The sequence below is a fragment of the Nicotiana sylvestris genome, chromosome 1, assembly GCF_000393655.2.
Source record: "Nicotiana sylvestris chromosome 1, ASM39365v2, whole genome shotgun sequence".
Classification (NCBI taxonomy): Eukaryota; Viridiplantae; Streptophyta; class Magnoliopsida; order Solanales; family Solanaceae; genus Nicotiana; species Nicotiana sylvestris.
This window is the reverse complement of record NC_091057.1, coordinates 155765900-155910078: the sequence shown is the minus strand read 5'-3', so window position 1 is coordinate 155910078 and position 144179 is coordinate 155765900. Positions and strand designations below refer to the sequence as shown.

Here is a 144179-nt window from a genome sequence, read left to right as displayed (position 1 = left end):
GCGCTCCCACTTCCACTCTGGTATAGGCATCTGCTGAAGTAGGCCACCCGGCCTCTGGTGCTCGTACTTGACCTGCTGGTAATTCAAACACCTAGCCACATACTCCACTATGTCTTTCTTCTTCCTCCGCCACCAATAATGCTGCCTCAAGTCACGATACATCTTTGAAGCACCTGGATGAATGGAATACCGAGAACTGTGTGCCTCCTCTAGTATCCTCTCCCTCAGACCATCAATATTAGGAACACATAGGCGACCCTGGAGCCGCAAGACACCATCCTTGCCAATAGAAATCTCCTTGGCACTACCCTGAAGCACTGTCTCTCTGAGAACTGCCAAATGGGGATCATTGAACTGCCAGGCCTTTATCTGCCCCAATAATGAAGATTGAGCAACCACACATGCAAAAACTCGACTGGGCTCTGAAATGTCCAACCTCACCAGTCTGTTAGCCAAGGACTGAATGTCCAAAGCTAGTGGCCTCTCCTCTGCTGGTATGAACGCCAAGTTACCCAAACTCTCTACTTTCCTGCTCAAGGCATCTGCGACCACATTTGCCTTGCCCGGGTGATAAAGAATGGTGATGTCATAATCCTTCAGCAACTCAACCCATCTACGCTGCCTCAAATTGAGATCTCTCTGCTTGAACAAGTGTTGTAAGCTGCGATGATCAGTATAAACCTCACATGATACCCCGTACAGATAATTCCTCCATATCTTAAGAGCATGAACAATCGAGGCCAACTCCAAATCGTGCACAGGATAATTTTTCTCATGGATCTTCAGCTAACGCGAAGCATATGCAATAACTCGCCTCTCCTGTATCAATAAACACCCTAATCCAATGCGCGAAGCATCGCAATATACCTTATACATCACCGAACCAGAAGGCAATGAAAGGACTGATGTTATAGTCAAGGCTGTCTTGAGCTTCTGAAAGCTCGCCTCACAATCATCTGACCAACGAAAGGGAGCACCTTTTTGGGGCCAATCTAGTCAGACGTGATGCAATAGATGAAAAGCCCTGCACGAATTGTTTGTAATAACCTGCTAACCCCAAGAAACTCCTAATCTCGGTCACCTAAGTAGGACGTGACCAACTCTGAACTGCCTCAATCTTCTTGGGATCCACCTTAATACCCTTTTTTGACACAATATGCTCCAAGAATGCCACTGACTCTAGCCAGAACTCACACTTGGAGAACTTAGCATATAGCTTCTGCTCTCGCAAGGTCTGAAGCACTACCCTCAAATGATGCTCGTGCTCCTCCACGCTACGGGAGTATATCAAGATGTCGTCAATGAAGACAACGACAAATGAATCAGTGTAAGGCTTGAATACCCTATTCATCAAGTTCATGAATGTTGCTGGGGCATTAGTCAAGCCAAAGGACATCACCAGGAACTTATAATGGCCATATCCAGTCCGGAATGCAATCTTCGGAACATTCAAGTCCCGAATCTTCAACTGATGATACCTTAACCTCAAGTCAATCTTGGAGAACACCCTAGCACTCTGCAACTGGTCAAACAAGTCATCGATACGAGGCAACGGATACTTGTTCTTGATGGTGGCTTTGTTCAACTGGCCGTGATCAATGCACATCCAAGTAGTCCCATCCTTCTTTTTCACAAATAACACTGGTGCACCCCAAGGCGATACACTGGGTCTAACAAACCCCTTTGTTAACAACTCTTGAAGCTGCTCCTTCAACTCCTTCGGAGCCATACGATACAGTGGGATAGATACAGGCTGGGTGCCTGGAGCCAAATCAATGCAGAAATCAATATCACGATCCGGTGGCATGCCAGGAAGATCAGAAAGAAACACATCGGTGAACTCTCGAACTACTGGAACTGAATCAATCGTCGGAGACTCTGCGGTGGTGTCTCGAACATAAGCCAAATAAGCCAAACACCCCTTCTCGACCATTTGCCGAGCCTTCAGGAAAGCGATAACCCGACTAGATGTATCAACTATGGAACCCTTCCACTCCAACCTCGGCAATCCTGGCATTGCTAATGAAACATTCTTGGCATGATAATCTAGGACGGCGTGATATGAAGATAACCAATCCATGCCCGGTATGACCTCAAAATTGATCATATCAAGCAATAGGAGATCCGCTCTTATCTCAAAACCATAGAATGTGACCACGTAGGATCGGTGGATCTAATCCGCAACCACAGAATCTCCCATAGAAGTGGACATATGAACAGGAGTGCCCAAAGGCTTAGGAGAAATAACCAGGAAACGAGCAAATAGAGATGATACATGTGAATAAGTAGACCCTATATTAAATAATACCGAGGCATCTCTACCGCCGATGGAAATAATACTTGTGATGACGGCATCTGAGGACAATGCATCTGGCCTAGCCGGAAGGGCATAGAATCTAGCCGGAGCGCCGACTGGCTGGCCTCCACCTGACTGGGTAGTAGCTGGCTGACCTCTCCCTACCTGGCCTCCACCTCTAGGACGGACCCTATCAGTCTACCCTCTACCTCTAGGTGGCGGGGCATCTGGTGCTGAAATTATAAGTTGTTGACCCTGCTGTAAGCACGTGATTTTTGCCCTATATGAGAAATACTCCCAAAAAATGCAAAATAAAATGATTTTCCTTGGTGTGCAATTTTGAGTATTTTGTGACATTTTTGGATTATTATTTGTATTTGTCTGTGTTTGTTTATTTGCCAAATTAATAAAAAAATACAAAAATATATCGCATTGGCATGTAGGATTTAATTCTATAATTGTTAGTAATTAAATTAGTTTTACCCCAAATCTCCCAAGTGGCGACTCTGAAATAATTAAACCAATCCCGTTTCGATTGTCCTTTAATTGGAAAAAACTCCCTTGCGCCCTCGCGGGTGCGGAAAAAGGAGGTGTGACACCTGCTATACTACCTTGCCCCGAATCCTAGGGCAGTATCTCCTCATATGACCAAGGTCTCCGCACTCGAAACAACCTTGTGGTGCGGCGACCTGCTCCCCTGATGGCTGACCCTAATGTCCTGTAGACCCACTGGAAGAAGCTTGAATAGCCGATAGACGGTATGAACTCTTCGGCATAACATTAAAATAAGAATAAGAAGAACCCTGTAGACCTGAATAACCGCCGGAGGAACCATGAATAGCTGGTGGGCAGTAAGAACTCTCCGGAATCACACTGAAATATGGTCTCACTAGAGCACCTCAGGGAGGTGGTGGTGGTGCTGAATATGGGGGTCTGCTGGGCTGACCCCCGCCGAAGTGACCTCTACCCCTATCTGGGGCACCCTTGAACTTTCCCGAAAACTAGGCCCTCTTGTCTTGCTGGATCTGCTCTCTACCCCTCTGGCGATATCCCTAAATCCTGCGAGCAATCTCTACCACTAGCTGATATTCCGTACCCATCTCCACCTCTCGGGCCATGCTAGCTCGAATACTGGGGTGCAACCCCGCAACAAATCTCCGCACTCTCTCTACATAAGTGGGAAGTATCATGAGTGCATGACGAGATAACTCAGAAAACCTCGCCTCATAATCGGTCACGGACGTCTGACCTTGCTCTAGATGCTCAAACTGATACCGTAGTTTTTTCCTCTCATAGGGTGGAATGTACCTATCCAAGAATAACTATGCGAACTGACCCCAAGTGAGGGGAGCAGAACCTGTTGGCCTGCCAAGAACATAGGGTTGCCACCATCTACAGTCCCTGCCCTCCAACTGAAAGTAGTGAAGTTAACTCCATGCGACTCCAATATCCTTATGTTGTGCAGTCTGTCCCTGCACCTATCAATGAAATCCTGGGCATCATCATGACGCTTGTTGCGACCAAAACACTCACGCAAGTGTACGCGATCGACAAGTAATATAGTAGTAAGTAAAGTATCGTTTCTACGAGGAATTGTGATCAACTTATCGACTGATGTAGACTCAAACAATTATCAATTTATGCTATATTATTACAAAATATTTAAAGAACCAATTTACAACTTACTTAATAATTGCACAATAATTCAACACAAAATTACTACACCAATTTCACAATATGTTTATAACAATTTGGATAAATATATTCCCGGGTCATGGACTTGCTAGAAATTATGCTACTATTTTAGCTTAAAATGGATTTATTGAATTATCCGGGTTATTGATTATAGGGTTAATAATATTCATAATAATCTTTCGAGTTCTTATGCATCTATTCAAGTTAAACTAATACCTATATATCTATGGTATTAATATTAGCAAGAATGCATTTACAACTCCTATTTTTTAACCAAACAAGGCAATTAAGTATATGTCTATCTTAATTGTGAATTCTTCACCCGATGCCCGAGATTCAAAACTTGTTCTATTTGATTCTATATGCAACCAAGAATTTTCTTTGTCAAGTTTTAATTCAAGATTCATAAATAATATTTCACTGTTAGCTACGCAGTAAAATAATTAGAAGCAGAATCAAATAAACAACCCATAAAAATAAATTCAATATCTTCAATCTAAGCTTCAAATAACATAATTATCCAACATCCATGACCCAAGAATACTAGAGTTTTTAGCTACTCATAATCATACAAAAATCAACAATAAAAGTTTTAAACATAATATTAACAAGCAACAAGAAGAAAGTTAAAAAAAACTCTTTAAACTCTTGATCCAAAATGATGTTTGTCCTTCTCTTTCTTAGCTCCAAGCTTGATCTTCAATGGCATTTCTCTCAAGGATGAATAGTATTTTTGCACTTACTCCCCTCAAAATCTGATTATCATCCATAATGGAATTGGAGGTGCGACAGCTCTGACGACTCTGCTGGGGAATTGGAGTGTGGTACTGTAACCCAGAACCACCAGTTCAGGGTTTAAAGAATTCGAGCTTAAAATAACTGCGATAATTGGCTTTATTTACTATATGATTTTCAACTGTTTATATGTTTAACATGCTAAATGTTTTTTTTATCGCTTTAATATTATTTGAATTGTGAATATATACAACTGCTACGAAACTCCCTTCTTTCTGAGTCTTCTGAATTTATGGTGTACACGTGCGCGTGGCCCACCTTTCTGTTAAAGTTATACCAAATAAGACGAAGTTGGGACAAGTAACTAGGCCGGGTAGACTTTCGTGCTCCCGGTACGTTGCCCCCGCCTCGGCTCAAACTGTCCGTTTAGGTAAGCCAGGTTTAGAACAATCAACCTCAGGTTTTTCACCTAGAATAACTCAACCATGTACCGGATCCCTAGTAGGAACGTCTACTTGCATCATGCACATTTGGCCTTGGAGACTCAACACAGGGGTTGGGTCTGTCTAGGACAGGTGAACCCGAAACAAAAAAGCCCATCCTGATGCATCCTACTTGCTACTTGTGCATTCATTTGCCTCGAACATGCTTGTTGACCAGCTTAAATGAAATCATGGCGAAAACCAAGGAATAAAATGGGTTGTTTTAAAAATTTCCAAAAAAAATAGTTTTAAATCTTGAAATAAAGGTTTTAATAAATAAAAAAAATTTGAAAATGATTTTTTAGTGTATATTTTCAAAAGGAGTCTTGACTTTATTAAATTAAATTTCAGATACAAAATGAGCACCACGCAAAACCCCCCATCCACGAATACAGAAGAGTTTCTATTTCAGCTTCAAATATGGTGGTATGATTTAGGAGAAGATGGTCAAAAATGGGTCGTCAAGCATTTGGGAAATCTCACGGATATTATGAAAGTTAAACCCCGTGATGATCTGATTGCGGCATTAGTAACCTTTTGGGACCCTGTTCACAATGTCTTTCGTTTCTCTGACTTCGAGCTTACTCCTACATTAGAGGAGATAGCTGGATATGCTGGTTTCGACGGAAGTCTAAGAAATCAAAGCCTGATATTCACAAAGGCTCCCTCGGTACATCGATTCTTCGGTCTTCTGAACATCAGCAGTCAAATCAGGAAAAGCAATGTCATCAATGGATGTTGTTCCTTCAACTTTTTGTATTCAAGGTTCGGAAAGTTAGATGGGTTCGAAATTCATGAGAAAGGCCTTACTAACAAGCAAAACAAAGACACTTGGCAGATTCACCGTCGCTTTGCCTTCATGGTGGCTTTTTCTAGGAATCATGGTCTTCCCAAACAAAGAGCGAACAATTGATATTCGCACCGCGAAAGTTGTGCAAATCCTCACCACCAAAGAAAATCACACCCTTGTCCCCATCATTCTCTCAGACATTTATCGGGCTTTGACTTTATGTAAATCAGGAGCAAAAGTCTTCGAAGGATGCAAAATTTTGTTGCAAATGTGGGTGATTGAACATCTCCAACAACAGCCCAAGATCATACAGTATGGGTCAAACAATGATAATTGCATCGAGAGTTATGAGGAAAGAATAAAAAATTATCAGGCTCCAGAAGGGATAGAAGCATGGGTATCTCATCTAAAGGCTTTAACGGCAAATCAGATTGAATGGACTTTGGGATGGCTCCCGATGAGGGAAGTGATACACATGTCAACCTCAAATAGTTATCTGCTACTATTGGGATTGAGAAGCATCCAGCCGTATGCGCCACTAAGAGTCCTAAGACAACTAGGGAGATATCAAGTAGTTCCTGATGATGAAGATTTGAGTATGCAAGTAATCGAATTACACCCAGAAGCCACTATTCCCGAGGCTCTACTTCAGCAGATGTGGAATGGATGTCGATACTTGAAGAGTGATACTCAAGTCCCAGACACTACAAAGGGTGAGATAAATCCTGGATATGCAAGGTGGTTTGAAAAACGGTCTCGCGTGGATGATGTACCAGAGCCTGAGCTAAGAAGGCCAACAAAAAGACCCCATGTTCAAAACTTCAATGATAAAATCCAAGAGCGGTTGATCTGGGGAGAAAAGGAAAAAGGGTACAAAGCAACTATCCATGCCCTAAAAGAAAATCTGAGAAGCCTCAGTTTGGAGAAAGATTTGCAAGCACAAGAAGCCGAAGGCGAGAAGAAGAGTCTAGCTTGTGAGAATGAAAATCTTCATGCTCGATTCCAAAAAATGAAAAGAGTTTCTGAAACACCAAAGAGGAGCTGGAAGGATCAAAAAACCATCGCCAATCTTTTTGAAAAAATGCAAGATTATGATTCCATTCTTGCGGAAAACGAAAGGGCGTTGAGCAAAGCAAAAGAAAGGATCCAACAATTAAACGAAGCGGGCTTTTGACTTCAATACTTCAATTGTATTCCCTTGTTCTCCAGGTGGGTGCCTGACTGCGGATTCATCCTCATTCTCCAGGTGGACGCCTGACTTCTTCAATTCTTTGTCCTCGTTCTCCAGGTGGACGTCTGACTTCTTCAATTCTTTCATCCTTATTCTCCAGGTGGACGCCTGATTTCTTCTTAAATTCTTCATCCTCATTCTCTAGGTGGACGCCTGACTTCTTCAATTCTCATCCTCATTCTCCAGGTGGACGCCTGACTTCTTCAATTCTTATCCTCATTCTCCAGGTGGACGCCTGACTTATTTAATTCTCATCCTCATTCTCCAGGTGGACGCCTGACTTCTTTTTAACTTCTTCATCCTCATTCTCCAGGTGGACGCCTGACTTCTTCAATTCTTATCCTCATTCTCCAGGTGGACGCCTGATTTCTTTAATTCTCATCCTCATTCTCCAAGTGGACGCCTGACTTCTTTCTTTAATTCTTCATCCTCGTTCTCCAGGTGGACGCCTGACTTCTTCTTTTCTCATCCTCATTCTCCAGGTGGACGCCTGACTTCTTCAATTCTTATCCTCATTCTCCAGGTGGACGCCTGATTTCTTTAATTCTCATCCTCATTCTCCAGGTGGACGCCTGACTTCTTTCTTTAATTCTTCATCCTCGTTCTCTAGGTGGACGCCTGACTTCTTCTTTTCTCATCCTCATTCTCAAGGTGGACGCCTGACTTCTTCAATTCTTTCATCCTTATTCTCCAGGTGGACGCCTGATTTCTTCTTAAATTCTTCATCCTCATTCTCCAGGTGGACACCTGACTTCTTCAATTCTCATCCTCGTTCTCCAGGTGGACGCCTGATTTCTTTAGTTTTCATCCTCATTTTCCAGGTGGACGCCTGACTTCTTCAATTCTCATCCTCATTCTCCAGGTGGACGCCTGATTTCTTTAGTTTTCATCCTCATTCTCCAGGTGGACGCCTGACTTCTTTTTAACTTCTTCATCCTCATTCTCCAGGTGGACGCCTGACTTCTTCAATTCTTTATCAGGTATTTCCTGACACAAATATTGTCTTTGCCCCTGTTTTAACTTCAAGCTGGTCAACAAGCACGTTCGAGGCAAATGAATGCACAAGTAGCAAGTAGGATGCATCAAGATGGTCTTTTTGTTTCGGGTTCACCTGTCCTAGACAGACCCAACCCTGTGTTGAGTCTCCAAGGCCAAATGTACATGATGCAAATAGACGTTCTTACTAGGGATCCGGTACATGGCTGAGTTATTCTAGGTGAAAAACCTGAGGTTGATTGTTCTAAACCTGGCTTACCCAAACGGACAGTTTGAGCCGAAGCGGGGGCAACGTACCGGGAGCACGAAAGTCTACCCGGCCTAGTTACTTGTCCCAACTTCGTCTTATTTGGTATGACTTTAACAGAAAGGTGGGCCACGCGCACGTGTGCACCATAAATTTAGAAGACTCAGAAAGAAGGGGGTTTCGTAGCAGTTGTATATATTCATAATTCAAATAATAAGACGCCCGCTCAAATTTCATTGTTGTCATTACTGATCCATTCAGAGGAGCACCGTCTGGCTTTGATGAAAATCCTGAATGAGGCTCATGTTCCTGAAAAAATCTCTGTAAATCATTTGGGAAAAATAGCCAACAGAATCTTTGAGACAAACAGAATTACATTTGCTGATGATGAATTACCTGTGGAAGGTACCGAGCACAACAGAGCTCTTTACCTCACCGTGAAATGTGAAAACTCCGTAGTAACCCGGGTATTGGTTGACAATGGGTCAAGTGCAAACATCTGCCCTCTCTCCACTTTAAGCAAATTAAAAATTAAAGAGGAGAGGATCCAGAAGAATAGTATCTGCGTACGGGGGTTTGACGGTGGAAGCAGAGATTCATTTGGCGACATAGTGTTGGAACTAACAATAGGGCCAGTTGAATTCACAATGGAATTTCAAGTGTTGGACATAACTGTTTCTTACAACTTGTTGTTGGGTCGACCATGGATCCATGCTGCTAAAGCAGTCCCGTCAACACAACATCAGGCTGTCAAGTTTGAATGAGATCATCAAGAAATAGTTGTGCATGGGGAAGAAAGTTTAAATGCTCGCATCAGTGCCATTGTACCGGTCGAGGGAATAGAAAATGACCAGGGACCATGGGTATACCAAGTGTCCGATACAGTGTCGGTAGAGAAAATTCCAGAAGGGAAGTACCTTCCGAATCCAAAGATAACCTCTGCTTCAGTCATGGTAGCTTATGAAATGTTAAAGAATGGTTTTATACCCGGCAAAGGTCTGGGCTTATCTTTGCAAGGAATTATACAACCAGTATCTCTCCCCGAGAACTGGGGAACATTCGGTTTGGGGTTCATACCCACCGTAAATGACGTGATAAAAGCCAGGAAGTTGAAACACCAAGCATGGGTTCTTCCAAAACCAGTCCCACCTCTATCGAAGTCTTTTGTCAAGACCGGTGCTAAAAATCGCCCGATAACAACAATTCCTAAATCCCGGGTCAATCCAAAGGAGGAATTAATTGAAAGATTCGAGAAATTGTTTGATGATGTGAATATGTTGGAAAGCGGAGAAGGGTGTAGCAACGCAGAAGTTCAATTCGTTGGGCCAGAAACAAAGCTTAATAATTGGAAAGCCACTCCTCTCCCCATTCGAAAGGAGTCTTGGTAGTTTATTTTGATTTTCTTTCAGTTTGTTTGGGTTACTTCAGGGTTGTAATCCCAAAGCTTATCTTACAGTTTGTTTGAAGTGTGCAAAACCTTGTTATCTTTCATCATCCAATAAAAAGCAGTTTCCTTTTTATTATCATTCCTGATAGTTTTCTTTTCTTTTTCTTCTTTCCTGTACAGTTCTTTTTACGCTGGCTCTAGTGATATGGCATGCATGAGGAATCCTCAGCCCAGTCTTAAAAATCAATCTGGTTCCGAAATATTAATTCAAGAAATATATTGTGATTATGAATCAGAATATGATGAAGATGAGGTTTTTGAAGAGATTAGTAAAGAGTTAATTCACTTTGAGGAAAAAATCAAACCTAACTTGAGTGATACCGAGGACATCAATATAGGGGACACGAGTAATATCCGGGAAACTAAAATAAGTGTCCATCTCGAACCAAAGATCCGAGAAGAGTTAATTAAAGCACTCATAGAATTCAAAGATGTTTTTGCATGGTCATATGACGACATGCCGGGCCTGAGCACTGATTTAGTGGTTCACAAAAGGAAGAAGGAGTTAAAATTTCAGCAGTAGCAGCAGTAACAAATTCAGCAGAATAGCAGTATACAGCAAGTCTGACCAAGACCCGTTAACCCAGATGAACAGTGACAGAAACTTGAGGAAAAATTTCAGATTCAAACTGAACAATATCCACAAACAAACAACGGACAGATTCTAGAACAACATTTTTCAGATTTCAGTTTCTTTCCTATTTCAAATTCAGCTTCCTGATTTTCTGTTTCTGCATTTGTATCTGTGTCAGATTGTGTGCGTGTGTGAGTGTTCTATTTTCTGTTTCTTTTGCTATTTTTCTTTCTTCTTCTCAGATTTCTGTTTCTCTCAAATGTATATGTATTTCTGTGTGTATTTTCTATGCTTTAGAAATCAGCCTCTCTTAAAATTCTCTGAAAAATGAACTCTAAAATCTCTGTCTAAAAACTGATTTCTCTCTCTCAAATTCCTTCTTAAAAATCTGCTCAAAATCTCACTTTTCCCTCTTTTGATCTCTCTTTTCTTTCTGTCTGAAAGCTCTCTTTTTTTTTCTTCTCTCTTAAAATCTCCTCCCCTTTCAAATTTCCAGTCCTTGTACTTATACAGGTCTGTCCTATCTCTTTTTTGTGCTTCTTGGACCCCTTTCTTCTTTTAAAATCAGAAAGTTCCATTACAAACTGCTTTTTAATACTTTAAGTGATCTTATCCTGATTTTAAGCAGCCTCATTACCCTTTGTTTCCCATTATCACTTTAAATAATAGCCAATAACTTTCCACTTTCAGCCCATTATGCTATCATATTACCCTCACTATTCTGTCCCAGAAATACCCTCGGAAATCCTACTGTGATTACTATTATTACTGCTGTCAAACTTAAAAATACAGATTTTTAAAATCTGTTCAAACCTGATTATTAATCTGATTTAAGACAGCTACAACCAATCCTAAAGTTTTGGACTGAATCCTAACTAAGAATGTAACCTTCTAACACAATTACATCTAATCAACATTTGTAAAATCACACTGAATTCAAAACTAACATCATAACAACATATCACTGAAATTATTATAACAATTCAAACTGGACTTCAACATTGAACCAAGATCAAACACACACAGGAGCATTGTCAATATACTGACAATGCCCTGTTCAGAAAACAATATATACACAACATTCATTTGAATTTACTGATTTGCAAACAAACATGATTTAATTGACGAGTATTAATCAGTTGACTATTTACAACATTTGTCCATAATCAGTCTAAAACAAAAGAAACAGACTGTTTCAATCAGCATTTTCAGAAACAAGATTTATAACACAACTGATCGACGAACTTAATCGAGTCGATCACACACATTGTAATTAATCACAACCAACAGAAACAATTCATTTATTTGACTAATCATACGGGCATGAGACAAAGATGACAGAATTAATCAAATAAAAACATGAAAAATTAACAGGTTATTAAACAAACAATTATTCATGTAAGAAACAAAAAAGAAATAAGGAAAGTACCTCTAAATCTTTAACTTCAACCGGACTCGAACTCAACTTGATGTCCTCCTGTAATGCGCAATCTAGGATTCTGATTATCATCCCCAGCAGACTAGGCCAGACTCCGAGCTCTATTAGAGTCAGCTCTAGATCGTGAAAACCGTGTCAGAGATATAGCTACCACTCGCCAGCAGCAATTGTAGAACCAAGACCAACATCTCCAGGATTTCAGGGCACAAATCCACGACTTGGCAGTCTACACCTCTCAAAGTTATGTAAATTGCCAAGGAATGGATTATGAAAGGTTTACAGAGCATGCACCCATTTTGGCTCGTCATCTAGCAATGGAGTTGGAAAGGATGTATCGTACGCTGAGAGGCCATCCAGGTCAAGCCCTCCTAGATATGCATGCAGCATGTATTTTATTTAATTTTTCATTTCATTATGACAACGTAAATATTTACGGACATAAACAAATATTTAACAAACACCACGCAAATTCAAAAAATTGCACAGTAAAAGAAATTTATTTTATTTTTGATTTCTTTTGGAGTAGTTTTCGTAAAGCAAAAATCACGTGCTCACAGTAGTTTAGTGGATTACTCCCCAATTGACCAATTTACCCCTCAATAATTGCTTTTCCGGACAGGACTAGCGCGGGAGCGCATGACCAGCGCACATCCTGTGCATATCGAGTTTCTTTCTATCCAAATCAGTGAACTAGCGCGGGAGCGCATGACCCGCGCTAGTGGGGTTTTCTCTTGTTAAGATGTTGCTGCTCAACTTTTCGTCATTTGACTCCATTTTTCACTTGATTACCATCATAAATCCTCATTTGTTTATTGAACTCCTGTGAGACATTAAAGTCATGATTCGAGCCAATTTTTGCATTATTTGAAAATTTACAATAGTAAATCATCCTTAAGTTGAGCTAAAACATAGGCTATATTAAACAATTTAGCCTATTATCAAAGCTCACCCCCGAAGATAGGAGGGTGAAGTCTAGTCCATCTGTCCAATAACTTCTACGGCTCACCGTCCGCAACTGGTCTGGGCTGGGGCGCCATTGCAGCAACTGGCTAGGCCCCATCTGCGGGTAGTGCCCCCGGAGTCTGATACACTACAGTTGCATGTCCAAGAGCCTGAGTAGTAGGGGTCTGTGCTCCCCTTCCGGCCTGTGATAGAGCTGGATCTGCTTGAAATAAACTAGCATGAGTAATAGAATTCATGAACCGCAGCATACGGCTTATGATCTCCTCAAAACCCGGCGTTGTCATAAAGTATGCCGAGGTAGGCTCAGCTGCGAGTGCCTCATCTTGCTCCTCGATGATAGGATCTCCCGCAGGATCTGCTAGTGATACTACTGGGATATCTCTTGGGCGCCCTCGTCCCCTACCTCGGGTCGTGCCCTCCCCCGACCTCTGCCTCGGCCTATCACAACGGGGGGAGAAGCCCTTCCCGGGCTTGGAACATCAGCAGTGCGTGTCTTCACCATCTGTGAGAGAATAGAAGAGGGAAATTTAGTATACCAACCACTGCACGATAGAAATGAATAAAGAGTAGTTTTCCTAACACCCCATAGCCTCTCGAAGATAAATACAGACATCTCCGTACCGATCTGCAAGACTTTATTAGGTTTGTCCATGACTTGTGAGACCTACGTGAACCTAGTGCTCTGATACCATGTTGTCATGACCCATTTCCATAACAGATCGTGATGACGTCCAACACCGTTGTCAGGCAATCCAACGCGGAAGTATTAGTTAATTCTTATTTTACTTACCCAAAATAGTTACAACATTTTCTTAATTTGCAATTAAAAATAGATGATAATATGCAACATTCGATAATAATTATATAACCCAAAAGAAACGTCTAGTAATGTGTGTGCCAAGACCTGGTGTCACAAGTTATGGGCAACTAGTAGAATATACAAAAGAATAAATCCATATTACTGTCTGAAATAGAATAGATAGCAAAAAAATAAAATAAAGAGAGACTCCAACAAGCTGTTGAACGGCATAGGAAGGGGCAGCTCACCGTGGAAGTCTCGGACTATGAATTAGGGGGGCGCACCAGACTAATAGCCAGATGTACCTACCTCAGATCTTGTACAATTAAGTATAGAAGTGTAGTATGAGGACATAAACAATATGTACCCCGTAAATATCCCGTCTAATCTCGAAGAAGTGGAGACGAGAGGTCGACTTGATACTTACTAAGGTCAAATAATATAATGAAGTGTTACGCTAAGCATGGGAGTCACAAATAATCAATAGTTTGTACCAAGAGGTAATAATTCATGTTCTTAACAATTTTACAATTAGCCATTTACATTTCAAATATTTAGCAGATCAAGTCATGGATAAGATTTCACGTAGATATCATGCACACATTATGCCGAGGTCGACGACCCGATCCAACAGAAAATAAACTGTGCACTGCCAGAGGGTCGAATGGCGCGAACCATAGATGCATCTATTTCTACCGAGGCGATTGGCCCGATCCACAACTATCAATTAATATCAAGAAAACACATGAATGCATATTTATTTTCAAACAAATTCATACAAGTGTCCAACAAGTGTATACATTCGCTTATATTCCTTTCCAAGTCTCTAGTATACCCTAAGTGATCACATTAGCAAGAAAATATAGAGACATTCACAAATATAGCATGGTACGGGTCCTAGACTACCCGGGCAATTAACATAATAGTAGCTACGCACGGACTCTCGTCACCTAGTGCATACATAGCCCCCGCATTTAGTAGCAATTATTTAATTATTACACCTATGAGGACAATTCCCTCTTACAAGGTTAGAAAGGAGACTCATCTCGCTCCAAAGTGCACTTCCAATACCAAGAACGAGCCCGAACTCTCCATTTAGAGCCGAACGATCCAAAACTAGTTAAATGAGGTAGGAACTAGTCAATATAAGCTCACAAGATCATGTTCTAGCTAATTGAGCAATTTCCCAACCCTTAACACAAGTTTCCTAAAATCCGACCCCGGGCCCATGTACTCGGATTCCGAAATCCTTCGAAGGAAGTTGTTCTCTATAACCTAAGGATCAATAATATATGATTTCTAATTCATTTCATAACAAATTTTGTGGTTAAATCTGTCTTTTGTCAAAACCCTAGGTTTTACTCTAACCCCTTGATTTTACCTAAATTCTAGTGTTTAATCTACCTAATACACAAGTATTAAACTAAGAATAGGTGGGATAAACTTACCTCAAGATGTTAAGTGGAAGTCTTCTCTCAAAAGCTCCCAAAATCGCCAATGGAAGAGTGAAAAGTGGTAGAAAGGGACTTATAACCCGTATTAAATGAAACTCACTGCTTCAGCGATTTCGCATCTGCGGCCAGGGGAACGCATCTGCGGTCCCACTTCTGCGAGAAATCGGACGCACCTGTGGAACCGTCCAAGCAGGCTGCGACCGCTTCTGCGGTATCGAAGTTGCTTCTGCGGATGGGGAGCCGCTTCTGCGATTTTGGCTTGGCCTACCCTGGGCCGCATCTGCGCTCGATGGACCGCTTCTGCGGTTTCGCACCTGCGGTCGATCAATCGCAGGTGCGGTTATGACAGAAGCAGATGCTTCAACACTTCTCAAATATTCCATCTCCACTGGAGCCTCGTCTGATTGATGCTCGGGGCTCCCGGGCCCCGCCCGAACGTACCGACAAGTCTGAAATCATGAAACAGACCTACTTGAACCTCAGGAACACCTGAAACAACGCTAAATCTAATAATCACCCCCTAAAACCAATTGAATCAAACTTATGAACTTCAAGTTCTTAACTTTCCTCTAACGAGCCGAAACGCCCTTAAACTACTCGGATTGACACCAAATTTTTCGTGCATGTCTTAAATGTTATATTGGACTTATACCAGGTTCTGGAACTAACATACGAGCCCGATACCCGTGTGATCAATCATTATTTAGTTTCTTTAAATCCTTAGAATTTCATTTTAATAATTTCTAATAAAAATTCATTACTCGGGCCAGGGACCTCGGAATTTGATTTCGGGCATATGCCCAAGTCCTATATTTTCCTATGGACCCTCCGGAACTGTCAAAACATGAATCCGAGTCCGTTTACTAAAAATGTTGACCAAAGTCAAACTTAGCCTTTTAAGAAAATCTTAAGGAATCAAATGAGCATATTTCAACCCAAATCCTTTCAAGTTCCCGAACCAACCATCCCCGCGGGTCGTAAATAAGTTAAAGCAAGTGCGGAAAGTTTTATTTAGGGGGACAGGGTTCTAAAAGGCAAAACGACCAGTCGGCTCTAAGACCTCCAATTGGTGATGCCGAGGTGGTATTGTTTGACCAACTTTATTATTTGTATATTTTTATAAGCTTTGAAATAAATAATTTCATGGTTGATTGTTCTCTCTCAAATATTTAAATTTCATTTTTTAGATTTTAATGTATAATATCTAGCATAAAATCTTCATAATCATAGAATACACATGTACGTAATATGCATTCTTATGCTTTTCAAAAGACATGTCCAACCTCACAAAATTGCTCGTTAAACTTGAGGAACTCATCGAATTTGATACTCATTTTATTCGACTTCATATATCTTGCAACACAACTAATGCCTAGTAATATTTGTTTCCGGTATCATTCTCATAATTTTATTTTAATATTTAATGTTGGCACTTTCTGTTAGCACATATATCGTGACCTAAACTGAATTAGTTAATTTTCTTTTCAAGGATATCAATTGTAAAATAGTAAAAAATATAGTAATTCCGAAAATAAAAATAAGTATAAGTTCCGTTGAAACATAGCCAATACAAAAGCTTAACTCAATATATTCTTAATGAAAGCGAGAATTGAAGAAGCAATATGAATGGCTAGAGAGTAAGGGAAGAACTTGCGGATAGAGTCATTGCAACTGTAAGAATTCTTTATTCTTTATGAATATGGATTATGATGAAAGGTTGTAACGGTCCAAAAATATGGAATATGAAAAGTTGAAACAATAATAACTATTTTATTTACATTTATAGATAACCAACTAAAAACTTTTATTAACAAATTTTTATATATAATATTTACATCTACAAATAATCAGCTAAAGAATTTTAAAGAACCAAAAAAGGTTGTGACAGAGTGGTAAGTACTCCTTCATCATAACCAGAGGTCTCGAGTTTGAGCCCTTGGGTATGGAGTCGTATTTGTTAGGGAGCGCTTTACCCCAATGTGGGACTTTCCGGCGCGAATCCGGATTTAGTTGGGCCCCAATATGGGTAGCGGACACCGGGTGGGAAACCAAAAAAAAAATTAAAAAATGTAAATTCTTTAATTTTATTACTTTTCACAACAATAAACAGTTACAAAACTTCAGAAACCTATTGCACTGGATAGAAAAGGCAAAGAAGCACATGTAATTATTCTTTTATGTTACTACACAATTACAAAAAATAAATAAAAATTGCTTCTCTCTTCCTATGGAGAAATTCATAAGGAATTACAATTATTACCACAAACTACAAAATCAATTACTTGATGTTGCTCCAATTCTCCTCTGAAGATTATACATTGACAAATTTTTCATCCAAGCAATCTGCAGATCATGTCGATATTCAGTTATGTAGTAATTTTCATACAGTATAACAATCAAAAGTAAATTAGCAGAAAGAAAGATAAAAATAAAGTGTTGTTGAAACTCTTAATTATTTCAAAAAACTTCAAGGATTATATGAAAAGAACTTGTGAGAAGTGAGAATTAAAAACCATAGTAGAAGAATGGTCAAGAAGTCGATTTATTGGTGCATAGTTATAATTCTATATTTCAATAGGGTCCATGAAATTGATATATTTTAAACAAAATAAATAGTGACATACCTAGTATTCTTTTACCAATTTCTGGTTAGCCATAGTCCTTTCTCTATTTTCATTTTCACTCACAGGGAGGGCAGTAAAATAAAAAAAGCCCGAAGCTACTATTTCCAAATTCAAATTCAATTGAGAAAATCAATCATGAATTGCACAAACTAATAATTGCAGAGGATCAAGTAAAGCAAACAAAATAATATAGGATTAGAATTAGATATCTGGAGAGCAAAATACTTATATTGGAGCACTCCTCATAGCATTGAAATTATTTTTGAGCTATTGGAAAAAAACTAAAGGATAGAAATTTAAAGGGAAGAAATAAATAGCAATAATGATAATGTTTAAGTGGTTGAAAAATTGTAACGGGAAAAAAAGAATAGAAAACGTTTTTAGGAAAAGAGATGTGTAGTATATTAATGATGAAAGAAATGACGAGGCACGCTTAATTGTTAACAAAAATTTAAATGCAAAAATAAGGGAAAAGGTATAAAATTTAAGGAAAAGGATAAATGTGATCATTGGCCAAAGAAACATGCCACATTATTTTTTATTTTCCCAACTTTATTATATATAGATATAGATAGATAGAGTTTATATTTTATAACATTTCAAAGAATTTTTCTAACTATTAGATTAAATTGACGGACAACAACATACAATTTTTAATATCATTCCCTAATTGCCAAAAAAACAATATACTATAATTGGTTAACTTGCACTACTAGTATAAACATTCACTATATTTTAGTGTATATAATCTAAATTGATTATAATATTGGACAGCTGCCAAAAGCCACTTCTTCTATAAGCGTTTAGGTGACATAATAGTCTAACCCTGAAATAATTGAGTTGGTTGAAGCCTTGAAATGTTCAGGTACACGTGTAAGGGGAGCTTTGACTTTGTTTTGAGTTTTACTTTGGCTTAGCTAACTCAGTCACGTTTTCTTTGATTTGTTGCATCATATTAAAAATTTCTCAAAACATATATCTTTATGCCTAGTTAAATTAACGTATATTGCTACAACAAAGTAGTAATAAGTCTCACCCACCTCTGCTAATATTATATTATATGTCTATGGAAAAAGAGAGTAACCATTTTGGAGGGAGAAGATGTTGCATTTGTTAGCGCAGATGGAGAAGCCTTTCTTTTCCTTCAAAAAATTGGTAATTTCCCTCTTGATTAATTACCTGTGGAAAAGAACTGGTCGTGAAATTCAATATATAGCCCCTCTTTGTATCATTGTTTCCCATCGTTTTATAATATATTATATTATTTTTTCTCCTATTATTTGGATAGATTGTATTGTTTGTTATTGTTAAATAATATTTTATTATTGGTTTGACTTTATCGTATTGTACTGTAGCTGAGAAGTTTACTAAAATACCCTCAATTCTTTAAATATTAAATTTGTCAAAAATTATGCATAAAAATAATTTTAAAAAACAAAACAGAAAGAGGCAAAAACACCTTAAGAAAGCAGAACAAAGAAGCGAGACAAAACGCAAAACAAAGGAGCACAACTAATTAGAATTGAGTTAAAAGCAAATTAGGAGAAAAAATAAAATAGAAGGCGGCAAAACACCTTTAACGTTGATGGCAGAAGTTTTGAAAAAAAAATTAAAGTAGGTTATAGATTTGAGATTTGGAGTTAAAATAGAAAAAAAGGTAAAAGTTAAAATAGAATTGTGGAGTAATAAGTTAGGGCATAATTGGAAAGAAAAATAGGAAACAATCCCACCACAGTTTCAAAAAAGGGAACTTTTCATTGTTCCGGAATAATGAATTTAATAATACAATACAACCAATTTTAATAAAACAGTTAAAACAAACATTGTTTTAGGATAACAATACAATACGATACAATAGAGAACAACCATCCAAACAAGTTGTAACCGTCACTATTATATCTCCCCTCTCTAATCTATACTATATTAAAAACACGAAGATCCTTAGCAAATTGTCATTCGCTTTGTTTATCCTTTAAAAATATATATCATATTGGACAAAATTATAATTTGAGTTATTTTCTAATATTTAGGAATTCAAAATCAGTTAAATCATTCCTTATTTGAATTAAGTACAAAGTCCAAATATTTAGGATATTAAAATCATTTAATTTTTTTATATAAGTCGTTAAAAAAGGAAAAGGGAAATCGACAATCTAAAAACATGAACTAAAACACAAAACCATACAAAAGCTTATACGTAAAAATAATCTATATATCTACTTTTTCGAACAACGAAACTCCACAATAATTTTTGGCGAAATGTCTTCTTGGCCACCTAAACTTACACCGGATTTGAAAGTCGATATATGAACTTTCGATTTTCCCATTTTAACACTTCAACTCAACCGATTACTCATAAGTGAACACTTTTGACCTTTGACTGTGCTTATGTGGCAGCAACACAACTGACGTAGTCAAAGTGTGTGTTAATCACGCAGAAAAAGAGCGTCACTCAAATTACTAAACTTAAAAATATTAAAGTTGAATAAGAAAAAAGAAAAGTAAATGAAAGACAAACAAATAAAAAATAAATAAAAAAAGTCCTGAAACCTAAATCCCTCCCCGTAACCCCTTTCTTATCTTCTTCCTTACCTCCCCTCCCCCCCCCCCCCACCCAATTTCTTTCTCGCCATAGTTTCTTCCCGGTCCCCTACCCACCTCCTTTCTCTTCGTTGCGACTTTGAACAATCTCTTGGCCAGGCTTCATTTCTCCACAAGCTAATTATTTTAGCGTGGGTAGCATTGGTTAGTCTATCTCATTTTCTCAGTTTGACGACAGGTATGGTAGTGACAACATTTCCGGCGATCTTCTTTGGCCGGTTGTGACTACAATATTACTGGAAATTTTCAGGGGTAGGAAGTAATAGGTGGTCAAGGAGGTCTGTTAATTTTTATTTTGACGAGTGCCACCAAGATGCCATTTTTTCCGATAGAAACCTTGTCGGAATGGTTTTGATATTTTTTTAAAAGATCTAATGGCTTATTTGGACTAATTTCTAGATTGAGGTTTGGTTAAGATATATACTAGGATATGAATTGTTCATATTTGTCTAATATTATGTATTTGCACCCATGCTCCAAAAAGACTGAATGGTACACTTGGTCGAATATTTATTCACCTAGAGGAATACGGATCAATTCTCACTTAGCACTTTTTTTCACGTTTTTAGTGGTGCACCCATGTTCACGAAATTCTAGATCCGCCTCTACAACCATTAGTCAATTTTATAGTTCAATCGATAAGTATTTTATATAAAAGCTTGGTAATAATACCAATAATAATAATAATAATAACAATAATAATAATAATAATAATAATAATAATAATAATAATAATAACTCATTATATAATATTCTATAACACAGACGCCCCGGTGAGGAGGTGTGAGAGGTTGACATTGGAGGGCCGACGAAGATGTAGAGGTAGGCCTAAGAAGAGGTGGGGAGAGGTGATTAGGCAAGACATGACGCATCTTCAGCTAACCGAGCACATGACTCTTGATAGGAAGTTATGGTAGCCGGGGATTAGGGTAGTACAGTAGGTAGTCTAGAGTATTCTTAACAGCAGTGTTGACGCACAATCTCGATTTCTGCTGGTAGTAGGTTTGTATGACTAACCGGTATTTTCTTTTATTATTGATCACCTTACTACTTTGTTATTTTTATTCTATGGTTGTTTGGTACTATCCCTTCTTGTCTATATTTTTATTATTGCGATGCCTATGTTTTCCTGAGCTGATGGTCTATTGGAAATAGCCTCTCTATCCTCACAAGGTGGGGATAAGGTCTGCGTACATATATACTACTATCCCCAGACCTCACGGTGTGGGATAATACTGGGTATACTTTTTGTTATTGTTGTTGTTGTTGTTGTTGTTATTGTATTCTAAAACACAGATCAGTATTGAACAAATCACTAACAAAATATTTAATGGTTGACAAGAGTCAACTACATTAATGATTTTACAAACACAAAAATCCAAAAAGTGAAATATTAAATTATTATTTTTACTCATGATAATTTAAATAATATAACACTATAATTATAATTAATTATTTTAAATTGGATGAGCTAATATGAAGAATTTGAATCAACAAAAAATAATTATTGCCTTCAATTTTGCGAATATATAATTAAGCCTTTAAATTAACTAATTAACAAGAATCAATTTAATTATTTTTCATATTTATCATATAAGTAAACTTATTTTCAAATTGACAAATCGAGTGTGACACATAAATTTGTTTTTACAAGAATAGCATTATTTGGTTATAATAGTATTAAGAGTAAAATTCGTAAATAAACAAACTTAAAGCAATCACGAGGAATCGATAGAATACAAACTATATTCCAAAGGAATTTTTATTATTATTATTATTATTATTATTATTATTATTATTATTATTATTATTATTATTATTATTATTTTACAATTGACAACTGCCCTTATGTCACAGTTTCCCTTTATCAATTTTTTCTATGAGCATAACACCAACCTCTTCATTCCAAAATGACAAAGAAATTTATTTTTTTTTAAATTTATTTTATTTGACAAATCTTTGTTGGTAATAGTACTTATATTTTTTTGGTTTATTTTTGTATTAGATCATAGAAATAACAATATTTTTTAGAAGATATTTCTATAGAAGTCCTAAGAAACTACAATAACGAATCTAAGAACTTGAAAAGAATTTTTTTTCATTGAGCCATCTAATAAAATATTTAGTAGTCAACATTTCAAGAACATATACATTTTTTGTTAATTTTATTTTTAAAGTCCAACACATTATTTTTTAATTTTTTTAGTAATATTTTTAAAAAGTAATATATTTTATTGATATAGGATAGCGTGCATCTTAAGATTAGTTAATTTAAATGAGCAGGTATTCCAAAAGTTAGGAATCTTAACCCCACATTTTTCAAATAAGTAAGATTTGTTTATCAGTAATAACTTGTAAGTATCTAGATTTCTCTCTTTAGTTAAGAATATATACCCGAACTTGGAATATTATTGTTGCTATATATTTACTTTAATTTCTGCAAAACTAAACAAGTCTAAAAGAGGTGAGATTCGAGAGCAAAAAAATGGACATATGGCAGCACACATCAGAAAATTGAGCTAGGATTCTTACTTTCTTAAGTGGCTAAAGAATTTTAATATGTATTAAATAGTAAAACTGGCACTCACACATGAAGCGAATATAGCAATTTGGGTACTTCATTTTCCAAACATGTGGCCTCTGTCTTTTATAGTAGGCAAAGGAGAAAGCATCACAAAAGAAAGATAATTTTTGAAATTAAATACTTCAGGGAGAAATTCAAAAATAGTCAGATTTATAAGTGGTCGTTTAAAAATAGTCCAGTTTCAAAACTAATCGAAATTTAGCCACTTTTTATGTGAAGATAATTATGAACGAAAACACTGTTCAAAATCCGAAAAATTACTCCAGCATAATATACTGGTACTGGAACTCCAGTCTAATATACCGATCCGGCATAATATATTGGAGTTTAGAGCACTGATGCTTATGCTAGAGCCAGCAAAGTATATCGGTCTAGCATAATATGCTAGAAGTTCATACACATGTGCACCGAACTCCAGTATATTATATTGGACCGGTCTCTATTGCAACAAAAAATGGCTATTTTTCATCGATTTGGTAAAAGCTGGCTATTTTTGAATGACCAATCTGAAAACTGGCTAGACCGTGCTATTTTTACACTCTTCTTTGCTATTATGAGTTTATGACCCACGAACCATTACGTACGTAAGAAGCCCAATTGATAAAAGCCTAAAACTGTTGCATCGTTCGTAATAATATGTTGTTATGGGCTGTTTGGCAGTTAAAGAGGTTAAATTAGAACAGCTGGAAGCAGCTGAAGAAACAAAGCATTCAAAATTACTTTTCATGTCATATGGGGACCATCTTTAATGAAGGTGTGAACCCTTAAATTAGCTTATTGCTATGGGAAACAGAACATTAACGTTGAGAAAGACAATTAGCCACCCCCTATGATAGCAATTTGGGTAGTGATGGCTTATCCTTTCCTTGAGAAAAGTTTTGAGGCTTAAAGACACCCTTTCATATTTTCCAACAATAATTCAGAACGTACAATATACAAGGGGTCGTTTGGTAAGGTGCATAAGAATAATACGGAATAGTGTGTATTAGTAATGCATGAATTAGTAATGTATGGGTTAGTAATGCAAGTATTAGTTATGCAGATATTATTTCTTATCTATTGTTTGGTGTGGTGTATTAGAATTATAATGCATTGCATAATTTTTAAGAAAAATAGTTATTTACAAAAATGTCTTCCATATTCTCTAGCTTTAAAAGGACTTTAAGGACAATTATGTCTTTAACCATACTAATACATGCATTAATAGCCTTGGTATTACTAATGTCATGATTTTCTATGCATTACTTATACATAGGATAATACCAAGTATGATGTTAGTTATACACAGATTGAAAAAATGTATCAAACAAGGTATTAATAATGCATAGAGCTAATGTTTGCATTATTTTTTCTAATACCTCCTACCAAACGACCCAAAGAGTACTGTGTAGTAAAAGGTGCTTGTACATTACTGCCAGGTAATCATACTTAGAGCCCGTTTGGATTGGCTTAAAAAAGTGACTTTTAAACACAAGTGCTTAAAAGCAACTTTTAAGTGCTGGAACTTGTTTTATAAATAAGCAATTACCTGTTTGGATAAAGTGCTGAAGCTTAAAAAAGTTGTTGAAGTGTTTGGTAAATAAATGTTGGTAAGCCCTTTTTTTTATTAAAAAGACAAAAATATCCTTAAAGTTGTTAGCATTAAAAGAAGCTGATTACTACAATATATTTAATTATGAATTAATGCAAATAAAAAATAATTTATATTTTAATTTAATTGATTACTTTAGATAATTTTTATAAAATGTAATTCTTGAATACTTATTTTTCACTACTTTCAATCAAGTAAACTTCCATAAAAGTCTCAACCTATTTGAAATACCAAATTATTTTGTTGAATTGTTTTTTGCCGTTTGTCCATTTACTCTTTACAAATTAAAGATATTATAGAGAAATTATTAGTTTATTGAGTTGCACGCGATGGTACTCCTAACAAATTCTGGAGAAGATTCACAAAGAGTAAAGAGATCAGAGAACTTATTAGAACAAACCATCAAGTTTTCGAAGAAATTTTCAAGTTTTAAAAGAATTGTACTTCCAGAAACATATTGCTAGTATATATGTGCACCAGTAGAAGCACAACTTTTCCAATATGAACTAATTTCATTAAACATCTTCCTCTCAGTGTAGGGATAAGCCTAAGATTTAGAGAAATCAAAGTATGTATTTAAAATTGGCTTTGCGTGAATACAATTGGGCGTGATGCTTGTGGAAAACTGCAGAAAATGAAGATGAAGCAGAGAGGAAGAGGAAAGAAGAGGAACGGCTGTCTTCAAAAGTGAAGAAAATAGGAGAAGTGTTTCTGTGATTTAGGATAATTTTGGTATTATGAAAACTTATAATAGACAAGAAAGTAATTTTATTAGTCAAACCAAAATGGCTTTTAAGCCGAAATCGAAAAAGTTGGGGTCAGCCAACTTGTTGCTTTTGCCTTTTTTTAAGCACATTTTAGCTTTTTTTAAGCATTTTTTTTTACCAAACACTCCATAAAATAAAAAAGTGTTTTAGATGCACTTTTTTACCAAACTAGCTTTTAAGCCCATCCAAATACCCTCTTAATTAACTTATTAGATTTAGATGCACCCAGGAAAAGTTGATATACTTAGGGTGTGTTTGGTATGAAGGAAAATATTTTTTGGAAAATGTTTTACAATTTTTCCATGTTTGGTTGGCTTAAATGTTTTGGAAAACATTTTCCTCATAAACTCATTGGAGGAAAATGTTTTCCCTATCAAGAGAAGGGAAAACATTTTTCAAAACTCTTTTTCAACTTTTCCCACCCTATTCCGATCCTCATGCCTACCAACCCACTTCCACACCCCACCTACCCATACCTACCCCATCCTACCCCCACCCCACCCCCACCCTCATCCTAAATAAAAATATTATTAATAGTACCTTCTTTTCAACCAAATGATTTAGAAAAAGTATTTTCTTTCATTTCAACAAAATGATTACTTTATTTTCATTTTATAGAAATAGTACTTTTTTCAATCAAAGAAAGAGTATTTTCGTTATAGTTATGGAGCATAAATTTTAACATTATTTTGCGTAAAAAAGTAAAGCAACACATTAGTTTCTTTGGGTTTGTGTGAAATTTTAGAAGAATAACTAAATTTTTTAAAAAATAGAGTCCTGAAAAAGTTGGGTATTTGAGGGGGGAGGGGGGAGGGAGGGCAAGAAAACATGGAGACTTGGGGGAAAGATATGAGGAAAGTAGTATAAAAAAATATTGTATACTCTCTAACCAAATACTAGAAAATATTTTTTGGAAAAAGTTTTCCACTCACCAACCAAAACAAGGAAAACTAAGTGATAAAACTACTCATTTTCCATGAAAATATTTTCTAGAAAAACATTTTCCATGAAAAATATTTTCCTTCGTGCCAAACACACCCTTAATTGCTTATCAGAAAGTGTAAAATATACTATAATCTAGTATCAAAAGATCGACTTTCTTTCATTGTTCTTTTGTACGTAGTCAATCTAATATGTCTAAAATTTTCTTCAATTATTAATTTATTATTATCATCTTCATTCACTATATAAACAAAATTAGATACAATAGTAGCTAAACTAGAGTCAAGAAAACTTGATTATAGTACATCATGTAGATATGTCTATCCCATATTGTATTATATTCATGCTGTATTTCACAAGGTGTTCCTCAGACAAATGAGGATTATTTATTACTAGAATATAAAATTATCTTTGAAATATCTGTCACTTTTCCTCTGCGTGGAATTGGGGGTCCCCACCTTGTTTCTCACTTGGCTTGGACAGGCAATGTTTGAAAGTGGAGCGCTCAAACAGATAAAAATCCAGGACAGAGCAATTTTAAAGAGCTTTGTGTTTGACAAAATAAGATACAAACAAAGAGAGATTTGTGATTTCTGATCACACTTTGTCTTTATATTGCCTAATTATAAGAAGCTGTCCTTTCAGCATAGGACAAGTTGAAACTTTTTGTGTTCCCATTGGAAGCTTCACCTCCTTCTATTCTGCAGCCTCATGAGGAGGAACTCAGGATAGTATTGGGGGGGGGGGGGGGGTTGGACTAGGGTGGGGAGTATTAGTAGGACAATAGTATCTTGATCGGTTGGAAAATTACCTAGTTTAACCAGTTAGTATTGATTGATGGTCAAAGGGGGGGAAAAACTGCAGGAGCTATTTTTAATTCCCATCATGTGCATCTCAAGGCTGTGATGTGCATTAAGGTTATTCATAATTGTTTGAACTTAAATTAGGTCCTATTGGAGCGCACAACTAAGCAATATGGTTGTATCTATTGTTTCACTTATTATATTTGGCAAAGACAGTAATCAAATTCTTTTACCTATCTCGTTAATGTGATCAGAAATAGAAAAATATGGATGAAATTAAAAAAGACGTATTACTACATTCTCTTATTCTATAAGAGAGAGTTAAGCACCTCTCTGTCAACATGCCTGCTTGTGCTATGTGGGTATCTTAATCATTTTACATTACATTCTCTTAATCTATAACAGAGAGTTATCTCTAGCCTTTCTTGTGGATTTCAAATGACGAAAAAAATCAGAAATATTCAGCTCCCAAGTACGCAGCATTTTGGAATTCCGTTTTATTCCTAAAGATCAGGTTTCCCAAATTACTTCTACTATGTCTGCTGACTCACACTCCTGAAAGAACGCCATCTGCTGTTTTTACTTTTGGGTGGACGGTGGGCAATATCAGATATTACTTTTCTTCCCCTACAATTTTTAATCAGTTTACACTCTGTTTATTGTTTAGTTTCGCTTTGTTCTTCGGCTTTGTTGCTGCTACTCTTTTGATCACTTCCAGGTGAGATCAATTTACCCTATACTATTTCAATTATCTTCGTGATCTTCTCTTTCTACGTGGTAGCTTCTTTGTTTCTATTTTAGCTTCTGCCTGTAGGTGTTTGAGAAAATTACTCAACGAATTAGGCTTTTCTTTTGTACCAGGGTGTACTGATCAAATTTGAGGTGAAGCATTTACACATTTCTTAAATTTTTGAACTAAAAATTAGCAAGAAATTATGTTGAACTACTAAAAATTAAAATCTTGGAGGAGAAAAAATAAAGATTAAAAATATGAAGAAAGACTAAAATTGCAGAAGAAAAATGATAAAATAATTTGTACGAGCCTTTGATTAAGTGATACATTGGACTGATGTTCCAGCTTACTTGTAGAGCAAATGAGTTTGCTTTTCAAATTTTCATAATTATTTAAATTTTACTACTTTATATTGGTCAATTTCCATCTCTCTGTTAGGCCTGCCATGTTATATGGAACTGAATGTTGGCCGGTAAAGAACTCACACATCAAGAAGATGAAAGTAGCAGAGATGAGGATGTTGAGGTGGATGTGCGAGCATATAAGAATGGATAAGATTAGGAATGAAGATATTCGAGAGAAGGTGGGCGTGGCCCCCATGGAGGACAAGATGCGGGAAGCAAGACTCAGATGGTTCGGGCACATTCAGAGGAGGAGCACTGATGCACCGGTGAGGAGGTGTGAGCGACTGGCTGTAGTGGGCACGCGGAGAGGTAGAGGACGACCTAAGAAGTATTGGGGAGAGGTGATCAGACAGGACATGGCGCGACTTAGGATTACTGAGGACATGGCCCTTGACAGGAATTATGGAGGTCGAGTATTAAGGTTGTAGGTTAGGGGAGAGTTGTGAATATTTCTACAGCACAATAGAGTGAGACTAGCCAGTTAGGAGTTGGACTAAGAATGTCATTGGTCGTCTATTGATGCAGGGCTTTACCTGCTAGTTTTACTATACCAGCCATCTTTTTCGTATTTCTAATTCTGTATTTCATATCTATTGTATTGTTGTTATTTTATTATGCATTTTTATTATGCATTTTTATGGTACTAATATATCGGCTTCTGTTGCTTTTGAGCCGAGGGTCTCCTGGAAACAGCCTCTCTACCCTTCGGGGTAGGGGTAAGGTCTGCGTACATACTACCCTCCCCAGACCCCACTTGTGGGATTATACTGGATTGTTGTTGTTGTTGTTGTTGTTCCATCTCTCTGTAATTTGTTTTGCTTCTTCAAGTTTGCCCACAAGTTTAGTTGGTACAAATCCTTGGCAAGTCTCACTTACCTTAAATCATCCGAAGTTTTGTCCTCTCTTGAATCTATTTACTTTTTCTTTAAGTTGTTCCTGAAAGAAATTTAAAGAAAGGAATTTCAGAAGACATGATATTATAGTTGGTGATAATTTAGAAGTATATAATATAGGAAAGCGGAGCAAAAGTTTAGCCCTAAATACCTGTTGAAACCTTTTTAACTACTTTATATTGGAGAAATTCTTTTACATGGTGATTTTTACCAAACTCATTTTAAATTATTGAAATGAGTAATTTTTATAGTTCACATGATCATTGGATTTTAGCTCTGAGCGGAGTGACATTAACTTGATGGCTTTTATGAATATTCGGACAATGAATTTTTAGCGAAAAATGTGATTTGCCTATTTTGCTTTAATGACTGATGCACACTGTTTGCAGGTTTCTGGAATTAACGTCTGATTACTATGTCTAACTACTCCGGCTTTGCGAGGTAAGCTAATAGAAAGCATCAGTTCCCCACCAAATTATTCAATTTTGCCTTTCACTTGATATCTTTTTGGAGAAAGGGTGTAGTTTATTTTTTAATACTGCTTATATTGGATGAGTATAGATGTCGGGGGATAAAAAAGATGTGCCTATATCATATTCAGGACAAAAGAACAAATGTCCATGCTTGGCAGATAGAAGTGCTGAAATGAAATTCAATCGCCGTAAAAAATATAAGAAAATATCAGCGGATAGAAAGGAAGAATTATTGTTAAACCGACGTACGAAAGAACTCGATTCAAGAAAACGTCTTCTAGAAAGTCGTACTCTGAATAATTCAGTCAAATCAACATCTCTAAGTAATTCAACGCTTCAAAGGGAGAGTGCTCTCATAATAAGAGATTTTCTCTTACTTCAAATCAACGTTAGCAAATTAAACTTTCGCTCTTTCTATTTAAATGCAGTCAGTTTAAACTAAATATGTTTCACGCGTCTTTATTAGCTGCTAAATGTGAATTTAGTACTTTACCTGCTGCTTCTGCAAAATGAAAAAGTTTAGTTGGTCGTTTTTCCATCTTCGAAATAGGCAAGTATATGAAGCATATTATTTTAATAAAATTTCTATTCTCGTAAACCATTTACTTATGTAATTCAGAATTGCGTCTATATTAAGATCCACATCAGGTACATCTAATGATCGATGTAGTGTTGGTTCAGAGAATGTAGCAAATAGAGGTTTGTATCACTCTCAAGTTAGAATAGTATTCGCTATCTTCCTTTGGAGTGAAAATTTACTCCTAATTATTTCTGTAATATTCAGGAGTTAGACTATGTAGAAGAGCCCCTCTGCACGTTATTGGTTCACAAACCGAATATGTTGCTCTCAAATTTGTCTCAAACTGTAAATTTTGTGCTGCAAAAAGATTTCAATATGAACCCCCTAGATTCTGTTGCAATAAAGGTTCAATCAAGCTTACTTCACATGAAATGCTTATAGAGCTACGAGAATTATTTTTGGGTACTACTGAAGAGTCTGACCATTTCCGAACATATGTTAGTACATATAATAACATGTTTGCATTTACTTCGCTCGGGGTAAAATATGATAAAGACTTAGCTAAGAGAAATCATGGTACTATACATTTAGAGTTTAAGGAAAAATGTATCACTTTATAGATGATTTATATCCTGCGAACGAGAAAGGAATAAATTTACAGTTATACTTCTATGACAATGAAAATGAGATAGCAAATAGAATTGCTTGTTCAACTAGAGTACATGAGACAATGATCAGAAAATTGATGAATATAATACAAAATAATCCGTATAGTGTTTTCTTGAAATCTTTGGTAAATGTTCTGGAATTATCGAACTTTTATATTGCGCTCAAATGTGACTCAGGTTTAGATCAACGAGTATATAACTTACCTATTGTATCTGAAGTTGCAGCAATAATGGTGGAAGAAGGCGTTCATATTTTCACACCTCACATTCGAATTTATACTCACACCAATAAAAGCCAATTAGTGAACTATTATTATGGATGTTATGATCCCTTGTAAATACCCACTACTATTTTCATATGGTCAAGATGGGTGGCACTGTGGTATAAAAAAAATAGTACAACCAAAGAATACTACTAGATGTTGTGTCTACTATGAACAGGAAAATTTACCAAGTGTTGCAAACATGTATTCAATTGAAAATTTTCTTGATATGGAATCTCAGGTACTAGAACAACAAAGGGAAAAAAGAAATATTGCCTCTTCTCGTGAATATTATTGTTATAAAATTCAAATAAGAGATGATGAGACTGATGAAATCTGACATATTGGAAGGATATTCCAACAATATGTCGTAGATGTATTCATAAAACTTGAAACACAACGACTAGGCTTCTTCTCTTTCAATCCAGACTTGTTTAGAATTGAAGTTTTGCAGGGTATTCTTGATGTCTTAAAACAAGGTGAAAGAGATGCTTCTAGAATCGGAAAATAAACTTTCCTTCCTGTTACATTTACAGGGGGACCAAGAGATATGCGCCAGCGATATATGGATGCTATTGCTTTGGTACAACATTTTGGAACACTTGACTTGTTTCTAACGATGACATGCAACCCATTATGGCCAGAAATAAAAGAACATTTGTTATCTACTGATGAGGCACAAAATAAACCTGACTTAATTAGTCGCGTATTTAGAGCAAAACTGGAAGAGCTAAAAAATGATATATTAAAAAGAAATATATTTGAAAAGGTTGTTGCTTTTATGTACACTGTAGAATTACAGAAACGTGGTCTTCCACATGCACATTTTCTTATTATTCTTGCTAATGAATACAAATTGTTGACACCTGAATCTTACGACAGAGTTGTTTGTGCTGAATTACCTGATCTTGATAAAGAGCCTTACTTATACTCACTTGTTGTACATCATATTTTGGACTGTCCTTGTGGTCATTTGAATCCTGCAAATTCATGCATGAAAAATGGATATTGTAAATTCAACTACCCTAAAGATTTTGCTGATCGAACATCAAAAGGAAAAAACTCTTATCCAATTTACAAAAGACGATATACAGGTGAAGCAATAAAAATTAGAGAACAATTCCTCGATAATTTATGGGTGGTACCATATAATCCTTTTTTACTTGGCAAGTTTAACTGTCATATGAATTGTAAGCACGTGATTTTTGACCCTCCCCGAGAATTTTCACATTTTTAGTGTGAATATGTGAAATTGGGTCTAGTATAGCTATTTTAACTATTTTTACTTTATTTCATTGCAAAAAGAAAAATTACAAAAAAAAAGTATATATATAAATTTTAGTTTATGTATCCCTCATAAACTTGAAAAAAATCAAAAATTGCACTTTATTTTGGTACTTTATATAAATTCGAAAATTAACAAAAAATATATATATAATTCTATTAATGTTTTGAAGTCATTTTAATACAAAAAATATTATTTCATATTTTTGTCTTTATTAAAAAAAACGAAAATTACAAAAAATAGTTTTATTAATATGTTATAGTTATTTTAACTTTGAAAAATACAAAAAATATTACTTCATATTTTATCTTAATATTTACGAAAATTACAAAAAATGGTTTTATTAATATTTTATAGTCGTTTTAACTTTGAAAAAATACAAAAATAGTACTTCATATTTTATCTTAATATTTACGAAAATTACAAAAAAATAGTTTTATTAATATTTTTGTAGCTATTTTAAAATCTTGAAAAATATTTAAAAATATATAGTTTTGTTTAAATACTAGTCTTATTTTTGGTAGTTATTTTGCTTACATAGGACTAGTTAAGCAACGTATTCCTATTTCTCGGGTCCGGGCAAAAGAATAATATTCGGGTTCAAACTACCCGGTTTTAGGCCTAATTTTCGGACCTAGCCCATAATAAACCGTGTCCAGGACACGTGGGGAACCCCACCACGCGTGGGGAACATATGCCTTGAACCCCACCACGCGTGGGCTCATTTTTCGGGGCAAACCATGCCAAATACACGGACTACACATTTGACAAAGGGAGGGATTTTGAAAATTTGAAAAAAAAAAAAAAAGAGAAAACATGTACTGTTTATCTTCTTCTTAAGAAGAAGAAGCAGAGGAAACGAAAAGGGAGAAAGAACGAGAGGAGCCCCCCTCCATCAACGAACAGCCCCCCAGCACCGGCAACCTCCTCCTCCTGTCCAAACAACCAACCTCCTCCTCCTGTCCAAACAGACCACCGCTCTTCAACCCACGACGACCCTCCTCCTCCTCGCAACGTCCAAACACCTACTGTAAACGACCCTACTGACCGGACTTTCCCCCCGAGCACCGGACCAACATAACCAACGACCAAACACCACCCCATCACCACCGTCCGACACCACCAACGAACACACCCAAACGACACCGACCAAAACCACCATTGACGCCTCAAAACCACTTCCAAAACCTACCCAGCTGACCCCCCGTCACTGTCACCCCAGCACCACGACCAACGTCAACAACCCACACCGTCGCAGCCCCAGTCCCTTCGACCACCAAACACCGGCAACCACCCCTCCTCCTCCTAGCTCTAACGAACCAGTCCGCCATTTTCAGTCCGACGAGCAGCTATCGCTGCATGCCAGGCAGTCGTAGCTGCGTTTTCGAGCAGCGGTGGGTTGCTGCGATCTTGCTTGGCTGAGTTTTCTGTTTTTCCGTCGAGGTCGACTTTGGTTCGTCGAGGCGCTGTCCGAGGTTCCGTCGTTGTTCTTCATTCAGAGAGGTCCGGCTTGAGTTCCGTCGGAATCGTGTTTGTCGTCCTAAGTTTGCCGAGGTTCAAAGGTTAGTAAACCTCGAGCATTAAATAAGGAAATGTTATGTCAAAAGTTCAAAAAATGCAATATAGAAATTGGTATGATAATTTTCTGCTTATGTTTTCATCGTATGCATTTTTGCTCATTTTGCGTTATGTGATTCTTGTTTATTTGATGTCATTTAATTAAGTTTGACTAGTTGTTCTATGACACAAGTTTGCCGTTAATTTGTTCGTCCTTTCCTTCGCTTAGTTCATTCAAAAAATTATTATTAGTACATGTTATTACTACTCCCGAAATACTCATTCGCTAAAAATCTTTTTATTAAACTTCTAACAAGTTATGAGATTTTAGTTGTAAAGAAGTTGTAAGGTTTAGTATGGTTAAAAGCGTAAAAATGGCATCCCTTTATAATATAAAAAAAATAAAAATAAAAAAAAAAAATAAGGATGAGATGAGCCTCGCCGAATAAAAATACAAATTGCGGGGCCCTCAGTAAATACTTGTTTAAAATTACTTAGAATTCAGGAGGGTCGTTTAGCGAATTTCACGGCCTCCGCAAAATAATAACGCGATAGTCTCTTTAGGCGCACCTTTAATAATTTAATTTTCTTAAACTCGGGTGTGCATTTCATGCGACCCAAATCCAAATCCTAAAACATCAAATAAAATATGTTTCGGATTGTGGGTGCATTTCATATGACACAGTCCAAAGATATATTTTAAGCGATGTTCACATTCTTGTAAAAACAATAATAATAAAGCGGTTAAAAGATAAATTTGCACATAAGTTCATATTGTATTAAAAATCAGATAAATAAGCCAAATATAACAGTTGAGCGACCGTGCTAAAACCACGGAACTCGGGAATGCCTAACACCTTCTCCCGGGTTAACAGAATTCCTTATCTAGATTTCTGGTACGCAGACTGTAATATAGAGTCATTATTTTCCTCGATTCGGGATTAAAATTGGTGACTTGGGACACCCTAAATCTCCCAAGTGGCGACTCTGAAATAAATGAACAAATCCCGTTTCGGTTGTCCTTTAATTGGAAAAAACTCTCTCGCGTCCCGCGGGCGCGTAAAAAGGAGGTGTGACAGCTCTGGCGACTCTGCTGGGGACTGGGACCCAGAACCACTGGTTCAGGGTTAAGAATTCGAGCTTGAAATAATTGTTATTATTTGGCTTTATTTATTATCTGATTTTTACATGTTTGAGCCTAATGTGTTAAATGCTGCTTTTACCGCTTTGATATTATTTGAACTGTATATAAACTGTGCCGAAACCCATATCCTTTCTGAGTCTTCTAAATCATGAAGAAGGGTGTACTTCGTACGACTTCTTTTCTGTATAGTGTCAAATCCCAATTTAGAACGAGGTTCGGATAAGTTGCTAAGCCGGTGAAGCTTCTGTATTCCCGGAAAGGAGCTCCTTCCTCAGCTCGAGTTGTCCGCTCGGGTACACTGTCTAGAACACCGACCCAGGTTTTTGAACCTAGTATAACAAAGCCACATGCCGGATCCCTAGTAGGAACGTTTATTTGCATCATGTGCATTTGACTTAGGGGACTCAACATAGGGGTTGGGTCCGTCTAGGACAAGCAACCTGAAAATAATAGACAATCTTTCGGCATCCTATGTGCTACATGTTGTATTTAGTCAAGGGCGTATGGGTCATTTGGTCATTTCCAGCATGATGTTATTTTAATCAAAGCATGGGGAACATTTGTGGAATCCAAGAAGCCTTGGAATTCCCTATGTCCCCCACGCTTGCTTTTTGGGAAAGCACATGGGGAACATTTGTGGAATCCAAGAAGTCTTGGAATTCCCATATGTCCCCCACGCTTCATATGTTGGGAAAAGCGCATGGGGAGCATTTGCGGAATCCAAGAAGTCTCGGAAATCGTTATGTCTCCCATGCCACATTTTTGAAAGAAATAATAAATATAAAAAATAAAATTACAAATAAAACAAAGCATGAAAATTCAAAAAGATTTTGTATGTTTTCATTATTTTCCACAGATTAAAAAAAAATCGTGAAAAAGAGGAGAAAAAATGACAGTGTAGAGATATAACTACTTATTGTTAGAAAAAAAAATGTTCAAGTAGTGTCGAAACTCTGCCGAAATTTTGAGAAAATAAAAAAAAAATGTGTTAGTTTGCTTTATTAAAAGCAAAGGAAAAAAAAAGGGTCGTCGCTCTGTTTTGTTTTTCAAAAAAAAAAGGAGAAAAGATATATAGTTTGTCTTGCCATTAAAAAGAAAATGAAAAAAGAGTCTTGTTTTAAAAAAAATAAAAAATGGTTTTTTTATTATTTATTTGCTTATGAAAATGCAAAAAAAAAATATATAAAAGAAAAAATAAAAGGAGTCTTTCATTATCTGTCGCAAGTATATATATATAAAAAATCCAAAAAGTTTTTCTTATTTTCCAAAAAATTTATATATATCTTTATCTGTTGCAAGAACAATTGTCTTGCCGAAAGTTTTTAGAATCCCAATTCTCAAAACAAATAATCCAAAAATATTTTCCATTATTGACTTCTTCAGAAAGTCTTTCCAATTGTTTTTTTTTAAAAAATAAAATAAAAAAAATTAATAAACAAAATAAAAAAAATATAAAAACAAATCCGAAAATATTTTGATTCTTTTTTTTTCAAAATTGAAAAGAAGATTCAAAATTCAAAAAAAAAATATTTTGAGAAGCATTTCTTTTATTAAAGGCAAAATTCCGAAAATATTTTCTTCTTCTTCTTTAGAATAAAGAAAAAAAGAGCAAATGAAAATTCAAAAAATATATCTTAGAAGTGTTTCTTTTAAAAAGAAAATCAATCAAAAAAATGCTTCATTTCTTCTTTTAAAGTAGTTCTTTTGACCGAACTACGCGGGTTTGATTCTCACCGGATGTGAGATACGTAGGCAACCCTCATCGGGTCCAACCCCACCTTCTCAAAAAAGAAGGAATGTTTTATGTTTTTCGTTAATTTGTTTGTTTGTTATGAATGAAAAATAATAGTCTATTTGATTGTTGTGGAAAAAATAACAAAAACAAAAAATATAGAAAATGGAAAAGGGTCCTCTCAAAAATAGTTTATTCGCCCGAACTACGCGGGTTTGATTCTCACCGGATGTGAGATACGTAGGCAACCCTCATCGGGTCCAACCCCACCTTTTGCTAAAATAGCTAAAAATCAAAAAATTTAATCTTGTCATAAATAAGTCGGGTGATGTCCAACCCACCTTTTGCTAAAATAGCCAAAAAAACAAATAAATAAAAAATATATGTCAAATTTTAATTTTGTCATAAAGAAAGTCAGATGACGCTGTTTTATCAAGACATAGCCGAATGTTCCCGAAAGGGACGCCGGAAGGCTGACTTTGCATAAACAGCCACTTTTGGGTCATTTTTTGAGACTTGGTCCAGTTGACCCCCACAGCCTAAAAATCTTCGTCCCCGAGACGTTGAAAGGCCGTGTTTGCAATATTGACTTTTCTCATTTGAAAAACGATAAAAAAGAGTTATAAATAAGTCAGGTGATGCTGTTTTGTCATAAAAAGGGCCGAATGTTCCCGAAAGGGACGCCGGAAGGCTGACTTGGCATAAACAGCCACCTTTGGGTCATTTTGAGATATGGACCCACACAGCCTTATAAATCTTCGTCCCCGAGGCGCTGAAGGGCCGTGTTTACAACGCCAAGTCTTTTATTGTAATTTTTAAAAGAAAAAAAAATCAAAGAGTCAGCGGTCATGTGAATACCGTCTTTTGTCATAATAAGCCGAGCCAGCTTCGGCCGCGTCTTAAACCGTTCTTGCCGAAATAGCCTTAGAGTATCTTTCAGTTGTCGAAAGGTTATTTTCGTAAAAGAATGGACAAGTTTCAAAGTGTCAAAATAATCCTCCCCGGCCTCAAAATTCATGAGAAAATTGGAAGGGGCCACATTTGCAAAAAATAACCATTTGGTTGCATTTTTCGAACAGAGAAAGGGAGCTGGAATTTTGTTTTAAGTCTACCAATCTTTTGATTAGAACATGCGGGTTGTTTAATTTTCAAGCTGGTGGGTATTCTTTAAATCCTTGAAACCCAGTTTGTTTTAAATTTAAAAAAAAAAATGTATGTTTAATGTTGTTTATCTTTTATTGGTCCGAACTACGCAAGGTCTGATTCACGCAGGGACGTGATACGTAGGCAATCTCCATAAGATTCGACCACCACTAAAATGAAAAAAATAAAAAAATAAAAAAAATAAAAATAAATATATAATCATAAATAAATAAAAGAGAGTGTGGAAGATTTTCAGGGGGCACAATTGCCTAACTGCTTGGGTACATTTTTGATACATGATCGTCTGTCCAATGACCTAACACTAACGTGATGACTTCCCTTTGATGTGTCCATATATAGAGAGTGGTTGGTTGTGGTAATTCCTCCCTGCAAAGCAAATTCAAAGGACAATGGCTCAGAACCGCAGAACCGAGTGGGTCGGTACTGATGACCAACAACAATTGGTCAAACGGAACAACGAGTTGGTGGAAGAAGTAAAAATGCTGAGACAACATGTGGCATACATGTATCAGGCGTGGATAACTGGAAAAGCACCGCCCCCTCCACCGCCAAGTTTCTTGAACTCTGTCGCTTCCCAAGCACCCAACACCATAGCGGAAGATCCCCCATACTCACCATCCCGACCCACTTATGGCAGCCTTCCCAGCTACCCGAGTAGCTCCATCACTCCTCAATGCTTCTCCGCTCCCCAACACCACTTCTTTCCCCGCCATACTTCACTTTCCAGGCACCCGGCTCCACAAAATGCCTACCCACCTACACAAGCCTACCAAAAGCCACCTGGGTCAGGTTTCCGGCCCTGTCAACATGAAAGAATGAAGAGGTTGCTGAAACGAGGAAATGCTCTCCCCCATCGGGGTATCTTATGCCAGTCTGTTTGAAAGGCTAAGGCATGCTGGTTCGATTGAGCCACTCCCCGCATGTACTATAAATCCGCTTGCAATGAGCTTTGATCCGGCAGCACGATGCGCCTACCACTCCAATGTCGTAGGGCACAACATTGAGAGTTGTCATAGCTGGAGAAGGGAAGTAGAGAAAATGATCCGAGAAGGGCGGGTTGCGATTAATAACAGCGATATGGAGCACTCGAACCTCCTCGAGAATTTGCCGACGGAGGTTGATGAGGTTGAAGCTGGTAATGGTCTCGGCAGTATTGATGCAAAGTTCAGTGGCTAAGATGCCAGTTTTGATAAAGTGGGAGGACGCTCCGTTCCTTGGTCAGCAAGAGAGAAGCTTGTGGTGGCTTATTTTGTGGTCATTTCTGTTGTTCGGATTATTAAGGTTGTAATTGGGATTTTGTCATGTGTCAAACCTTCTTATCTTTCCATTTTTGTCATAGCAGTTTGTTTAAATTTTGTCCAGTTTATGTTAGCATTTTATTCTGGTTGTTTTGTTTGTTTTATTATTCAAACCATTTCGCCGGTAGTCTAATACAAAGTCGGTCTTTTGTTAGTTCCAGTCGTCTTTTGTTTAGTCCTTTTATCATTTCATTCGATGCCGATTCTAGGAACATGACATGCGCACACACTTTGGGCCTAGTCTTTAAAGTTAATCATAAAACCCTGGAAAGGCGATCCGACCATTTAAAGAAAATAAGGACGGTTCGAGATTATTCAGAGCCCGAGTCATGTGGAACTGGGGCAAGTTAAGCACAAAGAAAACCGTTAAAAGCAAGGTTCGCCAAATTGGCATGAGGGTCGGTCATGATAATGAGAGTGTCGCCCAACGGTGCTTAGAAATGACAAAGGAAAAATAAAATATTTAACATAATTGTCAAGTCCAACACCATCAGAAGAGACTACAAATTTAAAGTGTGTTGTTTGCACTTGGCATGTTTTGAAGACTGGAATGACGAAGGCATTTTGTTCTGCTACCCAAACACTTTATCCTTCGTTAACCCCTTTTGAGCCTTATTTATTTTCTTTTGTACCCCTCGTTCGGAATTAGTAGCAACGAATAAAATACGCAAGCATGGCGGGTAAGAGAAAAGAAAGAAAAGAAAACAACAAAATGGGAAAAGAAGAATGAAAGAAAAAGAGAGAGAAAAAAACGACAATAGAAAATGAGAAAAGAAAAAGAGAAAAGAAAAATGATAACAAAAAGCAAAAAAAGGAAAGTCAAATGAAAAGAGGAATTGGGAACTACGTTTGACCTGATACCTCAAAGAGGATACGTAGGCGCTTCACGGCTCGGTCATAGTTTTGAAAAATGAAAAAAAAACAATTAAAATATCCCCAAGCAAGAAACTGGGGCAGATGTTGCGTTTGATGTAAATAAATCTAATTCTGAAGGTTGTAATTAATAACCCAAATGAATGCATTTTTGAGCCTTTAATACCCTTTCTTTCTAGCCCAATCCAAAAACCCACATTACGGTCCAAAGAAAGACCTTCCGATCAGTCTTCAAAAGATGCCAAGTCAGACAAATGAAGAGTCTTACCGGCGAACATAACATTCTGTTCCACAACAGAAAGGACTCTAATCTCCAGCAGAAAGAGTCGTACCGGCGACACTCCAAATCCCCAGCTGGAAAGTGATACAAATGAGAGAGTCTTATCGGTGAAAACCTTCACAGGCACCATAAGGCGATGAAAGCTGAGAGAAAACCAAAATGAGAGAGACTTGATAGTGAAAACCCTTCGGGCACTACAAGTCGAATAAGATTGAGAATCAGAGGGGGAATCGCCAATGGAAGATCTTAAAAGATGATTGACGGCAGAGGATAGGCCACATACGCATGTCATGGCCATTAGAGTCAGTATCTGCATTTGATAGGGTTTTATTTATAGTTTCTTTTGTAAAAGAGTCATCGTTTCCTTTGTCTTTTATTTTGTTTCTGTTATCTTTCTCCTTTCATAAAAAATTTCCCCAATAGAGTCTGTCCGGTCAGAACAAGTATGAAATGACTTCAAAATATGCCATCATCTTTCCAAGATGAGATCTGACTAGTATATCCAAATGGTATAGTCAGCAAGGAACAAGCGCGAGGCCAGTGTCAAAAAGATATCCCCAGCAAAGGGAATTGACAGAAGGATTGACGAGCGTCAAGAGAGATATCCTTGCCAAAACCAAGGTTATAAACCTCAAAGGCCAAGGCCCATGAACAGAGCAAGGAGAGCAGTGAGCATGATTGGGCGAAATCCATACTAGACTAAAAGGTCGGGAAAATGCCAGTTTCCGAGCTATGCCACAAAAGAAGAGGGATATCCCCAGCAGGAAGGGATTATCCCCAGCACACGATATCATCCCCAACAAGTTGTGGAGCACAGAGAAAGGAAGGAGAAAGGGAAAGCCATCCCAGTAGGAGTGTCACAGCCAACCACCATGTTTTAAACTAACAAATTTTGTTTGATTTGAAACAGGTAAAGGAAATGACATTGATGCAGAAACGCATGCCACAAGGGATATTATCAAACTGGGGCAGAAAATTTTCCTTTCATTTAGAAAATTTTCTGGAAGTCAGGTACCCTCAGCTGATAACATTTTACCCCCAACAGGTAAGTAAATCAAGGGAGGTAGTCTTCGAAGGAAGAAGCTATGCAAAAACAAAAAAAGAAAAAAAAGAGAATAAAAAAAAAGATAATAATGAAAAAAAGGGGAAAATTCATCCCAATCCCCAGCAAGTATTCGAGGTAAGACATTTCAAGTCTTAAGGATATTTTCGGGTTCATCCGCCCTCAAATAGGATATGTCGGGTTCATCCGCCCTCAAATAGGATATGTCGGGTTAATCCGCCCTCAAATAGGATCTGTCGGGTTCATCCGCCCTCAAATAGGATATGTTGGGTTCATCCGCCCTCAAATAGGATATGTTGGGTTCATCCGCCCTCAAATAGGATCTGTTGGGTTCATCCGCCCTCAAATAGGATATGTTGGGTTCATCCGCCCTCAAATAGGATATGTCGGGTTCATCCGCCCTCAAACAGGATATGTCGGGTTCATCCGCCCTCAAATAGGATATGTTGGGTTCATCCGCCCTCAAATAGGATCTGTTGGGTTAATCCGCCCTCAAATAGGATCTGTTGGGCTAATCCGCCCTCAAATAGGATCTGTCGGGTTAATCCGCCCTCAAATAGGATCTGTCGGGTTCATCCGCCCTCAAATAGGATCTGTCGGGTTCATCCGCCCTCAAATAGGATCTGTCGGGTTCATCCGCCCTCAAATAGGATCTGTTGGGTTCATCCGCCCTCAAATAGGATATGTTGGGTTCATCCGCCCTCAAATAGGATATGTTGGTTTCAGTCTTTACTTTTAAGTGTTGAAATTGGGAGCCCGCCCAGATAACAGAGGCATACATTCAGTCTTTTATTTTAAGTGTTGAAATTGGGAGCCCGCCCAGATAATAGAGGCATACATTCAGTCTTTTATTTTAAGTGTTGAAATTGGGAGCCCGCCCAGATAACAGAGGCATACATTCAGTCTTTTTATTTCAAGTGTTGAAATTGGGAGCCCGCCCAGATAATAGAGGCATACATTCCACGTCTTTACCCATAGGAGATGCATTTCCTCCTAAGTTTTAGTTTTACCCATAGGAGATGCATTTCCTCCTAGGTTTGTTTCAGTTTCACCCATAGGAGATGCACTTCCTAAAGTTCAGTTTCACCATAGGAGACGCACTTCCTAAAGCAAGTTTCACCAATAGGAGACGCACTTCCTAAGCAAGTTTCATCAATAGGAGACGCACTTCCTAAGTCAGTTTCACCATAGGAGACGCACTTCCTAAAGTTCAGTTTCACCATAGGAGACGCACTTCCTAAAGCAAGTTTCACCATAGGAGACGCACTTCCTAAAGCAAGTTTCACCAATAGGAGACGCACTTCCTAAGCGAGTTTCACCATAGGAGACGCACTTCCTAAGTTCAGTTCTACCAATAGGAGACGCACTTCCTAAAGTTTATTGTACCCAATAGGAGACGCACTTCCTAAGTTTAGTTTACCATAGGAGACGCACTTCCTAAGTTCAGTTCTACCAATAGGAGACGCACTTCCTAAGTTTATTGCACCCAATAGGAGACGCACGTCCTAAGCAAGTTTTTACCAGTAGGAGACGCACTTCCTAAGAATAGTTCACCAATAGGAGACGCACTTCCTAAAGTTTAGTTTCACCCAGTAGGAGACGCACTTCCTAAGAACAGTTATCCCCAATAGGAGACGCACTTCCTAAGTTTATTGTACCCACAGGAGACGCACTTCCTCAAAGTTAAGTTTACCCATAGGAGATGCATTGCCTCCCAAGTTGTTTTTGAGATAGGAGATGCATTTCCTCCTAAGTTGTTTTTGAAAAAAAAAAAAAAAAAAAAAACAAAATGACCTAGTCTGATGAACTTTCTCCTAGGATCAAAATCTTAGTCCGATGAATTTTTCTCCTAAGATAGAGACCTAGTCTGACGAACCTTCTCCTAGGATCAAAATCTTAGTCTGATGAATCTTTCTCCTAAGATAACAAAAAACAAAAAATGACCTAGTCTGATGAACCTTCTCCTAGGATCAAAATCTTAGTCTGATGAATCTTTCTCCTAAGATAACCAAAAAAAAAAATGACCTAGTCTGATGAACTTTCTCCTAGGATCAAAATCTTAGTCCGATGAATTTTTCTCCTAAGATAGAGACCTAGTCTGACGAACCTTCTCCTAGGATCCAAATCTTAGTCTGATGAATCTTTCTCCTAAGATAACCAAAAAACAAAAAATGACCTAGTCTGATGAACCTTCTCCTAGGATCAAAATCTTAGTCTGACGAATTTTTCTCCTAAGATAACCAAAAAAAAAAAATGACCTAGTCTGATGAACCTTCTCCTAGGATCAAAATCTTAGTCCGATGAATTTTTCTCCTGAGATAGAGACCTAGTCTGACGAACCTTCTCCTAGGATCAAAATCTTAGTCTGATGAATCTTTCTCCTAAGATAACCAAAAAACAAAAATGACCTAGTCTGACGAACCTTCTCCTAGGATCAAAATCTTAGTCCGATGAATCTTTCTCCTAAGATGCTAAAAAAAACATTTTGAAAAAAAAAGTCATTTTCCTAAAGCCAGGCGCCCACCTGTATAACGAGAGGAATACATTTCAGTCCTTACATTTCAAGAATTGAAGTTAGGCGCCCACCTGCATAACAAGGGAATACATCCTAATCTAGTGTTTAGTTCACTCTCAGCACTGCACCAGTAGTATCAGTGGGCTACGATTTTGCTAACAACTCACAAACCTTCCCAGTACAAACTGGGTTAGGAAATTTTGTTTGTTTTGTTTGTTTTGATTGTCAGGGACCCGGCTGTAGAACGGAGTTTGTGGTATGTCAAAGATCGAAGAAGTCAGGAGTCCGCCTGTCAAAGATCAAGCAGTGACCCACTAGAAAGCAGAAGGATTACAACAGAAATCCCCAGCATTCAATCCAAGATAGAAGCTCGCCTCAAGAACGCGAATCAATAGTCTGGGATGATCAACAGAAGCTGGTCACAAAAAAAAAACAAGAAAAAAGGAAAAAGAGAAAAATGAATGAATCCGAAGCACGGATGAGGAGAACAAATGTGATCTGCTCAAGAACTAGCGCCTACAACTAGCAAGTATCAAGGTTCAAATCCAAAGTCTGTATGAAGCACCATTCAAGACTCAAGACCAAGTTTCAGAAGACTTAAGAGATAGGAATCCTTGTAACTAGTAGCTGATAGGCTTAGTTAGTCTTTTTCAGTTTTCATTTTTGTTGTAACGACAGGACCGCGGACCGGAACCTCAACGGAACGGCACCTCGATCGGCTCTTCACCTCGGTACACTTCACTATCTCTCTCATTTCCGAACTACACGTGGCCTGATTCCTGTATAACCAAGGATATGTAGGCAGCTCGGATACCAGGGCTCGGTCACATTCCCTCCCTTTCCTGAAGTGTAGTCCGTCCAAGTAATGGTCGGGTCAAAAACACGGCTAGTCGTTCTTTGTCGGAAAACTCTTCGTGTTTCCAGTCAAAGAGGGGCAGCTGTAAGCACGTGATTTTTGACCCTCCCCGAGAATTTTCACATTTTTAGTGTGAATATGTGAAATTGGGTCTAGTATAGCTATTTTAACTATTTTTACTTTATTTCATTGCAAAAAGAAAAATTACAAAAAAAAAGTATATATATAAATTTTAGTTTATGTATCCCTCATAAACTTGAAAAAAATCAAAAATTGCACTTTATTTTGGTACTTTATATAAATTCGAAAATTAACAAAAAATATATATATAATTCTATTAATGTTTTGAAGTCATTTTAATACAAAAAATATTATTTCATATTTTTGTCTTTATTAAAAAAAACGAAAATTACAAAAAATAGTTTTATTAATATGTTATAGTTATTTTAACTTTGAAAAATACAAAAAATATTACTTCATATTTTATCTTAATATTTACGAAAATTACAAAAAATGGTTTTATTAATATTTTATAGTCGTTTTAACTTTGAAAAAATACAAAAATAGTACTTCATATTTTATCTTAATATTTACGAAAATTACAAAAAAATAGTTTTATTAATATTTTTGTAGCTATTTTAAAATCTTGAAAAATATTTAAAAATATATAGTTTCGTTTAAATACTAGTCTTATTTTTGGTAGTTATTTTGCTTACATAGGACTAGTTAAGCAACGTATTCCTATTTCTCGGGTCCGGGCAAAAGAATAATATTCGGGTTCAAACTACCCGGTTTTAGTCTTAATTTTCGGACCTAGCCCATAATAAACCGTGTCCAGGACACGTGGGGAACCCCACCACGCGTGGGGAACATATGCCTTGAACCCCACCACGCGTGGGCTCATTTTTCGGGGCAAACCATGCCAAATACACGGACTACACATTTGACAAAGGGAGGGATTTTGAAAATTTGAAGAAAAAAAAAAAGAGAAAACATGTACTGTTTATCTTCTTCTTAAGAAGAAGAAGCAGAGGAAACGAAAAGGGAGAAAGAACGAGAGGAGCCCCCCTGCATCAACGAACAGCCCCCCCAGCACCGGCAACCTCCTCCTCCTGTCCAAACAACCAACCTCCTCCTCCTGTCCAAACAGACCACCGCTCTTCAACCCACGACGACCCTCCTCCTCCTCGCAACGTCCAAACACCTACTGTAAGCGACCCTACTGACCGGACTTTCCCCCCCGAGCACCGGACCAACATAACCAACGACCAAATACCACCCCATCACCACCGTCCGACACCACCAACGAACACACCCAAACGACACCGACCAAAACCACCATTGACGCCTCAAAACCACTTCCAAAACCTACCCAGCTGACCCCCCGTCACTGTCACCCCAGCACCACGACCAACGTCAACAACCCACCCCGTCGCAGCCCCAGTCCCTTCGACCACCAAACACCGGCAACCACCCCTCCTCCTCCTAGCTCTAACGAACCAGTCCGCCATTTTCAGTCCGACGAGCAGCTATCGCTGCATGCCAGGCAGTCGTAGCTGCGTTTCCGAGCAGCGGTGGGTTGCTGCGATCTTGCTTGGCCGAGTTTTCTGTTTTTCCGTCGAGGTCGACTTTGGTTCGTCGAGGCGCTGTCCGAGGTTCCGTCGTTGTTCTTCATTCAGAGAGGTCCGGCTTGAGTTCCGTCGGAATCGTGTTTGTCGTCCTAAGTTTGCCGAGGTTCAAAGGTTAGTAAACCTCGAGCATTAAATAAGGAAATGTTATGTCAAAAGTTCAAAAAATGCAATATAGAAATTGGTATGATAATTTTCTGCTTATGTTTTCATCGTATGCATTTTTGCTCATTTTGCGTTATGTGATTCTTGTTTATTTGATGTCATTTAATTAAGTTTGACTAGTTGTTCTATGACACAAGTTTGCCGTTAATTTGTTCGTCCTTTCCTTCGCTTAGTTCATTCAAAAAATTATTATTAGTACATGTTATTACTACTCCCGAAATACTCATTCGCTAAAAATCTTTTTATTAATCTTCTAACAAGTTATGAGATTTTAGTTGTAAAGAAGTTGTAAGGTTTAGTATGGTTAAAAGCGTAAAAATGGCATCCCTTTAAAATATAAAAAAAAAATATAAAATAATTAAAAAAAATAAGAATGAGATGAGCCTCGCCGAATAAAAATACAAATTGCGGGGCCCTCAGTAAATACTTGTTTAAAATTACTTAGAATTCAGGAGGGTCGTTTAGCGAATTTCACGGCCTCCGCAAAATAATAACGCGATAGTCTCTTTAGGCGCACCTTTAATAATTTAATTTTCTTAAACTCGGGTGTGCATTTCATGCGACCCAAATCCAAATCCTAAAACATCAAATAAAATATGTTTCGGATTGTGGGTGCATTTCATATGACACAGTCCAAAGATATATTTTAAGCGATGTTCACATTCTTGTAAAAACAATAATAATAAAGCGGTTAAAAGATAAATTTGCACATAAGTTCATATTGTATTAAAAATCAGATAAATAAGCCAAATATAACAGTTGAGCGACCGTGCTAAAACCACGGAACTCGGGAATGCCTAACACCTTCTCCCGGGTTAACAGAATTCCTTATCTAGATTTCTGGTACGCAGACTGTAATATAGAGTCATTATTTTCCTCGATTCGGGATTAAAATTGGTGACTTGGGACACCCTAAATCTCCCAAGTGGCGACTCTGAAATAAATGAACAAATCCCGTTTCGGTTGTCCTTTAATTGGAAAAAACTCCCTCGCGCCCCGCGGGCGCGTAAAAAGGAGGTGTGACATGAATATCGAGATATGCTCAGATATTAAAGTTGTCAAGTATCTTTACGAGTACATATGTAAAGGGCACGACAAAATTTCTTTTTCTGTACATGACAATGATAAAGACAAAGAGATTGATGAAATAAAAGAATATCAGTCTGCTGGATGGGTATCTCTACCCGAAGCTACATGGAGTTTATTTGGTTTTTCTATTAGTGAGATAACATCAAGTGTTTATCATCTTCAATTACACCTTGAAAGACAACAATATGTTTCTTTTAAAAGCACCGAGAGTATAAATGCAATTTTAAAAAATCTTATGATTAGAAAAACAATGTTGACAGATTTTTTGTCATGAACCAAACAGATGATTATGCTAGAGAACTTAAGCTACTATATAAAGAGTTTCCAAAATACTTTGTATGGTCAGTTACAGACAAGACGTGGACATGTCGAAAATAATGTACCGTTATTGGATGTATTGTGACATGTCATCCAACAGAAGGTGAGAGATATTATCTCAGACTATTATTACTGAATGTGAGAGGACCAACATCATATGAAGATCTTCGTATTGTAAATGGAAGAAGTTATATTACATTTAGAGAGGCTGCTGAAAAAAAGAGGATTATTACATTCTGACAACAGTTTGGTTGACTGTATGATTGAAGCTGCAAGCCATCAATTGCCATATAGTTTAAGACGATTATTTGCTACGCTATTGGTGTATTGTACTCCTACTAATCCAAAAGAGTTGTGCGAACAATTTGAAGACTCAATGTCCGAAGACTTCAAATGCTTGCCAAATAATGGATATAAAGATATTCATCATAGAGTCCTGAACCAGATCAATGACAAATTACATTCGATGGTACACGACATTAACGAGTACAAGCTTGTTGCAGAAAACATTAGAGCTTCTGCAATTGCAAAAAAGGCAAAAGAAGTTCATTTTGAGAGAAGCCTAAGAGTTTCCGAAGAAGATTTGTTACTAGAAAAAAAACTAAATACAGATCAACAAAGAGCATATAATATGATTGTTGATAGAATATTTTCCAACAAATCGGGAGCTTTTTTTATTGACGGGCCAGGAGGAACTGGTAAAACTTTCTTATATCGAAGTTTGTTGGCTACGGTTAGATCTAAGGGATTTGTAGCACTAGTAACTGCAACTTCTGGTGTTGCAGCTTTTATTCTTCCTGGAGGACGAACAGCTCATTCGTGCTTTAAGATCCCTATTGATATTGATGAAAATATTGATTGCAATAACAGTAAGCAAAGTTCACTTGCATGTTTAATTCGGGACGCAAAATTAATTATATGGGATGAGGCATCAATGGCTGAAGGGAAGACGATTGAAGCTTTTGATTTACTTCTGAAGGATCTAATGGATACTAAGATGCTCTTTGGTGGAAAAGTAGTTATTTTTGGAGGTGATTTTAGACAAACTCTTCTAGTTGTTCGAAATGGGAAAAAAAGAAGACTTTATTTTTGAAAGTTTACTATACTCTGAAATTTGGAATCAACTAGAAAAACTACAACTGTCAGAGAATATGCGTGCAAGAACAGATCCCAGCTTTTGTGAATACTTGATGAGAATTGGAAATGGAAAAGAAAGACTTGACGCCCAGCAAAAAGTTCAAATTCCTAACTCTTTGATCATTCATTTTACAACTCAAGAAGAATCCTTTAATAAGTTATTTAAGGTAACATATCCCAATAAAGATTCCTTATTTGACGATTCTTCCTCCATAGCTTCTCGTGTGATCTTGACAACAAAAAATGATTTTGTTCATGAAATAAATGATATGCTCATATCTACATTCCCAAAAGATGCTAGAACATATGCTGCAATTGATGAAACTGTTGAACCGAATAACCAAAGTCAATTCGAAGATTATCTGCATACTTTAAATCATGTTGGTTTGCCTCCTTACAGATTGACTTTAAAAGAAAATTGTCCAGTAATGTTACTACGAAATTTAAGTCCATGTGGAGGTTTATGTAACGACACACGGTTAATATATTGTAGTTTTAAAACACATGTTATAAGTGCCAAAATTGCTAATGGTGATTTTCAAAATAGACATATTTTTATTCCAAGAATACAACTATTAGCATCACAAGATGAAAAAATTCCAATTGCTTTTAAAAGAACACAATTTCCAGTACGGTTGTGCTTTTCTATGACTATAAATAATGCTCAAAGTCAAATTTTAGATTTTGTTGGAATTTATTTACGTGAACCAGTTTTTTCCCATGGTCAACTTTATGTTGCTTTATCAAGAGCTAAAAGTTCAGAAGGTGTGAAACTATTAATTCGACCGCAGACATCAGACACCAAGGATGATCACTCAATGTATAACATAGTTTATGATGAAGTTATTCAAAAAGCGTTCAATTAACTGATGCCAAGTAATAATTTTTATGCTTCACATGCCGCAAAAATTATTGTGATATCCACTCTATACAACTCTGTTAAATTCTAAAGTCATTTGTACCTATTTGGCACTTTCTATTTTAATAATTGTTACTGTTGACGGTTTAGGTGTATTATTTGATGGAAAACATGTGATATTTATAGAAAAAATACTCAAGTAAAAATTCTATGGGGCAACAGCTGGAAGAGTAATAATTTTGGTCATTTCCTTGATATTCTCTGTAGAGAACTACTTGGTTCTTTTAAGGAAATTAAAGGTTTGATTCTTTGCCAGTAAAAAAATATAAGTTTTAACTTGATTTTGGTGAAATAAGAAAGTTTGTGAAAAAAATGAATAATGTTTTCTCTAATATCTAGAGTTACCATTTAGCATTGCCCTGCTATTATCTACTTTACTACTCTTATTACTTGTAGCGGGATTTTCTTATTTATGTTTCTTCTAATGTATTGCTCCAGTGCCATCCGCACCACTGTTCATTTTTTCTATGTTTTACCCCTCCTTTCAGTACCTAGAAATGCCATCCTCGCCTATTCAATTTTGTAATGCTTCATCATTTAGAGTCAAGATATCTATCAATTCAGCAAGACAAACATGAAGGTGAGTTCCCCTGTTAGAAGTTGAATTATATACTCATGCTTTCTAGCTTTTGATATAATTTCTTCATTAGTTGCCTACACGAGGAATGTTTCTCTGTTATTCCCTTGGACAAATAATTTTAATAACAAGGTCTTGCTTTAGACCATATAACCATCATCAGATAATATAATTGAAAAAAGCATGAAAGGAAAACAAAGAAATTATAACAGCTTGGTTCATGCTATAATGTATGCTTTGGATCTCTAATTTACAGATAAATTTGTGTTTTACCAGTTTTTTATTTGGTGATGTGCTATACAATGAATTTTCTCTCATTATGTGATGACCCGGCCAGTCGTCTCATGAGTTACTGCTCTGTTTTCCCCTATTTTAGCTTCTTTACGCTACGTTATCCGTGTTTTATATGATTGGGTTGATTAGTTCGAGTTCGGAGAGGATTTGGTAAGAAATGAGACACTTAGTCTCTTTTAAGAAGGCTTAAGTTGGAAAAATCAACCGGATGTTGACTTATATGTTAGAAGGTTCGGAAGTGAGTTCCAATGGTTCAGTTAGCTTCGGGAGGTGATTTGTGACTTAGGAGCGCGATCGGAATGGGTTTTGGAGTTGTAGAGAAGATTTAGGCTTAAATTGGCGAAGTTGATATTTTGGCGGTTCCGGTTGATAGGCGAGATTTTGATATAGGGGTCGGAATGGAATTCCGAGAGTGACAGTAGCTTCATTGTGTCATTTGGGATGTGTGTGCAAAATTTTAGGTCATTCGGACGAGATTTGATATACTTTTTGATCGAAAGCATAATTTAAGAGTCCTTGGAGTTCTTAGGCTTGAATCCCCTGTTAAATTAGTGATTTGATGTTGTTGTGAGCGTCCCGTGGTTTTGAACAAGTTTGAACGATGTCATGAGATGTGTTGGTGCAACTGATTTGGAATTTCAGGAGTTTCGGGTAGGTTCCAGGATGTTTTAGGCCAAAATCATAACTGTAGCAGGTCCAGAAGGGTTGCAGGCCTTGGAACCCACCCGCGCGGACCGCACAAAAAGAAGTGCGGCCGCGGTATGTGTTGTGCAGACCGCATAAAATAAAGTGCGGCCGCGGTGGTTTTGTGCGGGCCGCGGTTCAAAGTTAGCTCAACCATATTAGAGTTCAAAGTTATATATTATTTGCATTTTTTAGGGTTCTTATTAATACATTTAGTCCAAAATATTTAGTTTTACCTACTAATTTGGGGAAGAAATTGTTTGAAGAGAAGAAACCCTAAGAGTTGCACCTTTAGGATTATGTATTGGAATTTTAGTTTATAAATTAAAATTTTAGGATATGACTTGAACTTTTGTGGATATGAGTTGAACCTTTAGGATATGAATTGAACCTTTAAGATATGAATTGAAATTTTTGGTTTATGTATTGGAAGTTTAGTTTATAAATTAAAATTTTAGGATATGAATTGAACTTTTGTGGATATGAGTTGAACCTTTAGGATATGAATTGAACCTTTAGGATATGAGTTGGACTTTTAGTTTATGTATTGAAATTTTAGTTTATGACTTGAACTTTGTGGATATGAGTTGAACCTTTAGGATATGAATTGAACCTTTAGGATATGAGTTGGACTTTTAGTTTATGTATTGAAATTTTAGTTTATAAATTGAAATTTTAGGATATGACTTGAACTTTTGTGGATATGAGTTGAACCTTTAGGATATGAATTGAACCTTTAGGATATGAATTGGACTTTTAGTTTATATATTGGAATTTTAGTTTATAAATTAAAATTTTAGGATATGACTTGAACTTTTGTGGATATGAGTTGAACCTTTAGGATATGAATTGAACCTTTAGGATATTAGTTTATGTATTGGAATTTTAGTTTATAAATTAAAATTTTAGGATATGACTTGAACTTTTGTGGATATGAGTTGAACCTTTAGGATATGAATTGAACATTTAGGATATGAATTGGACTTTTAGTTTATGTATTGGAATTTTAGTTTATAAATTGAAATTTTAGGATATGACTTGAACTTTTATGGATATGAGTTGAACCTTTAGGATATGAATTGAACCTTTAGGATATGAATTGGACTTTTAGTTTATATATTGGAATTTTAGTTTATAAATTGGAATTTTAGGATATGACTTGAACTTTTGTGGATATGAGTTGAACCTTTAGGATATGAATTGAATCTTTAGGATATGAATTGGACTTTTAGTTTATGTATTGGAATTTTAGTTTATAAATTAAAATTTTAGGATATGACTTGAACTTTTGTGGATATGAGTTGAACCTTTAGGATATGAATTGAACCTTTAGGATATTAGTTTATGTATTGGAATTTTAGTTTATAAATTGAAATTTTAGGATATGACTTGAACTTTTGTGGATATGAGTTGAACCTTTAGGATATGAATTGAAATTTTTGTGTATGAATTGAACTTTTAGGATATGAATTGAAATTTTTGTGTATGAATTGAACTTTTAGGATATGAATTGAGCCTTTAGGATATGAATTGAACTTTTGTGGATATGAATTGAAATTTAGGATTGCGGGAGGATTTTGTAGAAGGGGTTGATGACTTTATTAGACATACAATGCAACTTCTACCAAGAATAACTTAGACACAGTACCTGGCATAGTGTGCCTTTAATTGTTGTTCTCATTAGCGACAATGATGATGAGAAGGCAATGGCATGTGTTTCAAACAGTGATGGTGTAGGTAGGAGTTTAACATTTCCTAAATTGATAAAAGAAAAGGTTATAGAGGAATTCTCTACTTCATTTTCCAAGAGGAAGTAGAGAATTCCTCTAAAACCTCTTCTTTTATCTGCTTAGGAAATGTTAAATTCTTACCTACACCATCACTATTTGAAACATATGACATTGCCTTTTCATCATCATTGTTGCTAATGAGAACAACAATTGATCAAAGACACACCCTGTCGGGTATTGTATCCAAGTTACTCTCTGTATCTAAGTTCATCCCGAGTAATAGTACCACGTGGATAATCACCAAAGATACCAGATAATTTTATGATGCCAATGAAGTAAGATGAGTTATTCAATAAGACTCGTATTGTAAAGAAGAAGAAAGAGACTGATCTAGAAAGGTGGGTCGAGGGTCGAGCCTCGACTATACATGTAAGTTTTTTACTTTTCATTAAGTATTTTGATTTACTTTTATATAAATTTTGAAATACTAATTCAATATAATTTTTCTTATAGGTTCGCTTCACAGCTGATGTGGGGGAATTCATACGCAGTCAGCCACCTAATGAGTCGGGCGAGGCAATCCAACTTTCGGATGAGGATGCTGAAAGAACACTCCTTGAGTACTTTATATACTTTGAACTAGACAATAGAACCAGTTTTCGAATGGGTTTGTAATAAGCGTTAACTTAGTTTTGTTAGCTTAATGTGTTAGTTCTATTGAACTTTATACTTTGTTGTTTTTTATTGTTGTTATTGTTGTTGTTGTTGTTGTTGTTGGCATAAAATGCATGTTTAGGATTTTTGGTAAGCTGACATGTGGTGTAGCTGCCAAAACAGACATTTTCGGGCAAAATATACCAAAAAAAGTGACCAACTTTGGTCGCTAATTGGTCGCTTTTCCCTTGAAAGATAAACAATTTTCTGGGCAATAGCGACCAACCTTGGTCGCTATTTAACCCAGATTTTTCAAAAGCGACCAACTTTGGTCGCTATTCTATTTAAAAAATAATAATTTCTGGAAATATAGCGACCAAAGTTGGTCGCTTATAATTTAAAAAAAATTATTTCTTGAAGTTAGCGACCAACTATGGTCGCTTATTTTAAAAAAAAAAAAAATAAATAAAAAAGCGACCAATCTTGGTCTCTATTTTCTAGATTTGAAAATATAATATTTGGATTAGAGACCAAAGTTGGTCGCTTTTTTATGATTAATAATAAATAAATAAATAACGTATTTTACATTTAGAGACCAACTTTGGTCGCCAAAATTATATTATTAAAATAATAAAGCGACCAAAGTTGGTCGCTATAGTCTTTACCCGGAATATTTGGTCCTTTTACCTTAGAGAGACCAGCAATATTGCGACGAGGCATGTTTGGTCGCTTTTTGATCGCTTTTAAGCCTATAAGCGATCAACTTTGGTCGCTTTTTGTGGTCGCTTTTTACCGGATTTCTAGTAGTGGCACACCCCGGGCTACCTCCAACTAGTAACAATATAAATAGGAAAGGATCATTGTAATAATATGTACTTTATTTATATTCTTTCTTTTTCATTAGGAATGCTGAAAAAAAAGTTCTATTTAGAGAATGCCGAATATAAATTGAGATTCAACGGGAACAATCATTCAAAAAGACTTGAGATTAAATTAACTTTATGTAAAGCACTCATTTGAACAGCGCACTAATTTTTACATGATGGGTCAGTTTCTATGACATTCGAGCAAAATGACTCATATTACTCGAATATTAGTATTTAATCATGAGGGTAAGGCTCTCATTACAAGGTTCTAACTATTGCCCGTAAATAAAGTGCTGCTACTACTGCTATATGTTAGTATATGAGCAGAATCAATGATTCAAAACTGAGAATAAAGATGGTAACGGCCAGCAGGGCAGACTTCTTGATATTGTATTGGAATTTATGAAATTTTCTTCTTTAAAAATGTTATAACATTTACATGATTCCGTCACCTTGCCACTATTCCCTCCCCTCCTATCACTTGTTGAAAAAGAAGAAATTATATTACTAGAAATTGGTAATTTTCAAACTAAGAAACAAGCTGTGATTCAATAGGGATCTTTACATAAATAGTCAGGCATATTCATTTTTTACTTTTTCTAGTCATCTATATAAATTTTATATACATAATTATATACATATAATACATTAATTATGTATATATTATATCTTTACCGATTATTTTTAGTTTAAGTGATCGGATGCGCGACTTCTTAACAATTTGGGTTAATTCTTCTTTTTACTATGTGATTCCCTTTTGAGAAACTTCTTAACAATTCATTTCTTTTGAGTTTTAATTTTTATTGACATTGTAAGAAATTCCTATACACTTAATCAAGCTACTTAAAAGCAAACTCAAGTAAGTCTGTACATTAAATATGAATTGGCAAGTTAGAAAATTTTACTATATTTATATACAATCAGACCTCTCTATAACAATATTTTTATATAACAGTCATTCACTATAGAAGCCTAGTTTTTCTCAGAACTGATTTTTTATGTTATATTTTATCTTTCTATAATAGCTTTCTACCTATAACAGCAATAGTCCTCTTTATGATAGTGCGCTCTTTGTAAAATAATTCTCTATAACAACCATAAAGATTTTCTAAGATTATTACTAATAATAATTCTAAATATATTTATAACTTTAATATACAACCTATAATAAAAATATATAATCTTAAGGATGGCAGTACATTCCATGAATATATGCACATCAAATATTTTTTATTCTGAAGAATGATATATTTTGCATTAGAAAAAATGCCAAAAGATATTTAATAGATCTATTTATACATTTTGAAGATATGCACATCATTCTTTTCATTTGAAGTCATTTTGCTGAAAGTTTGGACGCAAATCTTTGTCGATTCAAGCGTTATACCGTTAGTAAGATATTGGAATTTACGAAACAAGGTACAATTATGGAGTTCTTTCATCAATGTTGAAATATTTAATTGTGTGCCTAGAGGTTTTGTACGTTTAGTTGTGAATTTTTAATGTATTAGATTTCTTTAGCATTTAATTCATGAAATATTCATACCTTTTGAGATTTTAATTTTAAAATTCTTTTTATATGTAATATTAAAAAATAAAAAAAAATATTTTTTGGATAATTTTTGTCTATAACAGTCAAAACATATTTAAACGTCAAATGTTATTATAGGTATATAACAATCATTTACTATAAAAACAAAAAAATATAAAAACAAACAATATTGTTACAGAGAGATATGACTGTACTGTTGAAGTTTGGCAAAATGCCAAAGTCCCACATTGGTTGGAAGTTAAGTTTGGAGGGGATTTTTCCCCTATAAAAGAAGGCCTAATGTTTAGGATTGAGACACACCTCTCATTTGCCTTCTCATCTGTTTAAGGCATTTGTATCTTCTCTCTTTAGTATTATTTCACTTGTATTTTTGGAGTGAAATAAAATATTGGTTGTGTCCGAGGAGTAGGCAAAATTAGCCGAACCTCGTAAATTCTGGTGTTCCCTTTATTGTTGTTTTATTGTCTTATTTATTATTTGGTGGCTGTCATAATTTTTGGTATAGTAGTTGTGACTTATTCACACTATATACATTTGGCTTCCGCAACAATTGGTATCAGAGCCAAGGTACTGTCTAAGTATGCTCTGTGGTTGCAGCATAGTCTGATCTTCCACATCAGAAAAGATTTATCTTGGTAACTGAGTCAAGGTTCTGTCTGAGTATGCTCTGTAGTTGCAGCTTAGTCTGATCTTCTACATCAGAAAGGAAATAATCTTGATTTGTGTCGTCAGCTATTAAATAATATTTGTGTCAAATATGGGGGACAATAAACAAGAAGAATCTACATCAAGTGTCAACAATACGTCATCATTGGCATCTTCGCTTATGACAAGAATTGTGTCAAATGCGAAATTTGCGGTAGAAATTTTTGACGGGTCCGGACATTTTGGGATGTGGCAAGGCGAGGTTCTAGATGTCCTTTTTCAACAAGGGCTAGATCTGGCCATTGAAGAAAAGAAACCAGATGTTATTGGAGAAGAAGATTGGAGAATTATCAACCGTGTTGCTTGCGGTACCATTCGATCCTACCTTGCTAGAGAGCAGAAATATCCATACACAAAGGAAACTTCTGCAAGTAAATTATGGAAAGCACTGGAGGATAAATTTTTGAAGAAAAACAGTCAAAATAAATTGTACATGAAGAAGAGACTGTTTCACTTCACCTATGTTCCTGGTACCACGATGAATGAACATATCACCAGTTTCAATAAGTTGGTCACAGATTTGCAAAATATGGATACAACTTATGATGATGGTGACTTGGCCTTAATGTTGTTGGCGTCACTTCCTGATGAGTACGAGCACCTTGAAACTACTCTACTCCATGGAAATGACGAAATTTCTCTCAGAGAAGTTTGTTCAGCTTTGTACAGCTATGAACAAAGAAAGCGAGAAAAACAGAAGGGCGGAGAAGGAGAAGCACTGTTTGTGAGGGGTCGTCCTCAAAATCAAACGAGGACAAAGAAGGGAAGATCCAAGTCAAGATCCAGACCCAGTAAAGATGAATGTGCCTTTTGTCGAGAAAAAGGGCACTGGAAGAAAGACTGTCCGAAGTTGAAGAATAAGGCCAAACATAACAATGGAAAGGCTATTATGGATTCAAATGTAGCTGATTGTGATGATTCAGACTTCTCATTAGTTACAACAGAGTCATCAACATCATCAGACATATGGTTGATGGACTCGGCTTGTAGCTATCATATGTGTCCCAACAGGGACTGGTTCATGGAATTTCAAGAAGGAGAATATGGAGTCATCCACACAGCGGATAACAGCCCTCTTACCTCATATGGCATTGGTTCAATACGATTAAGGAACCATGATGGAATGATCAGAACATTGATAGATGTTCGATATGTACCGGATTTGAAGAAGAATCTCATCTCTGTGGGAGCCCTAGAATCAAAAGGGTTCAAAATCATTGCAGAAAATGGAGTGATGAGAGTATGCTCCGGTGCACTAGTGGTAATGAAGGCTAATCGGAAGAATAATAATATGTACCGCTATCGTGGCAGTACAGTTATTGGGACAGCGACAGTAACATCCAGTGACGACAAAGAGGCAGAAGCAACCAAGCTATGGCACATGCGCTTGGGACATGCTGGAGGAAAATCCTTGAAAACTCTATCAGATCAAGGATTGTTAAAAGGAGTAAAGGCTTGCAACTTGGAGTTTTGTGAGCATTGTGTTAAAGGGAAACAGACAAGGGTTAAATTTGGTACAGCGATCCATAATACTAAAGGCATTTTGGATTATGTACACTCTGATGTTTGGGGTCCTTCCAAAACACCTTCATTGGGTGGGAAGCACTATTTTGTAACCTTTGTTGATGATTTTTCCCGAAGAGTATGGGTGTATACAATGAAGAGCAAAGATGAAGTGTTGGGAATTTTTCTCAAATGGAAGACGATGGTGGAGAATCAGACAGGCAGGAGAATCAAGTGTATTCGCACAGACAATGGAGGTGAATACAAAAATGATCATTTCAATAAGGTCTGTGAAAATGATGGCATCATCCGACACTTCACTGTTAGACATACACCACAACAGAATGGAGTGGCAGAACGTATGAACCGGACCTTGCTGGAGAAGGTACGGTGTATGTTGTCCAATGCTGGCTTGGGCAAAGAATTTTGGGCTGAGGCAATTACATATGCATGCCACCTCATTAATCGTCTACCATCTGCTGCTATTGATGGCAAAACACCATTTGAAAAATGGTACGGAAAACCTGCTGTAGATTATAACTCTTTGCACGTGTTTGGCTCAACTGCATATTATCATGTGACAGAGTCAAAATTGGATCCAAGGGCAAAGAAGGCTATTTTTATGGGAATTACTTCTGGAGTCAAAGGATATCGCTTATGGTGTCCTATGACAAAGAAAGTAATATTCAGCAGAGATGTTACCTTTGATGAATTTGCTATGGTAAATAAGGTAACAGAAGATACCAAACAAAATGAAGGTGCTTCTAAGCAGGTGGAGTTTGAGGGAAAATTTATTTTTCCTACACAAGAAGCAGAGGAGGAAACAAATGAAGATTACCCTCTGGAAGGAGAGCCAGTAGAGGAGATTCCAACTCAGGAATCTCAACAACAACTTGAATCAATAGCAACCAGCAGGCCAAAAAGAACAATAACGAAACCTGTTCGTCTCATAGAGACGGTTGCTTGTGCAACCTCAATTGTAGCTGATGATGTTCCTACTACTTATAAAGACGCTGTCCAAAGTTCAGAAGAAGATAAGTGGAGGATTGCCATGAATGATGAAATACAGTCCCTTCATCAGAATCATACATGGAGATTGGCCAATCTCCCGAAGGGAAAGAAAGCAATTGGGTGCAAATGGGTATTTGCAAAGAAAGAAGGATTTCCTAACCAATTAGATGTTCGCTACAAAGCAAGATTGGTGGCCAAAGGATATGCTCAAAAGGAGGGAATTGATTACAATGAAGTGTTTTCTCCAGTTGTAAAACATTCCTCCATTAGAATTATGTTGGTTTTGGTAGCACAATTGGATTTGGAACTAGTTCAGATGGATGTAAAAACTGCGTTTTTACATGGAAACTTGGAGGAGGAAATCTACATGACTCAGCCAGAAGGATTCAAAGTTGCTGGAAAAGAAAATATGGTGTGCAAACTTGAAAAATCGTTGTACGGATTGAAACAATCTTCTAGACAATGGTACAAGCGATTTGACGAGTTTATGTTGCGGCAAGGGTACAAGAGAAGCAAATACGATCATTGTGTGTATTTGCACAAGCTTAAAGATGGTTCCTTTGTATATCTTCTCCTATATGTTGATGATATGTTGATAGCTTCCAAGAATTTGGAAGAAATTGATAAGTTGAAGATTCAACTGAAGAAGGAGTTCGAGATGAAGGATTTGGGTGAGGCAAAGAAAATTCTTGGCATGGAGATAATTAGAGATAGACGTTCAAAGAAACTCTGTTTATCTCAAAAGGAATATTTGAAGAGAGTACTTCAACGTTTTGGCATAGATGACAAGACTAAGCCAGTTAGTACTCCACTTGCTTCCCATTTTAAGCTAAGTACTACTATGTCGCCAATGGATGAAGCTGAACGAGAGTATATGTCAAAGGTACCATACGCAAATGTTGTTGGTAGCTTGATGTATGCAATGGTTTGCACAAGGCCTGACATTTCACAAGCTGTTGGAGTTATTAGCAGATATATGCACAATCCAGGGAAGGAGCATTGGCAAGCTGTGAAGTGGATTCTACGGTATATTCATAATACTGTAGATGTCGGGTTAGTTTTTGAGCAGGAAGACAATCAGTCTGTAGTTGGATATTGTGACTCAGATTTTGCGGGTGATATGGACAAACGAAGATCAACTACTGGTTATGTGTTTACTTTTGCAAAGGCACCAGTTAGTTGGAAGTCTACTTTGCAGTCAACAGTTGCTTTGTCTACAACAGAGGCAGAGTACATGGCTATTACAGATGCTGTGAAAGAGGCAATTTGGCTTCAAGGATTGCTAAAGGAGCTTGGTGTTGAACAAAAAGGTATCACAATTTTTTGTGATAGTCAAAGTGCTATTCAATTAGCGAAGAACCAAGTTTATCATGCAAGGACGAAGCACATTGATGTTCGGTATCATTTCGTACGAGAAATCATAGAAGAAGGTGGAGTCACGGTGAAGAAAATTCATACTACAGAGAATCCTGCTGATATGCTGACAAAGGTGGTGACTGCGGTCAAGTTTCAACATTGTTTGGATTTGATCAACATTGTTGAACACTGAAGATTGAAGATGAAGACACAACCAAAATTTGTTATTGAGAGAGAATTGAAAATGTGGAATTTTGCCAAGGTGGAGATTTGTTGAAGTTTGGCAAAATGCCAAAGTCCCACATTGGTTGGGAGTTAAGTTTGGAGGGGATTTTTCCCCTATAAAAGAAGGCCTAATGTTTAGGATTGAGACACACCTCTCATTTGCCTTCTCATCTGTTTAAGGCATTTGTATCTTCTCTCTTTAGTATTATTTCACTTGTATTTTTGGAGTGAAATAAAATATTGGTTGTGTCCGAGGAGTAGGCAAAATTAGCCGAACCTCGTAAATTCTGGTGTTCCCTTTATTGTTGTTTTATTGTCTTATTTATTATTTGGTGGCTGTCATAATTTTTGGTATAGTAGTTGTGACTTATTCACACTATATACATTTGGCTTCCGCAACAATTGGTATCAGAGCCAAGGTACTGTCTAAGTATGCTCTGTGGTTGCAGCATAGTCTGATCTTCCACATCAGAAAAGATTTATCTTGGTAACTGAGTCAAGGTTCTGTCTGAGTATGCTCTGTAGTTGCAGCTTAGTCTGATCTTCTACATCAGAAAGGAAATAATCTTGATTTGTGTCGTCAGCTATTAAATAATATTTGTGTCAAATATGGGAGACAATAAACAAGAAGAATCTACATCAAGTGTCAACAATACGTCATCATTGGCATCTTCGCTTATGACAAGAATTGTGTCAAATGCGAAATTTGCGGTAGAAATTTTTGACGGGTCCGGACATTTTGGGATGTGGCAAGGCGAGGTTCTAGATGTCCTGGACTATGTTTGTTTAGATTTTATCTTTACATGAAAAATAACTAAATTTTAATTACTTTTAAAACCGTAACTATTTTTTAATTACCAGTTGTAAATATGGTTATTTCTGATTTTTTTTCCGATTTACTTTACACTTTAGCAAGTCCACCGAATATAAATTTGAATTATGATCGAGATAATACATTTTAAATACCAAACAATTATAGTAGAATCAACATGCATACATGGCCAAGGATAAATTAGACTTCCAACCCACCCATAGTCAAGCCAAAGACTAAACCAAGTAAGCAAGAAAGCAAAGGCGAAAGTCATCATCAACCCCCATGTTGTCCATTAAATGACCTTCTCTGTTTTCCAAACTACACTATTAAATGCCCGTAGCTGCACCAGCAGTTAATCTACCCACCCACCCTCTCTCCCCCTAAACCCCCCCTTCCCTTTCTCATGGACCTTCTCAACCCCATTTTTCTCCCTTCCCAATGTCCTCCTCCGTCTTCCGCCGCCAACCACCACCTCTAACCATCACACCCCCACCCACCACCAACTCCAACTCCCTCTCTCAGAACCTCAGCACCATCGGCCTCGGTTATGCAATTGCCATAGCTCTTGGGTTCCTCGTTCTCCTCTCCACTGTCCTCCTTGCTTCTTACATCTGCTGCCGTTCCGCCGCCGCCCGTCGTCGCCGCCGTCAAGCCCAACACAATTCTCAAAACCTCAATAATAGTGAAAATGGAATTTACCTACCTCGTATCATATTCGTAGCGGAAGATGATGAGGAAAACGACGAGGTTTCATCACAGAACGCAACGTTGGGTCTTGATCAAGTCGTAATCAACTCGTACCCTAAGTTGGTTTACTCCAAAAGAAACGGTAACGGTAACGGAAATGATTGTCCGATATGCTTGTGTGAGTATAAGGATGGAGAAATGCTTAGGATGATGCCGGACTGTAAGCATTATTTTCACGTGATGTGTATCGACGCGTGGCTGAAATTGAATGCTTCATGTCCAGTTTGTCGGAACTCGCCGTTGCCGACGCCGTTATCAACGCCGTTGTCGGAGGTGGTCCCACTTTCTCAGTATTCCGATGGCCGAAGAAGAGTATAATATATAATGTGGACTTTTGATAATTTGGAAATGTAAAAAGTTTTGTTGGAATTAAAAAGTTTCATTTTTTGCCCTTTTATTATTAGGGTTGAATCACTTTGAGTTTGTGTTTGTGTTTTTTATGATGATTTTTTCTTGATTACACAGAATGGACGATTGAGTATCAAGCGTCTTCTCCTAGTTACTTATTTCACTCTCAAGTTATTAACCTGAAATCTCTGTGGAAGAAATGTTGACACATTCAAATTCTAGTGTCGCAGTTTTGACCTCAATTTTATGTGGGAAGAGGTGAAATTGAGCTCTATCTACGACAAAAACAACAAACTCAGTTTAATCCCATAAGTGGGAAAATTGAGTTCTATCTACTCTAAGCTAACGTTTGGCCATAAATTCCCAAATTTATTTTTATAACCCTGATTTGGGTGAAGTTTGGCTTGAAGATAAAAATCTGTTTGGACATAATTTTTCAAAACATATTTTATTTTATTTTTTGAATAAACATGAAATGTGACGTATACCCATAAGTTCTAAAAACTATCAAAAATATTGAACAATACCAAACAAACAAACTTGCTAGTCCTATATATGTCATTCATTATCATTATCACAAATCATAGTCCTAAACATAGATAAGTTTGGCACAAAACTATCATTTTTATAATAAACTACATAATGCACTATCCTAAAATCATAACTTGATATTTTAATATCAATTCTTAATAACACAATTACTAGCCACAATAATTCGTCAAATTGCAATAATATTAGAAGATCCATCGGTCCAAAGAAAATGGTAGTAATTAACTGATAGATTAGTTGGGTCATAATAGATGGTGAACTTTTTATAAAATACAAAAATTTGGGGTAATTTTTAAAATTATTAAAAAACTCAACAATAAACAGGTTTAGAGTTAGTTTTGGGATCTAGAAATTTTGTTTTCAAAATCTGCCAAAACATAAATAAAATATATAAACAAACATGTTTTACCAAAATAAAATTTAGAAAAAGATTGACAAAATCTATGGCCGGACGGGACTTAAATATTTTGCTCAAATCCTCATTTCAATCTACTTCAAGAATAAGTTGGTTTGGTAAGCTAGCTCTTTTGTTTTTTCGAAGAAGAAAACCAAAGCCAAGTATTTTTTAAATCCTAACATTACCTGAAAATAAATCAGCCCTTCATTTTTTCAGCAATAGTGTTAAGTGAAAAAAGTACAATTATTAATAAAGATAAAGGTGTATTCCAGTCTAAGATGCTAGGAGGTGGGACTTTGAAATGGGCTTTAAGTGAACTTTTGGTGCTTCCTTTTTTTAATTTTGTGAAGGCATATTTTTCATGCACATAGAACGATATGAAGATATGCTCTGCCTTTTATTTTTCCAATACCTCTAGAGCTACTAAAAGAAAGAAAGAAAACCTCCTCCTTCTTCTTCTTCTTCTTCTTCTCCTCCTCTCATTTCTTTAAAGACTTTCTAGATTTACTTTTGGGATTGGTGTCATTTTGTCTTGTACCTTTTATTTATTTCGAAGTCCCTCTTCTATTTTCCAATACATAAAGATGGCTTTCTTGACTTTCATACTTCATTTTGTCTACTTATTTGTAGTACTATAATCCATCACATTGAGATGCTTCCAGCTCCCTTCACTTTAACACTTTTCACTATTTGCTTGTCTTGTTCATGCTAGTTTAAGAAATTTATGCCATAAAATTTCGGATTTTTTTTTTCAAATAGCTGTTTGTTTATAAATTTAAATCATTTTTTTTGTAAATTTTGAAGAAAAAAATTCAAATCCCAAAAAACAGCTCTAGCTCTTGAGTAGTTTTTGAAATTTTTTACTCACAAAACTTCAAATTCTTTTAAAGTAAAATGCATGTCCAAATACAATGTCAACTTTCAAAAATCATTTTTCATCTCATCTTTAAAAACTTATTTTTTTCTAAGTTTTCACCAAATTTATGTCTCAACGCTAGCTAAGATGACATTCTCTGCCCCTTATATTTGTTACAAACTTCATTTCTACTCTCTACTCAATTGGTGTTGTGCTGTTGTTTAAGAAAAGTGCCACTTTCACTAACATGACATTAAAACAAACATTAGCATGAGCAGTAGCAAATGTAGCCTTTAAGCTGCAGGTGTGACCTTTGACTTGAAATATACATAGAGTAGGAATTCTTTTGAAAATATATATGTACCACCCGTGCATACACGCGCGCACAAGAGTTCATACTCATGACTATTAGCTTAGGCATTTTTATAATGTAGCTTGAGAATTTTAAAGTTTTTGCTGAGAATACGGGACTGATAAGGAAAAACTACTCTTCCCAAAAACCTGAAAAGTACATCACAAGTTAATGCAACATGTGGACTCTGATCTCAAGATCATCAATCTTCATAATATCCAACTTAAATCATGAAACTAGTCATACAAGTGTTTCTTGAAATTGCTCCAATCATTTGTCTCTCGACCATAATTTCTTCAAGATATTCCAAGTCTTCAACAGAGGAATTTATCGCTCTCATACTGAAACAGATGCCTAAATCAAATATCATAAAGAAGTTGGGAACATGGAGAGGGACACACAGGTTAATCTTCATATTCTCTATTCTTGCTCTTCTTATATGTATGGCTAGTTTTTCCAAAATTTATTCTCTCAGGTCATTTCTAGCTACAAATTCCTTCTGCAACTGTAACAATCGCATAAACTCTTGTATAATCGATCATCACGTCGATTTAACTCTAGATACTGTAATCCAGAAAATCCAACATGAAATCGACATATTGCGCCAGCTGCCAAATCATGAAACATCATTTTCTGGAAAACAAGCTGTTTTTCTTGCAGATATTTTAAATCTAGTTGAGTCAGTCCAGACATCACTACTACAAAATAGTGAATCTGGAGCAGTGTTACATTCCTTGTCAAAACAATCAGAACAGTCCAATGGACCTGCTGAATATTTCTTGACAGAAGAAATCAGAAAATATGTGAGAATTAAACCAAACAGGCTGAAAAAACAGAATTTTATGGGTGCTAATGGTACATTCACTAGCATTGGTCATGCTTGTTTTTCAATGAGGACAGAGCTAGAAGAGTACATGAATTATGATATCGGCGAAATGTGCAACGATGATTGGAGATTAGCACAAAAGCTTATGGTTCATGGTTGTGATCCATTACCAAGAAGAAGGTGTTTTGCTAGAGCTCCTCAATTGTACAATAAACCATACCCTATAAATGAATCCCTTTGGAAATTACCAGAAGACAAAAATGTTAGATGGAGTCAGTATAAATGCAGAAATTTCACTTGTTTGGCTAGAAATTCAACGTCCAAAGGTTTCTTCAAATGTATAGATTGCTTCAATCTTACACATCATGAATCTCCAAGATGGATTGTTCCTTCGTATCAAGACTCGAACTCGAAAATGACAGCTGATATATTGATAACAGAAGTACTTAATATGAAGCTAGGAGAGATCAGAATTGGGCTGGATTTCAGTGTTGGCACAGGCACATTTGCTGCTAGAATGAGGGAACATAATGTCACTATAGTTTCTGCAACAATAAATCTCGGTGCACCATTTAACGAGATGATTGCTCTTCGAGGGCTAATTCCTCTTTACTTAACTATAAATCAGAGGCTACCATTTTTCGATAACACATTAGATTTGATTCATACGACGAGGTTTCTTGATGGCTGGATTGATTTTGTGTTGCTGGATTTTGTGTTATATGATTTTGATCGAGTTTTGAGGCCTGGTGGACTTTTATGGATCGATAGTTTTTTCTGTTTGAAGGAAGAGTTGAATGATTATTTAGAAGCATTCAAGATTCTGAAGTATAAGCAACAAAAGTGGCTTGTTGTTCCTAAACTGGATAAAGATGATCGTGAAGTGTTCTTTTCTGCGGTGCTAGAAAAACCACCTAGACCTTTCAGATGACTTTGTTGTATCATTGATGAATTATAGTTATTTATAATACAATATTGTTAGTAGCTATTGTTTTTTTCGATTTTATATATTTGGGTCCAACACTAGATAGGAAGCATTTACTGTAAAAGATGATGAAGTAAAGTCAGCAATAATGCAACCAATAATTGTAGCGATCCAATCCCATGTCTTTCTCTACCTGATGAATTTTTAGATGCAATTGGCAATAATTTGCTTCGATCAATGTACTCATTTTACAAGTTAAAATAATTTTAAATTATTTCACTTTCCTGGAGAATTTAGTTCGAATTGAAAACACGAAGGATCGAAGCAGATTTAAAGGAAAATGTAAATGGTAAACCCTTGTTTTCAATGTGTGAGAGAGAACAAAAGGAAAATAATTTTTCTCTTCTTATTCGACAGTCAACTCTCCTGTTTAAACTGAATCAGATACTCTAATTACAATATTGAACCGAGTCTTAGTTACAGTAGTCCAATATTAATGTGTGTCAGGTAGGCTTTAGTTGGGCCAGTTCAACTCTAGTGCGCTTCCTTGATAGTGGACTGGGCTGCTGCACAAACTTGTGATCCAACACCCCCCTCCCCCCTCCCCCAAGCTGGAAGAGGAGGCTATTCCAATCTTGGAAATAAAAGCCTCATAAAGAACACCCAAAAGAGGTTTAGTGAAAATATCAGCAAGCTGAGAAGAGGTAGAGATGGAGAGAAAATTGATAACACCACACTTCAAAGTAACAATCAACTTCAATATGTTTAGTCCGTTTATAAAACATCGGATTCTTGGCTATATGTATAGCTAATTGTTTGTCACAAAAACATAAGCATGCATCAAGTTAGTGACACCAAGATCAGAAATAGGCCTAAGAATCCAAACCACCTCTGCGACGAGCAATCGGAGTGCCCAGTATTCGGCTTTAGCAGAGGAAAGAGAAATAGTCGACTGCTTTTTAGACTTCCAGGACACAGGTCAGCCACCAAGAAATATGACAAAGCCACTAACAGACTTTCTAGATGTAAGGCCCCGTAAAAAATTTCCTAAAAACTGAAATTTTGTGGTGCCAAGTTAGGATTATGTGTTAGAGATTGTTAAATCTCACCGCGATTCAGACCTTTTGGATTGAACAGTGCGCTACAGAGTTAAAGGAAAATATTTTGCAGAAGTATGCATTTCTGTGGCCCATTATGCGGCCGCATAATCACTTTGCGGGCCGTAGAATGGTAGCAGAGTGAGGCAGTCTTTTTGGCGAATATTGAGGTCAGTTTCGCGGCCAATTATGTGACCGCATATCCATTTCATGGGTCGTACTTTGGTCGCATAATCGTCCTTGGACTTTTGCGGAGGGAGATTCTACGGCGCATTATGCGACCGCAAAATAGGTCTGCGGGCCGCATAACGGCCGCAGAGTGAGGCAGACCAGCCCAGTTTCCAGGGCCGCTTGCGGTCATTACGCGGACCGCATAACAATTATGTAGTCGCATATGCGACCGCAGATCTGTGTCGAGGCTCCTATTTTCTAATCTTTAAACCCAATCTTATTCCGTTAAAAACACATATCGTACATTATTTTGAGCTATTTTCTGATATTTCTAGAGTGAGGGAGAGAGTTCTTAGAGAGAGAAACCAACCTTCACACTAATATCCATCAATTCTTGCTAAATCCTTGAAGATTATCAAGAAGGTTCTCTTATTAAAGGTAAGAATATATACCCTAACTTTTTATTTCGAAAATTTGGTAAAAAGGGGATAATTAGTAAGACAATTATTAGGTGTGGGGGTTGATATCTTGCATGCATTTATTCCTAAAGTATGTGGGGAGGTTGTGAACTAAGAATGGGTGGAGGAATGGTAGAAACTTTCATAAAAGGCCTTAAAAACAGTAATGCACACATAGTGTTTGACAGAATGCTCTAGTGAGCTAGAATAATGATTATTCTCCTAATTTTGGGTTCAATTTTGCTATATTATTAAAATAGATTGAAGTTGCTAATTTTCGGATCATCTTAAAGTTTTAAGAGGCTCAATTGAGGTATGTATGGCTAAACCCCTTCTTCTTAGAATCGAACCCCTGATGTTCGTGCAATTCGTGTAAGTCCCAAAATTGATCATACTAGAATTGACTGCCCTAATATGTTGTGTTGAAAGATTCATGTTCAATAATTGCTCTAAATGTTATTCATGTCATCATGCCACTTGAGGATGTGTTTAAAAATGTGGAATGTGGTTGAGAAAGGTTAAAAATTCATGTCAAGAATCGAATAAAGGTTGTTATGTCAATTTGTATGAAAAGCCTCGGTGTGCTTATGATTTTACAAGTCTTTTTCCTTATGTGTTCAAATGCCTTACATGATAGGCCTTATTGATGTTGATGATTATGTTATTGAACGTGTAAAAAAAGGAAACTTGAATTGTAAAATACGGCCAAGTGCCAAGAACGACTTAATAAATAGGCCAGTTGTGGCAATACATTGGAAGATGGGAAAGAAATGTGAAGTGAGATGATTGATTGAAAGGATGATGTCTCAAGCGAGAGGGCCTAGCCGATCGGACCGTGATCGGACGCCATGCCGCATACATGGTGGTAATTGTGCTGGAAATGATGATTGAAATTGTGGATATGGTTGATGTCTCAATGAGATGGCCTATCCGATCGGGTCGAGATCGGACTCCATGTAAGAATACGATGGTATTGTGGATGGTGGCACATAGCTCTAAAGATTACCAACCTATGGAAATTGACTTGAGAATTTATGTAATCCTTACTTGATATTTTAATATTGTTTGAAGCTCTTATTATACATCATGATTGTTTTCCCCTTTTGTTTTATAGTTCATTCTATTAAGATAGTGTTTTAGCTTTACATACTAGTACTATTTGACAGTACTAACGTCCTTTTTGCCTGGGGCGCGACATCTTTAAATGGATATAGGTGGTTCTATAGCAGACATTGTTGATTGTAGCTAGTGGTGCATCATCATCATCTTACCAACAGACTTGGTGAACCCCATTTCTTCCCGGGGTCATGTAGTACATATTTTGTTTATATGTTTACCACGTTTTGAGGTATAGCTGGAGCCTTGATTCTGGCATTATCATAACTGTCTTTTATATCTTTAGAGGCTCTGTAGACATTTATATGGGTTGTGTATGGGTACTAGAAAGGTCAGGTGGATTATGGTGTGTTTTGGGACTCTTGTTCCACTAGATTGTAAAGTGTATGTATTTTGGAACTTAACAATGATGTAGTAAAATAAAATGAATTAGTAATGTTGTAAATATATAGTCTTTCTACTGTTTAACTAATGAAACGCGCCTTCTCTTGATCATAAACGAGTTTGAATAGAAAGTGTCTATCAGGCTCGCTCGACCGGATCCACTCGATTGAGCGCCAGTCATGCTCCCCGAGGTTGGAGCATGACACTAGAGTCGGCACAACTTACCCAGTTAGAATCACAGTACCCCTTGAGAGTAAAACCGGAATAGTTAGACAAGAACAAGCCCAAAGAAGAAGTACCAGATAAGTACCTAAGAACATGATAGGTTGCTTCCAAATGTGGCAATCTGGGATCAGACATAAATTGGCTCAAGTGCTGAACCGTGAAAGAAATATCAGGCTGGGTATGTTGTAAGAAATTCAACTTACTTACCAGCCGTCTATATAATGAAGGATCAGTAAGTAAATCACCAACCCTAGTAGAAAGATTAACATGCATATCAAGTAGAGATACCCCAAAGCTCACATCTAAACACTTGAACTCAGACAAGAGATCCAAAACAAATATGTGCTGACTGACCAAGAATCCGTCAAGAGTGTCTGACCACCTCAAGTCTAAGAAAATAGTGAATTTTCCCTAGATATTTAATCTTGAACTGGTCATCTAGAAACTGCTTTAGTGCATTGATTTCAGAGACATCATTCCCAGCCATAAGAATTTCATCCACACATACAACCACCATATTTAAACTATTCCCATCCAAGTTTCTAAATAAAGAATAATCATTTAAACTAGGCTGAAAACCTTCAGATTGTAGAGTAGAAGAAAGTTTAGCATATCATTGTCTAAAAGCTTGTCGAAGATCATAAAGAGACTTTTTAAGTTTACAAGCAAGAGGAGGCGTAGAACTATAAGAGTCAGAAGCAACAGAGAGACTAGGAGGAAGCTTCATATACGCTTTCTCATCCAAGTCCCTATGTAGGAACACATTAATAACATCCAACTGAAATACAACCCAATTTCTTTTAATGGCAATAGAAAGTAAGCACCTAATTGTGGTAGATTGACTACTGGTGAGATAGTTTCAGTGAAATCTACCCCCTCTTGTTGATTGTCACCACGAATGACTGATAAGTGGGGATTTTTATTGCTTGTTAACTCCTTTCAGCTTTTGTTATAGCCCAAAAAACATTGAATTGTGTTCCCGAAACTAATAAAATTATGCAAAATTACAGGAATGCTAGAAATTGGGCTCTCGAGATGAAATCCGATTCAAAGAGGAGTAGTCCAAGCACAAGGCAATAAAAAGCATAGAAGCACACAATATGCGGTCCGCAAAAGATCGTAGAATTCCACCTGCGGCCGCAAATAAAGAAGAAAATTTTAGCATAGATTTGCATAAATTGCGGACCGCACATGAATTATGCGGCCGCAAAGCTGAGCTAGAAGTTGAAGATCAGATAGTGTGAAAAAGAACAAGTCCAGAGCCTCTGTGACTTGCGGAATGCCCAATAGCTGTGCGGCCGCAGAAGAATGCCTTGTGTCGCAGTCCCAATTCTGCAGACCGCAGAAGAGTTGCCTCACGGCCGTAGTTCAAAAATGTATGGCTTGCAGACCTCCAGTCCCTGACAGATGAAGAAATTTGCGGACCGCACATGGAATTGTGCGGCCGCAGAACCTCCCGAGGGGTATTTTTGTCCGAGATTTTCAGCCTTGTATAAATAGAAGAGCTTCACGAAATTAGGCCAAGTTTTTGAATATCTGAAGCATTGTAGCCGTTTTTCTTTGCTGTTTTAGGAAACTTTAGCTTATTTTGGTGTTTTAACATTAGATTTCTTTATTTTAATCTTTCAATATGAGTTTTAATAGCTTTTCTTTGTTTTCTTCTACACCTACTATGAGTATCTAGATTTTTACTAGGGTTGTGACCCAACCCTAACGTGTAAATCTTATGGGTGATTAATTTTATGTTTATTTATGATTAGGTGTGTTTATCATTTAGCTTAGTTCAAACTTCATTTGTAGAATTACTAGTTGCAAACATTGATTCATACCTATTTGACTTAGTCTCTAGTTGAGAAAGAGGGACCTAGTCTATGCTAACTTAGCTAACAAGAAATTGGGTCAATTGAGAGATTGATTAACCCAATTATAGGGTTCAACCTAGAGATAGTAACAACCCGACTTGAGCTCTTATCAACTATTTTGGTTGATACCTATTTGGTCTTGAGAAAGCTAAATTGGGCAAAATCACTCTCAAACTGAGAGGTATTGAGTGAGTAACGTAGAGTTGTGAGTCATACATCCCAATCAACAAAACGAGCATAAAAGTATTTATTCCAGTAGGCAAACACATAGGCCATGATCACAGCCCTAGGCCTTTTACATATTTGGAAAACCCTCAAAACAATTATCTTTGTCTTATATCTTAATTTGCATTCCTTAGATTAACACTAGATATAAAAACAAAAACCCTATTATGGAAGTGCAATTTAGACACGTCACTTGCTCATTCCTAATATATACTCCTAGCTCACATCTTAGCTCTATGTGAATTCGACCCATACTCTTAGTTGGATTTTATTATTGCAAACGACCGTGTCACGTCTCTTTTGAGGTGTGCATTTGGACGTGATCAATTTTGGCTGCCATTGCCGAAGAGCTAATAATGGTGTTAGCTATATATTTGGGTGTGTTTTTAGAATATCTTCCTTTCCTTCCGTGTTACTAACTTGTTTGAGAAATCATAGGTACAACCATGGCAAACAATGAGCTCGAAAATATTGCTTTTCGGGTTGTAGACGTCGAGGATGAACAAGTTGATGAGATTCCTCTTGAACCTCAAGCTATTAGAAGAGGCCGAGCGTTTCATGACAATGTCTCCGCTCCACCCCACCTCCAACACGAGTGGCTCCACACGGGTGTTACCCTATGAAGGATATGCAAGTGCAATAGTCCATATCCGTATTAGGACGAGCAACTTTCAAATCACCAATGTGATTCTCACGTTGCTAGAGCAACGAGGTTTCTTTACCGGTGCTCCAAGTTAAAATGCATACAAACATTTGAAGAGGTTTATGGACACTTGTTGGGGGAGTAAACAAACAAATGTCTCCAAGGATACATTGAGGCTAAGGTTTTTTCCCTTATCTCTATGGGAGAAAGCTTTATATTGGTTGGAACGTTTGCCGAACTATTCCATTCATACTTGGGATGAATTGGCGGAGAAATTTATTTTTAAGTTCTTCTCTCGGGGGCAGATGGCTACACTTCAGGATGAGATTCTAGCATTCAAGCAAGAGCCCAATGAACCACCACACGAGATATGGGAGCAATATAGGATAATGGTCAAATAATGTCCCAACAACGATATGATGGAGAATATGATTCAACAAACTTTCTATTGTGAGATTAATACGACCAACCAATATGTGGTGAATAAACTTACCGGTGGAAATTTCATGCCCACACCTTATGCGGAAGCTTGTGAGATTTTGGATGAAATGGCAAAAACTTCATTGGCGTGGAAATTTCGGGCTAATATTCCATAAGGTAATCCCAACGTGATCCATCTTCACAAAGAGTTGCATGACCATAGGCAAGCCACTGCTAAATTGACTACCACTATGAATCAATTAGCAAAGGCTCAGCTTCAACAAGTGCAAAATCCTAAGCAAGTCAATGCAATTGAAGAAGTGAATATGATGGAGAACAAAATAAGGACCAAGGGTCCACAAGTGTAACATCGAGTGGAGAATTATTTGCAAGAAAATAGTGGGTTTGATCAAGATTATTCTTACAATGAACAAGAAGAGGAGGTGCAATATATGAACAACTTTCAAGGGCAACGAAACAATTTTCAAGATGAAAACAATCAAGGGAATTGGCATAACAAAAACAATCATAAAAATTGGAGTGGCAACAATCAAGGTAATTGGAGGGGGTAGTAACAATCAAGGCAGATGAAATAATAATCAAGGCAATCGGGGGTCGGGTTTTCAAAGGCCCCCGATGTATTAACAACCGAGCAACCTGCCTCCTTATCCTTCCCATGGTACAAGTTCTTCTAACAATGAAATGGGACATATTGAGAATATGTTCAAGCAAATGATGGAAAAGAATGCCTATTCGGATGCCCAACTTGCCTCACACAACACATCAATCCGCAACTTAAAAGTTCAAATGGGGCAAATCTCTCAAGCTCTAAATTCTCATCCTAAGAGAGCACTACCAAGTGATACGGTGGTGAACCCAAAGGGTGAGAACAACACGGGACATGCCATGGTCGTTACTACAAGAAGTGGAAGAGGTGGGAATGCACCCACCTCGAGTCAAAAGCAACTTGTGGATGATGAGAAAGTAGTACAGAAAGAAGAGGTATCGAACAATGTAATGCAATCAAATGATGAAATTCGGATTGATATTGATGATGATGTTGAAGAGACTCAAGAGGAGGTGAACCCGTCTAGAGATCACATTATTAACATACCGAAGTCAGTATTGCAAAAGGCGAAGACACCATTGCCTAAGCCTCCACCTCAATACCCTTAAGGACTTGCCAAGCAAAATGGTGAAAACCAATTCAAGAAGTTCATTCAAATGATGAAGAGTCTCTTAATTAATGTGCCATTGGTTGAAGTTTTAGAAGAAATGCCCAGTTATACAAAGTTTATGAAAGATCTTGTGACAAAGAAGCGGTCAATAAATTTTGAAACTATCAAAGTCACTCATCAAGTGAGTGCAATTGTGCAATCAATGGTTCCCAAGTTGGAGGATCCTGGTGCTTTCACGATTCCTTGTACAATTGGAAGTGTCGAGTTTTCTAAAGCCCTTTATAATCTTGGGGCAAGTATCAATTTGATGCCTTATTCGTTTTTCAAGACTTTGGAAATTAGACAACCAAGACCCACCTCTACGAGATTGCAAATGGCCGATCGTACCATGAAGAAACCTTTGGGAGTGATTGAAGATGTTTTGGTTCGTGCTGATAAATTCATTCCTCCGACGGATTTTGTCATTCTTGATTGTGAAGTTGATTATGAAGTGCCGATTATTCTTGGAAGATCTTTTCTTGCTACGGGGAAGGCTCTTTGTGATGTGGAAGACAGAGAACTCACCTTTCGGGTGGGTGATGAACAAGTGGTTTTCCATGTGTGTAAATCCATGCGGCAACCAAATAACAATGAATTGTGCTCTTTTGTGGACTTGGTGACCGATGTTATTGTAGATAATACAAGTGCCACAATCAATGTTGATGATATGTTGAAGGTCGTCTTGCTCAACTTTGATGATGACGAGATGGATGGCTTCATGGAATATGTGAACTCTTTTCAAGGAATGGGGTCGTACAATTATGCACCCCAGAAACTATATTTGGATCTTGAAAATAGGACAACTCTTCCTATAAAACCTTCCATTGAAGAGCCTCCTTCCCTGGAGTTGAAGTCATTGTCTGCACATCTTCGGTATGAATTTCTTGGCCCATCTTCTACTTACCAGTTATTCTTCCTCTTGTTTGACTAAAGTGCATGTGGATTCTACATTGGTGGGGCTACAAAAGAGGAAGAAGGCTATTGGGTGGATGCTGGTGGATATTCGGGGGATAAGCCCAGCATTTTGCAGGCATAAGATCAACTTGGAGGAAGGCGCCAAACCATCTATTGAACATCAAAGGAGACTCAATGAGGCTATACAATAAGTAGTCAAAAAGGAGCTTATCAAGTGGTTGGATACCGGGGTTGTCTACCTCATTTATGATAGTTCGTGAACTTCTCCGGTTTAATGTGTCCCAGAGAAGGGGGCATGACGGCGGTCACCAATGATAAGAATGAGTTGATTCCTACAAGAACGGTGATCGGTTGGAAAGTGTGTATGGACTATCGCAAGCTCAACAAAGTCATAAGCAATGATCACTTTCCACTTTCTTTCTTAGACAAAATGCTTGATAGGTTGGCCGGCTGTGCTTTCTATTGCTTTTTTATGGGTATTCGGGTTACAACTAAAGCCTTATTGCTCTGGAGGATCAAGAGAAAACAACTTTTACATGTCCCTGTGGTACTTTTGCCTTCAAGCGGATGCCATTTGGTTTGTGTAATGCCTCGGCGACTTTTGAAAAGTGTATGATATCTATCTTTGCGGACATGGTGGAGGAGCAGCTAGCAGCAAACAGCAAAATTGGTCTATGCTTAAAGGGCGATTGATATGTGTGCAGGCCCATTTTGATCCGGACCATCAGTTCAGTTGTAGTTTGTCCAAATAGAGAGGGCCTGATCAAAACACTTATTTCAATGGGCCTAATCAGTAAGTGGGACTGAAACAACAATAAATTGGCAAAGATAGACCAAATTCCCAAAGAACTTCAAGGAATAAGTTCAAATGAACCTTATTGTATAGTACAAGTTATATGATATGATATGATGTACTATTAAGCATTACATTTGATGCTGCAATCTTCTGCATAAAGTTCAGAGACCACATGGTTGAGCACTTGAGCTTTATACTAAAGATTATGATCATTCAGTAAAAGTAATAGCCTCAAAAGAAAATCATCAACTAGTTGCCAAAGCCAGTAACATATACTACTATAGTATAACATTGACATTGTTTTAGAGGGAAAGTAGTATAAAATAAGTCAAAAGTTTACTTAAAAATTAAAGTACTTGAGAATTGTGTTTCCACAAAACGTGGGATCTCTTGTTCAAAAGTAATATAGAGATGGATTAAATATATTTTTACCCCTTAAATTCACATTTCCTTGCTTTTCAAATTGAATATAGCGACTCTAGTCTTAAACTAAATTAGTCCTCTCTTGTATAGCTTATAGTATAATCTAAGCGCAAAGAAAAACAGACTCCGAGTGATATTTAAAGTTTTAAATCATGTATTATTTAGGTGTACATTGAAATTATAATAGGTCTATTTTTATCTTATATAAATGGAAGCAGACATCATATTTTGAAAATTTAGTGTGTATAAACAATAATCCGTCTGCAACCACAATTTATTTAAATTTATAAACACAAAATTGATAAAGACGACTTCAAAAATTACAAGAAAATAAGTTTTACAGAGAACAACAATAACATATTCAGTATTATTTCATATCGTAGGGTCTAAAAAAAAATAGTGTGTACGCAGACCTTATCCCTGCCTTACCAGAAAGTTAAGTCTTATAGAGAACGAAAGTGTTATGATTCATTTAAAGACAGTTCCAAGTTAGGGACCATTTTGGCACCTTTGTGCTGTTCTTCCCTCTTCTTTTTCTATCCAATACTCATTTTGTGGAGAAAACATGAAAGATACTGTAGTACTACTAGTCTACAACTACTACAAAAAGAGAAAATATAATAAAATAAATAAAAAAGGCTGTAGTGTTTACTTTCTCAATCTAAATCCAGCTAACGTGGAACCCGCATTGCTGTGCTAAAGTCCAATCTCCACCGCCAAATCATCAAAAGCTGCCGCCCTCAATCGCACTTTCCACGACACGTGTCCCCCACCCATCCATATCGGTGATCCACCCATCCCTATTGATCAATATCGTACCCTTTTCAAATTTCAAACTCAAGAATTTATCGTATTATTTGATGATGTTTTACTTGGGAAAAGACAAAGATTATTTTACTTGACTTAAACTTTAATACACTAATAAGTTTATATTATTAATAGTAAGAAAATATCATATCAAAATTAAATTTTATGCATTTTAAATTCAAAGATATTGTTGTGTGACACGGAATGTATACGCTAAGGATCGTTTGACAGGATTCACAAGAATAATGCTGAATAAAGTATATTAGTAATGCATAAGTTAGTAATGTAACATTAATTATGCAGAGATTATTTCTTATCCCTTATTTAGTGTCGTGTATTAAAAATAAAATGCATGCATAATTTTAAAGAAAATTAGTTGATTACAAAAATGTCCTCCGTATTCTTTAGCATTAATGGATTTTAAGAATAATTTTATCTTTATCATGCTAATGCATGCATTAATAGCCTTGGTATTGTTAGTATCATGATTTGCTATTCATTAGCTATACATAGGATAATACCAAATATGGTATATAACTAATGCTTGTATTAGTTATACATAGATTGAAAAAAATATACCAAACAAGGTACTATTAATACACAAAGTTAAGGCATACATTATTTTCTCTAATGCACTCTACCAAACTACCTCTAACTATATAAAAGACATAATTTTATTTTTATCAAAATAAAGAGACAGCATTAAGAAACAAAATTTCATTTTATATTTAAAATGTACCATAAAAAGGTCGATAAATTTGTGGTTCTTATAATTTAGAAGAAAGTAATCAAAAGCATATTATTAATTTTTATTGCTGATAAAAAGCTTTCTGTCTTTCCAGCTAAAAATGTTGCTCGGACTCAATTTTAACAATTTTACGCCTCATCTTTTAATTACAGGCTTTATTCCACCAACTAGTATTAGCATCCGCGCAGATGCGCAAATACTGACCATATTAAATATTTGAGTTATTTGAATTATACGTAAAAAATCTTAAAATTTAAACCTTCTCATATCAACTATATATATATATATAATACTGACCATATATATATATATTTGACTAACATAGTCAAATATAAAATAAAGTTACCATATACTATTGATATTTATTAGTTTGACACTTGACTTAACTACATAATCAATTATTTATGGCAACTTTATAGCTTTAATATATATATATATATATATATATATATATATATATATATATATATATAGATAATCATCTCATATCAAAATTATGTAACTAGATTTAGGTTCGGAATACGAGCCTGAGGTTCGGGCATACCTCGTTCGCTTCACCGTTTCAAAACATAAATATCAAATTCTCCTCACAATTTTCTCGGCAGTATAGTCGTTACTTTTCACACTTTCCGAGTCTTAGAATATTGGGTTTAGTGATCGAATCGGAGCTCCGAATCGGGAAATGGCAGAGCACGTTGAGAATTCGGATCCTAAAGGGGAGTCGTTGATGGAGAAGATCGCCGACAAATTTCACGGCGGTGACGATTCCTCGTCGTCATCCGATTCAGATACCGAAACGAAGAAGCCGGCAGCGAAAGAGGAGGTAGTGGCGGCGGCGGAGCCGTCATCTGTGAAGGACAAAGTTTGGAGGCTATTCGGGAGAGAAAAGCCGGTTCACAAGGTGTTCGGTGGAGGCAAACGTACGGTTCTATTGTCTGTTTTTCTACGTGCTTAATATTTTGTATGTCTATTTATTTCTAAAGACATTTTTTGGGGATTTTGTGATTGGGGAATTATAAGGGTTTTTAAGGATCTTAAAAGAATATTCTGGGGAATAAACTTGTTTTTTTTAACAGCAACTGAGGGAACAAGAGTTCAATTTGGTTCATATATTGAGTGTTCCTTTTTGCTACTGTTCATTTTTTAAAGTTAAAGAGTGGATTTTTTTGGATGGCAGTGATTGGTGGTCTGGAATTTGTAGGGTTTAGGGTTTTTGGAGGATCTTAAAGAATATTCAGATCCATATAGTTGTTATCATGCTCTTTGTTTGGAGCAAGTGAGCAAAAGTTCAAATTTTGTATTTTTTTTACTTGTTTAAAGATTGAACTTTTTAGATGTAAATGATTGGTGGTTGTTGAGTTGATGAGGATTTAGGGTTTTTTGATGGATAACAATCTTCAGGTCCAATTAACCTGTTGTCATGCTTGTAGAGGTGGTTTTAGGGTAATTGAGCAAGCAAGAGTTCAAATTTTATTTTTGAGTTAAAAGATTGTTTTCTTTAAATGAAAGATGGTGATTGAGGTCCTAAAGAATATTCAGATCCGTCTTATTATCATTCTTATATACGTTTTTGTTAAGAGCAACTGAGCTGCCGAATATCCATTTTGTTTATTCGTTTATTGAAGATTGAAATTTTTGGGGTGAAAATGATTGGTGGTTAAGGAGCTGATTACAGTTTAGGGTTTTTGAAATATCTTTAAGAATCTTCAGATTCAATAAACATGTTATCATTTGAAAAGAAGTAATAAAATTCTTGAGCTACATGTGGGTTGTTTATAGCAACTGAGTAACCATGGTTTCTTTAATTGTTCTTAGTTGAGCATCATGGTGGGTGCTTTTCATGTCTACTAGGGTTCTTCAAAGTTTTAAATTCTTATCTTTTTGATCTGCGAGGTTGCTTCTGAAAACTGCTGCATATAAAGTGCTAGTTGCTGTGTCCTGTGTGCCAGATAAGTGAAGCATATTTAGTCGGGATTATGTATGAAGGTTTTCCCTTCAAGTCATGATTTTAACTTCTTATTACGTAGAGATTTGGGCTGGGAAATATTAGTTTCAAATATGCATCTGATTGTTGATGCCAACTGAATTGTGATATGAGGCATAGTTAAGTGATTGATTGAATGTGTATCTATCTGATTGTCGCAGCTGCTGATGTATTCTTGTGGAGGAACAAGAAGATATCTGCTAGTGTACTTGGTGGAGCAACCGCTATATGGGTTCTTTTCGAATTGCTTGAGTACCACCTGCTCACTTTAATCTGCCACATTTTAATCATCTCTCTTGCAGTCTTATTCTTGTGGTCAAATGCAACCACCTTTATTAACAAGTAAGCTTTTTCTAATATTAGTACTATTAACTTATGCTACAAATTATTTGATCATTTTTCTGAAGATGTTGTTCTACCATTTTGACAGGAAACCTCCACATATCCCAGAAATCCACCTTCCACAGGACCCTTTCCTTCAAGTGGCTTCTGCCCTGAGGATCGAAATCAACCGTGCTCTTGCTCTACTGCGGGAAATTGCGTCAGGGAGAGAACTGAAGAAGTTCCTTGGTGTAAGTTTTCCCAGTTCTACTAGTCTTACCCTGAATGAATTTTATTGGAATGCTTCCTGTTACTGGTGTATGTCCGATACTGCAACATTGAGCCTTCATTTATCCACCTCCCTTGAAGAGTAGATTGTTTTTTTTTTGTCCGTCCTCCTTTGATTTCACCTCAGATGTGTTGTGGTGGTCTTGGTTTTAGTTTTAGTAGATCCATGTATGTCTGTTGCTCCCCTTATTGATCCTGACTTATTAGAGAGTATTTAGGTTGTGTTATAGTTTTCTGAAGGTATCACATAACATAGTAGGATGTGGAGTTTTAGAGTACCTCTATTGTTGAGATTTTTAGCCTGTTGGATTCATGACAGCTTGGTTTGGTTAAAGCGCTCTTTGCCAAGTTTTGTGGTTTCCCCAAATTCTGGCAGCCCAAAGGATTTATTACATTAGTCTGTTGTAAATTAAGTTCTCTAAAGATTCTTGTTTCTAATTTCTTCGTCTTAAGATAATTCTTTTCTGATCTTGCATGAGCATGAATATCTTTGTTGTTTATTCACCTTTGTTTGCTTATCCATACTTGCTCATGTTACCAGGTTGTTGCCGGTTTATGGATCCTCTCTATTGTGGGTAGCTGGTGCAACTTTTTGACGCTGTTCTACATATGTAGGTTCAAAAATTTAATTGACACTGTCTTTTCTTTCCTGTGTGTTCTTTCACCCCGTGCTGATTTATTTGATGATCTTCCTGCATATGTACCAGTATTTGTGCTCCTCCACACAGTTCCTGTTCTTTATGAGAAATATGAAGATAAAGTGGATCCTTTAGCTGAGAAGGCAATGCACGAGATCAAGAAGCAATATGCTGTTTTTGATGAAAAGGTTTTGAGCAAAATTCCAAGAGGACCATTGAAAGACAAGAAGAGGGAATAGATGTAGTGTGGTGCTTTGCCGCTAGAGTGCTTTGGGTAGTTGCTACCTTTTCAGAATGTGATAGTGCTTTTCTTGTACTACATGGGGCTGTGTCCCATCATACATATATTTGGGTGTTTATTAACTGATGATAGATCTAGAAACAGTTGAAGGATTAATCTATCAGGTCTGTACGAGTGAGTAGTTGGCTGCAGTTTCTCAATGTGTCAGTGTATGAGTTAAAAGCTGAATTGACATTCTGTTTCTTCCACCCCTGTTTGTACTTTTTCTTTTGTCAACGTTCGGATGTTCCAGGTCTATGATCCATAGCCGCCTGCCAGGTGATTTGGTTACCTGTTAAGTTGGTCGAGTCTAATTTGTGATATCAAGTGGAAATAACTGTTTTCTAGTTGCTTATATGAGAAATTGTGATGTTTAGGCAATGCAAGAAGAAAATGGAGTTGAAACAGTAGATCTCGATATGAGGCGTATCATAACTGGTGTTAGTCTTGTTTAAACTTAGGCTCTTCCGTTGCTGTCAATGTCCGGCGAGAAAGATAATGCAGATTTTATGTTATCTTTGGACTGCTGCTAGGGACTGCCAGCCCCTTCCAAATTATATTCTTTATTAGATTCCATCCGTCAAAGAAAAGTGAGTATGTCATTTATCAATCGTCTCTGATAAAGAACATGTAACAACAGAAAAGGATGGATCTGCACCTGCTTAGGAACAGCCATCAGCTTACCCAAGAGTCCTCATAACTACATTAAATGTTCCACAGTTCTTTTTCCTTTTCATTTTTTCCACCCTTCCATCAAGGGGTCCAGTTCCCCGTAAGGTAAACATGACTCGAGAAAATGTTCTTTTTTGAAAGAATTGATTGAACAAAAGAATTTCAATTACAACATTACAAGGAGAAGCAAAATATATACCACCTCCTATTTTTAATTACAACAATGCTGTCAGTATCTAGGTAGTCTTGAAATCTGATAATTGGTTTCCAATGGGGTAAGCGGTACTGTTGAGAACTCGGCATCGGAATGCTCAGGGGGCAAGATAACTTGCCGTGAATGTGGTGCCAAAGGGGGTAGGTTATGCTTAGGAGAAGATTGTTGTCTCGGGGAAATAAAGGTAACATCAGAACTATTTGACCTATGTTCTGCCATGGTTCCATCTGCACCCATTGCCTCCTGAAATCCCTTGATTTGATCTCCTGCATTTCCGTTGCCAGCTTCAGCAGCCTCCCTCTTCTCTCTTTCTGTCTCTTTAAGAAGAAAATCAACCCAGAGATCTGCAAAGGACTGCATGAACAGTCCAGAAGCAAAGCATAAAAATGTCAAATTTATGGAAACCTATATGCCATTGGTTGCCAGCTTATTAGACTAGTAGTAAACAAGAACATGTTCGGAGAAACTAAACTAGCTCTTTGATGATATATTCGAATTCCATATACTGCCAAATAAATATGAATACCCTCCACTTCTCTCCAGCAAACAATAAAATATTCACAACATAAGCCCCTCATACAGAGAAACATTAAAACACAATGAAAAAGAGAACAAATAAGTGAAGATCAAGTAGCATGAAAATGATATGAAAGCTTACATTAATCAACTTGAAGCTGGACTTGGGGGAAAAACAAAAAACGCACACTAAAAATAGCACATCAAAAGTTAACTTACAGCCTTGCCTCAGCAAGTTGTAGGACAAAGTTCATTTCACGGTTCCATAAAGAAGAGGTTTAAACGTAAAAGTAAATTCAATTAACTTCTGTCTATTAATTCAAAATGGAGAAGTAAAGGAAATGGCAGAGACCATTTCTGGAAGTTGATAAATTGGATGAATGGTAATACTAGAGCCGTGGAAAGGTAACATGCCAATGTCATCTCTGTTAGATAGCCATTCCAGGTGACAATCTCAACTTGACAGGGCATGTCATAAAGTAAAACAAAGCCACATGATTAGTGAACAAGAATTTACACGATATTTACCTGATCAGATGCCGTACTAGAAGGTGCTGAACTTCCACCCAAGATGCCACCTACTAGTCGTCCAGGGAGACCCAAGACACCCCGGACGACACCTTTACCAGATCCTTGTTGAGCCATGCCTATCCTCTGCTTATCTTCATCAGAGAATCCTAACATACGGACCATAAGATCCAAAACCTAGAAAGATGGAGAGATATAAATACATGCGTCAAACAAAAACCTTTCTTCTTCTATTTATCTTAAATTCTTCCACTATGACCAAGATGTGTTTGCTCTTAATTAAGTCTCTCAAGGTCCTCCATTACATGCATAGATGTTTCATATCTTCTTCGTTTATGCTTCCTTAATTAAAAACTTCAAATTATTATGGGGTCAGCTAGATGGAATCTTTAGTATAAAAAGTGAGTTTTCTGGTTGATTTGTCTTCTTCATTCTTTGTTTTTGCGACCAGGTGAGATTTTTGAAACGTTCAAGTCGAACAAATAACTAGCCGACAACTAGCATTAACAGGTGCAATTGGTGAAGTATTCCCCAAGCCCTCACCTGACTCAACTACTAAGCAAATGATCCTACCTCTTTGCTGTGATTCCTTTGGAAGTAAGTCACCAGTAACTTGATCACAATCCGCCTGTATATGAAAAATTTGAGGTTTAAAATATTTCAAACTATTGTAAGGTATCTAGTAAGCACTGTTACAGCAACGGTAATTTTATACTGAGTAGGAGAGAGATGACGACATAGGATAAGGGCCTTAAAATGGACAGAGAGAGCTTCTTTTCTTTGACTATGGAAAGAAGCAGGCACGATGTAGCATTTGAGGTTCAATCAGAATGTTCATGGGAGGAATGCCAAAAGTACTAATGAGGAACCTAGAATCTAAATACTGTTTCATGACCAATGCATGAAAAATCAATGTGACTTCATGAAAGTACGATGGCTAATTTCAAACTTACTAGATAAATAGCAGATTATCGATTCATATGACAGCATTCTTCCCTCTATTGCCTTGTATAATTTTTGCAGCAAAAGTAAAAGGTCTAATGATTAGAAAGTCTCCATGTACCGAACTAATAGAAGTGGTGGCAAATTTTCTGCTATAATTTTCTCAAAGTACTGGCATGATCTTCATAGATAAGGTGGTTATTTAAATAGGTGTAAGTATTATTTTATTCCCATCTCCAACTTCAGCAGAAAAAAATTGAACAGGCAAAAAGATACTGTTGACAATGATCCCACATGTGTTTTAGCTTTCATAGCTGATAATTTCAATGTTAAAATCATGAGACAAATCTCATGCAGGATACGAGATAAAAATCCAAACTTTCATGGTTAGACAATGTCTCACCTGTCAACATAATTATCAGAATCCAGTGACATCCTATTCAGCCTGGTCATGCTCTGTTCAAGAGCTCGTCGTAGCTTTTCATTGTCTTGCTCAAGCTTATTTATACGGCCCTTCCCTTCAGAAAGTCTTCTCTCCATGTCTGAAAACTTCACCAACATCTCTTCTTTCTCCTTCTTGAATGTTTCTGACTCATTGTAAGCATCCTGATGGAAGCATAAATCATCTTTAGAAAGAGCATAATAGAAAAAGTGAGCGAGAACGTTGGATCAAGTTATGCAAATGACCATGCTCCCAAATTAGCCCTAACAATGCAAAAATTACAAGCTATTGGTATGCCTATGATATAGGAAGTAAAAAACATATAAAGCTAAAGATCTCCTTTTTATGTTTTAATTCATGTTATATCAGATGTTTGATAAAGCACATCTTCAGTTCAAATGCTCTCCTGGGGGCAATGATATTATAGGAAGTAATGAAGCATAAAGGTTACACAACTTCACTACTAGATTAATTCATATGTTGTTCGGAGATGATACTTCAATTTTCAGTGACCATACCTGAGACAGTTGACAAACTTAAACCAACCTATGGTGTAGTTCAAACCTAGGCTTTGAATTAGAGTCCACAAGTGTGAACTTATCCTGGAATGCTTTACCAATATCCAGACACTTGCGGACTGCCTTAGTTGACAAGTTTCATACCTTGCTCAATTCTGACTGTTATGTATTCCAAGTTCAAGAGTAAGGAGGTGCCAGCCTCTATCGTTGAGGAGGTCGAACAGAAACTTGCTAGGAAGAAGAACTACTTGTCTAGGATAAAGTAATCTTGATTAAAGCTTCAGTCTCTAACCGATCAATTTCTCTCCATTTCATGGCCAGTGATAATAATTGGGAACTCTTTCTGATGGTTGAGGGAGTAAAGAAGTACCCATCTGGCCTGATGGAAGAAAACGAGGCAGCTCAACTCTTTTAGGTAGTTTTAGCATCAAGGATTTCACATTCTTTAACAGAGGTTGAAGGAGAGAATGGATTTGGCGTTTTTGCTATTGAACCTGATCATTTTTGAGGAAGCTTATCGTAAATAAAATGGCAGTGATGACTTTGATTGGTTCACAAGTCCAATTTCTTCAGCTTAAGAAGTTCTTTATGCAGGTCATCCATGAAAGTAAGATTTAATTTTCACCAGCGAATTTGCTTTAACTTGATGTTTGATGTTGTTACAGCTTTTAAAGACGGTCTTTCCTGCTATTTTCAGCATTCACATACAAGAGAACAGAAATGTGGCAGATTTTCTCACTTGAAACCATACTGGATTGTTCGATGCATTAAGATTGGGGAATGAAGCAGGTGAATGAATTGTTTCACAAAGTTGCAAAGTGTCACTATTCAGCAAGTACTGCCGATAAAATCTTCTGGAGCAGAGAAAGAGGATGTTACACCTCATGTTTTTGTACGTAAGAGTACATCGTAAGTCAATTGATGTAAGCTCATAAATGAAATCATCTTTGAAAATTTTAGTTAGTTAATCATGTTAACGTGGAGGTTACAAATATTTATGATCATGAATACCAAGTACCAAGAGGATTTGAAGGCTTAGAAGCTAAACGAATTGAAGAAAATAAGTTTCGCTGAAAGTCAATAAGTTGGGAATGTTATAACATGTACTTTTGGGGTAAGACTAGGGTGCTTAATATTATAAGGAGATTATGTTATGAGTTATTTTAGTCATATGATAATCGTGTGTTATGTTTTGAAGTCAAGCCAGTTGTGGAACAGAAGTTGGAAAAGGTCATCACAAGTTACATTCATAAATGTACTGAAAATTTGGGTCAAATATAACTGCGATTTTCTCCCAATATACTTAGAGTTATGGGGTGTTCCACCCATAAAATTGAAGCTCTATGAATCTATTTTCTAACGCATTAAACCGTTTGTCAATACAACATCGGAGTAGAGGGATATATGCGTTTTTGCGAGACCGCGCAGGCTGCTAGGTGACGAGTAGGTGTGTCACCTACTTGCTTAAACGAGAGTCCAAAAAGGGGCTATTCCGGGTCGGCCAAAGAGCCCAATTTAAGGGCTTATCTTCTGCAATATAACACTCATTACATAACACAATAATCAGACCTAAACCCCTGCAAACATCCTCCCAAAAATTTCCCACAAACCCTAATTGATTTTCTCTCCCTTTCAAGTTCTAATTGCAGGTAAAACCTAGAGTTTGAAGAACCAAGATAGGAGTTGAGTTATCCAAGAAATTAGGTAAGTTTACTGCTCTCTTTCATCCATTTTTTCTGTTGTAAATGCATGGTAAGTCGTTCTATATTGGTAAGAACTCACGGGACGGTGATCGGAAGCCGTGCATTCGAGTTATTCACTTGTAACAGACTGTTTTGTGTTGTTGGGTTGCGTGTTTTACTATTGTTTTGTGGAGTTCTGGAGGAGGACGGGTGTGGAGAAACACCACATAAATGCAGGGTTGTGGGCTGGTCGTTCGTCGTAACACTTTCGGGTCGTTTGACACTACTACGGTGGTCGTTTTGTGTATGAAGAGATTGGGGTGTGTTGGGCTGTTTTGCAGTATTTTATGGTGTATATAAGGCTGGAAAATAATGTATATATGTTGTTATTGTTGTGTTCTTGTGTTGGTGTTATCTTGAATTTGGAGGAAGTAAGGATTATAAGGGAGATACTGCCCATTTTAATAAAAAATAAGTGTGTCATTCGTTGTGCGATAGTTGTACCTTTCGTAACTTAATGATAGTATTATTATCGTTGTTGTAGATTAAGGTGTTAAAAGGCGAGTTCAACTTGGTAACGGGAAAGATTGTGATACGGTATGTTAAGGTTAAACCTTTCTTCATTTTGGCATGGTCCCGTAATTACATGAGTTTGATAACGAGGCATAAAGAGAAGTTCATACTCCCGAATTTATATACATTATCCTAATCTCATAAGTTCCAGTATTATTCTCCCTTATCAGGACTTCATCTTCAGTTTAGTTTTGCCTTCTTTCAGCCAAGCTCTGTATATACAGTATTACAGTACTTTTACAACCATCGAGCTATAATCGATGGGCAGACCCCTATTGGGTAACCTCTGATCAGATGATAAGTTATATACTGAGCCTACTGTAGCTGAGCGCCCATGAGCGAGTCCAGATGGCCGAGATACAGAGCCTAGTATGGTCGAGCGCCTATGAGCGAGCCTACTACGGCAGAGAAATTACACATACCGAGCCTTATAGGGCCGGATAGCTATTTTACTTACTATATTGAGAGAGATGAGTCAGTATCAATAGGTAAGCATATCTTCAAATTATATTTGATGCCCAGGTACTTTCAGTTATTATATTTTCAGTTCAGTTTCAGCTTTCAGTTATTCTGTTGCCTTACATACTCGGTACATTATTTCGTACTGACGTCCCTTTTGCTAGGGACGTTGCATTTCACGCCTGCAGGTCCTGATAGACAGCTGGATAGACCCTCCTGGTAGACAAAGTCAAACATCAGCTTGGTTGGTAAGCTCCACTTCCTTGGAGTTACCAGGTCTAAACCTTAGAGTCCATTTGATATATACAGGTTTGATGGGTAGGTCGAGGCCCTGTCCCGATCATGATAGAGTTCAGTTATCCCTAAAGGCTTGTAGACGAGTCCTGTACATTTTTATATCAGTATTGTGACTTTACCAGCCCTATGTAGATGTTTAGTTTGGTATTGCTGGTTGTAGACGTTATTTCAGATGATTCAGATTATGGCCTCATCGACCTAAGTTGAGGGTTACCCCTCTAGAGTTCACAGTTATAGAGTGGTACGCTCGGGCCGAGTATGGCACCGGGTGCCGGCCACGCCTCTTCAGGTTTGGGGCGTGACAGAGGATGCACTTTTTTGTCAGGTCTTATTACAACAGTATCACAACAGTATCAGCCATAAAGCTAGTACTAATGTTCATTGGAAGTTTATTGTTGTACGGTTCCAAATGAAGTGGCATTTCAGCCAGGTTTAAGGAGCTCAATGTCGCTTCTTCTATTGATAGATTGTGGAAGAGAGCAAACTTCTTTATCACTAAGTGCTTCAACGTGTAACTTTCATGTAATAAATCATCTACTGCCTCACCAAAAGATTACTTTGGACCTGTGGAATTTTATCTTCTTTCTTTTGTGAGTCTATTGGATTATTACAGCTAATATTGTTTATCAGCTAAGTCTGAAGATCCAGCACATAAAAACGAGAGGGAAATCTGGTTCCTTTTGGATCTGGACTATTCGTAATTCCCTTTTCTTTGGCGGCCCTTGTGAGTCATTATATCTTCGAATTATTATTTAAAAAAAGCTTTTAGTGCATAAACATATATTTGCTAAAGAAGGTCCTCCAAAAATTCCTTCTAGTTTTCAAAATAAAATACCATGTTAAGTCATAGTATAAGAACACTGCATGAAGATATGAATTAACCAAGCTTTCATTCAAATAGATGTACTCGAAAAAATAATTTACTCTATTCTAGGAACACATTGAGAACATAAGCAACCGGGCAGCAAAATGGGATATACCTTCAAAAGCCCTGAAAGTTTATGTGATTCCTCCTTTGCCGCTACCAATTCTTCTCCAACGCGTTCCTGGACATATCAAATTGTAAATGCAAAAATAATGCATAAATTAGAAAGAAAAATTGGTTTCAGAGAATTATCTGTTTGTTTTGCAGCATACTAGAAAGATACTACCATACCAGAGCCCCCCTCTTCACGGGACAGGGAGAATAGATAAAAATAGAATTACCTTGGCTTCAATCTCGGCATAGTATTGGCCAAGTGCAGTTTGTAGGTTAAGGACTTCAACATTTTGGGCTTCTATTGTGCTCAAACAGTTGGCTAGTTTTTTATTTAGCTCGTTGACTGTATCCTTCGACTTCTTTAATTCATTATCATTAAGGGTTTTGACATCTTCTTGACTTGCAATTGCTTGCTTAATAGCTTTTTCCAACTGCAGTATTTGAGCTCGTTGATATTCGATATTTTGACGTAGTTCTTCAATTATCTGGCTGTCTTCATCCATCTTTTCTGATTCTTCCATTTCCTGCAAGCACAGCAGCATGAATGACTATCTTCTACTTCGCCCTAGAAGGCTTATCCCAATTTCACTCACATATATTCATTACAGTAACAATATAGCGTTAAGACATACACAACATCCCAGTAATTAAGAAATAGTGTCACATTGGATGTTAATTTGCACTACTCTAAACTAAGTTAACTAGGAGAGACTAAATCATCATCCACAAATACAGATAAATGAATACAAAGTTAAATCGATTATAACATGACATGTATCTAGAACAATAATGAGACATAAGTTGATAACAGATTAATGGTTAATTTCCAGTTGATAAAAAGTCACTCCTCAACGCGGTGAAGAAAACGAAGAAACCCGTACACTATGATGAAAGCTAATATGGAGGTCACTAGACCAGATGAGGGAAAAACTTAACAAGAAAAAGAATAAGTCCAGTGAGGGCTGAAGACTCAAACAGCAATGTGGGTAAAAGTATACATACTCCATTCACATTAATGATAAAGAAATGGACATTGGGCCTAATTCAACCCCAAAAGCTAGCTTATAAGGGGAGGATTTCCCAAAACCATATAAAGAGTCCAATACTCCCATCTCCAACCAATGTGGTATATTCAACCCCCCTCCCCCACCACCACCAGGCTTGGCAACCGGAGCGTGAACAATATAAGACGGAGCTCAATATCGGGTAAATGAAGAATTGGGATTGACTTGACTCTGATACCATGATAAAGAAATAGAACCTTGGGCCTAACTCAACCTCAAAAGCTAACTCATGAAGTGAGGATCGCCCTGGACCATATAAAGAGTCCAATACTCCCATCCCAAACCGATGAGGGATATTCAACAATTAATATCCTATAACAACATGAATTCATGGATGTAAACAGGATTAGAATATAAAAAGATGATCTGACATCTACAACAAATCTGAGTCCAGCCAGAAAAAAGCCAAATCAGCAAAGACGCTCTGCAGTCTGCACTGCTATCGATTAACAGTACTGTATAGAGCAACAAAAAAAAAAAGAGAAAACCTCCTGAATTCCCCTCTAGCAGCTCAAATAAGGTACACTCATTAAGTATTAGTTAACCTTCTCAAGTAAATGCTGCTTAAGACGTTTCAGTTCTTGCAGTGCTTTGTCCCTTTCCCGGCGTGTTTCCTTCAATTCATTCTCCAAATTTTGCAACGACCTCTTCATTTCTTCCTTTTCAGGAAATACCTCCAAAGGATGCACCTTCTAAAATAAAATTGTAGATTAGACAGTACATATAGTTTAAAAAAAAATTAGGCAGAAAGGTATTGAAGAAAGTTTATACCAAAAAAGTTGAAAGAGTGAGTCCAAAAGTTACGAAACAAACCCACCTCAGTTAAACCATTGATGTTACTTCTATCAGCTGAAGAAGCACCAGCTGCTGAAGCTTCTAATTTATCTTTCTCATTCTGCAAGAGAGAATGTCAAGGCATGTCTCACTTCAATATTTGCTAGTTTATATTGAGGATGAAGAAACTACAAAAAGCATTTGAAATTTCTCAGTGCCATATGCAAAGAGGAAGAGACTCATAAATCACAGCAAAAGATATTAATGCACATATCATCGGAAAGTCACTAAGGATCTATTATGCCACAACACTAACCTTAAGATGACTGTTCTCTTTCTGCAGTGTTTCTATAACTCTTCTCAAACCGTCTATTGCTTCATTTGATTCATCGTTATCTCTTTCATGAAGCTCCATTTGCAACTGTTTTAATTCAGATACTTTATGAGATAGCTCAGCACGAATATTTGTCATCTCCACAGCCATCTGAGATGCAATTTACAGAGAAAAGGAAATTATACCAGTACGACAGCGGAAGCTGGATTCAGTAAGGCATGCAGAAAAGAGAAGTCAAAGACCATGACCACAACTTAGCACAGAGTACAATAATGTTTAGCGAAGCAAGAAAAATTGGGTTATACACGTGCTTGCTCATCCTGTCGTGTGTGAATATTTATTGGACTACCAAAACGTTTATGTTACGCAGTACGAGAAGATACAAAGACGACAAAAGATATTGGTATACTCTACTAGATGTCAAGGTACATAGCCAGCCTCCAGTCACATAATTTTCTCTTTAATGAACAGCCTCCAATTATATAATTTAAACACAGTAAATCTTTCATGAAGATGTACATCTAGATATGCTAAAACATCTTTGTGAAGGTGACCAACTCTAATTTGTCTTTGATTGATTGATGGATTATTACCAAGTATAGTGACTGCTGATAAACAACTCAAAGGCCAAGCTAACCAAGATACTAGTGAGACACCTGATATGCTCCAGTGAGATCAGATAAGATCAAACCATCAAATGGCAATAAAAATGAAAAAAAAGAAACAGTAAAAATATAAAAACACTTATTAAATAGAAAAACTTCAGAAGTTGAATACTGAAATATATTACCCTATCAAATTATGACTATAGGATGTCACAAGGCCACTATGCATCAATACATAAAAAGCACAAGGTTAGCACTCACTTTATCCTTGTCTACTTTTAAAGAGTTCAGCTCTTGTTGGAAAGTCGAGCTCAGCTTCTGCTCCTCTAAAAATGGAAGTGGTTTCAGACTGCATATCAATTGAACCGTTTGAAAATTATAACAGCCATATTCATAAGTAGTTAAATACCTTGTAACCTAGTTTGCATATTTGCCAGCTCGGTCCGTTCTTTATTAAGCTCCATTTCCAGTTTTTTTAACTGCAACTCATGAGATGCCTGCATGGCTGACAGGGATTTATTTTTCTCTTCAAGCAAGTCTGCAAGCTCCTAAAAGAATTAACATATTTCAGTAAAGTTTCTTAATCAAAGCTAGAATCAGTAATAAGGGACAAAAAAGGAACTAGAAAAGAAATAAAGCCAAGTGTTGTTACTCATTATATTTGCGAAACCTCTTTTATTTAGCACTAGTGCCTGCGAAAGGGACAAGTAAAGGACATTGAATCTTGTAAATTGCTCTCCTTATCCCCAATCAAATATCCTAGTGTAATTTGCTAAGCTTATAAGATATGAGTTAACCTACTTGATGTTAAGTGGAACATATTTAGCCCTTTCAAGGACATAATGTTAGTGTAAAAGCAGATCATAAATTTTGGCTACTAATGTCCAACAAGCATAAAGAATGCAAATATTTACCTTTAGCAACTCTCTACAGTATGAGGCATGTTTTGTCACAATACAACAGCACAACTCGACTGTTGTGCAAAGCAATGAGTCCTTCCTCTCCATGATAATGGACATTATTCTTTTTAGGCTGAATACATATGGAGACACTTAAAGTTGGTACGATTTTTCATTTAGACACTTGAACTTGGGGGTGTTTCTAATGAGCACGTACATTACATGAACTTTGTTCCAATTAGGCACTTTCTGCTGAGTTGGCACATAGAGTGAGTTTCACCCAATGTAGGCGCGTGAAGAGCCCAAAAAACAGATTTTTTCTTCTTTTTTTGTCTTTTTTATTTCCTTCTTCTTCTTCTTTATGGCCACCACCATTGCCTCCTCCACTTTCACCATTTCCTTCTTCTTTATCAGTGTCACTACTCATATCCAATCCAATTGAAGATTAAAGCAATTAATGGGTTCTGCTTCACACAACAAGAATGGCGCCCCATTTATTTGACTGTTGCAGCCTTAGAGTATTTCTGCACCTAGCTTTCACCGGTTACTACTTGTCTTATAGCTGAAAATTTCATCGCCACCAAATCCTCTGCCACCCTCCTCTCTAATCCCATCGCCGAACCCTTCTTCTTCACCCCATTCATCTCCAGCGTCACTCTTCTTCAGGAGCATCCCCCTATTGATTAAAACTAAAATGAGTCCGAGTTCTTCATTTCAAATCGAAACACCATTAATGGGTTCTTTAAAAAGCTTGAAAGTTTAAAATGGGTTACTTGATTTGATGAAAGATTGTGAAATTAATGTTGGGGTTGCCTTCGGGTCGTCTTGGAGAATCTTTAGATTAAGTTATAACAAATTTGGAGGAGATAGTGAAGAACACCAAGAACACACATTAAATAGATTTAACATAGTTTTTCCTTTTTTTTTTAACTCAAAAAGATATATGTCCTCATTTTATTCGTCATTCGACACATCAGCAGCGAGTGTATTGCACACACTTTGTAAGTTTCACTAATAGTCAAAAGAGTGTCTAATTGGAACAAAGTTCGTGTAATGTACGTGCTCATTAGGAACACCCCTAAGTTCAGGTGTCTAAATGAAAAATTGTGCCAACTTTAAGTGTCTCTGTATGTATTCAGCCTTCTTTTTATTGTTTAAAGTGGACATTAAATCTAACCATCCTACTTAAATATCAGATTTTTTGTCAGTGGCAAACAAAAGAAACAGTCAAGTGTGCCTAAATCACACATCACGTGTTGCGCTCTTACCACTTGATCAAAGCCCCGGGGATGACAATGGGCAATATTCTAAACGCCCACATGAAAGGCTGACCTGAAAAGTAGCTCATTAAAACGGGGGAGAACTGGTAGGTTGTTTACCTTTTCATTGCCAAAACTGGTTCCATTGCTTAGTCCATCCTGCTTCAGAGAAAACCCATTGTTTGCTCGGCTTCCAAAGGAACGGTTAACAATAGCTTTACTTTGACGGTTTGGAGATTGATCATTGCTCCCCTAAACAAACCCAGATAACATCAGGTGCAGACAACATTTGTAAAAAAATATTAGGGAAAATGGCCAAATATACCCCTCTACTTTCGAATATTGTTTACATTTAACCTTCGTTATACTATCCGGCCAAATTTATTCCTACCGTAATATTATCCAGCTAAATTTATCCCTACCATCAGTAAACTTTTAAAAATTACCCCTCAGTCCTTCAGGTGATCTAGAATCTCCCAAATCATTTTAATTAAGTCACTTATTCTTCTTCTTGATCCATTATTTTTGAAATAATTGGCATTTACCTGCTTTCTTAATTGAAAAAAAAAATAAGAGAAAGAAATATTAAAATAATACAACGGTTAGTAAACAAAGTATGGTAAATTGAAGAATCTAAATTAGGTAGCTTGTCTAAATTCCAAAAGTATTTACAAGATCCCAACTTTAATGAATTCGTTGCACCAAACATATGGAGACCTCAAGTATTAGTGATAGAAGTTGAAGTTCCTTGGTGAATTCACATTGTCGAATTCAACTTTGCTTTAATCAATGCCTACGCATTGTGCGCTCTTAAGTTAGTCGATCGAACTATACTAACCAGAGAATAACAAAATATATTCGAATATACATGTACATATATGATGATCAGTTGCATCTAATACACAATAAATAGACCCATTGAATTCTATGGTATGTATATGGTTAAAAAATAATAAAATTTTAAACCAATTACATCCATTATTACAAGAATAGAAGTGGGTACATTAGTAATTAAAAATGTCCATGAATAATTTGTATAGTCTAGTATCTTTAGCATCCACATCAATAGTAATTTTTGAAAATAGTGGAGCAAGAACAACAAGCAATTTAAAAAAAATAAAAAAAAATTGAGAGATTTTGGATTACTTAGCAGATCAAGGGTAATTTTTAAAAGTTTGCTGATGGTAGGGGTAAATTTGGCTGGATAGCATAATGGTAGGGGTATATTTGCCCAAATAGTATAACGAAGGTTAAATGTAAACAATATCCGAAAGTAGAGGGGTATATTTGGCCATCCACCGATATCTATATATACCATATTAAAAGCACGAAACCCCTTACGAAATGTTATTCTGTCTTTTTTACCCTTTTAAAATAGAATTTCATTGAGCAAAATAGTCAATTGATTAATTCTCTAATATTTGGGAATAGTCATTTAATTATTTTTCTAATATTTAGGATAGCTATTTAATTATTTTTCTAATATTTAAAAATAAATATTTAATTGTTTTCCTAATATTTAGGAATAAATATTTAATTATTTTCCTAATATTTAGGAATTTAATTTTTTAATTCCTTCCCGTTCTAGAGTTCTCGCATTTTCAACTCCATGTAGATTTAGGAGAAGTGCTAATATTTTGGAATTTAGAATTACTTAAAATTTTACCTTATATAAATCGCTAAAAAACACTAAATACTTATATACATCTAAACGTGAAGAATATAAATGCTGGCATTAGGAGACAAGTTATAATTCTTAAGCAATATCATTATATCTTCTCTACAAAATAACATATTTGTCGTTATGTCTAGAAATAAATAGTGATTAGTAGTTTCTATGAGATATTAGTATAGAAGGAACGGTAACGAAGATACATTTGTAGGAAAGAAGCTTAAAGAGTTATTTCATGTGGTCATAATTCTAATATTCCTCGTGTTAAAAATGACTCTACATCTTCTTAGAAGTTAGAACTTAGCAGACTCACGATATTCAGGCTTGATTTTTCAAGTTATTTCCGGAAATAAGTATAAAGGTTGGAGAAGGACTAGAATATTTGTTGCGAGCAATTAATATAATTAGGCTCCCAAGGAATTTTAGGTCAAGGTTCTTGCTTTATTGAGTTAGTTAAATAAGATCAATATTCTTATTATGTTCAAGAATTTAAACTGTTTTTAATAAATTTATTTTGATTATTAAGAATGTTATACTTTTCGATACGGGATGTATGCACGTTATGCATGCACAGATTTTTCCCAGCATTACATATAAGTTGCTTGGTATATCGAACTCTATAATACAGACACTAATATTGTAACAAAGTTCTTTTCAGCCATATAAAAAAGCTATAAAGCATATGTCTAATAGTAATACTTTATGAAAATTAATAAGATAGTCAATAAATGAAACTAAACAAATACTAGGATTTTTGTTTAAACTCAACACAATTTTTAACATAATTAATATAATTATAAATAGATTTTTATTTATTAAGGTGGGGTACACGCGCATCGCGTATTCCTAAAGACTAGCACCTCATAATTAGCACTACTCACCATTCTCAAAATGGTGCATTACTTTCATAGAAACCTTTGTAGGTAAACATCATGTGAGCTTTTTAATACAGAGGATATTTTTGACTGAGGGTGGGGAGATAAGCAACACCAAGGCTATAGAGAGACATTTAACACAGACCATTCTATATCTTCATCTCCAGAATAAAAGGTAACATAACAATGTTTTCAGCAACTAGCTGTAATCACACAATCACTTAAAATCCATCAACTGTATGGATAGCCAGAAAATCATTAAATATATAAGCAACAGAATAATTATGCTTGATTAAAAAAAGGCAACAGAAATAATTATTAAATAAAAAGCTTTATTTATGGAATAACTACCTTATGCATGTTTCTAGATGCACTCAAGGAAGAACTCGATTGTAGACTTTGCTTCAACGATCCATTTTCTTCATTTAACCTTGAAATTTGATCCTGCAGAAGTGACTTTTCAAGTTGTAAAAGTATAACAAAATTTTACAGCAAAAGGCACGGAAATAAGTGTCCCCAGACAATTGAAGATCATGATTTTCAAATACACATGTTTATGGAACATCAAAGAATTTTTGACCAAAATCATCGCTATTGAGCCACCCCAACCTTAATGACATTCTCATAACATTTCAATTAATAGACAACATCCTTTAAGTTCTACAAAACTAACCAAAAACATCCCCCTTAAATTTTTTCATCCGCTTCTAATGGAGCTTATTGTTTTTCATGTAACTACCCGTTGCTTTCTTTTTCCAGACAAACACTTCCTTCTTTCTTTAAAAGAACACCGAAAACAGCCATCCTAAGGCCTTCCTCCAGCGAGAGAAATATGAAAGCCAAGAAATGGAAACGCAAGAGATAGTTAAATTCTAGGTAGTTGACTACATAATGAGAATAGAGCTAAGATTTTCCCTGGCTTCATCCTTCAATGACGAACTCAGAAAGAAGACTGCGTTACTCCCCAAGTAGGTGGATATACTGCTGGTTGTGTTATCTATTCATGGACTGCCTAAATCACTAAATTAGAAGAGAAAGAGATAAGAAGGAATTAAATTAGAGGGAATTAGGTGATGTTATTGCTGAAGGCAGCAGTGAAATGTCCATCGTATGTCACTCATGCAGATCCCACAAGGACTACATCCATGCAACCCTACAAGAAAATTGGTGTCTTGGTTTCCCATTGGAGAGACTTGTGGAGGGCTATTTGCTATTTTGATTGAAATGCCTATAGAAATATTCGATTTTGGCATGAAATAAATAGAGGATTCCTAATCTTCCTGGATTCTGCAGCCAAATCATAACTCTTTTATGTGCATCAGATATTGCTAACTTCCCTCACAAAAGTTCATGAAAAGATCAAATTGCTCACAGAGAAAGGGCCTTCCTCCAATGGCTCCTCCGTTCTTCCAAAGAATCTTCATCTCCCGTCTTTTATTCGGTCATCCTTCCGATCTCATTCTCCAGCAATTGAATTGTAAGTTACTCCTCCTATCATGTGCTTTTTCTTTCTTTATTTCCCTTCCTCAAATTTTTCATCATTAATCAGTCAAAACCCCTATTTTCAAACAATTTTTATCTGTGGAATGAAAATTATTCAATTTGGTTTAAGCTACATTGTATATTTGGTTGTAATTCTATATACTTGCAAAGAGGAACCTTTTTTTAAGTTTCGGCCAAGGAGTACTTCCAACAGTGTTTTAAGCAAGAAGTGAGGTTTTTTCTTTTTGATGATTGAGAAATCTGTGTGTGGCCAAACCTTAGGACCAACCGCAGCCTTCGAAACTCAGGGATAGTGGACTCGCTCCTCTACCCTTCTCCATGTAAATACCATGCTTAGTTTGCACGGAACAGACTCGAATTTCTGACCTAAGTCATAAGTCCCTCAACCAATGCCACTTGAACTAAACCCGGGGCAGGTTTTTATTCGTTTATGGACGGAACGAATGAAATGAAGGGTTTGTTGGAAAAACGCGACCAAAAAGAAAAAGAAAAAGAAAAAGGAGGAGTAGCACGTGAAAAACAACAAGCTCCATTATAAGTGGAAGGACAACTTAACATAAGGATGGTTTTGTTCTGTTCTGGAAAATTTAAAGGATGTTTTTCTATTAAATAAGATATTTTAAGAAGTAGTTAAAGTTAGAGAGAAACAATAGAGATGGATTTAGCCAAAACTCGAACATCAAAATAGTCACCACAGTATATGGGATCATTTTTTCTAAGCAAGAAACAATATCATGATTATTTTCTTCCTGAAGAAGATATTGCATTACATTGATCCCCTCAGCAATGTCCCGTTGGGTTCGAATGGGCTGTCTCGGACCATCAAATTCAAGTAAGGAAGATTTAATAATTCGGAACACCAATAAGAATTTGAAGTCACAAGCATGACATCACTTCTGAAACTTGCCCAACTACTGTATAAGATATCATGTCAAGCTGAAGGAAAAAAAAAACTTTACCTCTTTTTCTTTCAATAGAGCTGCATAATTAACTGACAGTGCCTTGATTTCAGCCTCAGATTCTTTAAGTCTCTTAATTTCAATTTTGTATTTCTCTATCTGCAACACAAGCAAATCAAACATGCCCAATTAATTACATGCCACCTTATGGAACAGGACAAAGAACTTTTAAACAACCAAAGGTCCCCTGAAATTCAATTCTTGCCACAACAAAATTAGACTCCAAGGAAAGTTATCTTTTTTAACATAAATGTACTCATTTCATCTTTTTGGTAATGATGATGATATGAGTTGAGCTTACAGAAAGAAATGAGGATTCATATCGCCGATCCAACTTGTTTGGGACTAAGGCATAGTTGTTGTTGTTTTTATTCATTTCAGCCCTGTCCTTTCCTCAACTAGAGTAAATTGTCTTGTCAATCTATTGAATTAACTAATCGTAACAACATTGAAAGGAAAAGGTTATTTTCTTCTTCTTTTTTGTTTCCTACCCGGCGTTTGGCACCCGCTTTGGGACCCAACTAATCAAAAACTACCAAGAACTCTGATGAAATAGCATCTAAAGATAACAGCTAGGACATATAATCTAATGCAACTAAAGACAGCACATCAGCACTTAACATTTTCTCTGCATTATTTCACCTACTCATCAAAATATATTTTATACTAAATCAGTTTATAAGTGACAAAATCATCTTCTCTGAAAGAACAACAGAATTTCTGAAGGCAAACATAGCAACATACATAGCCTTAAACATAGATGCATTTTTTTGCTAGCTTTTGGTGCAGCCTGCCTTTGTTAATGATGTGGATTCCCTGTTAGAGATGATTGAGGCCTTGCACAACATGTGAACTTTTGATGCACTATCTTAGTGCTGTTGCAACATTTATAAAAAATATACCATTACTTATTTAAAGAAAGTGACAAATAATCCAACTTTAGATCTATCGCAACATTTTGTCTGCATTATCTCGCCTTACGTATCAATATTTACTACCTGAATCAGTTTTAGAATCACTAAAGTAACAAAACAACCCAACTTTAAAGCTATCATAACCTCCGATGAAATTGAATGTTCTTAGTCGATAATTTATTTTTAATTATCTAATACACGACAACCCAATAATACAAAAAAGAGGCCTTAAATGAGAAGAATCTGGTTTTGGAGCGTTATTCAGCCTCCTAACATTACCCTCGCCAATCAATCCGTTTCTAGCGAGCTTATATATCTCTTCTTTCAAATAATTAACATATAAACCATCAACATAACATGAAAATGTAATGAGAACATATTTTCAGCTCAATGCATTCATCTGTGGGCCTCCCAATGTCCTTTCATGCAACACACAATATCACTCAATCAACTACCCAACCGGTGTTGTCAAAGGCGAAAACCATTAAAAAGTGCCCCAAGTCTATCGGGGATTTAAGTAAAAAGCGCAATTAAAGTGTGGGCTTTAGTTAAAAAAAAGGCGCTACGAAGAAAAAAATAAAAATGTATTTTATGCAAGAAATAAGTAACAATTTCATTAATAATGATATCCTTAGGAAATAATATATTCTTTTGCCAATCATATTTATTGTTTTGTGCTGCTCTATTCAAGATAAAACTTATGGGCAATGAGGCTCACGCCTTAGCCTTGCCTATACTGAAGCGCAGCCTAAGTGAGGCGAAGCGCATACCCTTAGATTTTTTGAGCTTCAAGGCTTAAGCACGCCTTATTTAATAACACTGTACCCGATCACTCTCAGATTAGTTATGCTCGATTATATGAATCCTCTATGGCGGTTTCACCCTATTCAGGTAGCACTTTCCTAGTAGAGACATCGTTACAAATTCATACAGTTAGACTATATTCACATTTAGTCGCCAACCTATCACAGCTCTCCTTTATCCTAACTCTGGACAGTCCATGCTAGTGAAGCTCACATGGATAGAGTCTCGCCCAATATAAAGCAAACTCAAGATTATCAACTTTACACAATGTGTAAATAACTAAACCTACTTAGTCCTCCATTTTTTAAATTCAAAAGCCGACCCTCTATCAGGTAATACTGGGTTAATTGTGTGGTAGACGTGTGTCACAAGTTCGAGCCCTATTGAATCCTCTATTCAGGCTCATTACATTCTGATACTTAATAATAAATAGATATTTTCTAAAATACCTCTGGGTTGTGAGCAGAACCGAAACCATTGGCAATTGGGGAATGATATGTCGGCGATTTGGAACGACCGAAGCTTCTAGAAATTCTCCGATCAGATATCGAATTATTCTCCGGTGGATCACCTGAACTGTGAACGGAAAGCTCTTCTTCGTCGTCCTCGTCGTCGTGAATTTCAAGAGCGATCCTATTGAGATTCTCCTTAAAATTCTCAATTGAACTCCACATCTTTCAACCCCGCTGCCCAGAATTTATCTTCGAATAAGTTCAGACAAATAATCTTGAATGGCAAGATTTGGGGGGTGGAGAAGATCTTTCTGTTACAAATTAGAGGGAAGAAGAACAAAATGGTGCCTGTTTTGCATTTATTCAGAGTTTATACGGTAGATCTGGAAAAGAAGAAATTACAATCAAGTTTATTTTATTTCGTCATCATAAAAGCAACGTGTTTTGTAATTTAATTACGCGTCAGTCAGATGGAAACCCATGTTTTTTTACTTTTTTCCCCTTGAGAATCGGTTAGCCCCGCCATGTTGTATGAGACCGAGCGTTGGCCGGTTAAGAACTCACACATTAGAAGATGAAAGTTGTAGAGATGAGGATGTTGAGATGGATATACGGGCATACAAATAGGGATAAGATTAGGAATGAAGATATTCGAGAGAAGGTGGGTGTGGCCCCCATGGAGGACAAGATGGGGTAAGCAAGACTCAGATGGTTCGGGCACATTCAGAGGAGGAACACTGATGCATCGGTGAGGCTGTGGTGGGTACGAAGAGAGGTAGAAGGAGGCCTAAGAAGTATTGGGACAGGTGATCAGGCAGGACATGGCGCGACTTAGGGTTACTGAGGACATGGCCTTTAACATGGAATTGTGGAGGTCGAGCATTAAGGTCGTAGGTTAGGGAAAAATTGTGAATATTTCTACATCGCACTAGAGTGAGACTAGCCAGTTAGGAGTTAGTCTTAGGATGCTACTAATCAACTACTGATGATGGGTTTTATCTGTTGGTTATTAGTATACTTTACATCTTTCTCGTATTTCCTATATTTCTTATATTGCTGTTATTTTGTTATTTTATGGTATTTTATGTTATGTTATAGATTTTATGTTATTTTATTATGAGTCTATTGATAGTACTAATATAACGTCTCTTGTTGCTTTCTTGAGCCGAGGGTCTCCTCGAAACAGTCTCTCTACCCCTCGGGGTAGAGGTAAGGTCTGCGTACATATTACCCTCCTCGGACCCCACTTGTGGGATTATACTGGGTTGTTAACAGGTGGGTCGGGCCGGGTTTAACGTGTTCGGGTTCATCCAGGTAAAAATTGAACCGTAAGGGTTACGGGTTGAGGGGACCGGGCCGGGTCGGGTTTAGTATTTTTTTTTTTTTGTATTTTGTATAACTATTGTAAGTTATATTAATATTTTGTATTAATATAAAGAATACAAGGAAGATGGGAAAAAATTACACTTATAAATTGCAAGTGCTACATTTATTTCAAGATTCAAACTTAGAAATTGAAAGGTTTACATTTAACAACAAGTAAATTAACCAAAAAGAGTAAATTCAAAGGTTTTGCATTGCCTTAGTAAGTTCTTCATAATCAATATGAACTGAGTGACCTTCTTCTGGAGTGTTAAATTCGGATGGGTTACCATGTGTTAATATATCTCCAAGTTCCTCGTCTTCTGGGCTATCAACATCTTCACGTCCTTGATTTCTTCGTTCTGGTCTAATCCAATCTCTGAAACATACTAAAACTTCCAAATTATTGCTTCCCAATGAGTAACGGGTGTCTCCAAGTTGTTGTCTTGCTTGGCTAAATGCACTATCTGATGCAACAGTTGAAATTGGCACATTCAGCACGTCCCGAGCCATAGCGAAAAGAGCAGAAAATTGCTTTCCATTCTCATGTCACAATCCCAACGGTGAAAATTTCTTTGTGCGAGGCTCTTTTTGCTTTTGCAAGTAGAATTGAGGTTCATCAATATTCCTGCTACTGGTTTGAGTGTTAGAAAATGTAGAAAAAATATTAAAACTATCAAGGCTTTCTTCATCATCCACAGTAACATAAGTGGTACAGTGCATAGTGAGATTAACATTGCCTACATTAAGAGCAGCATCATCAATTACATTTGCATAATAATTATATAATTATTGTAAATATTCATTTAGCTTGTTCGTACAAGTATGTAAATCAGGGGTTTCAGTTGATCCAATCTCCATATAAGTATATAAAACATTCATTAATTGGTGACAATCAGACATCTTAATAGAAGGAATTAAAACAGCACAAATTAAGTAAATCGGAGGAATTGGAAAGAAATATTTTTTGAATTTTGCTTGCATTTTTTCAACAACATCTCTATATTTTTCTTTCTTCTTAAATTCAAAGAGTAGAAAAGAAATTTCAACTATATGTACTAAAGCCATAGAAAACTCAACAGTAGTTGTATAAAATTTATGTAAAAATTTAACAACATCATTAATGACCTCCCAAGTAGTAGTTGTTAACATAAGGTTTGGATCAGTACAATGCGCATTAACAACTTCAGTTATTGAAAATCTATGTTTGTAGCAACATTTTAAAAATATATATAAGTATAATTCTATCTAGTAACAATTTCGTCTGGCATGAATCTGGGTTTAAGGATATACTGGACACACTTATTCTTAAATTCTATTATTCTAGATTGTCTATTATTTTCTTGAATAACACCAATTGTTCTTCTAACATGAGTAATCTCAGTTGAAAATAAATCAAGGCCACTTTTAACAATTAAATTACAAACATGACATGCACACCTAACATGAAAAATTTCATCAAAAGGTGGTTGCAAATGCAGTTTTAATATTGAAATTGCGGCATTATTGTTAGAAGCATTATCAAAAGACATACACAATACTTTTTGATTAAGATTATAAAATTCAAGAACTTCACAAATAGTACTACTTATAAACGCAGCAGTATGACTCTGATCTTCATCATATTTAAAAACGATAATACATTTTTGCATACAAGTAGTATCATCTATCCAATGATATGTAATTGTCAAATAATCATTTCCATTAACAGCATGGCCAATATCAGAAGTTAGAGAAACTCTACAAAGAAGGTGGCTAAACAAATTACGTATGTATGTTTGATGTTGTCCATGAAGTCTAAAAATATTAGATCTACAAGTACTTGTAGGGATACCTTTAAAAAAGGATTGTAAATCCTTCGAATATACATAATAAGATACGATGAATAAGCAAAAGAAAAATGTAGACAACCCAAAGCAATCATTTTTGCTAACTCCTCACGATCCTTCATTTTATCATTTCACAAGACCTCCAGTAGTAAGGTTTAGAGTTGATTGATTTCCATCTCCATCAGATCCCCATTCTATAAGATGCTCAATTCTCATATGTCTACTAAGTGTCTCAGTCCCTCTAATTGTCCTCCAGTCTTATGTTTAAAAGTATCATTACAAAGTTTGCATTTAACCCTCCCAGTTCCTTCTATTTCCTCAAAAAAAAATCAAAACCTTACTTCTTTTTCTACGATTACTAGTCGGGGCCACAGGTGGTCTACTACTAGCACCATGACCATCACCCCTGCTAGCAGCTCCAACACTACTAGGTGTAAGTGGTACCTCATCTTCCATTTCTAATTCACTATCATCTATACCAAAATCTTCTTGCAATTGTTCATAATCTATATTATTATCAAGTAGTGTTTCAGGAATATTTAGAGAGGTATTTAAATTACTACCAGATGCTGAAGTTGAAGTACTAGCTCTTTTTTTATTTCCCCGATTAGTAACCTTGTTACAAACTCTTTTTGCAGCATTAAACATATTGTACAAATTTAACTACTAGCAACAAATAATATGCAAAAATAGTAAATAAGAGAAAGAGTTGGAGGGAATGCACCGAATTCGGCAATAAATTGAGCACTTGATGATTTCGCAACTCCAATATTACCACAAAGAAACGTCAATTGTTCCAGTTTTGAAGTTCAATTGTTCAAACTTCAAATAATAAATACTACGATAAATTAAATTCCAAAAAAAAAAGAGCCAAATAGTTGATTGCACTTTAATAGGTGAAGAATGAAGATTGAAAAATGAGAGAATATGAGAATTGAGAGATGAGTGAAGAAATGAAGAAGGGGGGGGGGGGGTATTTATAGTTTTTCAAAGGGGGTTAACTTTTTTTTTTAAAAACAAATTAGGCTATTTGTGCAATTCAGCCGTTAGACAACGACCATTTTCATCTGTGCCCAGTTTTAAAAATAAAAAATAAAAAAAATTACCGTTAAACCGGTTTGGGCCGGTCCGAGCCGGGCCGGTTAACCGGTTTAACAACATTGTTCATCGACTGGGTTATACCAGTCTGGGTAACCGGTATTTCAGATGTAAATGATGCAACCCGCCAGTCGCCCTTAACCCAGCCCCTTCTACCGGTCCGGGCCAATTCCAGTTTTAATCGGTCTGGGCCGGTCCGCGACATGGCTGACCTGGCCCGTTTAACATCCTTAGTACCAACAATAGGTAGATCGTGCTTCGTGCCCAATTTGTGAAGTTTTCTAAAATGTAGAAACTGCCCCCAAGTCTTTTATTTTTCGGTAGTTAACTTTTTATAAATTTTTAGTTTTCGGCGGATAATTTTATCGTTTCCTTAAAATCTTTGATCTCGGAAGTAATATAAATCAATTTGGAGAATTTTCATCTGAATAAAGAATATAAGAACATTTGAAGTCATAATAAATGAATCGCGTTGAAACACATAATGATTTTATAAGTGTAATTGAAAAGTTGAAACACATAATGATCAGATTAATATTATTGGTAAAAGTATACAAATACAATCTTATCCATCATACCATAAAAGTACAAATAAAATCTCTAAATCGCAACAAGTAATTAGAATATTAGCTGATGAATGAGTCTGTGCAATTATGCCATACTAATGATCAATTGCGAAGTGTCGTCACAACTAAAATAATCGCTCGATTAAAGGTTCTAATACGTCGATGACAATGAGGTTAATAAATTGAATGAAGGCGACAAACAAACATAAAGAATAGCAAAAATTAAACTAAGCAGAGCTTTGGTTGCTCTTGAGAAATAACTTATACATGCATTGCGAGCTATTTGATTACATAGTTAATATTCTTCATTTTGCATTATTTTAATTCAATTCTTTTTTTAACACATATTAACTAAACTCAAGCATTAGAGTTTCATCACTTCACTTGTTTGTACCTTACCCTATATTATTTTGATTTTATCTTTTTAATTTTTATTTTATGAGGCACAAATAATACGATATAATTACTCTCACATCATAAGATGTCATTAGAAGGAGTATGTTATAAGTTGTGTTAAGGACTTGAACATTTGTGTCGTTCTAATTTTTATTTTTTGGTATTATTGATTTCTAATTGTATACTCTAGACAGTATGTTGGTGTACAAGCAATTAGGGGCGAGCATATTTCGGTCAGAACCGAAGAAACCGACCGAACCGAAAATATTTTTATTTCGGTTTCGGTTATTCAGTTTGTTCGGTCGGTTTTGGTTTAAAATTTTAAAATTTTACTTTTTCGGTTCGGTTATTAATTTATTTAGTTCGGTTAACCGAAAAAACCAAATTATTACCATATAGGTTCTGTAAGTTATATATAGGCTAAGCCCATAGGTAATAAATTAATACTATTAGGTCCAATCTATCAAAGACTCAACCCAATTAAGTAAGTTCATCAGCTTTCCAATCTTAATGATTTTCACTCTATTAAATTCCATAGCATAAATGATAGATACCGGGAGGATTTCACACAAAAGTTGTAATTTACACTATGTTTGAATTTTATGATCCATAATAGTGTGCAAAGTTTAGTCTATTTTTTTTTAATGAACACAATATTTCCAAGAATTCTGAAGTTTTGGGAAAAAACAACAAATTTGCTAGTCCTATTATTACATAAAAGGAGCCCAATATAATAATGTTCGAACCGAAAACTGAACTGAAATAAGAAAATCGAACTGAGCCGAACTTATTTCAGTTCGGTTTCGGTTACTACTTTTACAAAACCGAAAACCAAATAACCGAAACCGAATTTCTTTAAACCGAACCAAACCGACAGAACGTCTACCCCTACAAGTAGTCATATGTAGGGGTGACAAAATGATTAAAAGAAAATAATTAACTACCAATATTATCCAATAAAAAATGGGTTGGATAATGAACTTTTTAAAAACGGGTCAAATATGGATAAGAATAATATTATCCATTTAAAAAATGGATAACTAACGGGTAACCAATAGATAACCAATGAGTATAACTTTTACATTTGTAAAGACTCAAATTGGAGGTTCCTCAAGTTAGGGAGATTAAGAATTGTCCCAAAAGTAATCATATGCAATAAGTCACAGATAATATAGAAGGTTAACCCATTTTTTATCCATACTAAATGTGGATCGGATCCGATAATTTATTTATTTATTTATTACCCATTTTCAATTCGAGCCATATCCTACCCGACCCCGTTTGCCACTCCTACTCATATGTGTTAGGATCATTTTCAAACAAGCAAAGGGCTCTTATAAACTTGAGATGTAAAAGAGGCCCTTCTATTCAACAATTATAGAAAACCTGATGGGTCGAATTGAAAATTATTCACATTTACAGGCAAGTGGCAACGCCATCCGGCTTTATATAAAGCGCGAGGTAGTATTCATACTCTACTTCTGTAGTCCCGTTAACCTTCTTATATCATTAAAGCGTCAAACTCTAGGGTTAGGTTGGCGGCCGCCGCCGGCTGCAATAGCGGTGTACCGCCCTCTAACTTCATTAGCTTAGTGTTTATTTTCTTTGTTTACTTGGATGTTTTGATGGAGCTTGAAGAAATGCTATGAAGAGAAACGAAGAAAATAATCGGATTGCGGCGATGTTTTTTTCAAAATAATCTCCGCAAGATGAGCTTCTATCTTCTATGGTTCGTATTCACTGAGCAGCTCTTCCATTTTTTTCACTTCCACCAAACTATTTATATTTTCAGAAAAATTTATATTTGTTTAGAGTAATCTTAGTGCTGAGTTTTGGGATACATATATCGAAGGTCCTATGGACGAAGCGCAAAAAACCCAATGCGCTTTCGGCCAAGTTTGCTTTCGGATAACGATTTCAGAATCCGGATCTCCGAACCTGAACCATTCGGGTTCGGATTGCTTCTTACTCGGATCTGATTTCTGACATTTTTATGTTCATTTTTTCTTAATATATAAGTTTTCTCCTTAAAGAATTATTAGCACAAGTGATTTTAAAGCGAAGGTCCCAGCGGAGAGGGTTGAAACTCTAGAACGAGACCTCTCTAACACAATAAAACAATACCTTCGCATATTAAACATTTGCCGAATCGTAGGAAGCTCCAAATTGCTCCGTTTTGGTGCTTCTTGAACCCTTGGCTAAATTTATGAACTCATTTCTCTATTTTCAAGTTAACTGCTTTTGCTTTCTATTACTATGAACATTGATTCTACACATAAGGGTCATGTGAACCTTGAATTTAGGTCAAGGATATGCAAGTGAACATTTTTTGAACAATCTCTTGAACTAAGGCCTTTGAGGGACGTCTTCAATAAAAGAAATCCGGACTAGTAATAACCCAAACAGAATCATACTTGAAAATTGTAGTGTGACCAAATTTACAAGTGCTATTATACTAATAGCCTGTTTGGTCAAGCTTATCAATGGCCAAAAGTTCATTTTTTTTGGTTAAGAGCACTTTTGGCGAAACAAAAATTTAGGTGTTTGGCCAAAGAGAAAAAGTACTTTTGAAAATAGTTTTGGAGAAGCAAGCAAAAAAAAGTTGCTTGTCTCCCAAATTACTTTCTGGAGAAGCATATTTGAGAAAATAAACTTACACACAAATTGCTTTTTACCAAGATATTTTTGCGAAAAACACTTTTGAATTTTTTCCCCAGCTTCGCTGGCCTATAAACCAGAGTCTTGTGGAACAAATTTTGCATAAGCTATTATTAAAGTGAGGAATTTAATTTTAATTTATAAGCTAGTAAATTTTATTATGAATGACAATGATAAGCCAAATTTCAACGAAAATGCGCTAAAAACGAATTCTGATGTTAATCATATGACTAGATTTGTCATAGGTGTGACTAGTCAAATGTTATATGATCAAATCTCCTATAACCAGATGCAAACACATTATTTTCAAAAACCAAAATCGAGTCCGTTTTCAAATCCATACACGCCTTATAATTTCAGTAGTGGCTACTTTCTCGGTCTTTGCCAGTGTAATCGATGTAAATCTAGGGAGAAGGGCCCAAAATACCCTTTTACTATGTGAAAGTGATAAGTTATGCCCTTGTTATGCTTTGGATCTGTAATTGCCCCTGACGTCACAAAATTGGTGTAAAAATACTTTCATGTTAGGGTAAAATACCCTTCACTTAACATACTTGCAAAGAGCAACTTTTTCTTTATATATGATTTAAACAACAACAACCCAGTATAATTTCACTTAGTGGGGTCTGGGGAGGGTAGTGTGTACGTAGACCTTACCCCTACTTTGAGGTAGAGAGGCTGTTTCCAAATAGACCCCCGGCATCATTCCCTCCAAGAATTTCCCACTTCTCTCTTGGGGAGACTCGAACTCACAACCTCTTGGTTGGAAGTGGAAGTTGCTTATAAATGATTTAGGCAAAACTCATTTATTGCAATATGTTTATCTAACTAAAATATTTACAGCAATTCTGAGAAAACATTAAAAAAAATGATTTCATCATTGTGTGTTGGTGAAAAAATGACATTGTATAGTCGTGATAAAAATAATAATTGAAAAAATATATAAAATTTGTATATTTTTTATATTTTGTATGTTACATATAAAAATTATATATTTTTTTGACTGTCAAATATAAATAATTTCTAGCGCATGGTAAAAATAATGCTCCTAATACCCTATTTTGTCGGAGTCAAATTAACCCGATCTGAATTATCCCCTCTTTAATAGATCTAAAAACATGATGATATGTACTGACAATTAATGCTAAGTAGTCTCTGAAAGCAAAAAGGACCTGAGATTCAACAGGATAAATAAATAATGATAAAATGACGTAAAAAAGGACATGATTTGTCCACAGGACAAATAATGATAAAATGGCATCCTACAGATCCTAAATCACTAAAAATAATTTGAAGAGTTTTAGAGCTTTTCAATATTAATTGGTGAAATGGGTGCCGCTCAACAAACGGAAGCAAGAATTTATTCAGAACATATGTAAGAGCTCTAGAACGCGGATGACCCCGTCTTTGGTGCCAAGTGGTTAAAGAAGTTGCAGTGGTAGATATGTGAGCTTATGGATGTGAAGTGGGTCACTCATATACTCCATTGTATCTGCATTTTCAGATCCTTCACAAGAAAAGAGAAAGGAAAAAAAATCAGCAGATGGAGCACATGGAGTGTGAGTTAGTTTAAAAATATTATTTGATGCATTTAATTGAGTAGAGCCAATATGTGATATGAGAATTTTGTTACCATCACCCATGGAGACATTCTCGTTGCTGTGGTACTGCTGTAGGTTGTGAGGTTCAGTTGTGATGTGGTGTGTGGCACCAGAGACGACTATCCACGAGTTAGCAGTAGTGTTAAAGCCTGTGATGTAATTGGCTTTGGCCTCAAAGTGGTTGTGTGACTTGGAGCGGCACACATTTGCAACATGGCCAATCTTGTTGCATAATTGACAACGAATAACACATGTTGTGTTATTATGTAGGGTTGGCAATGGGTAGATGTATTGGGGCGGTTGTTCTGTCGCCATTGCTGAGAATTGTTGTTGTAAAATTGGCGGCGATTGTTGCGATTGTTGGAATTGTTGTTCAGTTTGTCGCGAGTGGCAACTGCTGCTGTGATAGGACTATTGGTTTTCTTGGCTTCCTCGTGACAGATAAAGAGCTCATGGTCAACCAGCTTTTCATATAATTCCTCATAGGTGACTGTGGTGTCACGTGCTCGTATGGCAGCCGAGATCTCACGAAACTCAGGGCCAAGTCCAATTAGGATTTTGACAATAAGTTCGGAGTTAGTGACCGGGGCACCTGCAGTAGCAAGTTCATCTGAAAGGGACCGAATATGTTGAAGGTACTCGGTAATGGGGATGGTGTATTTGGTGATTCGTGCAAGTTGATCACGAAGATCGAAGATCCGAGTTTGGGACTTGTTTGCATAAACGGTGTGCAAGGAGTCAGCATTTTTGGATGTGCTGGCAACAACAACTATGGAGGCAATGGTCGGGTCAATAGACGCCATAAGAGCATTCTGGATGAGTTGATCCTGACGGAACCAAAGCGTATAAGCAGGATTGGGGGTTGTGTTCGTACCAAACGTGGTGCTTGGAGTGGGAATCAGAGTGGACCCATCAAGGTGACCATAGAGGTCATGACCGTGCATAAGCATGGAGAACTGAGCTTTCCAAGTAAAAAAATTGTGACTTCCACTAAGTTTGATAGGTAGTTGGGAAGCGGGGTTGAATTGAACAATGGTTGTAGTACCAGTAGTGTTGTCGGCATTGACAACTCTGGGAGTAGTTTCATCTTTCATCATTGGAGGATTTGGTGAAAAAAATAATAATTTAGGATCGTACTCGTTAGACTTGTATAGGCTCAAATACCATATAAACACTCAAAGATATGATGGAAAAATGTATATATATATTGAATGTCAAGCTTAGTTTAAATACAAGTCTTCCTAAGAGTACTCCTTGAATTAGGATACTTATTCAAATCAAAACACTATCAAAAGCTAACTAACTAAATGATAAATATGAACTGAAAGTAGAACTCTAAATCTCTATCTAATCTAACGATAAGTATTAAAGATAAGGACTAATCCTAACAGATAACAACTGGTAACAATAGTTGTTCCAATAATTTTAAGTTGGAAATCATGTGGTCTGTCAATTAATGTTGCAGTTTGATCATTACCCTTTAGATATCAGGGGTTGTTTAGGTAAATGTATTATTTGATAAACTTGAAGATCCATGAGATCGCCACGAAAACTCAGTTAGGGATAAAGAGAATAAAGAGAAGAAGAAAACGGAAGCTTCCCGATTGATCATTACCCTTTAGATATAAGGGGTTGTTTAGGTGAATGTATTATTTGATAAACTTGAATATCCACGAGATCGCCATGAAAACTCAATTAGGATTAAAGAGAATAAAGAGAAGAAGAAGATGGAAGCTTCTCGATTGAATATGTTATGTTCTGTCCAAAAGAATGAAAAAATCTATTACATAACATGTATAAAATTATAATGACCCGACCGGTCATTTGGAGCTTTTGCACTTTGATCGCTAGTTCTCAGGCATGACTTGCCCCATGTGGTGTGTTATGATTTATGTAAATCGTTGGTTTTGATTTTTAGGGTAATCGACATGAAATTTGGAAGAACAGTTCTCACTTTGAAGCTTGTAATTCGAAAGGTTTGACCAAGATTTGACTTGTTTCTAGATGATCTCGGTGGGTTATCTCTTGCGAAGTGTTCTGGGGTTGTGTGATCCTTATGTGATTGTTAGAAGATCTCATGTACAAGTGAAATGTAAGTGTTGATATTTGAATTTTGGGTCGCTTAAGAGAATGGGCTTAACTGTTGCGAGAGTGAATGCGAGATTTGCAGAAGAGTTAAAATTCTTGATGATCTGTGTTTTTACAAGCTTATAAAGGATTTAAGTTTAACCTCACTATGGTATTATGGCATCAATAGAGTATAAGCGTTATGCGTTATTGAGTGTATTTGATCTATGGCTTCGAGCCAAGTGGGGGAGTCTGCTGTTGAGTAGTTGATTGCACGACTAGGTGCTATGTCAGTTATGGCCCACGGAGATTGAGACCGAGGATGGCTCGAGTAAAGTAAATTTTTTAACAAAAGTTATAGTATGCTTCATAAGTGTGTGAGAATCTCGGCATGTCTTGAGTTGTTGTTGGTAAAGGATGCTCGGTGCATAGAGCAGGAAGTTGCTTGGTTGTAATGGAATGATGTCACATTCTGCGATGTTAGAGTGCCAACGAGGCACGGGTTGTTCGGTTCGTTCGATTAGGCTAATTGCAGTTTGAGTAGAGTGAATAACTCGTGGGAATGGTTCTAATGTGTTCAGGATTTTACATGTAATAATAGGGTATTTTAAAGTTGTATATGTGGTTAGAGACTGAGTTTTCATTGGAAGATATCAAGACTTGTGGTGTTTTCTATATTAATTATGGGATTCTATGTATCAGTATCAGGAAGGTAAAGGTAACAGATTTAGATTCGCAGGAAGTTCTTCAGAGTAAAGTATTTTGAATGTGGTGCTTTTGGGAATATTTAAGAGAGTATTCAGTGGCTTATGAGCCTTAGACCGTGTGATTTTATGCTTGGGCCTCGCGTGGTAAGTCTGGGTTGAGGAGTTATGCTGCTGCAGCAAGAGGGAATACCAAGTTGAAGATAAATCAGAAGGAAACTGGGATAGATGGGATAGCTTGGTAGTAGGCCGGATCGGTATGGTAAGGATATGATTAGTTCCTTGGGCGTGTACAGGGTAATGAGTTCCTATAGGTATTTTGCGGTAATGCTCTTAGGTATTGATGGCTTGCATAACTTGGTCGAGTTAGAAGGATTCAGTCCTGACAGGTTTGGTTTGTGCAAGGGGAACTCGGAGAGTTCTTGATGGTTTCTACCTCGGATAAAGATGTATATTTCTGTGGGCATGAGGAGCATATGATGTATAGTGATTTTCTTCTGGATGGGACCTATGGAAAGTTCTTGACTAGTTGAGTACGTAGATGTTTGTGGTTCGGAAGGAAGATGAAGTTCTTATGTTATCCTAGGGTGGTATGGTATATGCAATTTGTTGTGGAGGATTGAAATTTGCATGTGGAAGGTTACGATTCAGTTCTGAACAGAAAGTCATAAAATTCTTAGGCAACACGGGCAGTTTCAGATGATTAGAGGAATGAGCTTCAGATGATTAGGGGGATGATCTTCAGATGATTAAGGAAATGGTATTTCTAATTGGAGTGATTTGACGAGGGTATATGTTTCAGAAAAGGCAATGTGATGAAGTTGATGGTGCTTCGGTAGTATTGCGGCGCTTTCTTGTTAAACCGACTGCTGATATTCGAGTTTGCTTGGTGGTACAGAAGAATTTTAGAGTATCTCTCGTGGAATGATTGGGATCAGGTGTGGTGATTCATGTGCTATGTGGAGTTGAAGACTGGGAGTTCTCGTGTTCAGGCTATGTTGTGGTTGTGGGTCGCATGTATTGGCACTGTTTAGTGACTATCGGGGTTTGGATACCCGAGCAGATCTTTTGTTGCTTGGTATGCTAGATTTTGGATGTGATATTAGGTTCAGACTGATTGTTTCCGTGTTGTGTTATTCTGGACTATTGCGCTAAGGCGACGCTGTTGGCTATGTCAGAAATGCCACGGATTGAGTGGTGATGTTCGACGGGTTATGTCCTATTGGAGTGGTTTTATATTTCGAAGACCCAGTGGACGGATGAGAAGGAATGTCTTTCTTATTTGGGCTTTCATGATGGATGTCAGTGTAGAGGCTCCTCATATTGATTCAGTTCCGGTGGTGAGGGACTTTTCCGATGTATTTCTTATGGCCGGACATGTCTCCAGGCAAGGTTGTTGATTTTGGTATTGATTTGATGCTGGGCACCGTATCATATGGCACCGCCAGAGTTAAGAAGTTGAAGGAGCAGCTTCAGGTTTCCTTGATAAGTAGTTCGTTGGCAGGCCAATGTGGATGCGTGTTCTAATTGGAGTCGGCTTGGTTGGCTCCGAGTTGTATTGTTGGGGGATGTGTTGATTCGATTGTTATTGAGCTTATTAGTAATCTGGGGAGATTTATGAGCTGCATTTCTGTGTTGCGAGGTGTTATAATCTGTTGGTTATAGGCACATATGGTATGATTCTATTGAAGATTCATAGTGGAAGTCGAGCGGGGAGAGTAATTGGGTGTAGCTCGGTGAATGGCGTATCGGTTATGTCCTTTCGGTTGTGTGATGTATGTTATTGGCTTTACCGTGGGTATGATGATTTGCTTTGGTTCCAAACATCAATTTGCACGTGGTTGTCGATTTCGAGCATAGTGACCTTGCGGGTTAGATTCGTGTGTTCTGTTCCTATAATGTGAGATGGGTTCTCAGCCTTGTGTTGTGGTGGTACTTGTGAGCTTGAGGTATAGCTCTTTCATTTGAGTCATTTTCATGATTTGAGTATGTTTGGACTGTTGCTTATCGATGCGCGTATTGTGCAAGTTGTGGCTTAGGCATGTATTGATGTGTCATGTCACTAGAGTAGTATGTTGGATTAGATGAGATCGTTGGTATCATTAATGAATACGAACGAATTCGATTTCGACATGTTAGAAGGATAATATCGAGCTCCGGCTCAGAAAAATTGCTATGGTCTCTTCCAAAGGAGAAGTGGCTTCATGAATGGTTGATCTGAGAAATAGTTAGGGCTTACTGTGTGGTTTATTTATCATTGGCAATATATGAAAGTGTGGGAATGAGACTTTAGTTGATAAGAGGTTTTCCATCGGTATTCGGTTGTTATGTGCAGCTGTTGTGATTAGAAGTTATTGCTGCGAGTGTTTGAGTTATGTGGTATATAATGTGATTGCACTTGAGATAGTAGATATGATTTTTTACAGCTTGTTTGGACTTATTCATAGTATAAATGTGAGATTCTGATAGTATTGAGGATATAGAAGCAGAAATGTGGTTCTATGGTTTATGGACTAGGATGGATTGTGAAATTTCAGTTATATTATGTTATCGAACCTATGTGAGATAGGGTGACGTGGGATCACCCCCCGAGTATGTGCATGGTGAGGTTATTCAGCGATTGGTTAGCTTTTAGAACAACTATGGGCACGTTCGAGGACGAATGTATGTTTAAGTGGGGATGATGTAACGACCCGACCGGTCGTTTTGAGCTTTTGCACTTTGATCATCAGTTCTCGGGCATGACTTGCCCCGTGTGGTGTATTATGACTTATGTAAATCATTGGTTTTGGTTTTCAGGGTAATCGACATGAAATTTGGAAGAACAGTTCTCAGTTTGAAGCTTGTAATTCGAAAAGTTTGACCAAGATTTGACTTGTTTGTAGATGATCTCGGATCAAAATTTTTATGATTTGGTTAGCTCCGTTAGGTGATTTGGGACTTAGTAGCATGATCGAAATGCATTTTGGAAGTCCGTGGAAGGTTTAGGCTTGAATTGGCGAAATTGAGATTTCAGCGTTTTCCGGTTGATAGGTGAGATTTTGATATAGGGGTTGGAATGGAATTCCGAGAGTTGCAGTAGCTTCGTCGTGTCAGTTGGGATGTGTGTGTAAAATTTCAGGTCATTCGGACGTGGTTTGGTTGGGTTTTTGATCAAAAACGTATTTCAATAGATTTTTGAAACGTAGGTTTGAATCCTATGTGATTTGGTAGACTCGATGTTGTTTGAAGTGTTTTGATGATTGGAACAAGTTTGTATAAGGTATTTGGTTATATTTGTGCTTTTGGTTGAGGTCCCGAGGGTTTCGGGGTGATTTCGGATGGTTAACGGGAAGATTTGAACTTGGGTGATTGCAGAAAATTTGCTGCTTCTGGTGTTTTCGCACCTACGGTTTGGGGACCACATGTGCGGTGCCGCACGTGCGGAAGGGGAGCCGCAGAAGCGGATTTGGGAAGAATAGTCAGGGACGTAGATGCGATATATGGACCGCACCTGCGGAGTCGCAGATGCGACGCGTGGACCGCAGATGCGGAATCTGGTCCCTTAAGTGATTTCCGCAGAAGCGGATGCTAGACCACAAATGCGGTACCGCAGAAGCGGTTGGTGAGTCGCAGATGAGACAATGTCTGGGCAGAATGTATATAAGCTTGCCTTCGCGATTTTTGAAGGTTTTCACCATTTTTGACTTCGGCTTGAGAGCTTTTGAAAGATTTTGAAGGGAGATTTCAATGGAACTTCGTTAAGGTAAGAATTTTGGACCTAAAACACATTTCTATGGTAGTATTTCATGGATTAAGACTGAAATTAAAGGAATCAAAATGCTAAAAATGGAGGATTAGGGCTTAAGTTTAAGAGGCCTTAAATTGAGGATTTGAGGGGTCATTTGAACTCCGATTTTGGTATTCTTGATATGCATAGACTCGTAGAGAGATGGAGAATCTATTGATGTAAAATTTTTTGATTTTCGAGAAGCGGGCCCGGAGCTCGGGTTTTGCTAATTTCGGGATTTGTGCACTTTTATTGATTGTTTTCGCTTGGGCTTGGTTCCCTTAGCATATGTTGACGTACTCGTTCCGATTTTGGATAGATTCGACGCGCGTAAAGGCCAATTCAAGGGGCAAAGGCGTCGCGAGCTAGAGATTTAGCCGGTTCGAGGTGAGTAATGATTGCAAATGATGCTCTAAGGGTTTGAAACCCCGGATTACACATCGTTGTGCTATATTGAGGCGAGACACACGTTGGATGACGGACGTAGGGTCGTGTACTATTGGGGATTGTGACTTGGTCTGTCCCGATTGATGATTTTACCGCGTATTTGACTAAAAACTATTTGCTATCATCATTATTTGGGCTGAATGCCATATTTGGGCCTAGTGCCAGCTATTTGGACCCTTCGGGGATTTTTTTTCTGTCGATATTTCCTCATTGTTTTGACTTTATACTTGAACTCAGTCATGTTATTTTCCACTGTTTTCAAAACTTAGCCATTTTTACTCCGTTTTGAGACTTAAAGGATGTTTTTAAATGATATTTTGGGCTGAGCATCATGTTTTACTATTGCCCGAGTAGCTTATGTGATTTTTGACTGAGTAAGGCCAATGGCTTATATCGTGAGGATACTTTTGGGTCGGGCTGCACGCCGTAGCAGTGAGATACTGATTTGATTATGAAGCCGAGGGCCTGTTTATGATGCCACGGGGTGGCTTGTTGATATTGATATAAGGATGAGGGCTTGTTTATGATGCCACGAGGTGGCTTGATATTGCGCTTGGGCCGTAAGGGGCCCCTCCCGGAGTCTGTACACCCCCAATGAGCGTGGATACCTATTGTGATGTGAGATATAGCCTGAGGGGCTGATATTGTACTATGTGATAGCCCGATGGGATGGTATTGTTTTATGTGATGGCCCGAGGGGCTGGTACTATTCTATGTGATTGCCCGAGGGGCTGTTATTGTTCTGAGATATTGCCCGAGGGGCGGAGTTGTTGACATTATGCCCGAGGGGCGAACCTTTATGTGTTTACCTTTCATATTTACTTGTCATTTTACCTGTTAAACTATGGTGTTTCTGCCCGATAGGCGGATTTTCTGTGCTTATATGCACAAACGGTTTTGCATTCATTTGCGTAATTGTTGAAAAAGTCATTTTCAAAGATGTTTAAACTGAGCTAAGATATTTTAATAGATTTTTGCAGCCTCACTGTTTTCCTTACTGATTTTGGACTGCTTCTATACAACATCTTGATATGCTTTACGTAATTTCTTGCCTTCAGTCTTTATTTATATTTGTTACTCACTGAGTTGGAGTACTCACTTTACTCCATGCACCTTGCATGCAGATTCAGGTATTTATACACCCGGTAGCGGGTTTTGGCTGATCGGAAGCAGGGTCATCGGAGTTTAGCAAGGTAGCTGCTGGCGTTCGCAACATTGCTCTTCTCTCTCTTCATTTCATTAGTCCGTATTTGTAAACTTCACGCCTTCAGTTGTATTTATACCCCAGTAGATGCTCGTGACTTGTGATACCCCGGTTAGGGCTGTGTTGGGTTGTACTTCTGCATTTGTTTGTCATTATTCGCTACTTGGTATTGCTATATCATGTTTTAGACTGCTTTTATGTTATTTAACTTTTTAAAAAGATGAATTGGGTTAAGTGGCTGGCCTTGTCTTCATGAGAGGCGCCATCACGACCGGATTTGGGTTTAGGGTCGTGACAAAAATGATATATATAGTATGTGCCTAAGCTACTGACCCGTCCACTACCACTATTAACTATACAAAATAAAATTACACAAGTTGGGCTCCTTTGTGATGAGGCCCAGATGCCAAATATTCTCCCAGTTCAATACCCCCCCTCAAGTTGGAAGGGGAAACCACCTGCAACTTGCAAAGAAAATAGTGGTGACTCTGCCCAGTTAGAGGCTTGGTAAAAATGTCGGCAAACTACCTAGCAGTAGGAACATGAGCCAGATGAATGGGGCTATCATTTTACTTGGTCCGAATAAAGTGACAATCCATCTTAATGTGTTTGGTACGCTCATGGAAGACGAGGTTCTTTGCAATATGGACAACAACCTAATTATCACAAAATATAGAAACAGGACATGAGGAGACAGGAACATGCAAGTCAGCAAACAGACAAACTAACCAAGTCAACTCCGCAACCACTTTGTTGAGAGCTCAATATTCAGCCTCCACATAAGATAAAGAAACAATAGGTTGCTTTTTCGATTTCCAACCAATCAAGCAATCACCCAGAAAAATGCAAAAACCAGTCACAGATTGACGAGTATCAACACAGGCTGCTCAATCACTATCTGAGTAAGCAGTCAAAGTAAGGTCAGAAGAGCGTGAATAGAACAATCCTACATCAAGTGAACCTTTGAGGTATCTCAAAATGTGCAAGGCAATAACTATGTGGGGGACTCTAGGACACTTTAAGAACTGACTAAGGTGCTGGACAACAAAACAAATGTCAGGCCTAGTGTATTTGAGAAAAAGTAACCTCCCAATCAAACTCCTATAGGTCTCAGACTTGTCAAGAAGATCCCCAAAATCAACAAACAACTTCTTATGAAGTTCTAAAGGGCACACCACAGAAGAAACATCAGAACAAGCATATTCGGATAACAAATCAGCAGTGAACTTCTTTTGATTCAGGAGGAGACCAGAAGAATAATAAGGGATTTCAATACCCAAAAAATAATTCAAAGTGCCCAGATCTTTGATTCTGAATTGGTCATGTAAAAACATCTTCAAATCAAGAATAACATTAACTTCGTCACCAGTCAAAATTATATCATCAACATAGATAGCTAAAATAGTTAGTGAACCAGGAGAACCCATGACAAACAGAGAATAATCATTGATAGAATAAGTGAAACCCCTATAACATAAAGCCTGAGATAATTTGGCATACCATTGCCTAAAAGCTTAACATAGTCCATAGAGAGACTTTCTTAATCTACAAACTAAAGGAGCAGAAGATACAGGAGGTCCAGACACTGAAAGTCCGTGAGGCAATTTCATATAAACTTCTTCATTCAAATCCCCATGAAGAAACGCATTGTTAACATCCAATTGAACTAAATACCACTCTTGTTTAACAACCACTTCTATAAGAAACTTGACAGTGGACATCTTCACAACAGGGGAAACTAGCCTTATACCTTTCTACACCACCATCAGCTTTATATTTCACCTTATAAACCCATTTGCAATTAATGGATTTCTTGCCTCTAGACAACTCTACAATATCCCAAGTGTGGTTGGCATCTAGAGCTTCAAATTTCTTTCTCGTTGCATCTTGCCAAGCAGGAATGGAGGCTGCCTGAGTGTCACACCTTCTTTTTTACCCGAAAGGGAATAAGTGAGTTTTTTCAAGTAAAGTGACGATAATCGAAATAGAATTATTTATTCAAATTCAGAGTCGCCATTTGGGATAAGTTATGGTATCTCAAGTCACCGGTTTAAAATCCCGAATCGATGAAAATTGACTATGTTTAAAGGTCCGCCAAACCAAAAGACCGGGTAAGGGATTCTGTTCACCCGGGAGAAGGTGTTCGGTATTCCTGAATTCTGTGGTTTTAGCACAGTCGCTTTAATCATATACCTGGCTTATTAAATTGTCTAATTATTATTTTTAAACCTACGTGCATCTACCCCCTTAACCGCTTTTATTTGCCTAATTATTCTTAATTATCTTTAAAAAACGAGTCATGTGCACGTGTACTCATTTTGTTTGGCGCGTCAAGAATCATGTCACGCATACGTACCCACAATTAATCATGCTTTATTAATATTAAGAAAGTTTGGTCGAAGTTGCGCGAACGCATACCTCGATTTATTTTTAGAATCATAATTATGTCACGCGGACGTGTACATAATCATGGTGATAGATTAAGTTATGCCTAAAGCAATCTACGATGTTCACGAATTATGTAATCCCTAATTCGACGATTGTATGAAAAGGTCTGTGATTATAGAGTACTTTTACTAATTTCAAGCAAATTCCCCTTTAAGCTTTTATTTCAAGCATTCAACCAAGCCCAATTCTTAAAGGATGTGAACAAATTAATCATTAATGGGATTTGGCCTCCCCACTTCAATATCCCAACAATCATTTAAAGACGAATCAAGTAAAATAAGCATCTCAAACATATAAACTAGAAGGAAACACAAATAACAATTAAAGGAGATAAATGGGGGATCCAAGGATGATTAAAGCTTTAGCTTCCTATGTTAACCTACGTCAATTTGAACAACAAGATAGGGTGTCGACTTCACTTTCATATAAAGATATGTGCAAATTAATTAACTTCAAATAGATAAAGAAACTGCTAGGGTGTCGACGTGCTTAAAAATATTGATTAACCCAAATTAAGGTGACGATAACCAAACCCATAACAGAAAAGATATCAAATCGTCCATCATAAACTCATTTCAAAGAGAGGAAGACAAACAAAAACTTTCTGAAAATTGCACATGAATGCACCAGTTTTCCGGTTTGATCAACAATCGCAAAATCAAACAAACCTCAGTTAGACATATAAACTACCCATCAAATCAAAACCAACGCGAGCCAATAGCACAGAATTTGACATAAAACTGTGCAGATCTGCTGCCTAAACAATGCAAAACCGGGCAGATTTTCAACAGGCTAACAGTTCAGACAAATGTCCAATATACTGCAGGTTATCGACTCAATTTACTGCTCAAATCGGCTGTCTTCGGTATCTCAAACGAGCAGAATTCTTTATAGCAGTAACAATGCAGATAGATTTTCGAACAAGAGAAGGAAAACAGAACAAATCCGAACACATACATTCAATGCGATTCAACATTAAACCACAATCACAGACATTCCAACTTTGTCAATTATCCAGGTTCAAACTCAATTAATCCAATGAAATAAACTCGAGAGCAATGAAGTAATCATCCTAGACCTTAGCTGTGTGATTGGTCTTCTAATTAACAAAGAGGAAAAGCACCAAATGCCATGTGGTTTCAAACAAAAAGGGCTAACGGACTGAAACACGCAAGAATACCTTTCATGGAGGAAAGGATCTCGATGTGCAAATCAGGAATATCAATATTCAACAAACTCACTAGGTTGAAGTGTATGTTAGAGTCAGATTAACATTTAATAACCCTGAAGTGCACGTTGACATGTGAATTACAGGGGAACTAACAAAGACAAGCAAAATTAACAGTAAGTTGCAGCACTAGTGAGCGAAATGTAACATGACAAGCAGAATAACTAGACTCTAAACATGATTCACTTATTTTATATGCTAATTCACATAACCAAACAAGCAGCCCGGGTATTCAGAGAAAGCGATCAAGACAAGCATGAACGCATATTAAGCTGTACCGTTTCAGAATCGATTGCACATCAATCATTCAGGTTGTAAGGAAAACAATCCGAGCCAAAAGACACTCTAGAACATTAAGTGTAACTCCTGTACATGTTCGCACAAATCAGCCCTTAATCCATTCCCTTTCTAAATCGACTCAAACACTTTCCAAATTTGACAAACCTACGACTCTTATCATGTTTCAATCACCATTAACAAGAATAAGAAGGAAATAGGTGAACCTGAATCTGCAAAATTCTTCAATTAAGTTCGTTTGAAATTGAATACAAGTGAACTCAACACTGGAATTTGAAGTAACAACAGTTGAGAATGCGACAGGATCCAAAATCCACGAACTTGGCCTCGAACAAACTTCAACTCTCAAACTCAATCGAACTCCATAATAAAAGTGAAATTTCCAAATTTTTTTTGAAGAAAACAGAGATGCGAATATCAAACTTAACAACAATAATTTTTGTATTTTTTTGTATTGTTTCTGGAAATCCAAGAACAAAGAAGAAACTCCCACAAATCTTAACTTTCCTCTCCTATTTTTTTCTCCCTCTCAAATCCAATACCCCTACATCTCTTTATATCCCAAAATCCTTTTGAACAAGGCACACACCTGATGAATGAAGGGCTGGGATCAATCGAAATTGATCCCACGTTCTCCATTAATCCAGCACATGCCTTCTAGAGGCTTCTTCACGTGAAAAAGAGGGATGAGGGTGAGAGAATATAAGAGTTCATTATTTTTCAAGCCATGTGGAAGGGGGTGAGAGAATAGACCACGTGATTGATTATGGGGGGGGGGGGATTTTCTAGCGGTTTGGGTGGTTGTTTGCGGCAGAGAGGCAGAGGAGGGATTGAGGGCACCGTTTGGGTTAGGGAAATTAGGGTTAGGTTTTTAGGGTTTGGGATTTATAAGTGGTCTTTTGTATGGAGGTAAGATTTAATTGTGTCCATTGGATGGGGTGGATCGAAGGGCTCAGATTTAAGGGGAGTAGGGCGGGTTTGGGAATACGGGTCACGGGATAAACGGCTGGCCCAATATGGAATTTAAAATAGGGGGTCTTGGGCTAAAGGCTATCCGGAATTGGGCCAAGTAGGATGGGCTTAATAATTGGGCTCCCTTTCCTTCTCTTTTCTTAATTTTTAGCTTTACTAAATTTAATTAAAAATGCTCAAATAAAGTCTAATTTGTAGAATTATATTAATTGTTTATTTTTAATATAAGAATAATTAATTAACTTAAAGCTAATGAAAGGAAATTACTAAAAATCTAAAAATATTAAAACGACCAATATTTTTTTATTTTTGTTTAATAATACAATAAACTTATGCAATTAAATTCTAAATGCAACTAAAACTTAAAATGCTATGCATGAAATATTTTAGACATTTGGTATTTTTCTCATGATTTTAAAATGTTAATATGCAACTAAATGCAAGCAACAATTAACAAAGAATCCTAAAAATTCTATAAAAATTAAAATAATTGGAAAAAAACTTATTTTGAATTTGTAGGAATATTTTGCGTCGGCAAAAATCACGTGCTCACAGCTGCCCCTCTTTGCTTGAAAACATGAAGAGTTTTCGGGCAAAGATAAAGTGAGCGAATACGAGCGATTTTTGCCCGTTTGGATACTCCATGGGAAGCACTTAGAAAAAGTCTGACCGAACCTTGCCTCTGAGGTTGCCTACATATCCTTGGCTAAAAAGAAATCAGGCCAGTGTAGTTCTGGAAAATAATAGAAGGATAAATTGAAGAGTCGAGTGAGGTGCCGTTCCGTCGAGGTTCCGGTCCGCGGTCCTGTTATTGCATCAAAGTCAAAATCTAAAAGAACTTACTAAGCCTATCATCTATGAGTTACAAGATTTGTATCTATAAGTCTTCTGAAGCTTGATCTTGAGTTTTTAATGGTTCTTCATGCAGACTTTAGATTTACGCCTTGACGCTTGCTAGCTGCAGGTGCTAGGTCATTCTTCTCTGGTTTCTTTGGATCAAGACCTAACATGCAGCGCTCACGGCTTCAACCATGTCTTGAGAAATTCATATTTTCATCTACTTCTGGATTTTGGACTCAGTCTTTTTCTTTTCTTTTTTCTTTTTTTTTTTGATTCTGGATTGAGACTTCTAACTTGAATTGAATTCTAAAATAACTTTCCTCGTTCTTCAGGTGGGCACCTGATGCTGACTTCAAACTTGAAAGGAATTCTGAAATAACTTCCCTCGTTCTTCAGGTGGGCGTCTGATACTACAGCAAGTAGATAAAACAAAAGAAACTTTTCTGCCCCAATTTGGATCAGTAGCATTCATGAATGTTAGTTGAATCTCATTATTTTGGAGGGTTCTGACAACTTGAAACTAAATCCCATTATCCAGGAAGATCCTGACAATTTAAAAATTAAATCTTATTATCCAGGAGGGTCCTGAAAGATTAAACTACATCCCATTATCCAGGAGGGTCCTAATAACTTAAGCTAAATCCCATTATTCAGGAGGGTCTTGAAAACTTGAAACTATATCCCATTATCCATGAGGGTCCTGACAACTTAACCTAAACCCCATTATCTAGGAGGGTCCTGAAAACTTGAAAATATATCCCATTATCTAGGAGGGTCCTGGCAACTTAAACTAAATCTCATTATCCACGAGGGTCTTAAAAGCATAAAACTCCCATTATCCAAGAGAGTCCTGAAAAATTAAAGTTAAATCCTATTATCCAGGAGGGTCTTGAAAACTTAAAATTAAATATTATCCAGGAGGGTCCTGAAAACTTAAAAGTAAATCCCATTATCCAGGAAAGTCCTGAAAACTTAAAACTAAACCCCATTATACAGGAGGGTCCAGAAAACTTAAAATTAAATTTCATTATCAAGGAGGGTCCTGAAAACTTAAAATTAAGTCCCATTATCCAAGAGGGTCGTGAAAACTTAAAACTAAATCACATTATCTAGGAGGGTCCTGAAAACTTAAAACTAAACCCCATTATACAGGAGGGTCCTGAAAACTTGACACTAAATCCCATTATCCAGGAGGGTCTTGAGAACTTGAAACTAAATCCCATTATCCAAGAGGGTCATGAAAACTTAAAACTAAATCACATTATCTAGGAGGGTCCTGAAAACTTAAAACTAAACCCCATTATCCAGGAGGGTCCTAAAAACTTAAAACTAAATCCCATTATCCAGGAGGGTCCTGAAAACTTGAAAGTATATCTCATTATCCAGGAGGGTCTTCAAAGCTTGAAACTAAATCCCATTATCTAGAAGGGCCCTGAAAACTTGAAGCTATATCCCATTATCCAGGAGGGCCCTGACAACTTCAAACTAAATCCCATTATCCAGGAGGGTCCTGAAAACTTGAAAGTATATCTCATTATCCAGGAGGGTCTTCAAAGCTTGAAACTAAATCCCATTATCTAGAAGGGCCCTGAAAACTTGAAGCTATATCCCATTATCCAGGAGGGTCCTGCTAACTTGAAACTAAATCCCATTATCCGGGAGGGTTCTGAAAACTTGACACTAAATCTCATTATCCAGGAGGGTCCTGCCAACTTGAAACTAAATCGCATTATCCAGGAGGGTCCTGAAAACTTGAAACTATGTCCCATTATCCAAGAGGGTCCTGAAAACTTGACACTAAATCCCATTATCCAGGAGGGTCTTGAGAAATTGAAACTAAATCCCATTATCCAAGAGGGTCCTGAAAACTTAAAACTAAATGACATTATCTAGGAGGGTCCTGAAAACTTAAAACTAAACCCCATTATCCAAGAGGGTCCTAAAAACTTAAAATTAAATCTCATTATCCAGGAAGGTCCTGAAAACTTGAAACTAAATCCCATTATCCAAGCGGGTCCTGACAGCTTAAAACTACATCCTCATTATCCAGGAGGGTCCTGAAAACTTGAAACTATATTTCATTATCGAGGAGGGTCCTGAAAACTTGAAACTATATCCCATTATCCAGGAGGACCCTGACAACGTCAAACTAAATCCCATTATCCAGGAGGGTTCTGAAAACTTGAAAGTATATCTCATTATCCAGGAGGGTCTTCAAAGCTTGAAACTAAATCCCATTATCTAGAAGGGCCCTGAAAACTTGAAGCTATATCCCATTATCCAGGAGGGTCCTGCTAACTTGAAACTAAATCCCATTATCCGGGAGGGTTCTGAAAACTTGACACTAAATCCCATTATCCAGGAGGTTCCTACCAACTTGAAACTAAATCGCATTATCCAGGAGGGTCCTGAAAACTTGAAACTATGTCCCATTATCCAAGAGGGTCCTGAAAACTTGACACTAAATCCCATTATCCAGGAGGGTCTTGAGAACTTGAAACTAATTCTCATTATCTAGGAGAGTCCTGAAAACTTAAAACTAAATCCCATTATCCAGGAGGGTCCTGAAAAACTTAAAACTAATTCCCATTATCCAGGAGGGTCCTTAGAACTTGAAGCTAAATCCCATTATCCAGGAGAGTCCTGAAAAACTTTAAACTAAATCTCATTATCTAGGAGGGTCTTGAAAACTTAAAACTAAATTCCATTATCCAGGAGGGTCCTGAAAACTTAAAACTAAATTTATCTCGACCATGCCTTTCTCATGAAGGATTCCTGCAGCGCAAACAAAATTTCCTGCCCCTGTTTCAAACAAAGAAAATTTTGTCAGTTTGAAAGTGTGGTGGTTAGTTTATGGCCTTGAGTATTTGGTAGCTTGGCTTTGTGATCATCCAGCCTTTGGAAGACCAACTGTATTGGTAGTTGGTCGCAATGCTGGGAGATTTTGTTGTTGCTTTCAAGAGACTTTTGCTCTGTATCCACCTGGATTATTTCACACCTAGTACCATTTGAATTTGTGGCTCAATCAGTCTTATCCCAACTGGAAATCTTTGCTTAGGTGACCTTTTCTGATATCTTGAATGACTTCTTGCTTTTGAGCATTTTGCTTGTCAGAGAGAGTCACAACTAGGTATGCGCCTTTTGCATGATGTGCACACTTCATAGTCTCTGTTCAATATAACAGACAGTCCCTGACTAACATTGAGTTTATCTTTTCTTGCTTTAGTCAAGTAGGTTGAAAAGAGTCTTTTTTGGGGGAAGCATTTTCATGAATCCTCAAGGCATGTTGACCGTAACAACTGAGTATGCTGACCAAATTTACTTTTCGCAACTGAAAAGCTGATAGCAGATTTTGAAATATTTTCTTGCTTGTCTTGACAAGGACTGACTCAGAGTGAAGGGACACAATAATGCAAAGAAACAATATTAACAAGAAATGCCCCTGTCGAGAAGGACAGAAGGAATAGTTTTTTTCCCAATAACTAGCCTTAATGAATCATGAAATACATTTTGGACTTAATGGCCTGGTCTTTCAAATCATTCTAACCTTTACTCTTGTCATTTTGATAGGTTACAAGTACTTTGTGCATAAGTACTTTACTTTATGTTTTGATGATCCAACAAACTTACCATCCAGAACCAAATAAGAAACCTGTTACACATTTACAAGACCTTAAGATCACAAAGTTCCAAATTAGGATCCAGCGTGGGATATAACTCAACTCTTCAGAGTGGAAGGAACAGTTGAGGGAACAGATCCCTACTAGTTCCCTAGGAGATTGTATGAAGTCAACTCTCCAGCTGGAAAGTTGTTGCCTGCACATGCTACTATACAGGAACAATGCAACAATCAACTTTCTGTGAAAGGCTTTTTACCCACCTTGCTTACATCATTGTAAGTGATGTCACATATGTATAAATACAATCAAGGAAGGTAAAACAACTTACTTCATGAGAGAACAAGATAAGGAATCTGATACAATTAAGTTCCCTTGCATTCAGAATAACTAGTCAGATGTCTGGTTCAATTTTCAATGAACTCAGATAAGGAAACAACAGAGGGACCAGATAGGGATCAGTTTCCCTCGTTCTTGTACAGTCAACTCTACAATTGTAAAAGTTGCTGCACTGTACCGTCTGGCAAACTATTGCACTGTACTGTCTGGCAGCAGTATAGCAGCACAGTTGTAGCTTGCTAAGGCCAAACTAAAGGGCACTTTATTGCATCATCCTTGATGAGATCACACACACATATTATCAACTTGAGGTAAGGGATTTCATCTCTCTAACACTTGCAAAATCAAAAGAAAATATTCTCTCAAGTGCTAGCCACAACCTATCTCAAGAACAAAGTTATTGCAACCTCAAGGACCAGATTCAAAGATTGAAGATATCTTAAGTCCTTAGGTTTGTTGAGTTTTTGTTATTTGTTCTTCATTTGTAACTCCTATTTAGCTTAGTTAGAAGCATTGTGTAGGAAACCTTTGTAAATCATAAACCCTTGTGTTTGTGTCTTGGCTAGAGTTAGTCGAGTTGTGAAGTCTTTGTAATAGAGTTATTACAAAGTGGATTGTAATGGTGTTGTTACAAGCTAGTGAGTGATTAAGTCTTTGTAATAGAGTTATTACAAAGTGGCTTGTAATAATGTAGTTACAAGTTAGTGAGGGATTAAGAGGTTAATTCCTAGGTTACAATATGTTGTAATCTAAATATTGCTTAGTAGTGAAGTTAAAATCCTACAAGGGTAGGTTGTGGTTTTTAATCCCGTTGAGCTGAGAGTTTTCCACGTAAAATACCTCTGTGTTCTTTATTTACTGCCGATTTACTATGGGAGCAAATAAAGAACTTGATTCCCTATACTGTTTGGTTTTACAGTATGTTGCTTACAATGGGAACTGATAGAGAACCCGGTTCTCTATATAGTTTGGTGGACACTTAGTTTCTATCATCATTCCTTCGAGCTTTGAAATCGAGCATCTCTGTGCCAATTATTTGCATCAGACTCGTGACTCACCTTCGACTAGTGGTGTCGTGAGGGATTTCACCAACAAGTCTCTCTCATTTATTTATCTCTACTTACCGTCGCCTTAAAGTGCCCGTGAGGGTTTTCACTAGTAAGACTCTCATTTTTCTTTTTCTTTTTTTCTTTTCCCTTCTTTTTCTTTCTTGTGCGAGCAACTTGATAGTGTTCTATGTTGTGTGACAACAGTTGCTCATTGCATACTTCTCTTGGAATTCTTGAAGACTTATTGGGAGGCCTTGATTTGGGAGTTTTTTGGATAGGGTTGGAAAGAAAAGATGGCATGAAGTCTTAAAGTAGACTCAATATCATAGGTTGTACACTTATAACTCTTGGAATCGACTCTTTCAAAAACTATAACAAACTCATGCCCCAGCTTTAGATACTGGACTTTTTCTGAATTCTTATTTGATTGGACTGAACCGTGTAAGGTTGCCTACGTATCCTTTTTAAAGCAATCAGGTCTAACGTAGTTCAGACATTTGACCTAACTAATTTTTTTTCATCTTCCTTTCTGTTTTTTTTTCTTTTTCTCTTTTTTTTTCAAAACAAGTTGCCCCAGCTTTTATTTTCTGAGGACATGGACCTTTGACTATTTTTTTCTTGAACTTTCTAAGAGTTGCCCCTGTTTGTACTCTTGAGGCATGAACTTCTTTTTTTCATCATTTTTTCATTTTTATTTTTTATTGGACTTTTAACTCTAAACTTGATTTCAAAAGAGGGTGGTCAAAGAAAATAACACAGGCTCAAAAGGGGTAACAAAAGGTATAAAGTGTTTGGGTAGCAGAGAGAGGGTCTCCCAGCCCCGAGAATGCCAAACATAGTATCTTTTCGTGATTACAACATTGACGAACATGTCTATCTTCTTGATGTGTCGTGGTCACAAGACACTTTCCATCCCTTGATGTCAATCTTTCCAACAAACTTCAATTGATTAAACATCCTCAAACCCAATCCTCACAATGATTTGAATGTGAAGTTTACTTGACCTTAGTTCCCAAGTATTTCAACTCTTTATTCATCCTCAAATATGTCTTGTTCTCACTTATCCAGTTCAAGCTTAAATCAATTTTCTATGATCTAGCCAAAAATTCCGCATGCATGTCATATCACTAAAACTAGCGGGAAAAGAACTAAATATGGAATGACACAAAAGGACAAATTGTACTTCATTGAGTGGCAACAAGACAAACAACATAATATTCGAGTTACAACCCTAAAATAACCCGGCTAATGAAAATAGCAACAAAACAGACAGATAAGACTCACACAAATAGAATAGAGAGATAGAAGTGTTTGATTCAATAAAACAAATAAAATCTGGATCACAACCCTGAATAACCCAGTTAATAGAAAAAAACATCAAAACAAGCTACCAACATTCCTTCCTAGAGAGGAGGGAATGACTTTTCAATTGCTAAGCTTGACACTTAGCCACAAATTTTCTCATCAGAATCACCACGGTCTTCTCCAATTTCAGTCGGCAAGTTCCCGAGAGGATTCTCATTCTCCATATCACCACGCATCATCCCCACAAAGTGTGCATCATCATATGCGGATAAAGAATTCTGCGTGATATTCTGGGTGTCACTGTCCTGGATCACAATTATCCCTTCTTGAATCAATCTTTCTATTTTCCTTTTCAAAGCATGACAATCTTCAATACTATGCCCTTAGACATTGGAATGGTACATGAACCATACAATAGAATCAAAACCTTTTGCATATGGGTCCGGAGTATAGCCGAGGAGCGAAACAATCAGGCTAGAATGTTTTAACTTTTTCAAATAGGCTTTTCTAGGATTCTCCGATTGGAATGAAACTATTTCTTTGCCTTCGTTCCCCTCCATGCCCCACTTTTCTAGGGTTGTTGGATGCTCGAAAATGTTATGAAGGCAAAAATGCATTATGCGGTGCTGGAGCTCGCCATAGGAGTGACCCAGTGGTTGGACAGATGATAGGACGTTGTTCGGAGGATAATACTGGGGTGGATTATGTGGAGCTCGGGGATAGGTTTAGGGTTGGTATTGTGGCTGAAAGCGTTTAGCAGGAATGCTCACTGGATCATGTCGTTGGGGGGGGGGGCTTAGCAACATCTTTTCTATCAATCAGAGGACTGACGCAGGCAACTTGTTCGTTCCATCTGAGCCAAAACTCCCCAAAACTTCCCTCGGATTTCTTTTCCTTCTGAGATAGGGAGAAGCGGTCTAGGATAATGTGTACATTGTACTGATAGTGCCGAACAAAATCTTGAGTCATGTCACCCCATGCATGCCATTTACTAACATCTTGATGAGTATACCACTCCAAGGCTTCTCCACTCAAACTCTCACTGAAATACGCCATCAAAAATTTATCTTTCCCGCAAACACTTTTCATTTTACTGCAATAACCCTTCAGATGAGCTACTAGATCTCTACACTCATCATACAAATCAAACTTTGGCATCTTAAACCCAACAGGCAGTTTGATGTCAGGAAACAAGCACAAGTCTTTGCAAGGCATGCTCACCTGGCTCTCTATCCCTTGTATGTTTCTTAAAGACTGCCCTAAGATTTCACCTTCGTGGATATCTCATCTTGCTCCACTGGCTTAGCAGGCTTTTCAGTTTCACCGGGAGGCTCAAAATTAGAAGCGTAAGAGTATGGATCTGAGACCTTGAAAGTTGGTTCTGGAGTATAGTGTTGGGCATCAGGGACTTTGAACATAGTCTTGCTAGAGGATCGAGGAAGAATAGCTGGTGGAGGAGCTACAAAAACATGAGTGGTCAAAGGAGCATGATATGAGGTGGTTTTGGCGGGTGGAGTGTGAAAAGGTTGTGGGGGAGATATCGGCAGCAGTGAGAATCTGGATTTGTGACAGTGGCAGAATGGTGACAAGACTTTCAGTGTAGTTAGAAGGAACTGTTGGTGGAGGACGCCTACTAATCCAGGCTTGGTATATTTCGGTCATCTGTCCTTTCAATCTTAAGACCTCTTCTTTCAACTCAGATTCTGACCTAACAATCTCCTTAGACGGATCAATAAAACCTGTGTCCAAGTCTTTGCTAGCCATGGCTACCTTGCTCTTTGACCTTGTGTTGTATGGAAGAGTTACTAATTAAGAACCACAAACCAACCGCCCTTCTGCTATAATAAAGATAACAAAGAGGAACAAAATAAACTCATCATGTTAGCGTTAGGGCATTTAACAACTAAAAATATCACATTGCGTGCAATGCACCTAGCAACAATTAACGATTCAAGAATGACTTCGAGGGTCACAAGGTCACTTGGTATCATCCCAATTTGTCCATTTGCATCTTCTCTTTTCTTTTCTGTTCTAGCACTTCCTGGCTTGCTCATTTTTCTTGCTCTTTTTTTCTTCTGATTATCGCTCTTTTCTTTCCTCTCATTTCTCACGTCCCACAACTTCATTCTTTTTTTTCTTTTTTCTTTTTTTTTGAATTTTTTTTGTTTAAAGAAAATAATTCGATCGAACCCTATGTAGGTTGCCTACGTATCATGTCCCACATGAATCAGATCAAGTGTAGTTCTGGAAAAGTAATGGACAAAATAAACTAAGAAACAAAAATCTTTTTGGATTTTTCATTTACAACTCCTTTTTTCGATTTTCAAATATAAAACAGGAAATACGATAACGAGAGACTTGACAAACTCAACTATACTATGACAAACCCTGACACCAACTAAAAGAATCGGTACTACTGAATATGACTATAAAGTACATGCCAAAAAAAAAATAGACTTAAAAAATAAAATAAAAACTCCTTAAGCAACTCCTGGATGCAACGATCCTAACTAAGAGGGTCCTTGGGCATCTGTCATGCTCAAACTCTGGTAAGTAGATCCACACCTGTATGAGAAAAATAAGACCAAATAGAGTTAAAGACTTAGAACACTATGTGAGACAATAAAACTTCCTATTGGTCACATGCAAGACATGATTGTGCAAAATAGCCTACGTGGTCAAAAAGGCGGCTAGAAGTGCAAACTCAACAACGGTGACCTCTAAGACATGGAAAAATTACTTTGCAGAAATGACCGATTTTGTAGAAATGGCCTATGTGGCCAGAAAATGGCTAAGCATGCAAATTTAACATAATGGACCTTAAACTAAGGCTGTTTGGTGGGCCGGGCCTGAACCGGGCCGGGCCCGCGGTCCTAACGAGCCTGGTGGGCCGGTCCTGGTGGTCCTGAGAAGCCTGTGACGGGCCGGTCTTGTAGTATTAGCCCACGAGCCCGGGACCGTTTAGCCCGGGACCGTCAGACGGGCCTGGGCCGGTCCTGGCGGGCCTAACGGGCCCAACGACTATTTTTTTTTTTTAAAAAATAAAAATTCTCCAACGGCCATATTTAAAATCTAGCCGTTTGGGCTGAAAATATGACCGTTTTAAGTTTAAAAATGGCCATTTGGCCCCCAAACTTTATATAATTACACTTTTCCCCATTTCTCAACTATAAATACCCCCTCATTCTTTCATTTTTATTCACCAATTCATCAATATCTCTCAATATCTCTCAATCTCTCTCAATCTCTCTACTACAATTACTTAATTTATTGTTGAAATTTCGTGAAAAATTGTGAAGTTGTTGAATTGAAGTTTTCAAGTGTTCAACGATTTTCAATTTTCAAGAAGTTGTTCGGCAATCCGGTAAACTCGTTTCAACTCTTACGTTTTAAGAATATATTTTTGTGTGGTTTAGTTTGCATAATTATAATTAATATGGCATTTACTTTGAAAAAAATGTTTGGTAAAGGAAAAGATAAAACCGGTGAAAGTAGTGGCCAACCAACTACCCTTCCCCCGGCTCCCCGACCTAGAAAAGATAAGCAAGTTGAAAGTAGTCGCCAACCTAGACGTCCTCCTCCTTCCGTAATTCTTGATAGTGATCACCCTTGTTTTCAATTTACCGATAGTGAATTTTACCATAATGTTGCACCAGGTGAAAGATTAGATGATGAAATTATGAATGCTCTTTATCCTAATGAAACCATCTTAGAAAATAATGAGGAAAATGAGGATGATGATGAAACCCAAGCACCGGATTTAGATGATACACCTACTAGTCCTCTTAATAACCCAACTGATGCACCGGTCGACCCACCTGTAGAAACTCCTACTTTTAATAGAGAACCTGCTAAACGCCTAGAAACATCATTAGTTTGGAATTTTTTTACTCAAGTAAGAGAACAAAATAAGGCTAAGTGTAAAACTTGTGGGAAATTAATGGCGCATAAATATACTGGAGACCGTAGCGGCACGGGTAGTTTGACTAGGCACATAAAAACACACCCTAGAGATAAGGCTAGATTTTTTCAAATGAAAGCGCAGCTAGAGGGGACAAGTGTAGATTCTGCGGTTAACCCTAGTACAGGTTCAAATCTAGTTCAACCAGGAATTAACACTGTCACCGGAGGTATTTTATATTACGATCCAAATAGAGATCGTGAAGAATTAGCAAAGATGATTACTGTTATGTGCTTACCTTATACTTTTGCATCTAATCCTAATTGGGTTCATTATATTAGAAGAGTTTTTAATCCTACTTATAAAGGTTGGCCTCGCGCAACAGTTAAGAGTGATATTTATAAATTCAAACATGAATATGAACAATATTTGCGGTATTTATTTACTCATATACCTAATCGGATTTCTATTACTACTGATATTGGTAGAAGTGGTAATGATTGTGATTATCTAACTGTTACAAGTCATTGGATAGATGAGGAATGGATAATGCAAAAACGCATAATTGCATATAGAATAATTAATTCGCGTCACACAGGTAAGTTTATAGCTAACACTGTTGCAGATATTTGTAGATATTTTTGCTTTAGCGATAAAATAATGGCAATTTCAATGGATAATGCTTCTAGTAACACTAGTGCTATAGGCATGCTTACAACAACACTAAATCCTGCATTTACTAATATTTTTCCATGTTAGATGTATTTGTCATATTTATCATTTAATTGTCGGTGATGGTATGCGAATATTAAACATAGAAATTGAAAAGGTTAGAATGGCTCTTAATTGGCTTTTTTATTCAAACCGTAGAAGTAGACTTAGAGAGTATTTTAAAAAATGTGATGAATATGGCCTTAGAGAAAGAAAGGTTCCTAAACCTTGCCCGACTAGATGGAATTGTATGTACGAAAGTTTAGTAGTTGCATATGAATATAGAAACCCAATTAATGCAACGTTTAATTCTCGGGTAGGTGGTGAGGATGATGATGAAATGCTTACTACTCAAGATTGGACGAATGTTAAAATTCTTTTAGATTTTTTAGAACATTTTCAAATTGCTACAAATGCATTTTCTGGGCAATATTATCCTACTATTTCAAACTGTTTAGTTTATATTGCAGCACTATCTGATTTGTTTGTTGAATTTGGTGAGGGTGGGGACATTTATGAACTTGCTATAAATGAAATGAAACAAAAGTTTAAAAAATATTTTTTTCCTATCCCTCCTATTTATGGTCTTGCTGCAATGCTAAATCCTACAATGAAATTGGGAGGTCCTCATTTTTGGTATTCAAATATTTATAAGGCTTTAGATCTTTCAAATGAGGAAATTGCTACACTTGCAGATGCAAAAGCTTCAATTAAAATTAATGCTCAAACAGTTTATAATGCTTATCAACTTGCCTTAGAGCATGCTAGGCCAACTATTCCAACCCCTACTTCGTCTAGCTCACAATCGTCTAAAAGAGTTGCGGGCTTAAAAGCTCTTAAATCTTGGACGGAGTTCAGGGGTTCTCAAGGTGATAATTATGATGAAACTTCACATCTAAATGAGCTTCAAGTTTATTTGTCTCAGGGACTTGAAAAGGAGAATCCAGACGGCTCTTTTGATCTTTTGGAATGGTGGAAGGCAAGGGAAAAACATTTTCCTGTTCTTGCAAGGATGGCTCGGGATATTTTATCAATTCAAGCTTCAACTGTTGCATCAGAGAGCGCTTTCAGTCAAGCAAGACTGCAAATAGGTGATCATAGAGCGTCTATGAGGGATAGCTTGGAAAAATCAGTATTGTTTAGAGATTGGATCCGCTCGGAAAGAAGAAACTTTGGAATTGCAGAAGCACAACCGGCGATAGATGAAGCTTATGAAGAAATGATAGCGGAACTTGCGGAGGATTCGGCTTCGCCCGGAAGTGGTGATGAACAAGCTTCTTTTCCACCACCACCAACGCAACCTCCTCCGAACCTTGAAGGATTTATGAGATTTGTTAGAGATAATACATAGACTAATATGTAACTTGTATTTTGGCACATCTTCCTTAGTTTTTTTCCTTCTAATGGTGGTATTAGTACCTTGTTGTGCTCATTCCATTGGGGGAAGGATGACTAAGAAAGATATGCCATTTTTGGTAATAAAATTTATTGCTTCTACCCTTGAATATCTTTTCGCAATATTTCTTTGTCTTTACTTAGAATTATTTATAAGCTACAATATATACATAACATACAATATATACTACAAGAAAATATATAAGAGAATATATATACATAAGATACAATATATATACTACAAGAAAATATATAAGAGAATATATATACATAAGATACAATATATATACTACAAGAAAATATATAAGAGAATATATATACATAAGATACAATATATACTACAAAAAAATATATAAGAGAATATATATACATAAGATACAATTTATACTACAAAAAAATATATAAGAGAATATATATACATAAGATACGATATATATACTACAAAAAAATATATAAGAGAATATATATACATAAGATACAATATATATACTACAAGAAAATATATACATAAGATACAATATATACTACAAAAAAATATATAAGAGAATATATATACATAAGATACAATATATATACTACAAGAAAATATATAAAAGAATATATATACATAAGATACAATATATATACTACAAGAAAATATATAAGAGAATATATAATATATACTACAAAAAAATATATAAGAGAATATATATACATAAGATACAATATATATACTACAAGAAAATATATAAGAGAATATATATACATAAGATACAATATATATACTACAAGAAAATATATAAGAGAATATATATACATAAGATACAATATATATACTACAAGAAAATATATAAGAGAATATATATACATAAGATACAATATATACTACAAGAAAATATATAAGAGAATATATATACATAAGATACAATATATATACTACAAGAAAATATATAAGAGAATATATATACATAAGATACAATATATATACTACAAGAAAATATATAAGAGAATATATATACATAAGATACAATATATACTACAAGAAAATATATAAGTAATAAGTTATAATATATATACATAAGATACAATATATATACTACAAGAAAATATATTATGCATGACAATTTAGTGTTTTACTATTGTTTTGTTATTTTTCTTTTTCGTCAAGCACTTTAATAATTAGATCTACATATATACTACATATATATATTTAATATACCCATGATACTACAAGAAATTGCCTTAAAAAAAACAAAAAAAAAAAACCGCTAGGCCCGCGAAGCCCACGAGCCCGGCCCGTTAAGCCCAAGACCATGTGGGCTTAGGCCCGTCACGGGCCAGTTCCACCCGTTGAGCCCACGAAGCCCGGGACCGCCAGAGCCCAGGCCCACGAAGTCCGGCCTGTTTGGTCCACGAAGGCCCGGGCCCGACCCAAAATACAGCACTACCTTAAACAGGGAGGAACCCGTGTTGTGGACTTAGGACTCTGAGACATGGGTCACTGAACCATTTTTGCGAAAATGACCTCATTTTGCAAGAACGACCGATGTGTCTAAAAGCGACTAGACATGAAAATTCGACCAGGATGGGCCTAAAAGTAAAGAGACACCTATTTGTGGATTCAAAACTCTCTAGACACTTAAACAAATCACTTTGTGAAAATACCCATATTTTGCAACATGACCGATGTGGCCAAAAGTGGCTAGACATGCAAGATTTGGCTACCACCCTCGAAGCCAAAATCCTAAGAGTCATTAGGAAGACCAGACCCTATGTGGGCTGCCTATGTATCCCGCCCCGAAAGACGAGAATCAAGTATGTGTAGTTCGGGAAGATTGGATACGGGTGAGAATTAAAAAAATAGCTAATTTGAAGAAAACATATTTTTTGTCTTTTTTTTTTTTGAAAAATGATGGGAAAGTGCAAAATCTTTTTGGATTTTCTATTTCATTTTTTTGGGTCTTTTTCTTAAAAAAAAGTGAAAGAAAAACATAACTGGGCCTACTTGCTTTATTTTCACACTTCACCCTCTTTTCTCTCTCATTTTCCCTCAACCATCATTGGTCCGTCAAATGACCCTTTTTACCCTTGAAGCATGGAACATGTGGCACATAAGATGCATCAGGGTGGTCTTTTATTTTTGGGTACACCTGTCCTAGACGGACTCAACCCCTATATTGAGTCCCCAAAGTCAAATGCACATGATGCAGACAAACGTTCTTACTAGGGATCCAACATGAGGCTATGTTATTCTAGGTTTAAACTTAGGATTGTGTTCTAAACCTGGCTTACCCGAGCGGACAGCTCGAGCCGAGGTGGGGGCAACGTACCGGGAGCACGAAAGTCTACTCATCCTTGTTGCTGACCCAAGGCTCGTTCTATTTGGTATGACTTCTAACAAAAAAGTGGGTCACGCGTATGTGTGCACCATATTTTTAGAAGACTCAGAAGGGAGGCGTAAGAAGACAGTTTAATATAGTTCAAATAATATCAAAGCAGTAAAATAAGCGGCAATTAGCACATTAGGTCCACAAATACAGTAATATCAACAAATAATAAAGTCAAGCATAGATTATATTAACAAGCTCAAATTCTAAACCCTGAAGCAGAAGTTCTGGGTTCTTTCCTCAGCGGAGTCGCCAGAGCTGTCACACCTCCTTTTTTACCCGAAAGGGAATAAGGGAGTTTTTTCAAGTAAAGTGACGATAATCGAAATGGGATTATTTATTCAAATTCAGAGTCAACACTTGGGATAATTTATGGTGTCCCAAATCACCGGTTTAAAAGCTTGAATCGAGGAAAATTGACTCTGTTTAAAGGTACGTGAAACTAGAAGACCGGGTAAGGAATTCTGTTAACCCGGGAGAAGGTGTTAGGCATTCTCGGATTTCGTGGTATTAGCACGGTCGCTTTAATCATATACCTGTATTATTAAATTGTCTAATTACTATTTTTAAACCTACGTGAATCTATCCCCTTAACCGTTTTTATTTGCTTAATTATTCTTAATTATCTTTTAAAAAGCGAGACACGCGTACATATACTCATTTTGTTTGGCGCATCCAGAATCATGTCACGCATACGTATCCACAATTAATCACGTTTTATTAATATTAAGAAAGTTTGGTTGAAGTTGCTCGAACGCATACCTCAATTTGTTTTTAGAACCATAATTATGTCAGGCGGACGTGTACATAATCATGATGATAGATTAAGTCGCGCCTAAAGCAAGCTACAATGTTCACGAATTATATAATCCCTAATTCGACGATTGTGTGAAAAGGCCTGTGACTATAGAGTACTTTTACTAAATTCCAATCTCATTCCCTTTTAAGCTTTTATTTCAAGCATTCGACCAAGCCCAATTCTTAAAGGATGTGAACAAATTAATCACTAATGGGCTTTGTCCTCCCCGCTTCAATGGCCCAACAATCATTTAAAGAGGAATCAAATAAAATAAGCATCCCAAACATATAAATTAGAAGGAAAACACAAATAAAAATTAAAGGACATAAATGGGGATCCAAGGATGATAAGAGCTTTAGCTTCTTATGTTAACCTACGTCAATTTGAACAACAAGCTAGGGTGTCGACTTCACTTTCATATAAAGATACGTGCAAATTAATTAACTTCAGATAGAGAAAGAAACTGCTAGGGTGTCGACGTGCTTAAAAATATTGATTAACTCAAATTAAGGTGATAATAACCAAACCCATAACAGAAAAGATATCAAATCGTCCATCATAAACTCATTTCAAAGAGAGGAAGACAAACAAAAACTTTATGAAAATTGCACATGAATGCACCAGTTTTTCCGGTTTGATCAACAATTGCAAAATCAAACAAACCTCAGTTCGACATATAGACTACCCAGCAAATCAAAACCAACGTGAGCCAACATCACAGAATTTGACTGAAAACTGTGTAGATCTAACTAAATAGTGCAAAACCAAGCAGATTTTCAACAGGCTAACAGTTCAGACAAATGTCCAATATACTGCAGGTTATAGACTCAATTTACTGCTCAAATCGGCTGTCTCCACTAGATCAAACGAGCAGAATTCTTTATAGCAGTAACAGTGCAGACAAATTTTCGAACAAGAGAAGGAAAACAGAACAAATCTGAACACGTACATTCAATGCGATTCAACATTAAACTACAATCATAGACATTCCAACTTTGTCAATTATCCAGGTTCAAACCCAATTAATCCAATGAAATAAACTTGAGAGCAATGAAGTAATCATCCTAGACCTTAGCTGTGTGATTGAACTTCTAATTAACAAAGAGACAAAGCACCAAATGCCATATGTTTTCAAACAAAAAAGGGATAACGGACTGAAACACGCAAGAATACCTTTCATGGAGGAAAGTATCTCGATGTGCAAATCAGGAATGTCACTATTCAACAAACTCACTAGGCTGAAGTGTATGTTAGAGTCAAATTAACATTCAATAACCCTGAAGTGCGTGCCAACATGTGAATTACAGAGGAACTAATAAAGACAAGCAAAATTAACAATAAGTCGCATCACCAGTGAGCGAAATGCAACATGACAGGCAGAATAACTTGACTCTAAGCATGATTCACTTATTTTATATGCTAATTCACGTAACCAAACAAACAGTCGGGGTATTTAGAGAAAGCTATCAAGACAAGCATGAGCGCATATTAAACTATACCGTTTCATAATCGATTGAACATCAATCATTTAGGTCGCAAGGCAAACAATCCAAGCCAAAAGACACTCCAGAACATTTAAGTGTAACTCTCGTACATGTTCGCACAAATCAGCCCTAAATCCATTCCCTTTTTAAATCGACCAAACACTTTCCAAATTTGACAAACCTACGGCTCTTATCATGTTTCAATCACCATTAACAAGAATAATAAGGAAAGAGGTGAACCTGAATCTGCAAAATTATTCAATTAAGTTCGTTTGAAATTGAATACAAGTGAACTCAGCACTGGAATTTGAAGTAACAACAGCTGAGAATGCGACAGGATCCAAAATCCACAAACTCGGCCTCGAACAAACTTCGACTCTCGAACTCAATCGAAATCCATAATAAAAGTGAAATTTCCATTTTTTTTTAAGAAAACATAGATGCGAATATCAAACTTAACAACAATAATTTTTTTATTTTTTTGTATTGTTTCTGGAAATCCAAGAACAGAGAATAAACTCCCACAAACCTTAACTTTCCTCTCCGATTTTTTCTCCTTCTCAAATCCAAGACCCCTAAATCTCTTTATATCCCGAAATCCTCTGGAACAAGGCACACACTAATGAATGAAGGGCTGGGATCAATCGAAATTGATCCCACGTTCTCCATTAATCTAGCACATGCCTTCTAGAGGCTTCTTCACGTGAAAAAGAGGGGTGAGAATGAGAGAATATTCGAGTTCGTTATTTGTCAGGCCACGTGGAAGGGGGAGAGAGATTGGACCACGTGATTGGTTATAGGGGGAATTTTTCGGCGATTTGGGTGGTTATTTGCGGCAGAGAGGCGGAGGAGGGATTAGGGGCGCCGTTTGGGTTAGGGAAATTAGGGTTAGGTTTTCAAGGTTTGGGATTTATAAGTGGTCTTTATATGGGGGTGGGATTTAATTGTGTCCATTGGATGAGGCGAATCGATGGGCTTAGATTTAAGGGGAATGGGGCGGGTTTGGGCAGACGGATCGCTAGCTAAAGGGCTGGCCCAATATGGAATTTTAGAGAGGGGGTCTTGGGATAAAGGCTATCTGAAATTGGGTCAAGTAGGATGAGCTCAAAAATTGGGCTCCCTTTCCTTATCTTTTCTTAATTTTTAGCTTTACTAAATTTAATTAAAAATGCTCAAATAAAGTCTAATTTGTAGAATTACATTAATTGTTTGTTTTTAACATAAGAATAATTAATTAACTTAAAGCTAATGAAAGGAAATTACTAAAAATATAAAAATATAAAAACGGCCAATTTTTTTGATTTTTGTTTAATAATACAATAAATTTATGCAATTAAATCCTTAATGCAACTAAAACTTAAAATGCTATGCATGAAATATTTTAGACATTTGGTATTTTTCTCATGATTTTAAAATGTTAATATGCAACTAAATGCAAGCAACAATTAACAAAAATTCCTAAAAATTCTATAAAAATTAAAATAATTGAAAAAAGCTTATTTTGAATTTGTAGGAATATTTTGCGTCGGGCAAAAATCACATTCTCACACTGATAATATGTGCTAGGTTCAAATTCATCATGCTCAAGAATGGAATTAGAACAAGAAGGGGGAGATGTTCTGGAAAAAGAACAAACATAGTCCTGAAGATAGGTGGGAAGATGATGTTCCCTAGAGGATCTTCTCAGATACTGAGAAGGAATAGAAGATGAAGGAGTAGAAGAGATAAGGGCAGGAGCAACAGAAGAAGAAGGAGATGTAGGACAA

At 36.8% G+C, this 144179-nt stretch overlaps 7 protein-coding genes, 2 long non-coding RNA genes and 1 other non-coding gene across 12 annotated transcripts; 9 read left to right on the top strand and 1 right to left on the bottom strand.

Annotated features, from left to right (window-relative positions):
• Positions 1 to 27425: 27425 nt before the first annotated feature.
• LOC138880485 (uncharacterized) lies at positions 27426 to 28843 on the top strand. Its single transcript, XR_011403186.1, has 2 exons — positions 27426 to 27777; positions 28231 to 28843. It is a non-coding gene; the product is annotated as an uncharacterized lncRNA (long non-coding RNA).
• Positions 28844 to 31578: 2735 nt separating this feature from the next.
• On the top strand, positions 31579 to 32250 carry LOC138876460 (uncharacterized). The gene has a single exon (XM_070155402.1). It carries the CDS (start codon positions 31579 to 31581, stop codon positions 32248 to 32250), a length of 672 nt encoding a protein of 223 aa, XP_070011503.1.
• Positions 32251 to 48158: 15908 nt separating this feature from the next.
• On the top strand, positions 48159 to 49983 carry LOC138876458 (uncharacterized). The gene is made up of 3 exons (XM_070155400.1): positions 48159 to 49011; positions 49109 to 49501; positions 49799 to 49983. The coding sequence occupies exons 1-3, from the start codon at positions 48159 to 48161 to the stop codon at positions 49981 to 49983; spliced, it is 1431 nt and encodes a 476-aa protein (XP_070011501.1).
• Positions 49984 to 62242: 12259 nt separating this feature from the next.
• LOC104218234 (RING-H2 finger protein ATL67-like) lies at positions 62243 to 63165 on the top strand. Its single transcript, XM_009768681.2, has one exon. It carries the CDS (start codon positions 62446 to 62448, stop codon positions 63070 to 63072), a length of 627 nt encoding a protein of 208 aa, XP_009766983.1. The 5' UTR covers positions 62243 to 62445; the 3' UTR covers positions 63073 to 63165.
• Positions 63166 to 65555: 2390 nt separating this feature from the next.
• Positions 65556 to 67182, top strand: LOC104218235 (probable methyltransferase At1g29790). The gene is made up of 2 exons (XM_070169858.1): positions 65556 to 65659; positions 65832 to 67182. The coding sequence occupies exons 1-2, from the start codon at positions 65642 to 65644 to the stop codon at positions 67011 to 67013; spliced, it is 1200 nt and encodes a 399-aa protein (XP_070025959.1). The 5' UTR covers positions 65556 to 65641; the 3' UTR covers positions 67014 to 67182.
• Positions 67183 to 74835: 7653 nt separating this feature from the next.
• On the top strand, positions 74836 to 75861 carry LOC104218238 (uncharacterized). Its single transcript, XM_070155395.1, has 2 exons — positions 74836 to 75698; positions 75759 to 75861. The coding sequence occupies exons 1-2, from the start codon at positions 74836 to 74838 to the stop codon at positions 75859 to 75861; spliced, it is 966 nt and encodes a 321-aa protein (XP_070011496.1).
• A 3117-nt stretch (positions 75862 to 78978) lies between these two features.
• LOC104218233 (reticulon-like protein B5) lies at positions 78979 to 82234 on the top strand. Its single transcript, XM_009768680.2, has 5 exons — positions 78979 to 79434; positions 80660 to 80840; positions 80929 to 81070; positions 81649 to 81718; positions 81815 to 82234. Exons 1-5 carry the CDS (start codon positions 79197 to 79199, stop codon positions 81982 to 81984), a joined length of 801 nt encoding a protein of 266 aa, XP_009766982.1. The 5' UTR covers positions 78979 to 79196; the 3' UTR covers positions 81985 to 82234.
• Positions 82235 to 82813: 579 nt separating this feature from the next.
• On the bottom strand, positions 82814 to 102342 carry LOC104218232 (golgin candidate 4). 3 transcript variants are annotated; one of them, XM_009768675.2, is made up of 15 exons: positions 101959 to 102342; positions 99792 to 99890; positions 97681 to 97773; positions 94903 to 95034; positions 93034 to 93172; positions 92886 to 92950; positions 92002 to 92169; positions 91729 to 91806; positions 91457 to 91603; positions 90075 to 90371; positions 89849 to 89914; positions 85301 to 85503; positions 84529 to 84583; positions 83956 to 84132; positions 82814 to 83265 (listed from the first exon to the last, which is right to left on the bottom strand). In XM_009768675.2, the coding sequence occupies exons 1-15, from the start codon at positions 102181 to 102183 to the stop codon at positions 82927 to 82929; spliced, it is 2283 nt and encodes a 760-aa protein (XP_009766977.1). In that variant the 5' UTR covers positions 102184 to 102342; the 3' UTR covers positions 82814 to 82926. The 3 variants fall into 3 exon arrangements, with proteins under 3 accessions (XP_009766977.1, XP_009766978.1, XP_009766981.1); XM_009768676.2 differs by having other exon boundaries at positions 91457 to 91600; XM_009768679.2 differs by lacking the exons at positions 94903 to 95034; positions 97681 to 97773; positions 99792 to 99890; positions 101959 to 102342 and adding an exon at positions 93539 to 93733.
• Positions 102343 to 108695: 6353 nt separating this feature from the next.
• LOC104218231 (uncharacterized) lies at positions 108696 to 119883 on the top strand. The gene is made up of 2 exons (XR_708943.2): positions 108696 to 108941; positions 119583 to 119883. It is a non-coding gene; the product is annotated as an uncharacterized lncRNA (long non-coding RNA).
• LOC138882038 (small nucleolar RNA snoR145) lies at positions 109269 to 109420 on the top strand. The gene has a single exon (XR_011403500.1). It is a non-coding gene; the product is annotated as a small nucleolar RNA snoR145 (small nucleolar RNA).
• Positions 119884 to 144179: the final 24296 nt, after the last annotated feature.

What these genes read in the sequence shown, in the direction of transcription:
- LOC138876460 (XM_070155402.1), top strand. Translation starts at nt 31,579, where the DNA reads ATGGATGCTATTGCTTTGGTACAACATTTTGGAACACTTGACTTGTTT.
- LOC104218238 (XM_070155395.1), top strand. Translation starts at nt 74,836, where the DNA reads ATGAAGAGTCTCTTAATTAATGTGCCATTGGTTGAAGTTTTAGAAGAA. An exon ending in TCATTGTCTGCACATCTTCG is followed by an intron (nt 75,699 to 75,758) that starts GTATGAATTTCT and finishes GTTTGACTAAAG; the next exon opens with TGCATGTGGATTCTACATTG.
- LOC104218233 (XM_009768680.2), top strand. Translation starts at nt 79,197, where the DNA reads ATGGCAGAGCACGTTGAGAATTCGGATCCTAAAGGGGAGTCGTTGATG. An exon ending in GGTGTTCGGTGGAGGCAAAC is followed by an intron (nt 79,435 to 80,659) that starts GTACGGTTCTAT and finishes TGATTGTCGCAG; the next exon opens with CTGCTGATGTATTCTTGTGG. An exon ending in AACTGAAGAAGTTCCTTGGT is followed by an intron (nt 81,071 to 81,648) that starts GTAAGTTTTCCC and finishes TCATGTTACCAG; the next exon opens with GTTGTTGCCGGTTTATGGAT.
- LOC104218234 (XM_009768681.2), top strand. Translation starts at nt 62,446, where the DNA reads ATGTCCTCCTCCGTCTTCCGCCGCCAACCACCACCTCTAACCATCACA.
- LOC104218232 (XM_009768675.2), bottom strand. Translation starts at nt 102,183, where the DNA reads ATGTGGAGTTCAATTGAGAATTTTAAGGAGAATCTCAATAGGATCGCT. An exon ending in ATGCCGAGATTGAAGCCAAG is followed by an intron (nt 89,915 to 90,074) that starts GTAATTCTATTT and finishes TGATATGTCCAG; the next exon opens with GAACGCGTTGGAGAAGAATT. An exon ending in AAAGGAATCACAGCAAAGAG is followed by an intron (nt 84,133 to 84,528) that starts GTAGGATCATTT and finishes CCATCTTTCTAG; the next exon opens with GTTTTGGATCTTATGGTCCG.
- LOC138876458 (XM_070155400.1), top strand. Translation starts at nt 48,159, where the DNA reads ATGGAAGAAGTTATATTACATTTAGAGAGGCTGCTGAAAAAAAGAGGA. An exon ending in AAAAGTAGTTATTTTTGGAG is followed by an intron (nt 49,012 to 49,108) that starts GTGATTTTAGAC and finishes GGAATCAACTAG; the next exon opens with AAAAACTACAACTGTCAGAG. An exon ending in GCATACTTTAAATCATGTTG is followed by an intron (nt 49,502 to 49,798) that starts GTTTGCCTCCTT and finishes GTCAAATTTTAG; the next exon opens with ATTTTGTTGGAATTTATTTA.